This window comes from Salvelinus namaycush, chromosome 4 (assembly GCF_016432855.1).
Source record: "Salvelinus namaycush isolate Seneca chromosome 4, SaNama_1.0, whole genome shotgun sequence".
NCBI classification, from domain to species: domain Eukaryota; kingdom Metazoa; phylum Chordata; class Actinopteri; order Salmoniformes; family Salmonidae; genus Salvelinus; species Salvelinus namaycush.
Window position 1 is genome coordinate 56,475,903 of NC_052310.1, and position 144,179 is coordinate 56,620,081.

A 144,179-nucleotide genomic window follows, 5' to 3' on the forward strand; every position below is an offset into this window, starting at 1 on the left:
TGAGGTGGAGAGTTCCTTAGACTCTATGGATGGGGGGGCAGTGACATATCTAGGGGACTCTAGCACAAATCCATCCCTGTGAGCTGGGCTGTGTACTGAGGACTGGGCTCTGGATGAGGACACCTCCAGGGGAGCTGAGGCTAAGCTGGAGGCTGCAGAGCAGGCATTACAGGAGGTCCCATGGTGAATTGGCCAGCAGGGAAAGTAAGGACTCTGTAGAGTCAGAGCGGAGGACAGGACTGGCAGGCGGCCCTTCCGGAGGATAGCCGTTAGCAGGGAGAGTCGCATGGGAGGGGGCCTGCGAGGGGACAGGGGAACAAGGGGGGACTTTCACAACAAGATGGTGAGAGGCAAGTTGGTGGCATGTGGACTAAACTAGAGCCAGGTTCTAGGGAATGCCTCTTAACTTGCACCACAGAGGGTGTGAACATGCCAAATCTCACTGAGGAGCACGGGGACACCACACGGCTACAAAAGACAGGGGACGTCTCAGAGGACATTTGCAATGCAGACCAGCTCCTATCTTTGTCCCAGCTGTCAGAGAGGATGGAATCCTGGCTCTGACTCTTTGAAGAAGCAGAAGTGGCAAAGATGTCTGGGGAGATAGCAGGGCTTAGTCTCTCATCTGAGTCAGATGCTCTACTTAAAAAGAGACCCATACTGACCTCAGCACCCACAGTGGTGTTGTGACACAGCTGCTGAAAAATGCCCTGTTGTTTGTTAACAGCTGTTTCCATAGTAGCAGGCCCGAATACAAAATGGTGGACTGTATTTTCTGCCTGGACATTGATAGAGGGAGGGGTCTGGGGTGGGGTTGTGTGATCAGAAGATTTCAACTGAGAAGATAAACAGGGGAGAAAGAAAAAGCTTCTATAAATATTAACAAATTGTTGACTAATGATAACTGAAGATGACTATCAATAATTTAGATTTGTTTTTTCTATTTGAAATTATTTAAAATACTGAATTATTTAACCATTATAGATAAACATTTTGGCGTTAATTTGTAAAGAAATTTGAGCCACCTCAGGCAAAATCAATTTCGAAAAGGGTAAACAAAACTGGCCTTTTGCTGGCTGTAATCAATAATGCATTTCAAATCTGAGGCCCAACTTCAGGATCTGGCAAAACAAGTTAGTTCAAGTTCTCTATGTTCTGTCAAAACCAGAGGTTGGAACCGGTTCGGGGAACAGAACAGAAAACCATAGAATAACTCAAATTGTTTAATAACAAAATCAGAACCGGGAATTAAAGTGAGCTATACTGTTCCGGAACAGACCGGTATTTTAAAAGCATGGGAACCATTTAATAACGTTATTTTACGTTCCAGGCATTTTTTTCAGTCCCACAAAAATTGCAACAAAGCGCCTATGCAAAGTCCTCACTCTGTCACTCAGAAACGTATTCCTTTAACAGGACATCCTCCCACATACTCTATTTGTAAACAGTGGTGTGAAAAATGTCGGGAGCTGGAGTAGGTAGTGAACTTGTTTTACTGCAATTACTTTCAATGAATATTGGACAATGATCCAAAAGAATGGAAAAGGACCAAAGTAGTGCTGGAAAACAAAATGGATAGTTCTGCGAATGCATCTTATCTTGTAGGAGTGTGGTTTGTTGAGGAGGGACAGATCGAGTTGCCAAACCTGAGGAATCCATTTGAAATATCCAAGCTGGTGGAAAGAGAGACGGGTAAAGGAAATGCAGTGAGGATTACGAGAAGTGGACTTGTTTTGATTTTGTGTATTTCTGAGTATCAAAAAGAGCTTGTGTTGCACTCGATTTGAGAAGGTTGACGTGTCGTGCATAGCTTTTCGGAGCAGGGCACCCCTTGATGGTGATGTGGGTTGAGATATGATTGATGCACGTTGGATGAATCGAGTAGTTAATGGAAAGAAAGTGAAGGGTATCTGTTCTTTTGAGTCCCTCCCAGCCGAGGGGAAGTTGGGGTACCGTATAGGAATAAATTACCATGTAAGAGCATTTGTCCCAAGAGCACTGCAGTGTCATCGCTGTAGTGCCTTTGGACATGTGGAAAGTGTTTGTTGAAGAAAGAAGCCAAGGTGTGAAAGTTGTGTAGAAGATCATATTGAGTGGGGTTTGAGTTTTGATCGTGTGAAATGTTGCAATTGTGGTGGGAACCATGTTGCTTGATCTTTGGAATGCCCGACAAGGGTGAAGGAAAATGAGGTGGGTAAAGTCGGTGCCAACCAGAACATATCATATACAGCAGCTGTCAAGAGGGTTGAGGGAGCGAATAGTCCTGAAGGGCCCATGGTGGTGGATAGGCAATGTTGTACTCTTTATGGATATGGTGATCAACGACACTGCCAAAGAAAGTTCAGAAATATGGACATCTTTGTGGATGCGGTGGAGGACTTCTTGGCAAAGGAGTTACATGAAAGGCTGTCATGAACCTTACTACCCTCTCAGGCCCCAGAGCCAGAGTAGGGAGATATGGAACTTTGAAGGAGAGAATAAGTAATGCAAATTACACAAATGCAGCGTGTGATTTTCTTCGTATTTTTGCGCTATATTTTTGGGGGAACTAACCGTATATGACGCTCAGTTACTCTCCTCCATAGGTATAATTCTCTGGGCCAATTTCAGATAATGCATGTCATAACAAGGTTTCTAGCACTTCAAGCCTCCTCCTCCACCTTCCCCACCCACAAAATGTAAGTCGCATCTCACGCATGTAAACAACTACAGCTTGCCCGTTCCATAGCAAGCTTACTCTATCCACACTGATTGGTGAAGTAATTTAATGTCTAGCTAAATGTAACTGTTTTTTTGTTTGAACCGTTTCAGAACTTTCTTTTTTAGGTCAGAACACTGGAACAGAACGGAAAAAATAATGGGTCTGTTCAGAATGCAACGATTGGAAAATAATTTTGTTTCCAACCCCTGGTCAAAACAAGTCAAAGTAGCCAGTGGTTTTTGTCTGGTCAATACTGAAAATTCATTGTTCTGTCCATACAGGTTGATAATTATTTGCAGATAATTAAAAGGTCCAACCGAAGGTCACAGCCATTGAAACATAATGAATTTTAGAAAAATACTGGAGAATCTGGATTGGAACCAACGCTTTATATATTTGTTTGTCTTTTGCATTACTATGTTCAGATTGAATCTCAGAAGGTATGTTATCTAATTTAATAAGAACAAGCAAAGGTCAAAATAATAGGAACAGTATGAATTACGGCAAGTAGGGTTGGAACTAAAGCTTCTGATCTGCCATTTGCTAGTCAGTTGCATTACTATGTTTAGATTGGATCTCAGAAGCCATGTCATTTAAAATTGTCACAAATGGGAGTCAAGCTGTTAGCCCTGACAAAACAATGTATTATAAAACCTTCTTGCTCCACTTTTATATCCACCTTTAACTTCACTGAGTATACAAAACATTCAAATTAAGTTGAACCCCTTTTGCCCTTAGAACAGCTTCAATTTGTCGGGGCATGGACTCTACAATGTACTGAAAGCATTCCACAGAGATGCTGGCCCCATGTTGACTCCAATGCTTTCCACAGTTGTGTCAAGTTAGCGGGATGTCATTTGGGTGGTAGACCATTCTTGATGGTGGACCATTCACACTGGAAACTGTTGAGCATGAAAAACCAGAAGCGTTGCAGTTCTTGCCACACTCAGATCGGTGCACCTGGCACCTACTACCATACCCTGTTCAAAGGCACTTAAATATTTTGTCTTGCCCATTCACCCTCTGAATGGCACACATACACAATCCATGTCTCAAGGCTTAAAAATCCTTCTTTAACTTCTCTCCTCCCCTTCAGCTACACTGATTTGAAGTGGATTTAACAAGTGACATCAATAAGGGATCATAGCTTTCACCTGGATTCACCTGGTCAGTCTGTCATAGAAGTTCCTAATGTTTTGCACACTCGGTGTATATTTCTAGGCCTCAAGCAGAGAAGGTGCAAAATATAGAAAATTAATCCACAAGCTTTAAGATCCACTTTTGGATTAAGGCTGTTGTTGGTTGTGCTGCAAATGTTATCATATTGAGGAAGTAATAAAAGAACATAAGCCCACGCACTTACCCGAGTAAATGACTCCTGTTGGACCATGTCACCTGCTCTACCGCTTTTCAGAGTCGCTGATATAGATCACCTCCGCTTTGAAAAGCCCTCCGTCCGACATAGTGTCTTCAGTCTCCCTCTGTTTGGGAAATCCTAAATTCTGACAGAGGATCAGGAACAGTTGATGAGCCACTCAGATGAGTTACTGCAACCTGAGCAATCCTTAAGTGAACCTCAGCAAGTTCCTTTGTATAACTTCCAGCTCCTTAGCAAGCATGGGACGTAACAGTGTCTCTCTCCTGGGTGTGCTAAGTTCCTTTTACTGGAACACATGTCCAACATGTACTATACACATGCACTATCAAATTAACTTGAGAGGATCTGCAGAGAAGGATGGCAGAAATTTCAAAAATACAGGTGTGCCAAGTGTAGTGGCAATTCCATATGAACTGCCACAGGAGAGAGCTGTCCATAACGCGTCCACAAAAATCAGATTTCCAAATGTTACTCTTTTGTGAAGTTCCCATTTATTACATATATAAATAGCTCCTAAACACATATTCCTATACAAAAGGTGCAGAGATGCATTCTATAAGCTGTATCTGTGATACGGTAACAACTGTATGTGCTCTCCTCTCACCTGTGCTAAACCTTCCTGGCCACCTGTGCTACCTATATACACACGTGACCCATGACCCCAACATATAATGCCGTCTAGTGTACAAAACAAGTAAAAATAACCCTTGACAGACAGCATATACACAACTCATAAACAGGCCAAAATGGCTCCTACACCAAGCTTGTAGCGACAAACCCAAGAAGACTCGAGGCTACATTCGCCGCCAAAGGTGCTTCCGCAAAGTACTGAGTAAAGGGTCTGAATACTTATGTAAATGTCATATTTCAGTTTTATTTTTATACATTTTCAAACATTTCTAAAAACCTGTCATTGCTTCGTCATTATGGGGTATTGTGTGTAGATTGAGGGGGAAAAAACTATTTAAGCAATTTTAGAACAAGGCTGTAATGTAACAAAATGTGGAAAAAGTGAAGGGGTCTGAATACTTTCCAAATGCACTGTATATATACAGTACCAGTCATAAGTTTGGACAAACTTACTCATTCCAGGGTATTTCTTTATTTTGACTATTTTCTACATTGTAGAATAGTGAAGACATCAAAACTATGACATAACACATATGGAATCATGTAGTAACCAAAAAGGAGATTCTTCAAAGTAGCCACCCTTCGCCTTGATGACAGCTTTGCACACTCTTGGCATTCTCTCAACCAGCTTCATGAGGAATGCTTTTCCAACAGTCTTGAAGGAGTTCCCACATATGCTGAGCACTTGTTGGCTGCTTTTCCTTCCCTCTGCGGTCCAACTCATCCCAAACCATCTCAATTGGCTGGTTGCCTAGTTAAATAACGGTTAAATAAAAAAAATCAAATTGGGTTGAGGTCGGTTGATTGTGGAGGCCAGGTCATCTGATGCAGCACTCCATCACTCTCCTGCAACAGTGTCACCAGCAAAACACCATCACACCTCCTCCTCAATGCTTCACCGTGGGAACCACATATGCAGATCATCCGTTCACCTACTCTGTGTCTCATCAGACCAAAAGACAGATTTCCACCGGTCTAATGTCCATTGCTCATGTTTCTTGGCCCAAGAAAGTGTCTTCTTCTTATTGGTGTCCTTTAGTGGTTTCTTTGCAGCAATTCGACCATGAAGGCCTGATTCACGCAGTCTCTTCTGAACAGTTGATGTTGATGTCTGTTACTTGAACTCTGTGAAGCATTTATTTGGGCTGTAATCTGAGGTGCAGTTAACTCGAATGAACTTATCTGCAGCAGAAGTAACTTTGGGTCTTCCTTTCCTGTGGCGGTCCTCATGAGAGCCAGTTTCATCATAGCGCTTGATGGTTTTTGAGACTGCGCTTGAAGAAACTTTAAAAGTTCTTGAAATTTTCCAGATTGACCGACCTTCATGTCTTAAAGTAATGATGGACTGTCATTTCTCTTTGTTTATTTGAGCTGTTCTTGCCATTATGGACTTAGCCTTATTTGGTATATTGACCATCTTCTGTGTACCACCCCTACCTTGTCACAACACAACTGATTGGCTCAAATGCATTAAGGAAATACATTCCACAAATTAACTTTCAACAAGTCACACCTGTTAATTGAAATGCATTCCAAGTGACTACCTCATGAAGCTGGTTGAGAGAATGCCAAAAGGAATTTCAATTTGTTTAACACTGTTTTGGTTACTACATGATTTCATAGTTTTGATTTCTTCACTATTATTCTACAATGTAGAAAATACTTATCTGCAGCAGAAGTGTAGAAAATAGTAAAAATATGTAGATGTAGAAAATAGTGTAGAAAATAGTAAAAATAAAGAAAAACCCTTAAATGAGTAGGTGTGTCCAAACTTTTGACTGGTACTGTAAACTCCCAGTAATTTATTGGGTAAAATACTGATGTTTCGGCGTCACTGTGCACTCTTACACAGTGATGCCGAAACATCTGTGTTTTACCCCCATTTGTAATTATGTTAGCACAGCTGAAGATTGTTGTTCTGATTTAAAGAAGCAATAAAAATGGCCTACTTTCGACTAGTTGAGTATCTGGAGCATCAGCATTTGTGGGTTCCGATTACAGGCTCAAAATGGCCAGAACTTTCTTTGGAAACTCGTCAGTCTATTCCTGTTCTGAGAAATGAAGGCTATTCTATGTGAGATATTGCCAACAGACTAAAGATATCGTACAACGCTGTGTACTACTCCCTTCACAGAACAGTGCAAACTGTCTCTAACCAGAATAGAAAGAGGAGTGGGAGGCCCCGGTGTGTGTGTGTATATATACATATATAGTGTGCAACTCTTTTTATTTTTACAACATGTACTATACTCACGCACTATCAAATGCCTCACTGATTAAGTAAGAGCTTAACTGATATAATTATAGGAGTCACCTCTCAGGAAAATAGAGGTCGTTGGCCAAGCACACCATTGGTGGGTTTGGCGTCGAAATAAGAATGCATGAGCAGAAAATAACCCCATACCTACTGTAAAATCTGGTGGTGGATCTTTGATTTTATGGGACAATTTTGCTTCCACTGGTCCTGGGGCCCTTTACCAGGATATTTTAGCCAAAAACCTGTTTCTCTGCCAGGAGGTTGAAACTTGGCTGCAAGTGGATCTTCCAGCAAGACAATAACCCCAAGCACACATCAAAATCCACAAAGAAATGGTTTATTGGCTAGAAAATTACAATTCTCTGCACATGAAACCCATTGAAAACATGTGGTTTGAATTGAAGAAGGCAGTTCATAAGCTCAGACAAAGGATATCAAGGATCTGGAAGGATTGTGCATTGAGGAATGGTCTAAGATCCATCCCAGGGTGTTCTCCAACTCAAAACATTTTAGAAAAAGGCACAGTGCCATTATACTCGCAAAGTGAAAGGTATTGGAAACAGGGGAGCCAATCATTTTGACCCCTACCTTTTTTGAGAACAGAAATTATTACTTGTTAAACACAATATATTAGTCTGAGCGATTGTATTAGCTTAAAATAATAAAATTACCAAAAAATGTACCATACAATATAGCTCAGTATTTGAATTATTTATTTTATACAGTCATTTTTGCTAATCTTCATCAAGGGTGTCAATCCTTTTGGACCCCACTCTACACCTCTAAGGACATCCTAAGGGCTCTGAATAAATAACTTGTGTTCTGTTTGTTACCACGGTAAAGAAAAGAGACCTCGAGGGTTTGAACTCTTCACATTTGTATCTATGGTCACAGGCCCCTACCACGTTGAGCCATTTCCTCTGCATTTACCTGCCTAAGAAAAGGATATTGTTCACAATCACACCTCATGTAAAACAAGCCTGATGCAATTCTGTCCCTTTCATAGTGCAGTCAATTCCTACACTACAGAGCCAACAGACTTGCTTTATGATTGCCTGAACTAAATTATTTCACCAACCGAGTGCTTGATTAAGTAATTGAAGAACATTGAAAATTCCACATGTGTGAAGGATTCACTCAAAAAACTGATTCTCATATTAACAGTGACTAATTGACAACTGAGGTTGCAAATTAAACATGATCATTGCTTAATCAGGTGCATTGAAATTCAACAAAAGCTATAGGCAAAGTTTGAGACCACTATGGAAATGGGTGCAAACATGGCATAGGTCAAACACATTTTCTATTTCTTTCTGATCTGATGAACTTGTGACATTTCGCTTGACATTTTAAGTAGTTGTATTGACTTAAACACAATTCCCTTCTCTTCAGTTGGTGCATTGTTAATAATGTTTGACACTGCAATGGAGGCTGCTGAGGGGAAGACAGCTCATAATAATGTCTGGAACAGAGCAAATGGAATGGCATCAATCCATGTGTTTGATGTATTTCATACCATTCCACTGACTCCGCTCTAGCCGTTACCGCGAGCTCGTCCTCATCAATTAAGGTGCCACCAACCTCCTGTGTTTGACAGGGAACCACATCCTGAGGCTGCATTTATTGTAGCTGGGGATTTTATCAAGGCTAATCTGAAAACAAGGCTCCCTAAATTTTATCAGCATATCGAATGCACGACCTGGGCTGGCAAAACCCTGGATCATTGTTATTCTAACTTCCGCGATGCATACAAAGCCCTCCCCCGCCCTCATTTCGGAAAATCTGACCACGACTCCATTTTGTTGCTCCCAGCCTATAGACAGAAACTAAAACAGGAAACGCCCGTGCTCAGGTCTGTTCAACGCTGGTCCGACCAATCGGATTCCACTCTTCAAGATTGCTTCGATCACGTGGACTGGGATATGTTCCGCATAGCGTCGGACAATAACATTGATGAATACGCTGATTCGGTGAGCGAGTTTATTAGCAAGTGCATCGGTGTTGTACCCACAGTGACTATTAAAACCTTCCCCAACCAGAAACCGTGGATTGATGGCAGCATTCGCGCAAAACTGAAAGCGTGAGCCACTGCTTTTAATCAGGGCAAGGCGACCGGAAACATGACCGAATACAAACAGTGTAGCTATTCCCTCCGCAAGGAAATCAAACAAGCTAAGCGTCAGTATAGAGACAAAGTAGAGTCGCAATTCAACGGCTCAGACACGAGAGGTATGTGGCAGAATCTACAGTCAATCCCGGAATACAAAAAGAAAACCAACCCATCGCGGACCACAATGTCTTGCTCTCAGACAAACTAAACAACCTCTTTGCTCGCTTTGAGGACAATACAGTGCCACCGACACGGCCCGCTACCAAAACCTGCGGGCTCTCCTTCACTGCAGCCAACGTGAGTAAAACATTTAAATGTGTTAACCCTCGCAAGGCTACCGGCCCAGACGGCGTCCTCAGAGCATGCGCAGACCAGCTGGCTGGTGTGTTTACGGACATATTCAATCAATCCTTATCCCAGTCTGCTGTTCCCACATGCTTCAAGAGGGCCACCATTGTTCCTGTTCCAAAAAAGCTAAGGTAACTGAGCTAAATGACTATTGCCCTGTAGCACTTACTAACGTCATCATGAAGTGCTTTGAGAGACTAGTCAAGGTCCATATCACCTCCACCCTACCTGACACCCTAGACCCACTCCAATTTGCTTACCGCCCCAATAGGTCCACAGACAACGCAATCGCAATCACACTGCCCACCTCCCTAACCCATCTGGACAAGAGGAATACCTATGTAAAAATGCTGTTCATCGACTACAGCGCATCATTCAACACCATAGTACCCTCCAAACTCGTCATTAAGCTCGAGCCAGGTGGTAAGGGTAGGAAACAACATCTCCACCCCGCTGATCATCAACACTGGGGCCCCACAAGGGTGCGTTCTCAGCCCACTCCTGTACTCCTGTACTGTCTATCCGACAATTTTTCTTGGGTCACTATAACTATATCTATTTTGCCAATTGGATTGATCCCCTCTACCACACGGAACCCCACTAACCTACCGACGGAAACGCACGAGTTGGCTAAAAACAGACCTCCATCCAATGCTAGCTTGCTACCGATGGCCCGGCTAGCTGTCTGAATCGCCGTGACCCCAACCAACCTCTATTCACTGGACCCTTATGATCACTCGACTAAGCATGCCTCTCCTTAATGTCAATATGCCTTGTCCATTGCTGTTCTGGTTAGTGTTTATTGGCTTATTTCACTGTAGAGCCTCTAGCCCTGCTCACTATACCTTATCCAACCTTTCAGTTCCACCACCCACACATGCGATGACATCACCTGGTTTCAATGATGTTTCTAGAGACAATATCTCTCTCATCATCACTCAATACCTAGGTTTACCTCCACTGTATTCACATCCTACCATACCTTTGTCTGTACATTATTCCTTGAAGCTATTTTATCGCCCCCAAAAAATTCCTTTTACTCTCTGTTCTAGATGACCAATTCTCATAGCTTTTAGCCGTACCCTTATCCTACTCCTCCTCTGTTCCTCTGGTGATATAGAGGTGAATCCAGGCCCTGCAGTGCCTAGCTCCACTCCTATTCTCCAGGCGCGTTCTTTTGATGACTTCTGTAACCGTAATAGCCTTGGTTTCATGCATGTTAACATTAGAAGCCTCCTCCCTAAGTTTGTTTTATTCACTGCTTTAGCACACTCTGCCAACCCGGATGTTCTAGCCGTGTCTGAATCCTGGCTTAGGAAGACCACCAAAAATTCTGACATTTTCATCCCGAACTTTTTCAGACAAGATAGAACGGCCAAAGGGGGCGGTGTTGCAATCTACTGCAAAGATAGCCTGCAGAGTTCTGTCCTACTATCCAGGTCTGTACCCAAACAATTTGAACTTCTACTCTTAAAAATCCACCTCTCTAAAAACAAGTCTCTCACTGTTGCCGCCTGCTACAGACCACCCTCTGCCCCCAGCTGTGCTCTGGACACCATATGTGAACTGATTGCCCCCCATCTATCTTCAGAGTTCGTGCTGCTAGGCGACCTAAACTGGAACATGCTTAACACCCCAGCCATCCTACAATCTAAGCTTGATGCCCTCAATCTTACACAAATGATCAATGAACCTCCCAGGTACCACCCCAAAGCCGTAAACACGGGCACCCTCATAGATATCATCCTAACCAACTTGCCCTCTAAATACACCTCTGCTGTTTTCAACCAAGATCTCAGCGATCACTGCCTCATTGCCTGCATCCGTAATGGGTCCGCGGTCAAACGACCTCCACTCATCACTGTCAAACGCTCCCTGAAACACTTCAGCGAGCAGGCCTTTCTAATCGACAGGGTATCCTGGTAGGATAGTGATCTCATCCCGTCAGTAGAGGATGCCTGGTTATTTTTTTTAAATGCCTTCCTCACCATCTTAAATAAGCATGCCCCATTCAAGAAATTTAGAACCAGGAACAGATATAGCCCTTGGTTCTCTCCAGGCCTGACTGCCCTTAACCAACACAGAAACATCCTGCATTAGCATCGAACAGCCCCCGTGATATGCAACTTTTCAGGGAAGCTAGAAACCAATATACACAGGCAGTTAGAAAAGCCAAGGCTAGCTTTTTCTAGCAGAAATTTGCTTCCTGCAACACAAACTCAAAAAAGTTCTGGGACACTATAAAGTCCATGGCGAATAAGAACATCTCCTCCTAGCTGCCCACTGCACTGAAGATAGGAAACACTGTCACCGCCGATAAATCCACTATAATTGAGAATTTCAATAAGCATTTTTCTACGGCTGGCCATGCTTTCCACCTGGCTACCCCTACCCCGGTCAACAGCACTGCACCCCCCCACAGCTACTCGCCCAAGCCTTCCCCATTTCTCCTTCTCCCAAATCCAGTCAGCTGATGTTCTGAAAGAGCTGCAAAATCTGGACCCCTACAAATCAGCCGGGCTAGATAATCTGGACCCTTTCTTTCTAAAATGATCTGCTGAAATTGTTGCCACCCCTATTACTAGCCTGTTCAACCTCTCTTTCGTGTCGTCTGAGATTCCCAAAGATTGGAAAGCAGCTGCGGTCATCCCCCTCTTCAAAGGGGGGGACACTCTTGACCCAAACTGCTACAGACCTATATCTATCCTACCCTGCCTTTCTAAGGTCTTCGAAAGCCAAGTCAACAAACAGATTACTGACCATTTCGAATCCCACCATACCTTCTCCGCTATGCAATCTGGTTTCAGAGCTGGTCATGGGTGCACCTCAGCCACGCTCAAGGTCCTAAACGATATATTAACCGCCATCGATAAGAAACAATACTGTGCAGCTGTATTCATTGACCTGGCCAAGGCTTTCGACTCTGTCAATCACCACATCCTCATCGGCAGACTCGACAGCCTTGGTTTCTCAAATGATTGCCTCGCCTGGTTCACCAACCCACTTCTCTGATAGAGTTCAGTGTGTCAAATCGGAGGGTCTGTTGTCTGGGCCTCTGGCAGTCTCTATGGGGTTGCTGCTGGTGAGTCTCTGATCCACCTCTACGCAGACGACACCATTCTGTATACTTCTGGCCGTCTTTGGACACTGTGTTAACCTGTCTGGCCCAGGCGTTCCGCTAGCGGAACTCCTCCCACATTCCACTGAAAAGGCAGAGCGCGAAATTCAAAAAATATTTTTTTGAAATATTTAACTTTCACACATTAACAAGTCCAATACAGCAAATGAAAGATACACATCTTGTGAATCCAGTCAACATGTCCGATTTTTTAAATGTTTTACAGCGAAAACAGCACGTATATTTATGTTAGCTCACCACCAAATACAAAGAAGGACAGACATTTTTCACAGCACAGGTAGCATGCACAAAGCCAACCTAACTAACCAAGAACCAACCAAACTAACCAAGAAACAACTTCATCAGATGACAGTCTTATAACATGTTACACAATAAATCTGTTTTGTTCGAAAAATGTGCATATTTGAGGTATAAATCAGTTTTACATTGCAGCTACCATCACAGCTACCGTCAAAAATAGCACCGAAGCAGCCAGAGTAATTATAGAGACCAACGTGGAATACCTAAATACTCATCATAAAACATTTCTGAAAAATGCATCGTGTACAGCAAATGAAAGACAAGCATCTTGTGAATCCAGCCAATATTTCAGATTTTTTAAGTGTTTTACAGCGAAAACACAATATAGCATTATATTAGCTTACTACAATAGCCTACCACACTTCCGCATTCATTCATCAAGGCATGTTAGCGTTAGCGAATAAACCAGCAAAAGATATTAATTTTCACTAACCTTCATAAACCTTCCTCAGATGACAGTCCTATAACATCAGGTTATACATACACTTATGTTTTGTTCGAAAATGTGCATATTTAGAGCTGAAATCAGTGGTTATCCATTATGCTAACGTAGCATCTTTTTCCCAGAATGTGCGGATATTTCTATTAGACTCTCACCTATTCTGACCAAATAGCTATTCATAAACATTACAAAAAAATACATGTTGTATAGGAAATGATAGATACACTAGTTCTTAATGCAATCGCAGTGTTAGAATTCTAAAAATATCTTCATTACGACATAAGGCTTATGTTATAGCGAGAGAGTGGCCAAAACCTGGGCGCAAAACTACTAGTATACAGTTCGACAGATATATGAAATAGCATCACAAAATGGGTCCTACTTTTGGTGATCTTCCATCAGAATGTTGTACAATGGGATCATTTGTCCAGAACAGTCGTTGTTTGGATTTAGAACATCGTTTTTCCCTCTTGAATTAGCAAGCACACTGGCCAAGTGGCGCGAAGCTCTCCAACGTCAACAAACACAGACAACGCAACACGCCTAACGTCCCGAAAAAATTTCAATAATCTAATAAAACTATATTGAAAAAACATACTTTACGATGATATTGTGACATGTATCAAATAAAATCAAAGCCGGAGATAGTAGTCGCCTATAACGACGGCTTTTCAGAAGGCAATTCCAGGTCCATCTTCGCACTTTCCAGAAAACAGGAAATGGATGACTCGTCGTGCCAAGAGGATATATTCCACCTCAGACCAAGATAAACACTTCATTTCTTCTCTCACTTCCTCTTGACATCTAGGGGAAGGTGTATGACGTGCATGTATACTCATACGTATCATGCCCATTTATAGGCAGGCCCTTGAACAGAGCATCATTTTCAGACTTTCCACTTCCTGGTCAGAAAGTGTGCTACCAAATGAGTTCTGTTTTACTCACAGACAAAATTCAAACGGTTTTAGAAACTAGAGAGTTTTCTATCCAATAGTAATAATAATATGCATATTGTACGAGCAAGAATAGAGTACGAGGCCGTTTAAATTGGGCACGATTTTCCCCCAAAGTGTAAATAGCGCCCTCTATCCTCAACAGGTTAACAACCCTCCAGGCGAGCTTCAATGCCATACAACACTACTTCCGTGGCCTCCAATTGCTCTTAAATACAAATAAAACTAAATGCATGCTCTTCAACCGATCGCTGCCTGCACCTGTCCAACATCACTACTCTGGACGGCTCTGACTTAGAATATGTGGACAACCTCAAATACCTAGGTGTCTGGTTAGACTGTAAACTCTCCATCCAGACTCACATCAAACATCTCCAATCCAAAGTTAAATCTAGAATTGGCTTCCTATTCCGCAACAAAGCATCCTTCACTCATGCTGCCAAACATACCCTTGTAAAACTGACCATCCTACCAATCTTCGACTTCGGTGATATCATTTACAAAATAGCCTCCAATACCCTACTCAATAAATTGGATGCAGTCTATCACAGTGCCATCCGTTTTGTCACCAAAGCCCCATATACTACCCACCACTGCGACCTGTACGCTCTCGTTGGCTGGCCCTCGCTTCATACTCGTCGCCAAACCCACTGGCTCCAGGTCATCTACAAGACCCTGCTAGGTAAAGTCCCCCTTATCTCAGCTCGCTGGTGACCATAGCAGCACCCACCTGTAGCTCGTGCTCCAGCAGGTATATCTCTCTGGTCACCCCCAAAACCAATTCTTCCTTTGGCCGCCTCTCCTTCCAGTTCTCTGCTGCCAATGACTGGAATGAACTACAAAAATCCCTGAAACTGGAAACACTCGTCTCCCTCACTAGCTTTAAGCAATAAATAATGCAATAAAATGCAAATTAATTACTTAAAAATCATACAATGTGATTTTCTGGATTTTTGTTTTAGATTCCGTCTCTCACAGTTGAAGTGTACCTATGATAAAAAATTACAGACCTCTACATGCTTTGTAAGTAGGAAAACCTGCAAAATCGGCAGTGTATCAAATACTTGTTCTCCCCACTGTATGGAGTCCCAACATGTATTACCCTGTGATAAGTGCAGAGAAGTGCTGGCTTCCATTTACAGACACACAAAAGACACAAATAGCTTGCAGACAGCATCCAGCATGCAGCGCACCGATAACAATAATGATACCTACATCGCCAGTAACTGTGCTATGTGCCCTGGGGAACGCATGGCCACAATTGTATTTGCTCTTTTTCTCTCAATGTAAACAGAGTTTGTCCGAGGGGTCCATGGAGCAGCAGTCTCAGAAGGGTGCAATCATGACCAAGGACGAGTAAGTCTTTTTCCATTAAAATAGTAAGACATTTACAGAAAGAACCGCAACCTTTCCGTTGCCCCCTAATTACTGTGCTTTGTGTACACAGCGAAATCTTATGTGATCCACTCTGTATTGTATGTTGTAGGGTGCATTAGTTGCCATTCACTGTGTTATAGAGAGAACATGCAGAGGACCAAGTTAAATGGAATGGAAAGCTATTACATCAGATTTGTTTGATGGTGCTTCAGGTGAGCAACTGAGAAAGTGATCCCATCAAAGGCGAGGTAGGAAATAACCAATCAAAGAAGTTACATACAGTACCAGTCAAAGGTTTGGACACCTACTCAAAGGGTTTTTCTTTTTTTTAAACTATTTTCTACATAGTGGAATAATAGTGAAGACATCAAAACTATGAAATAACACATATGGAATCATGTAGTAACCCAAAACGTGTTAAACAAATAGACTATATATTTTAGATTCTTCAAAGTAGCCACCTTTGCTTTGATGACAGCTTTGCACAATCTTGGCATTCTCTCAACCAGCTTCACCTGGAAGGCTTGTCCAACAGTCTTGAAGGAGTTCCCATTTATGCTGAGCACTTGTTGGCTGCTTTTTCTTCACTCCAACTCATCCCAAACAATCTCAATTGGGTTAAGGTTGGGTGATTGCAGAGGCCAGGTCATCTGGTGATGCAGCACTCCATCACTGTCCTTCTTGGTCAAATAGCCCTTACACAGCCTTGAGGTGTATTGGGTCATTGTCCTGTTGAAAAACAAACGATAGTCCCATTAGGTAGCCATGCTGGTTAAGTGTGCTTTGAATTCTATATAAATCAGACAGTGTTACCAGCAAAGCACCCCCACACCACCTCCTCCATGCTTCACAGTGGGAACCACACATGCGATCATCCATTCACCTACTCTGCGTCTCACAAAGACATGGAGGTTGGAACCAAAAATCTCAAATTTGGACTCATCAGACTAAAGGACAGATTTTCCACCAGTCTAATATCCATTGCTCGTGTTTCTTGACCCAAGCAAGTCTCTTCTTATTATTGGTGTCCTTTATTGACCATGAAGGCCGGATTCACGCAGTCTCCTCTGAACAGTTGATGTTGGCTGCAATTTCTGAGAGTGGTAACTCTAATGAACTTATCTGCAGCTGAGGTAACGCTGGGTCTTCCTTTGCTGTGGCCGTCCTCATGTGAGCCAGTTTCATCATAGCGCTTGATGGTTTTTGCGACTGCCCTTGAAGAAACTTGACATTTTCCAGATTGACTGACCTTCATGTCTTAAAGTAATGATGGGCTGTCTTTTCTCTTTGCTTATTTTAGCTGTTCTTGCCATAATATGGACTTTGTCTTTTACTGAATAGGGTTATCTTCTGTATACCACCCCTACCTTGTCACAACACAACTGATTGTCTCAAACGCATTAATAAAGAAATAAATTCCACAAATTATATTTTAACAAGGCACACCTACTAATTGAAATGCATTCCAGGTGACTACCTCATGAAGCTGGTTGAGAGAATGCCAAGAGTGTGCAAAGCTGTCAAAGGCAAAGGTGGTTACTTTTGAAGAATTTAAAATCTCAAATATATTTTGATATGTTTATAACTTTTTGGGTTACTACATGATTCCATGTGTTATATCATAGTTTTGATGTCTTCACTATTATTCTACAATGCATAAAATAGTGAAAATGAAGAAATACCCTTGAATAAGTAGGTGTGTCCAAACTTTTGACTGGTGCTGTGCATACGTGTAAAATTTCAGAAAATTAACTGTAAAACTGCTCTCTCCACCGCCAAGAGGCGGCCACTAAAATGGCAACTAGTGGCAGATGGATCCTGTGTCTCCATGGATACCACCGGGGAGCAGACAATGCATACATAAAACATGCTAAAGTCTGCACAAAACTCAGCTGGTTGGCCCCTTTTATGCTGACTCTACTACTGCATACACATTTTCACAGATGTAATATGAGAAAAAAACTTGAAATAAAGTAAATAGACATGACAGACAAAAACAGAACTGACACCCATCACCATATGCAGTGCCAGGATGAGTGACCATGCATCTATGACTTTGAATGTGTGACTACATAAATACTACTTACAAGGATCCACTTTGCTTTACTAAGGTAGAGCTCTTATAACACCTAATATTGAGAATTACAGTACATGCAGAGTTCTGGTATAAGTACTGATGAAAGAGTGAATTAAACTTAAGTTAAAGCTGGATTAATGACGAGCATCTGGAAACTCACCTATTCTGTAGAAATGGTGCTTAATGGGGTGTTGAAATGTGGTTTGGATTTGGCTGTTTTGCAATAAGTTATATATTTGCTGTATTTATCATGGTTTCAGAATCACTTTTTTCCACAAGTACATTTACACACACCTGGAATTTGTGAATAGGTGCTGCCAGCAATAAACAATATACAAACAGAATGCAGACAGTCAAAAGTCAACATGGAGAATATACAATACAAAATACAGTAAACATATAGACTATAAAACAATTTACAGAGGGGATATATGTATATATGCAGAGGGACAAATATATACAGTTAATATACAGTGATGTGCAGAGGTGTACATAGTGCAAATGCAGTATAGTGCCGTTATTAGTATTACAGGTCATTGATGTCAAGGTGCAATGTTCGTCTCTTACTCCCGATTAGCCCGATGGTCGGTTGGAGAGAGCCACAGCACGGGGGAAGAAACTGTTCAGGTGGCGGGGGGTTTTGGTCATGAATGACCTCAACCGTTTGCCAGAAGGGAGTCTTTGAAAGATGGGGTGGGTGGTGTCAGTGATTATCTTTCCTGCACCTCTCCTTGTCCTGGAGTTGTGCAGGTCCTCGATGGAGGGCAGGGGATAGCCTATGACTCTCTCAGCAGATTGGACAATGAGCTGCAGTTTTCCATTTGAGCGGGCAGATGCAGACGGTGATGGAAGAGGTGAAGATGGACTCAAGGGTGGCCATGTAGAACCGAACCAGTATTGTTTGAGGTTGAGTTTCTTCGGCTGGTGCAGATAGTACATCCTCTAGTGAGACTTATTGGTCACCACTGAGATGTTGTCCTCCCACTTGAGGTTGTGGAAGATGATGGTCCCTAGAAATTTTTATGATTCAGCCGTGCTAATGGCTGAGCCATCAATCTCGAGGGGGAGAGATGGTGAGGAACATTTTCTGAAGTCAACCACCATCTTCACGGGTTTTGACTGGATTGAGTTCCAGGTTGTGCGACTGCACCAGGCCGTTAGTCGGTCAACCTGTCCTCGGAACTTAAGACTCAGGGGCACAACTTTCACTGGGGACATGACCCGCCCCACATTCTGAAATTGCATTTTTGTCCACCCAATTTTATCATTACACTGTGATACAAAAAGAGGTATCAGTATGCTTTACGACCATGCGGAAGCCTCAGAGCGGTTGGGTAGGCTGTTTGGAAGTTTCAGCCGGCTGGATTTAGGACACCACAGAGCGTGCGAACAGAGGCAGATGTCTGTCTGTGTTGTGCTTTTTCTCAGTTGTAAAAGCAAGCAGAGGAGAAACTGGCTACTCTTTATTTGAGTGATGTAGCTTGACTTAACAGAAAAAAAATGATTTATTTTATTCCCAGTGCTGAGCTAGTAGTGTAACTCACATATAACGTTAGCTAGAGCTGAACTGGCTGTGGTAGCTATCTGTCAGGTATCACTATCAAACAGCTGTTGAATGTATGGAAATGTTTTGTAGCCTTTGCTTTGTCCCATTTCAACAGAAGTAAATTAACTTGGCTCATTTTCACCAGCTGATGCACCATTAGAGCTAACCAAAAGTTGACTAACGTTAGCTATTATTTTTTCCTCAATTACACTAGACATGAATGAAACCAGCAGCCAAATGATTGAAGACTGACAGCGCAATGCGAGTTTTCAATAGAGTCAGTATAGCAATGTTGTAGTGGAAAAGAGAGTGAACAAATTAACGATGAAGAAGGCCAGTGATGAAGATATGTCTAGCGACTTGCTGGCGCCGAGGCCCAGCGTGATGACACAATCATGATTTATGGCATTGTTTGCATGACAGACCATCTGTGGGCTATCACAAGGGTCAAACACACCTTTCTCGATGAAGATACATTTCCACAGAAGTCCTAGGGTCACTGAAGCCAGGAGAGGTGAAGATTAATGAAACTTGAATCGACTAAATTAATGTCACTGTGAATTAAATTGTCATGTTTGGATTGTTTGAAAAGTTCATAAAGAGCTATGAGTTTTGATGTTTCATTGTACTGTAAGTGCTATGGATTTATTGTTACAGAGAAGCTGTTATTCTGTTCGTTGGACAGTGAATAGTTAGAGGAGCGATACAGGGCTGCGCCCGTATAATTTAGATAAGAGTTGTGATGATTAGATCCAAGAATATTTGTGTTGTTTTCATGGCTTTTAAAAAAAAAATTTGGGCCATGCAAAGTGATGTTAATTAGACTATGGGAGATACTGGGATTTGGTGCTCTTGGAAGTATAGAAGCTGGGTTTAAACGATCATAGATTATGCCGGAGTGGTGAATTTTCTATGCTGTTAAAAGACTTAGGATATGTTGTATTCTTTTCATCATGAAGATTTCTGGTATGTACCATTTGTTAATTCTATTCTTATTTGTGAAACTAATGAATCTGATTATTTTTAAATGGATACGAACCGTAATCCTCACATTTCTGTGTAATAATATTATTTAGTGAAATGTTTAATGGTAAATGTTATTCACAATATCCATAGCATATACAGTGCCTTGCAAAAATATTCATCCCCCTTGGCATTGTTCCTATTTTGTTGCATTGCAAACTGTAATTTAAATAGATTTTTATTTGGATTTCATGTAAAATGAAAAAAAATTGTTGTTAGAATAAAATTTAAAAAATGTAATAAAAGAACTGAAAAGTGGTGCATGCATATGTATTCACCCCTTTGCTATGAAGCCCCTAAATAAGATCTGGTGCAACCAATTACCTTCAGAAGTCACATAATTAGTTAGATTGCACACAGGTGGACTTTATTTAACTGTCACCTGTTCTGAAAAGCCCCAGAGTCTGCAACACCACTAAGCAAGGGGCACCATGAAGACCAAGGAGCTCTCCAAACAGGTTAGGGACAAAGTTATGGAGAAGTACAGATCCGGGTTGGGTTATAAAAAATATCAGAAACTTTAAACATCCCATGGAGCACCATTAAATCCATTATTAAAAAATGGAAAGTATATGGCACCATAACAAACCTTCCAAGAGAGGGCCGCCCACCAAAACGCACAGACCAGGCAACAAAGAGACCAAAGATAACCCTGAAGGAGCTGCAAAGCTCCACAGCGGAGATTGGAGTATCTGTCCATGGACCACTTTAAGCCGCACACTCCACAGAGCTGGGCTTCACGGAAGAGTGGCCAGAAAAAAAGCCATTGCTGAAAGAAAAAAATAAGCAAAAATGTTTGTTGTTCGCCAAAAGGAATGTGGGAGACTCCCCAAACATATGGAAGAAGGTACTCCGGTCAGATGAGACTAAAATGTAGCTTTTTGGCCATCAAGGAAAACGCTATGTCTGGCGCAAACTCGACACCTCTCATCAACCCGAGAACACCATCCCCACAGTGAAGCATGGTGGTGGCAGCATCATGCTGTGGGGATGTTTTTCATTGGCAGGGACTGGGAAACTTGTCAGAATTGAAGAAATGATAGATGGCGCTAAATACAGGGAAATTCTTGAGGGAAACCTGTTTCAGTCTTCCAGAGATTTGAGACTGGGACGGAGGTTCACCTTCCAGCAGGACAATGACCCTAAGCATACTGCTAAAGCAACACTCGAGTGGTTTAAGGGAAAACATTTAAATGTCTTAGAATGGCCTAGTCAAAGCCCGAACCTCAATTCAATTGAGAATATGTGGTACTCGATCATCCTACTTTTCCAACTTAATTGAGGAAAATAAGAACAATCCAAAATTTATTTTTGATACTGTTGCAAAGCTAACTAAAAAGCAGCATTCCCAAAGTGAGGATGACTTTCACTTCAGCAGTAATAAATTCATGAACTTCTTTGAGGAAAAGATCATGATCATTAGAAAGCGAATTACGGACTCCTCTTTAAATCTGCGTATTCCTCCAAAGCTTAGCTGTCCTGAGTCTGCACAACTCTGCCAGGATCTAGGATCAAGAGAGACACTTAAGTGTTTTAGTACTATATCTCTTGACACAATGATGAAAATAATCATGGCCTCTAAACCTTCAAGCTGCATACTGGATCCTATTCCAACTAAACTACTGAAAGAGCTGCTTCATGTGCTTGGCCCTCCTATGTTGAACATAATAAACGGCTCTCTATCCACCGGATGTGTACCAAACTCACTAAAAGTGGCAGTAATAAAGCCTCTCTTGAAAAAGCCAAACCTTGACCCAGAAAATATAAAAAACTATCGGCCTATATCGAATCTTCCATTCCTCTCAAAAATTTTAGAAAAAGCTGTTGCGCAGCAACTCACTGCCTTCCTGAAGACAAACAATGTATACGAAATGCTTCAGTCTGGTTTTAGACCCCATCATAGCACTGAGACTGCACTTGTGAAGGTGGTAAATGACCTTTTAATGGCGTCAGACCGAGGCTCTGCATTTGGCCTCGTGCTACTAGACCTTAGTGCTGCCTTTGATACCATCGATCACCACATTCTTTTGGAGAGACTGGAAACCCAAATTGGTCTACACTGACAAGTTCTGGCCTGGTTTAGATCTTATCTGTCGGAAAGATATCAGTTTGTCTCTGTGAATGGTTTGTCCTCTGACAAATCAACTGTACATTTCGGTGTTCCTCAAGGTTCCGTTTTAGGACCAATATTGTTTTCACTATATATTTCACCTCTTGGGGATGTCATTCGAAAACATAATGTTAACTTTCACTGCTATGCGGATGACACACAGCTGTACATTTCAATGAAACATGGTGAAGCCCCAAAATTGCCCTCGCTAGAAGCCTGTGTTTCAGACATAAGGAAGTGGATGGCTGAAAACTTTCTACTTTTAAACTCGGACAAAACAGAGATGCTTGTTCTAGGTCCCAAGAAAGAAAGAGATATTCTGTTAAATCTGACAATTAATCTTGATGGTTGTAAAGTCGTCTCAAATAAAACTGAAGGACCTCGGCGTTACTCTGGACCCTGATCTCTCTTTTGACGAACATATCAAGACTGTTTCAAGGACAGCTTTTTTCCATCTACGTAACATTGCAAAAATCAGAAATTTTACATCCAAAAATGATGCAGAAAAATTCATCCATGCTTTTGTTAGTTCTAGGTTAGACTACTGCAATGCTCTACTTTCCGGCTACCCGGATAAAGCACTAAATAAACTTCAGTTAGTGCTAAATACGGCTGCTAGAATCCTGACTAGAACCAAGAAATTTGATCATATTACTCCAGTGCTAGCTTCCCTACTGGCTTCCTGTTAAGGCAAGGGCTGATTTCAAGGATTTACTGTTAACCTATAAAGCGTTCTCCTACCTATCTTTCCGAGTTGGTCCTGCCGTACATACCTACACGTGCGCTACGGTCACAAGACGCAGGCCTCCTAATTGTCCCTAGAATTTCTAAGCAAACAGCTGGAGGCAGGGCTTTCTCCTATAGATCTCCATTTTTATGGAATAGTCTGCCTACCCATGTGAGAGACGCAGACTCGGTCTCAACCTTCAAGTCTTTACTGAAGACTTATCTCTTCAGTAGGTCATATGATTGAGTGTAGTCTGGCCCAGGAGTGTGAAGGTGAACGGAAAGGCTCTGGAGCAACGAACCGCCCTTGCTGTCTCTGCCTGGCCGGTTCCCCTCTCTCCACTGGGATTCTCTGCCTCTAACCCTATTACAGGGTCTGAGTCACTGGCTTACTGGTGCTCTTTCATGCCGTCCCTAGGAGGGGTGCGTCACTTGAGTGGGTTGAGTTACTGACGTGATCTTCCTGTCTGGGTTGGCGCCCCCCCTTGCTTTGTGCTGTGGTGGAGATCTTTGTGGGCTATACTCGGCCTTGTCTCAGGATGGTAAGTTGGTGGTTGAAAATATCCCTCTAGTGGTGTGGGGGCTGTGCTTTGGCAAAGTGGGTGGGGTTATATCCTTCCTGTTTGGCCCTGTCCGGGGGTATCATCGGATGGGGCCACAGTGTCTCCTGACCCCTCCTGTCTCAGCCTCCAGTATTTATGCTGCAGTAGTTTGTGTCGGGGGGCTAGGGTCAGTTGGTTATATCTGGAGTACTTCTCCTGTCTTATCCGGTGTCCTGTGTGAATTTAAGTATGCTCTCTCTAATTCTCTCCTTCTCTCTCTCTCTCTTGGAGGACCTGAGCCCTAGGACCATGCGTCAGGACTACCGGGCATGATGACTCCTTGCTGTCCCCAGTCCACCTGGCCTTGCTGCTGTTCCAGTTTCAACTGTTCTGCCTGCGGCTATGGAACCCTGACCTGTCCACCGGACGTGCTACCTGTCCCAGACCTGCTGTTTTCAACTCTCTAGAGACAGCACGAGCGGTAGAGATACTCTTAATGATCGGCTATGAAAAGCCAACTGACATTTACTCCTGAGGTGCTGACTTGCTACACCCTCGATAACTACTGTGATTATTATTATTTGACCATGCTGGTCATTTATGAACATTTGAACATCTTGGCCATGTTCTGTTATAATCTCCACCCGGCACAGCCAGAAGAGGACTGGCCACCCCTCATAGCCTGGTTCCTCTCTAGGTTTCTTCCTAGGTTTTGGCCTTTCTAGGGAGTTTTTCCTAGCCGCTGTGCTTCTACACCTGCATTGCTTGCTGTTTGGGGTTTTAGGCTGGGTTTCTGTACAGCACTTTGAGATATTAGCTGATGTACGAAGGGCTATATAAAATAAACTTGATTTGATTTTGATTTGGTATGACTTAAATATTGCTGTACACCAGCGGAACCCATCCAACTTGAAGGAGCTGGAGCAGTTTTGCCTTGAAGAATGGGCAAAAATCCCAGTGGCTAGATGTGCCAAGAGACTTGCAGCTGTAATTGCTGCAAAAGTTGGCTCTACAAAGTATTGACTTTGGGGGGGGGGGTAAATAGTTATGCACGCTCAAGTTCATTTCTTTTGTCTTATTTCTTGTTTGTTGAACAATAAAAAATATTTTGCATCTTCAAAGTGGTAGGCATATTGTGTAAATCAAATTATACAAACCCCCCAAAAATCTATTTTAATTCCAGGTTGTAAGGCAACAATATAGGAAAAATGCTAAGGGGGTGAATCATTTCGCAAGCCACTGTATACTTTGTCTCTAACTGTGCATATCTGAGCTAAGGTTAACTCAATAATTGCTAGGACATTGATTGTAAGATATTAGCTATTTGTTCCTTAGCCTCTTAATTGCTTAATGGTAAACCTAGACACATGCATCCTAAAATATTCCGAGTGGTGACGCAAGGCTCGCAACCTTGGCTATACCCATTGGATACGATTTTTGGCCTTTAGCCTTCGAATTATAATATAGTCAGATAGTACATCATATATTAGGGTCATAGACCCTCTACACTAGTTCTCTGTCATCCTCAGAGAAAGTGAATTGTCACTATTCTACAATGTAATATTGATCTGTCAGTTTCCCAAGTTAATTCCCTACTTTTCACACAGACGGTATAAACAGCTCTACAGGCTTCACTGTCATGGTGCACAGTCAATACACAACACTATGCTCATCATGTCTTAGCAGGAAAAGATGGTGACAGGTGTCGCAGTAGAGTGAGACAGCCAGGGAAGACCAGTCTACGGCGCTCAGGGGAATTCTGCAGTATATTAGGATCGGTGAATGGATACAAAGTTCCATCTTGAGTTGATGGGTAGGCTACAGTCTGGGATCTGGGAATAATAGTAATTTCAATTAAACGATTGATTCTATTCTTGGATAATATAATGTGTAAATGTACACCAAGATAATTATTTGTCATGCCACATCTGAATCAAATGGTGACAGGGGTCTCAGTCTGACAGGGCTGAGGTGAATTTTTGCTGATGCAACAATTATTCTCTCTGTACACTGGATGAGCCAGAAGCTTCAAAGATTGCCTTAAAATACAGTAGTTTGTCTGACAAACCTCTAAAGTTGATTTCCAAACTGTATCAAGGGTTGATAGAGGCACAAAAAATGTGAAGACCTGGGAGACACTACTGATGATGTTGAATGGATACAAGTATGTTTGAATGCCCAGTCATGTTCAGACATAAATTACTAGAGTTTAAGACCATCGATAGAATGTACTATATGCCAGTGAAACTGAATATCATGCACCTAGAAATGTAATTCCTCTGCTGGATGTGTAAAACACAAAAGGGGACATATCTGCATATGCTAATCTCTTGTGAAGGCTAGCTGAATTCTGGTGAAGAGTATGTTCTTTTATCTCAGCACGTCTATAGATTCTCTTTTCTCCCCGTTTTTATTTGCTTGGAAATGTTGATACTGGAAATATATCAGAAGAAAGTGTAACCAAGCAATTATAGCGGCTAACAAATGCATTGCCATAAATTGGAAGGTTGGTTATCCTCCCACAGTGTCACAATGGATGGCAGAAATGTCAAGTTATGTATCACTAGATTAAATTTTTTACAAGACTAAGAGTATACAGTGCATTCGGAAAGTATTCAGACCCCTTGACTATTTCCACATTTTGTTACAGCCTTATTCTAAAATGTGTTAAATCATTTTTTCCCCCTCAATATACACACACGCAATACCCCATAATGACAAAGCAGCAACAGGTTTAGACATTTTGGCAAATTTATACAAAAAAAAAAAAAAACTGAATCCTCTCAAGCTCTGTCAGTTTGGATCAGGAGCTCGCTGCAGAGCTATTTTTAGGTCTCGCCAGAGATGTTCGATCAGGTTTAAGTCCGGGCTCTGGCTGAGGCTCTCAAGGACATTGAGACTTGTCCCGAAACAACTCCTGCGTTGTCTTGGCTGTGTGCTTAGGTTCATTGTCCTGTTGGAAGGGGAACATTCACCCCAGTCTGGGGTCCTGAGTGCTCTGGAGCAGGTTTTCATCAAGGATCTCTCTGTACTTTGCGCCCTTCATCTTTCCCTCGATCCTGACCAGTCTTCCAGTCCCTGCCACTGAAAAACATCGCCACAACAGGATGCTGACACCACCATGCTTCACCATAGGGATGGTGCCAGGTTTCCTTCAGACGTGACGCTTGGCATTCAGGCCAACGAGTTTCATCAGACCAGAGAATCTTGTTTCTTATTGTCTGAGAGTCTTTAGGTGCCTTTTGGCAAACTCCAAGCAGGCTTTCATGTGCCTTTTACTGAGGAGTGGCTTCCGTCTGGCCACTCTACCATAAAGGCCTGATTGGTGGAATGCTGCACAGATTTGTTTTCCTTCTGGAAGGTTCTCCCACCTCTACAGCAGAACTCTAGAGCTCTGTCAGAGTGACCATCGGGTTCTTGGTCACCTCTCTGACCAAGGCCCTTCTCCCTCGATTGCTCAGTTTGGCCAGACGGCCAGCTCTAGGAAGAGTCTGGTACCCTTCCCCAGATCTGTGCCTCGACACAATCCTGTCACCGAGTTCTACATTTCCTTTGACCTCATGGCTTGATTTTTGCTCTGACATGCACTGTCAACTGTGGGACCTTATATAGACAGGCGTGTGCCTTTCTAAATCATGTCCAATCAATTGAATTTACAACAGGTGGACTCCACGTGTTTTCGCTTGGTCATTATGGGGTATTGTGTGTAGATTGATGAGGAATTTATTTGATTTTATCCATTTTACAAAAAGGCTGTAACCTAACAAAATGTGGAAGTCATGGAGTCTGAAAACTTCCCGAAAGCACTGTACTGTGCAACTTTCATACTGTACAATAAAAGGAGTCTGTATTGAAAACATGCCCAAGTCAGGGAAGATAACTATTAAATATCCCTAGCTGCTGGGCTGCTTAGTCCTGGCCCTAGGGGTCTGCCGTACTGTTTGTTGTCACTCTGGCCTTGACCTAACACACCTGAAACCAATAATGAATGTTTCACTAAGATCCTAAAGCTGAGTGGGGTGTGTTGGCTTGGGGCGCTGCAAGGCCGTGGACCCTTAGGGGCAGGACGGGGCAATCCAGCTATGTTGTGCACAAGTAAAAAGAGCTCTACAGTACTATTAATCAGCCGCTTCCAGCTACATTAGTTATTTACAACATTAAAATGTCTACACTTTCTGATCAATATGATATTTTTAGTGGACAAAAAAGTGCCTTCAAAAACAAGGACATTTCTAAGTGACCCCAAACTTTTGATAGGTAGTGTATATGGTTGGTGTATTTCACTGCACTGAGTTAATTTCTACTCCTACCTAAACTAATTTCTGTGTCTGGGACAAACCCTGCCTCTATTCAGTCAAAAAACATAATTATTTGTATGCTACAAGAAAAAAAGTATGTAATATATTGGGAGTACTCAACAAAAACCAGTGTAAACCAAAATAAACTGATGAATTGTAAACAAGCCATTTTGCTTTGAGGGACTTTTTTTTCTTCCAGGAATCCAGTTTTTGATTGGTTTTGTCTTTTGAGCCACATGTAGACAATTATTTTGCACAATAGAAAACAAGGGGCGCATGCAGGTTGCTGACGCCTGCCAGATCTTACAATGCCTGGATAGGTATTTTACGCATCAGCTAACCCCATCATGTTAAAGCAATCTGGTGCCCGACTGCACAGTCAATGACGTGGCACACAACCATTGGTTGATGCATGCAACGTCTGAGCAGGAGAACGTGACCAATGTGAGTTTAAAAGCCAAGTGAAAAGTGCATGTGCAGGAGAGGTAAACAAAACAAAAAAACTACCTGAGGGGCTTGTAAGGGCAAGTTTCAAATATTTATAGAACAAAACAAAAAATGATATCATGATTATTAAAACAGAGAAGCAAATAGTTGGGGATTTACAAAGAAAAACATGATGGATCAGGGATAAAAATAAATTAGATCGATTCCGGTCAAATGCTAAATCAACATTGACAGATCGGCAGACGATTATTGGGATGAGTCATTGTATGGAATATCCAGTAGATCATTTTTTCATTTTAAGGAGTTGAAGTTGTTTCAGTTATTGAGGTGGTCCGAGAGACTGTTCCATAAAAACTGACTTCTGTAAGTGATGTAAAATTTGCCCTAATCTGATACAGAAAAGGGGTGTTCAGATCAGTGGCAGTTCAAGGCGAAAATTATTAACCTGAATTTGAAAAGAGATTGAACCTTTTCCCTGTTTCTTTTCGGTGTGAATTGGAATATATATATATATTTCTTTCACATTTAGGGACAACTTATTTGCTTTGAACCAGTTATATACATTATTTCGTTCCAAATGAATTTAAGCGATACGTTTTTGACTTTCTTGATTCGAAAGAAAGTGATATGTTAGTGTCAGCAAATATCAACCCAACCCAGTAGTAATTGAAGTTTTCTTGGGTATGTTCTCTGCACCATGGCAAAGCTATGAATGCACAGCAACCTACTTCTGCCAGAAGGAATAACCTTGACCAACAGGCTATCCCTCACTCCATTGCATTTTGATGTATTGTGGTGTGTATTTCCTGAGAAATATGGATAACATTTTCTTCCACTTCAAATTGCTGAGTGCAGACCTTCATTCTTTCTATTGCTGCGTTTCCAAGAAATGTGAACAAAAACATCAGAGCTCTGTCTCAGCCCTTACTTCCCTTGTGGTGTCATCAGTCAGCGTCTGTCCACACATATCATCGTGCTGCTCAACATATCAGTCATTGTGCTGCTCGATAGGTCTTTCTTGCGTCTGTGAGAATGAAAAATTAATGACACAATGTATTAAACCAATAATGCTTGAACAATAACATGATCTATCATAAAATGTGTAAACGTTCTGGCAATAATTACTTTGCACTGCTATACCCATGTCTCAGGACTCATACCTTAACAATTTATTAAAACACCTGCTAGCTTCTCCACCCTACCCAAGACAGTTTCACTAAACCAGATTCAGTATATTTTCACTTCAACAGATGTAATTACATAATGTCTAAATCCAATAAACGCACACATAATCTGTAGTAATATGATACTCTGCCATCTGTTTATATACAGTAGAAATGACAATCTTACATTTAAGTCAGGGTGCACCACCCGTACAAGTTTATTTCATGTACAGCTTTGTAGAAATCGAGTCAAAACCCTCACCCATTTTTTAAAACATGTAAAGTGTGTGTGGAAGACAAGGTAAAAAGGCGAGCACGCCAGAGGTCGTGACCTTGCTCCTCAAACACTCCAGCTATTTGAGCAGAGTATTGAGCATCCTGCAGACTAGCTGGGAATACCAAGCTGTTGTGGCCAATGGGATACAAGAGGTGCACCGGCACAGCAGAAAATAATCATAGGTCAAATAAAAGGTCCCTTTCAAACAAGGAACATAAATGTGTAGCTGTGTCATTTGTACATGTACACCCTTTTGAGTTGCACTTACCTCTAACTTGGAAAAATACAGGTTTCACAGAGCTTTAAAAAAAGTTTGCAAAACAAAACTTTCAGAACTTTTTATTGAGAAATTAAGTATTTGGCAATATAAGAATGGTGAGAATGAACATCAAAATAAAATAATATCATACAAGGAAAGTGAGGTCTAAAGTGTTCCACATTCTAGTACAGTAGCAGGTTAAGTACAATTCTTTCTTTGATTTTACACAGATTGGAATCAGTAAACAAGGTATCTTTATTCAGAGGCAATGCATAACTAAAAACTCTGGCTAAGAGTCTTGCAGAAAATGTGGGCACAACATAAATCTTTCATTATTTCCACAATAAGCCTCTCCTCTGCTGGTATACCAATGCTACCTTTCAGCGACAGCAGAGACTTGATGGAATAATGTCAAGGAAGACTGAGGTTTATTGCTTTGCTGCCTAGAATAATTTCTGTCACAACTGACATATCATAACCTGATCTAAACTGAGGAACATTGGTGCTTTTCAGCATGGACTGAAGAGTAAGCAAGAATATTCTCTCAGATGAGAGTCTTCATAAACAATTTTCTAGAAATAACATTAGAAGTGGCCATCGTGTACACATGGAGGTGAGAATACCAAAGGCATTGGCGAGGCATCAAACCTGAGAAGTGTGAAATCAATTGATTTGCTATCTCTCCTTAACATCACACTCTCTTAATTCAAAGTACATTTTAAGACATCACCACAACTACTACATGAAAGACTCCTTTCCGAGTGACTCAGACAAGTATAGAAGTATTAAGATACTAGGTTATGACATCTAGACTCACTGGCGTTTCATACATTAGAAATATTTCCAGCAGGTGAAAAGACAGCATTGGGTTGCAGGTGTTAGGAGAAGGGGGCCAGGGTTCAAACTGTCTCCTGAGCCTCGGCAGGGACTGTCACACCCACTGTATAGTCACTCCAGGCATGTGACATTTTATCTAAGCTCCTATTGGGGAGAGTAAAAGGACATCTCTCTCTCATGGCTAGGGGGGCATACCATTTGCCAAAACATGTGGCTCATTGGTAGAGGTAGCTAGAAGAATAACACTTTGCCCAACTGAACACAAACTTCTAAATTGAAAGTGCACAACAGATTTTAAGTGTCGTACAGATATTTTTCCTCTGAATAACTATCCTTTGTTTTGTGAATATCGCTTTCAGAGACAGAGAAGCTGGAGTGTAACAATACTCTTTTTGTCTTGATTCATTGTGGTTGGTCTCCCATGTGGCTGACGCAATGCAAAACAAGTCTATTGTTGTGCCAAAACAAAGACTCCCATTGTTCAATGAGTTAATTCTTGCAATGGTCTTACCATTTACTGTAGCAGCCATCAACATTAATTCAACAAAACAGTGGTGTAAATCATCCCAAAATAGCAGTGCAAGGACAAAAGCTATTTTTACTAGTTTCTTAATCACGTATACAAATCTTTAGCTGGAATATCATTTTTTAAACAAGTCAATCTATACAAAAGACAGTTCCCACATCATTTCAACCCAAAATGTTGTATATGTTGACGTTTAATCAACGTGGAAAACTGATTGGAAAAAGTAATCAACGCAAGGGAATTTCGTATTTTTTTTCACCCAACTTTTAACCTAAATCCAATGACATGGTGACGTTTTTTGTTGATTTGACAACTCAACCAAATGTAAATCAAAACTACACGTTGAACTGACATCTGTGCCCAGTGGATTGTGTATAACAAGTCAGTTGTTTTCAACATTGCAAACTTTAGGCATGTGGTCAGGGGGGATAGAAAGCACTGTTAAAGCACTCAGACTGGATGTGGCTGTCAGGATCTTCAAAGTCCTCTAATGCCTCACTGTCAGGGTCCTGTGTCAAGGGCTCTACATCATCGTCTGAGGTAGAGGGGTGGGTGAGGATAATCCGAGGTATCTAGCAGGAAATTGCCCAGAAATTGAACATTAATGGGTGGGAAATAAAATGAGTTAGTTTGAAGGCATACTGACATTTCACAATTGTTGTGATGAGTCCACATCTGACTATCCGTTGTCTAAATTTACACCCCAATCCCAAATTTATGGAAAAGACACACTGAATAAAATTTGACGTTGTGGATCTTTTCAATTAATCTGGGGTTGAGGTACACTATTGTTGGATCTAAACTTGATATTACACCACTTATGAGCTTAGAACACATCTGACAAACATTTGAAGTGAAGAATCCCGTTAAGGGCGTTTGATAGTGCTAATACTGTAAATTATGAATTATTCAACAAGAGTGTACATCTAAGGGACACTGAGATGACTGACGAGTTGCAAAGATTGCATCAGCATAGCCGTGGTGGGAAGATGTTTTGAGGTGGGAGATGCTGGAGGGGGCGGGCATGCAGCTCAGCAGACATTTTTAGTTTTTTTTAAGAAGGGTCTGGATTTTTTTTGTGCATTTTATAAACGCATTTCATCCAATTCTACGTCATTTACATGATCGACGACATTAGCAGAATATTTTTTAATACCACACAAATGGCCAAATGCGGGCTACTACTGTGTGACTCACTATTCAGGTAGGATACAATTTTTTGTATTTATTATTATTGAAGGCCTACTTCATAATCTAAATCTAAAAAAGCAAAACGTGTTTTGTTTCATTCTGTTGGGACATTATCTTTGGCCAAATGAAGTTTCAACTAATGTTGTGTTTGCCGCAATATAATATCCTGCTCATATTTTCACTATTAACAATGGCTTGACTTACTTTTGATATTACCCTAATAAAGTTTAGAAACTTTTGTGAAGGTTTGGTATGATATGAAGGCAGTGCACACTTGCCCTCCAACTGACTCCGACAGTTGAACTTGAGGTGAGGAAGAATGTTTGAGGACTACCAGAGTTATTCCTATAATCTAACAATATAATATTTTGATTGAAAAATAACAAATTAGCCTCCTTCTTCATGCCTTTATCTGTATAGCAGATCCTGTAGCCTCTGACATGGATTAAGAAATGCATGCAGGTGTCGTTGCATATCTCTATCTCTCTGGGGTTAGGCATAAGCTTCTCTTCCTTTATGTATATACACTACCGTTCAAAAGTTTGGGGTCACTTAGAAATGTCCTCGTTTTTGAAAGAAAAGCACATTTTTTGTCCATTAAAATAACATCAAATTGATCAGAAATACAGTGTAGACATTGTTAATGTTGTAAATGACTATTGTAGCTGGAAACGGCTGATTTTTAATGGAATATCTACAGCAACCAGGCTAATTGATCATTAGAAAACCATTTTGCAATTATGTTAGCACAGCTGAAAACTGTTGTGCTGATTAAAGAAGCAATACAACTGGACTTCTGTAGACTAGTTGAGTATCTGGAGCACCAGCATTTGTGGGTTCGATATATATTTTTTTAGATTAATATCATACAGTGGCTTATTTGGCCAATATGACTTGTTTATTGATGGCGCTGGCGGCGTGGGTGTAACTGGTGGGTCAATTTAACTGGTCAAGAGTAACTGGTCAATTTCTCAAATGTCCAATACATTTTCTTCTTCCCAGTCACTTGTCTGGCACCAAATTCTCCTATTGGACACCCTGATATATACTGTATATAGTATGCTACAAATAAACTTTCACTTGTTCCAATATCTCAAGATAAGCTACTTTGAAAAACAGTGCTGTTCGCTCAAACGTTGTTGAGAATTGACAGATTCGTAGGCATTTGCTTTCCAAACAGTAGGTCTACGTTTTTCTCGCTATTGTATTTTGAAATGTGTGAAGGGCAAACTGACAGCCATACAAATATAATCCATAGATGGCAGTTCCCATTCAAGTCAGGACTGGCAGCTATTGCTAGTGTACACATCAGTTTAACTGTCAGTGCCAGGGTTAGAGGTTCCAAAATCATTGTATGGATTGTGTCTATGGCCACAATGCAACAAGCTGTTCTACATTTAGCGCTCGTACTGCCCAAATTGTGGCCTTCCCGACTAAGTGTTTGTGATAACTTAATCCACAGCAATTTTTTAGAAGCTATTGATCCTCTGTAGCTGAATTTTTTTCTGTGGCTGTTCAGACAGGAGTAAAAATATTTTTTTACACATTTTGGCAACATTATTTACATTTATTAGCACCCCTAGCACCCCTACTTCCCACAGCTATGTGCATCAGAAAGTCTTTCGAGGCTCTTAAAAAATATATATCATCTGTCCTGCCTTTGTCTCCTTCCCATTAACTGGACTGGTTGTTAAAGACTTGACCAGGTGAAAACCAGCCTAATGATGAGCTTCCACTAGCTGGCTTTCACCTTGTCAGTTTTTCAGACTAGTGCAGATAAAGGAGAGGGGGTGAGGAAAGGACCCCTGAGAAGATCCTTTTGCTTACCGTCATGGTATTTTTCACCACTTGAAGTGCATTGCTTTTAAACGAGACCTCCGGTTCTCGTTTCAAGAAGGACCAATTAAGATCGCTATGCAGATCAGACTGAAAAGAAACAAAGACATGAACAATAATGAAAACCATAACCTAGATGGAGAGAATGTTCAGAGAAAACAAGACAGTATAATAATGGAGTCGTTTTAAAAAGGACATCTTGAGGACTTTCTGAAACCTGTGAAATATCCAACCTAAAATGATTCTGTTCTGCCTCACCTTTCTTTTGTCAACACAATTATAGTTAGAGCCATTAGTGGTCAACTCCACTCACCCCTCCATTGCCGTTACAGATTCCAACCTCAATCCTCTTGGTCAGGTCACAATCCACAGATGGCTCTGAACCTGGCTGCTTGGCCTTGGGTCGCTGGCGTCCATCCTCCAGGTCAACAAGCTGCCAGCTCATGAGAATGTCCGTCTCCGCGGTGACGTCAACAGTGCTTTCCTGCTGGGCCCGGCAGGCGTTGAGGCGCGGGATAGCCCTCTCCCTCATGACTTTTATCTTGATGCAGCTCCCAGCATTCCTCAGGACAGTGACAGCCTCATGGTGGCTGACCTCCTGCATGTCCAGGCCATTGACCTGGATGGACAAGTGACAAATGATCCGGGTTGGATGCCAACAAACGTAGAAGCAGGGGTCAAGGGTGGGTAATAGAAGCTATCGCATCAAAATGTGCATTCACTGAAAATAAACAAGTATATTTATGGGCCCACAATAGCTCATTCATATCCACATTTGGTCTAAGAGTTTGACATTTAATTTGTAGTGCCAATGAAAGGTCAATTCTTTGACCAATATCAATATCACTCATATATAGATTTTTGTATACTTGCTTTTAGAGCAAAATATTTTTTGTTCTACAAACCAGCATAACTCCGTTGTAACAGTAGCCTATACATGCAGAAAGAGAAGCTGTCTAACACTGCAGCCAACAGTTTGTGCATTTGTGTCCATCTAATGGCACCCTCCGCTGGCCAGGAGGTGAATTGCAATGGCCTCTTTTACTAAGCCTGGTATGGAGGGGATGTAGGCTGGTGATTTAACATATGGTGGTCATAAGACCTACATGTAAATAATCAGATCGGCTAAAACTACAGGGACTATAAACATGGGAGGATGTTTGGGTCCAACCTCCAGTACTCTGTCTCCAATGTGGACCCCCGCCTTTTCTGATGGCCCTCCTTTCGACACTCTGGAAATAAAGATGCCCTGAAAAAGGAAAATATACACTAGTAGTAGTAGTACAACTGGCATTTAAATGGTGAACATGATAAAGGGAATTTTTTTAATCAACTGTGGTTTCACTGCGCCTCCAATAATCGGAATCTGGATTTGTCTGCATCTCTCATGCTTCTTAAATAAGTCAGCTGAGACCTACCACTGAAATGTAATATCAACTGCTTAAGTAAATATTCTGCTATATTACTGCTGGTTAACATTCCTGCCATTTATAAATGCCACTCCACAGATATTGTTATTAGCTATGGTTATAATGCAGGAGGTGGTGCTTCGATTGGAGTTGCAGCAGTGCTGCATCAAGTCTGACAGCTCTGCTGCTCCTGCGATAAGGCTGACCTCATCATGCTCCTTGTAAGGCAGAGAGCCCTTCCCTCCTGCAATGCTGATTCCCAGACTGCCCCTCTGGCCACAAACTTTGATCTGTAGCTAAGTGGGAAAAAACACAATTAGTACAAATGAGACTGTATCTCAACAGAGCGACCTACAGAAAGAACTTGGCCTGCATACAAATGAAAAATTATAGTACACCAATACCACAAAGCTTCTATACCATGGAACTTGCATTGTAACACTAGTAGGAACTGAAGTTTGAAAAACAAATGGAATACATTATATCATAGGGCGTGCAGATTTACTCTTAAGGGCACTTTGGAGATGGCCGATTCGTGTGACGAGGTCCTGTCGGCAGCCCCAGCTTGGACCTGTTTCCCGGAGCTAGCAAGGTTTTCAGTGCTATGTGGGGGGGACTGGGGACTGGGCCCTGCTTGCTGAGCTCTGCATCGCTGCAGTTTCCTGTCCTCCTGGTTGTCTCCTCTGTCATGCCTGAACCTCCTGGGCATCCACTCTCCCTCAGAGAAATGGACAGAACCATCCTGGGAGAAGGGAGGAAGAGAAGGAAGAGGGAGAGAAAGGAAAAAGTTGCAATCTGTAGCTTTCAGCAGCTTAAGTACAACCTTTTGATCTTGACCTCTGGAGACAGAAAAAAATATACCCAATGTGGGACGTCAACAAAGTGAGACCTCAAAATCTAAAGAAAATCTAATCAAAAGAGTACGCTCACGTCTTCAAGCTGTTCCTCCTCGATCTGCTCAGCATCCTTCTCTGGACTAGAGCAGCGTCCCCTCACGCTGTCATTGACGGGGAACAGGTTGAGGCCCCCATGCAGGAGCTCCTTGGAGGCTCCCACCCAGCGCAGGCCAGAGATGGGCCAGTTGTGGCTACTGCTGCCACTGGAGGATGTGTTAGCCTGAGCATTTCTACACCCCTGGAGAGTCAGAAAATATCATGCATAGCTAAACATGTTATGATTAGTCTACAATGATTGCAGATTAGTCTGATTGTGGATCAGAGCTCATTTTGCTGATTGAGATTACACTTCAAAGATAAATAAATCTACTTTAAAATTGTGTCATTTAGTTTTAAACTGAAATAGTGCACAGTGTACGCATAGTAACACAATACACATTTGTACATACCAGTCAGCTTACAACCTGCCTTTACTTTTCTTTTAAATTCATAAGCAGGAATGTACACTATATACACAAAAGCATGTGGACACCACTTCAAATTAGTGGATTCGGCTGTTTCAGCCAACAACCGTTGCTGACAGGTATAAAATCGAGCACAAAGCCATACAATCTCCATAGACAAACATTGGCATTAGAATGGCCTTACTGAAGAGCTCAGTGACTTTCAACGTGGCACTGTAATAGGATGCCACCTTTCCAACAAGTCAGTTCATCAAATGTCTGACCTGCTAGAGCTGCCCCAGTCAACTGTAAGTACTGTTATTGTGAAGTGGAAACGTCTAGGAGCAATAACAGCTCAGCCGTGAAGTGGTAGTCCACAGAATGGGACCTCTGAATGCTGAAGCATGTAGTGCATAAGAATTGTCTGTCCTCAGTTGCAACACACACTACAGAGTTCCAAACTGCCTCTGGAAGCAACGTCAGCACAATAACTGTTCGTGAGGTGTTTCATGAAATGAGTTTCCATGGCCAAGCAGCCGCACACAAACCCAAGATCGCCATGCGCAATGCCAAGCGTCGGCTGGAGTGGTGTAAAGCTCACCGCCATTGGACTCTGGAGCAGTGGAAATGCATTCTCTGGAGTGATGAATAATGCTTGAATCCGGGTTTGGCGGATGCCAGGAGAACGCTACCTGCCCCAATGCATAGTGCCAACTGTAAAGTTTGGTGGAGGAGGAATAATGGTCTGGGGCTGTTTTTCATGGTTCGGGCTAGGCGCCTTTGTTCCAGTGAAGGGAAATCTTAACGCTACAGCATACAATGACATTCTAGACAATTCTGTGCTCCCAATTTTGTTTGGGGAAGGCCCTTCCCTGTTTCAGCATGACAATGCCCCTGTACACAAAGTGAGGTCCATACAGAAATGGTTTGTTGAGATCGGTGTGGAAGAACTTGACTTGCCTGCACAGAGCCCTGACCTCAACCCCATGAATTGGAACGCTGAATGCGAGCCAGGCCTAATCGTCCAACATCCGTGCCCAACCTCACTAATGCTCATGGCTGAATGGAAGCAAGTCCCCGCAGCAATGTTCCAACATCTAGTGGAAAGCCTTCCCAGAAGAAGAGAGGCTGTTAAAGCAGCAAAGGGGGGACCAACTCCATATTAATGCCCATGATTTTGGAGTGAGATGTTCAATGAGCATGTTTGCACATACTTTTGGTCATGTAGTGTATGTGGACTGTGTCCAAGTGCTGTGAAATAGTAGCCAAGACCCCAAAAGCTATTTAATTTTGTACATTCCAATTATCTCCATCTTAAAGGCCTAGAGCAGTCAAAAATGAGATATTCCTGTGGTAAATAAATAATACTGAAATTGTATATATAATACTGAAATTGTGAAAATGATAACACCCTTTTAGTGTAAGAGATGTTTGAAAAGTCCAGCTGAAATTTCTGCCTGTTTTGGTGGGAGGGAGTTTTGGCCTTTCATGGTAACACATGCAGTAAATTAGTTAATAGACCAATAAGAAATAGTTCCACAACTCTCTGCCAATAACAGCTAATTTTCAGTTTTACCTTCCCCACTCAAACCACTCCTAGACAGTCCTAGCAAAATCCTTGTTCGAGAGGTTTTTCTTTGCTAAGAAGCTATTTCTTAATTTTTTTAGATTTTAATTTAAAAAACAAATCAGGTACTTAATTGTTACCCAGAAAATATTTGATAAAGTCAAAATAGCTGAATTGAACCTTTAAGGCATTGCTGTTCAAAATTAGATAAATCCAGAAGTTATTGCACAAAAAGAATACAAAGCCAGGAGAAAACCAGATGCACATTATACATAAATTATACTTTAACACAGAAAAATGTGTTAGATTATGTATTGTTAAGCAGCAATAAACTTTATTTGATTATGAACTAAATTTTTATTTACCTTTAGATCATTGGCACTAATAATGCTCAGATTAAATATTTGTATTTTTGAAGGATTAAAATGGAATCATGATACACTGTGCAGGGACTAGACAGGTTGCCAAAAAAAGCACCATGGCATAAGGAGGAATGCTATGTAATGTAGCAGTACTGTTTTCAGTACTGTTCTTACCGGGACGGTATATCTGTCTACATTTCAGATGAAAAGAAACTTTGTTTTCCAGTCTCAATTAGTTTACATTCTTCTTAATTAATTTACACACTTGAGAACTGCATGCTCATGCAATTCAGTGCCGGTCACGACCAGCTCTATGCATATTTATCAGTAGTTGATTGTACACTGCTCAAAAAAATAAAGGGAACACTAAAATAACACATCCTAGATCTGAATGAATGAAATATTCTTATTCAATTATTTTTTCTTTACATAGTTGAATGTGCTGACAACAAAATCACACAAAAATTATCAATGGAAATCAAATTTATCAACCCATGGAGGTCTGGATTTGGAGTCACACTCAAAATTAAAGTGGAAAACCACACTACAGGCTGATCCAACTTTGATGTAATGTCCTTAAAACAAGTCAAAATGAGGCTCAGTAGTGTGTGTGGCCTCCACGTGCCTGTATGACCTCCCTACAACGCCTGGGCATGCTCCTGATGAGGTGGCGGATGGTCTCCTGAGGGATCTCCTCCCAGACCTGGACTAAAGCATCCGCCAACTCCTGGACAGTCTGTGGTGCAACGTGGCGTTGGTGGATGGAGCGAGACATGATGTCCCAGATGTGCTCAATTGGATTCAGGTCTGGGGAACGGGCGGGCCAGTCCATAGCATCAATGCCTTCCTCTTGCAGGAACTGCTGACACACCCCAGCCACATGAGGTCTAGCATTGTCTTGCATTAGGAGGAACCCATGGCCAACCGCACCAGCATATGGTCTCACAAGGGGTCTGAGGATCTAATCTCGGTACCTAATGGCAGTCAGGCTACCTCTGGCGAGCACATGGAGGGCTGTGCGGCCCCCCAAAGAAATGCCACCCCACACCATGACTGACCCACCGCCAAACCGGTCATGCTGGAGGATGTTGCAGGCAGCAGAATGTTCTCCACGGCGTCTCCAGACTCTGTCATGTCTGTCACGTGCTCAGTGTGAACCTGCTTTCATCTGTGAAGAGCACAGGGCGCCAGTGGTGAATTTGCCAATCTTGGTGTTCTCTGGCAAATGCCAAACGTCCTGCACGGTGTTGGGCTGTAAGCACAACCCCCACCTGTGGACGTCGGGCCCTCATACCACCCTCATGGAGTCTGTTTCTGACCGTTTGAGCAGACACATGCACATTTGTGGCCTGCTGGAGGTCATTTTGCAGGGCTCTGGCAGTGCTCCTCCTTGCACAAAGGCGGAGGTAGCGGTCCTGCTGCTGGGTTGTTGCCCTCCTACGGCCTCCTCCACGTCTCCTGGTAGCGCCTCCATGCTCTGGACACTACGCTGACAGACACAGCTAACCTTCTTGCCACAGCTCGCATTGATGTGCCATCCTGGATGAGCTGCACTACCTGAGCCACTTGTGTGGGTTGTAGACTCCGTCTCATGCTACCACTAGAGTGAAAGCACCGCCAGCATTCAAAAGTGACCAAAACATCAGCCAGGAAGCATAGGAACTGAGAAGTGGTCTGTGGTCACCACCTGCAGAACCACTCCTTTATTGGGGGTGTCTTGCTAATTGCCTATAATTTCCACCTGTTGTCTATTCCATTTGCACAACAGCATGTGAAATTTATTGTCAATCAGTGTTGCTTCCTAAGTGGACAGTTTGATTTCATAGAAGTGTGATTGACTTGGAGTTACATTGTGTTGTTTAAGTGTTCCCTTTATTTTTTTGAGCAGTGTATTTCATTTCTGTTAGGTTTCAGAGGCAAAGCACCATGTACATCATTGCAGCTGTTAAGACCAAAGGATATTGTAGAAATCTAGAGGCTTTAATCAATTATAGAAGTCTACTGACATGGCAGGAAACAGTGAGCTCTGCCTTTCCAGGAATGATGAAATCAGAGAGACAGTCCCTTTGGGAGATGTATACACTTCCTTTACAAAATGGCAGATAAGGAAAAGTAAGCTATACAGTTCCATTGGTTATCTATTAAGGACCAGAACACTTCAGAAGCAGGGTGATATCGTGCCTTCAGAAAGTATTCACAAACCCTTGACTTACATTTTGTTGTGCTACAGCCTGAATTTAAAATGTATTAAAATGGGATTTATGATCACTGGCCTACACACAATACCCCATAATGTCAAAGTGGAATGAAGTTGTTTGAAATGTTTACAAAGTAATTAAAAATGAAAAGCTGAATTGTCTTGAGTCATTAAGTATTCAACCCATTTTTTATGGCAAGCCTAAATAAGTTCAAGAGTACACATTTGTTTAACAAGTCACAAACTGCATGGCCTCTGTTTAATAATAATAGCGTTTAACATGATTTTGGAATTACTACCCCATGTCTGTATCCCACACATACAATTATCTTTAAGGTCCCTCAGTCCCACAGTGAATTTCAAACAAAGATTAAACCACAAAGACAAGAAGGTTTTACAATGTCTCACAAAGAAGGGCACCTACAGTATTGGTAGATGGGTAAAAATATCCCTTTGAGCATGGTGTTTCAATACACCCAGTCACTACAAAGATACAGGCGCCCTTCCTAACCCACTTGCCAGAGAGCAAGAAAACCACCCAGGGATTTTAAAACAGAGTTTAATGACTGTGATATGAGAAAACTGAGGATGGATCAACAACATTCTTGTTACTCCACAATACTAACCTAATTGATAGAGTGAAAAGGAAGAATGTACAGAAAACTATTCCAAAACATGCATCCTGTTCTCAATACAGTGTTATGTTTGGGGCAAATCCAATACAACACTTTTTAAAATAAAAAAATGAAACCTTTATTTAACTAGACAAGTCAGTTAAGAACAAATTCTTATTTACAATGACGGCCTACAGTGGGTTAACTGACTTGTTCAGGGGCAGAACGACAGTATTTACCTTGTCAGCTCGGGATTTGATCCAGCAACCTTTCGGTCACTGGCCAACACTCTAACCACTAGGCTATCTGTATACTCCATATTTTTCAAGCATAGTGGCGGCTGCATCATGTTATGAGTATGCTTGTAATCATTACAGACTGGGGAGTTTTTCAGGATACAAAAATAAACTGAATGGAGCAAAGCACAGGCAAAATCCAAGAGTAAAATCTGGTTCAGTCTGCTTTCCACCAGATAGTGGGAGATGAATTCCCCTTTCAGCAGGACAATAACCTAAAACAAGGCCAAATCTATACTGGGGTTGCTTACCAAGAAGACAGTGAATGTTCCTGTATAGCCGAGTTACAGTTTTGACTTAAATCTATTTGAAACCCTAGGCAAATCTTGAAAATGGTTGTCTAGCAACGATCAACATCCAATTTGCCAGATCTTGAAGCGGTTTGAAAATAATAAAAATGGGCAAATAGTGTACAATCCAGGTGTGCAAAGCTCAGACTTGCCCAGAAAGACTCACAGCGTTAATTCTAACTTGTATTGACTCAGGCGGGTCAATACTTATGTAAATTAGGTATTTCATTTTCAATAAATTAGCAAAAATGTCTAAAAACATGTTTCACTTTGTCATTATCGGGTATTGTGTGTAGATAGGTGGGGAAAAAATATATTTAAACCATTTTGAATTCAGGCTGTATGAACAAAATGTGGAATAAGTCAAGAGGTATGAATACTTTCTGAAGGCACTGTAGACTTAAAAATCATACAAGCTGTTCAGGGGATGTATAATTTGCTTTTAAAAGCCTAAATAAAACCAGGGCACGGTTAGGGATAACGATACTCATTGCATTGTATTAATACAATATAAACATCTACTTGAGATAAACACATGGAATTTAAACTTTGTGAATGCAACATTGAATGCAGTCCATACTTACACTCTCATTTCAAGACAAGCAGACTTCACATACAGCACATGACAGTTAGGTGAGGTGTTGCATACTATATACACAAGTCATGCAATGCAAGTTGGATGGACAAAACAGGAGATGAATGGTTGAGGGAAAAAGTACTAACGTGTGTATGTGAATGACCACCCTGATGAGCTCTTTATCAATGGGCTTTGTTAAAACTGAGTGATTTCCTTTAAAAAAATTAAATTAAACGGTTAAAGTCTAATCCAATTTTAATGGCAAATACATACAGTATTTAAGAAGAATCAATGATAACGGGCATGTGCGGCTTGAATACAAAACATGTCAAATCATAAATGCCAAATTTTAACAGTTATGAGACGTTAGATGACATGTTAACAATTGTGAGATGGTGAAGCAAAAACGGAAGGTCTACATTTTTCATAAAGGACTAAAGGCTGAAACTCTAAAGACTAATGGACTAAAAACGAAGTTAAGGGGAATAACGAATCATGTTTGGTTTTAAACCCATTTTATTTTATCAGTGGTTAAAAGTAATCCAAATCTGTAGGCTCAGTGTCCATGCCAATTTCAAATTGTGTTTTTGTGCAGCTTGATCATTAAAGAAAATAATTTAAAAAGATGAACTCCACATTAAAACAAATTTATATGGTCCTCTCCTTATAATACACTTAAAACAAAAAAAGTTAAATCAATGTTGTAGTGTACCATTTGAAGAACAATCTGTTTTTATTAAGACGCAATAAACTTAAAGAAGTGCATTAGTGTATGCTTAAACTGCATTTTCAAAAGATTCCACCCTGGTCCTTATTACCTTGTTTGTAATGAAATTGGCCATTGAAAGTCTAAGCTCATATGCTAAAGGGAGAAAGTGGCAAATGTTAAAATGCAGCTGTTTCTGGTATCTGGTATTAAGAAAACATTTCAAAGCAGTGAATCGCAATGAAAAAAAGTAAGACAGCCTTGTCACTTCCACTCAATCTGTTGTGGGAGAGTGGTTATGGTACATGTTCCAAACTTAATTACAAAATTACCAAACATGTCTATATAAAAGTGAGTTTAGGATTTGATTAAGAAGTTAGACAATGGAGTAGAAAAGAAGATTCGAGGCTGTCTACTCACCCAAAGGGAATTATATTGTTTTGATAAGACATTAGCAACTGCATTTGTTAATTTCTTTACTTAAAAAGAAAACACTAAAAAGGAAATAAAATACGTACCAAATACCAAGATATAACATTTTTTTTTAAATTCTGCGATAGTTTAAGAAACTTGCTATACATTGTTTTAATTTACACCATCTGAGCTGCCAAAAAGTATAAAAGTATCAATATTCACAAATGACTATACAATAATTCTTAAATCAGTAGGTCCAAAACTAAGTATCCCCAAAATGTAAAAAGAAATATTCCCCCAGTGTTTAAAAAATAAAACAAATATATATAAAGATGTCAACAATATTTAATATACTTAAGACTTACAGTAGTGCAACTACCTATTGTCTGTAAAAAAAGGAAAAAATACATCTTTAAAAAGCACTAACTTTAAAAAATACCTTTAAAAATGAGCACACCTGTGCATATTATTGCTGTTTGAAAAGATAGCACAATAGTTTGAAAAGAAGGCACATAGGCCCTGGTAGTCTGAGCCAGATACCGTGCAGGGTATTGGAAATGAAGTAAGATACTGGACAAGAGGATCACAGCAGAGTCCCAGGGATGAGCTGCAGGAGGGGTAGGTAGATCGCAGAGGGGTTTGTGGGGAAATGTAGGTTCAAGGGGTTGTGCAGGAGAACATGGCGAGAGACACAGGAGGTAAGAATGTTTCTGAGGTAAGAGTCACACAGACGTGGTGACTGTAGCATTATTGACCTCGTTTTTGTTGGAATCCAGGCCTTTGGCGGCGTTCAGGTCGTTGCGGAGGTTCTCCGCTGCTTTCTTCATAGTCTTCAGCTCGCCTGGGTGAGGAGTGGCCCGTCGCATCAGCGTTCCCTGTGGGGAGGAAACAAAGAGGGACAGGGAGGAGAAACAGTGAGACGGATCTGTATGACTGAATGGACCCAGATTATACAACAGGTCTGTCATTCTGTCATGTATTATATTACCTTCATAGCAACGTATATAATATGTTATACACTCAATCACCAGTTTATGCATGGTTCGTTTCTACAGACAGTGAGTCACATGGCCATGACTTGCTATATACTGTAAAGCAGGAAGACAGGCATTGAGGCATTCAGTTACTGTTCGATTGAACATTAGAATGGGCAAAACGGGTGACCTAAGCAACTTTAATCGTGGTATGATCATCGGTGCCTGGCGCGCCGGTTCCAGTATCTCAGAAATGGCGGCCTTCTAGGCTTTTCATGCACGGTAGTGTCTAGGCTTTCCTGAAAATAGTGCAAAAAACAGCTTGTTGATTAGAGGTCGAAAGAGAATGGCAAGAATCGTGCAAGCGAACAGGTGGGCCACAAACCGGCAAATAATGGAGCAGAACAACAGTGGTGTGAAATTCGCATCTCAGTCCTTGTCACGGATGGGCTATTGCAGCAAATGACCACACCAGGTTCCACTCCTATCAGCTAAAAACAAGTGGCGGCTCCAGTGGGCACGCAATCACCAACACTGAACAATTGAGGAGTGGGAAAAAAACATTGCCTGGTCCGACGAATCCCGGTTCATGTTGTGTCATGCTGATGGCAGAGTCAGGATTTGGTGTAAGCAGCATGAGTCCAGGGCCTAGTACACCTTAGGTCCCTTGATACCATTTGAGCAACATTTCCATGTCCCCAAAGAATTCAAGCTGTTCTGGAAGCAAATGTGGTTATGATCCGGTACTATATGGGTCTACCTAATAAACTGGCAACTGAGTGTACATATGCACTTGGACATACAGTAAGGTCCCAAATTATTGGCAACCTTGATAAAAATGTTTTTCTTTAATACTGTATATATATTGTATGCTAAAGAAAATGGGGATACTATTTTATACTAATACAGTTGCACAGAGAAAGAGATTTTGTTTAACAAGTCATTTTTTTCTCAAAAAGCTAGGGGTCAAAATTATTGGCACCTCTGTTTTCAATACCTTACCTTCCGAAGATAACGACTATCCATACGTAAAAAATAAATAAAAATGCGCACATGACTAAGTCGCTTTAGATAAAAGCGTCTGCTAAATGGCATATTCTATTATTAATGGAACTGAGCCCTTTTCTAAAAATATTTTATGAGACTTGAATTGAAGAGGGCAAGTCCATAAGCGCAGACGAATAATTTTGACTCTTATCTTTGAGGAAAAATAATATTAAATTGTTAAACAAAATCTTTATCTGAGCAATTGTCTTTTTTTCCTTTTACATACAATATAGCTCAGTATTTGTATTATTTATTTTATACAGTCTTTTTTTGCTCATCTTTATCAAGGCTAACAATCATTTTGGACCCGACTGTAATTTAAAAGATCTGAAAGACTAAACCTAGTTTTCAACCAGTTAATGGACTCAACAATGCTTTATATTAGTTGAATATATATATTTTTAAATCTCTATTCCTTGTTTAGTGAGTATTGACAGTTGACGCTTCAAACGACCCCTGTGAATGGTGAAAGGTCTTTTCTACCTCATCGCCTCCTGTCATTCCCCTTCACACACTCCTCACCACAACCTTAGTCTCTTCACACACTTCTAGCGCTTCACCTCACCTTTTCATCATCCTCGTCATCGTCATCATCCAGGAAGTGGATGGCACTGATCCTGTTCATGGCCCTGTCATCCCAGGTGTCATCAACCACATCATTCACCAGGCTCTCCAGAGCACCGCAGCGAGCCAGGTTGTCTGAGCCTAAAACAGGATACATTTGATGTGTGTGTGAGGATAGTAATCATTCACATCTTTATTAATAATTGGCTTTTCAAAATGATGTTTACATGCACGCTTGAAATGTAAGACCTGTGTGAAAACTAACACAAAAGTGGCCTGAATTCTCCAACTGATTAAAATCAACGTGTTTGGTATGATTGCATCACTCAATCTGCACCCCCAAACCCCCCAGATGAGCACTTGGAACCATCCAGATCACAGTTTCAAATCCCAGTTTAGCCACAAGCTTACAGCTAGACAATCCCCCCCCCAACTCGAGCTCACTGACTTGACCTCCACAAGTTTTAGATCCTCATCTGCTGCTCCACAAGTGAATGAGGGTCATGGAATGGAACATAAGCACATAGTCCTCTCATTCCGAGGCACGTCAGGGACTAAGGGGGATGGGCGTAACAAGAAACATGCTCCGTAGTCATTCACTCAATGATTCAAATAAAATAAAAACATGACATATGGGACATATGGGTGCAGCAACCAGGTTGTGGAGATTGCGCAAAATAATCACTATCAACAGTTGGATCAGGCCTAGATTCCACCAGGCCTCAGCTGAGTTAGAGAGCGAGCCTCTCCTCGCCCAGCACAGAAAGATTTTAATGGCTGAAGTTCAGTCGGGAGGTAAGCCTCTTTATCTGGGGCAGCAGGCAGCCTACTGGTTAGAGCGTTGGGCTAGTAACCGAAAGATGGCTAGATCGAATCCCCGAGCTGACATGGTAAAAGTCTGTCGTTCTGGCAATGAACAAGGCAGTTAACCCAGTGTTCCTAGATCGTCATTATAAATAAGAATTTATTCTTAACTGACTTGCCTAGTTAAATAAAAATAAATATTTTTTTTTAAAGCTGTCCAATCCACTGAGGTCTTTTAATTTTCCAATACATAGCAGAGGAGCAGACCCTTGGGGGCAGCGTAGGATCAGATCAAGCATGGAATCCCACTTAATCCGGCCCGCAGGTGGTTGAATAAAAATGCTATAAAAATGTTATACAGTGCACTCGGAAAATATTCAGATGCCTTGATTTTTTTCTACATTCTGTTACAGCCTTATTGTAAAATTAATTAAATATATTTGTTTTCTTCTCATCAATCTACACACAATACACCATAATGACACATTTTATTTTGATATGTTGCACTTTTTATTTTTATAAACTGAAATATCACATTTACAAAAGTATTCAGAACTTTTACTCAGTACTTTGTTGAAGCACCTTTGGCAGTGATTACAGCCTCAAGTCTTCTTGGGTATGACGCTACAAGCTTGGCACACCTGTATTTGGGGAGTTTCTTCCATTCTTCTCTGCAGATCCTTTCAAGCTCTTTCAGGTTGGATGGGGAGCGTCGATGCACAGCTATTTCCAAGTCTCTCCAGAGATGTTTGATCGGGGTAAAGTCTGGGCTCTGGCTGGGCCACTCAAGGACATTCAGAGCCTTGTCCCGAAGCCACTCATGCATTGTCTTGGCTGTATGCTTAGAGTCGTTGTCCTGGTCGATGGTGAATGTTTCGAACTTCGTCTGAGGTCCTGAGTGCTCTGGAGCAGATTTTCATCAATGATCTCTCTGTACTTTACATCGTTCATCTTTCCCTCGATCCTGACTAATCTCCCAGTCCTTGCCACTGAAAAACATGCTGCCGCCACCATGCTTCACAATAGGGATGGTGACAGGTTTCCTCCAGACGTGACGTTTGGCATTCAGGCCAAAGAGTTCAATCTTGACCTCATCAGACCAGAGAATCTTGTTCCTCACGGTCTGAGAGTCTTTAGGTACCTTTTGGCAAACTCCAAGCGGGCTGTCATGTGCCTTTTACTGAGGAGTGGCTTCCGTCTGGCCACTCTACATAAAAGCCTGATTGGTGGACTGCTGTAGAGATTGCTGTGCTTCTGGAAGGTTCTCCTACCTCTACAGAGCAACTCTGGAGCTCTGTCAGAGTGACCATCGGGTTCTTGGTCACCTCCCTGACCAAGGCCCTTCTCCCCCTGCTCAGTTTGGCCGGGCGGCCAGCTCTAGGAAGAGTCTTGGTGGTTCCAAACTTCTCCCATTTAACATGCTGACTACAACGCTCGTGTCGCGTGCGCGAGCATTGCAAAATACATTTAGAAATCTTTATTATTCAATTATTGCACCCACACTGCTCGCGAGCATCTGCGTTGCCAAGGGCTAAAATATAAGTCAGTTCTATTTGTGACGCAGATCACACTGCCTCTCCCATCTCCTCATTGGTTTATAGAAGCAGGTACCCACATGCCATCTCCTCATTGGATATACCCACGTGGGTGACTGAAAGACGAACGAGTTCAGTGGCAGTACTGCACCTAATATATGAAAGTTGCCAATCGCAATATAAAGTCAAGAGAAGAAAAGGCCTAGAAGGAGAGATGACTAGAAACAATTTGGTTGATACTTTTATGTGTGGATTAATTGTCGGAGTAGAGGACTTTGTGCATTGCAGGTAAAATAACAACTCAATGTTTATATCCCAGGACAAATTAGCTAGCAACAGCAAGCTAGCTAAATAGGACAAATTAGCTAGCAAGTGCAAGCTAGCTAGCTAGCTAAATTGCCATAAATGTTTAATGCTTTTCGACCTGTCCCCAAATTAATGTAATTGGTTCAGAGTTTGTTTTGATATTTTAACCTGCGTGTCGTGATAGCGTTTGGTGTGGTGGGACAAAATAAATTTATGCCCGATGGCGCACGCACGCAGCCGGTTTGGGTTCCGTGTAAGAATGACGGTGTCCACTGTGTTCTTGGGGACCTTCAATGCTGCAGACATTTTTTTGTACCCTTCCCCAGTCCGTGCCTAAACATAATCCTGTATCGGGGCTCTACGGACAATTCCTTCGACCTCATGGCTTGGGTTTTGCTCTGACATACACTGTCAACTGTGGGACCTTATATAGACAGGTGTGTGCCTTTCCAAATCATGTCCAATCAACTGACATTTACCACAGGTGGACTCCAATCAAGTTGTAGAAAAATCTTAAGGATGATGAATGGAAACAGGATGCACCTGTGCTCAATTTCGAGTCTCACAACAAAGGGTCTGAATACTTAAGTAATTAAGGTATCGGTTTGTTATTTTCTATAAATTACCAAAAAATCTAAAAACCTATTTTTGCTTTGTCATTATGGGGTATTGTGTGTAGATTGATGATGATTTTTTATTTTATTTAATCCATTTTAGAATAAGGCTGTAACATAACAAAATGTGTACAAAGTCAAGATCTCGGAACACTTTCCGAATGTGTACACACACACGTCAAACGTTTTAGAACACCTACTCATTCAAGGGTTTTTCATTTATTTTTACTATTTTCTACATTGTAGAATAACAGTGAAGACATCAAAACTATGAAATAACACATATGGAATCATGTAGTATCAAAAAATGTCATATTTCAGATTCTTCAAATAGCCACCCTTTGCCTTGATGACAGCTTCGCACACTCTTGGCATTCTCTCAACTAGCTTCATGAGGTAGTCACCCGGAATGCATTTGAATTAACAGGTGTGCCTTGTTAAAAGTTCATTTGTGGAATTTCTTTCCTTCTTAATGCGTTTGAGCCAATCAGTTGTGTTGTGACAAGGTAGGAGGGTATACAGAAGATAGCCCTATTTGGTAAAAGACCAAGTCCATATTATGGCAAGAACTGCTTAAATAAGCAAAGAGAAATGACAGTCAATCATTACTTTAAGACATGAAGGTCAGTCAATACGGAACATTTCAAGAACTTTGAAAGTTTCTTCAAGTGCAGTCGCAAAAACCATCAAGCACCATCATGAAACTGGCTCTCATGAGGACCGTCACAGGAATGGAAGACCCAGAGTTACCTCTGCTGCAGAGGACAAGTTCATTCGAGTTACCAGCCTCAGAAATTGCAGCCAAATAAATGCTTCACATAGTTCAAGTAACAGACACATCTCAACATCAACTGCTCAGAGGAGACTGCGTGAATCAGGCCTTCATGGTCAAATTGCTGCAAAGAAAACACTACTAAAGGACACCAATAATAAGATGAGACTTGCTTGGGCCAAGAAACACAAGCAATGGACATTAGACCAGTGGAAATGTGTCCTTTGGTCTGGAGTCACAATCTGAGATTTTTGGTTCCAACCGCCGTGTCTTTGTGAGACGCAGTGTGGGTGAACGGATGATCTCTGCATTTGTATTTCCCACCTTAAAGCATGGAGGAGGAGTTGTTATGGTGTAGGGGTGCTTTGCTGGTGACACTGTTGGTGATTTATTTAGAATTCAAGGCACACTTAACCAGCATGGCTACCACAGCAATACACCATCCCATCTGGTTTGGGCTTAGTGGGACTGTCATTTGTTTTACAACAGGACAATGACCCAACACACCTCCAGGCTGTGTAAGGACCAAGAAGGAGAGTAGTGGAGTGCTGCATCAGACGACCTGGCCTCCACAATCCCCCGAGCTCAACCAAATTGAGATGTTTGGGATGGAAAAGCAGCCAACAAGTGTTCAGCATATGTGGGAACTCCTTCAAGACTGTTGGAAAACATTCCCGGTGAAGCTGGTTGAGAGAATGCCAAGAGTGTGCAAATCTGTCATCAAGGCAAAGGGTGGCTATTTGAAGAATCTCAAACATAAAATATATTTAGATTTGTTTAACATTTTTTGGTTACTACCTGATTCCATATGTGTTATTTCATAGTTTTGATGTCTTCACTATTATTATACAATGTAGAAAAACCCTTGAATGAGTAGGTGTTCTAAAACTTTTGACCGGTAGTATTACAAAAAATAATCAGGGAAAAACTATCTCCGTCGACATTGAAATGACTAAAACCAAATCTCAACTGTGTAGAAATTACAATAGACCTACATTTATAGTCTCTTCACTCTGTCCAGCAAGCTAACAGTCACACTAGAGTCAGGGGTGAGCAACTCCAGTCCCCGAGGACCTGATTGGTGTCACACTTCTTTCTCCATCCCTAGCAAACACAGCTGATTAATCAAATTGCATTCTAAACTGAAGATCAAGATTAGGTGATTATTGGAGTCAGGTGTGTTAGCTGGGGCAAAACTGTGACACCAATCAGGTCCACTAGACAATCAAGGAGCATAACGAATTCCAAAAGCGAAGGATAGGAAAAAAAATTTAGTACATTTTGACGGCGAGGAAAATGTACAGCCCTCCGGACCTCGGTGAAGACCGAATGCAGCCTGCAGGAAAAATGAGTTTGACAACCCTGGGTTAGAGGCTCTGTGATCCCCACTTCCCCCTCTTAATATGCATCACCAATACAGCGACGGATCAGGGATACAGGACACTGTGTGCTTCTCCAAGTAGATCATGTGATAAGTGCCCCACGGTTTTGATCATGTTAAGACCGAATCTATTGCTTGTAGGACTCTGGAGAATATGCAAAGGAGTGACGTAGAATGGGAATAGGATATAACCTGTAGGATTAAACAAATTTCACTATGGGGTAGAATTTGGAGTAAAGGCGCTTATAGCTGATCTATAAATGATTACATACAGTAGGTGTATAGAGAGGCCAGTGACCCCTGAGAAAGCTTTTAGGTGATGAAATTGCCAATGACCAAGATCACGTAATACAAATTGAAACCCATATAGAAAGAATCCCTGTGACATTACAGGTCTCTTTTTACTGTAGGCAGCTGCGGTATAGCTAGTGGTCATAGTGGTTTTGACAGTAGAACATACAAAGCTCAGTGACGGCTTAAAATATGATATCCTGGTATTTTTATCATTTTTGAAGGTAGGACGGTATGAGGTTTCTGAATAATAAAAGTTCTAAATATGCTTTATGGGTAGTGCATGGCCCTAGGATGGCAATAAATTAATTCCAAGTGGTTTGAATGGGCTTTTCTCCCTTCTGATTGCTTTTTACTGTTCAACAAAAATAATAGGAGGACAAAACTGACAGTGAACTAGTCCTATTTGTAGAACATTGCATAGGAATTAAAATCCCTTTTTGTAGCCTCAAATTCCAGAACTCAACCAATGGTTTTCCATTTGCATAGTTATTTGTTCAATTCCATAATTTATGAATTTCTTAAATTTCCTGCACTCATTTGTTATTAATTTACACATGGCGTTGCGTTTCTTTTGTTCTAGCATGCATCTATTTCACCCCCCACCCAAAATTCCTTTATCAGAATAATTATTCTCCTCTGACCGTATATTTTCGGTTTAACTGCAGTTCTTACTTTTGTTGGATGATTTCCAGGGGTCTCTATTTGGCAAGCTTGCCCTCCCAAAGTTGTTCACTTGTTGTGCTAGCAAGTTTGCTAGCAGTTCTTAGATGTTAGCAGTTTCTTACTGGTGATGAAAATGGATGTTTGTTAGATTTGAAAGAAATTATGGCAATGTAGATTGATGATAGTCTTTCTAAAAATGTCTTTATGCAAAAGTTAAACATATTTTACACACACACACACACACACTTATTTTCACAATTTGAAATACAATTATCAAAAATATACCAACTTCAAGAGAAACAGCCTGGTGGTGGCAGCAGTGCACTGTTTAATGACATGTACAGTACTAGTCAAAAGTTTGGACACCTACCCCTTCAAGGGTTTTTCTTTATTTTTTACATTGTAGAATAATAGTGAAGACATCAAAACTATGAAATAACACATATGGAATCATGTAGTAACCAAAAAAAGTGTTAAACAAATCAAAATATATTTTAGATTCTTCAAAGTAGCCAGCCTTTGCCTTGATGAGAGCTTTGCACACTCTTGGCATTCGCTCAACCAGCTTTACCTGGAATGCTTTTCCAACAGTCTTGAAGGAGTACCTAGATATGCTGAGCACTTGTTGGCTGCTTTTCCTTCACTCTATTGTGTTATTGACTGTACGTTTATTTAGGTGTAACTCCGTGCTGTTGTTTTTGTCGCACTGCTTTGCTTTATCTTGGCCAGGTCGTAGTTGTAAATGAGAACTTGTTCTCAACTGGCCTACCTGGTTAAATAACAGTGAAATAAAAAATATTCTTTTAAATTAAAAACAGTCCAACTCATCCCAAACCATCTCAATTGGGTTGAGGTCAGGTGATTGTGGAGGCCAGGTCATCTGATGCAGCACTCCATCACTCTCCTTCTTGGTCAAATAGACCTTACACAGCCTGGAGGTGTGTTGGGTCATTGCCCTGTTGAAAAACAAATGATAGTCCCACTAAGCCCAAACCAGATTGGATGGCGTATCGCTGCAGAATGCTGTGGTAGCCATGCTGGTTAAGTGTGCATTGAATTCTACATAAATCACAGACCGTGTCACCAGAAAAGCAGCCCCTCACCATCACACCTCCTCCTCCATGCTTCACGGTGGGAACCACACATGCGGAGATTATCCCTTGGGGTTGGTAGGTACTACAATGCCCATAGAGTTGTCATGTTATGTTGCTACTATGATAATAAACAGGGACAACCAGCTATCTAAGTGAATCGGGCCATACAAAACAAAATTGGCCCACTCACACGGATCTAGCGTGTTTGGGGATGGAATAAGCAAGCTAGCTACTACAACTCAATCAACAGAATACTGCACATTTTGCAGAAATGTATAGTCAAATACTAAATCTGATTGTCATTCTTTATTTCAAGGTACACTACGTGACCAAAAGTATGCGACACCTGCTTGTCGAACATCTCATTCCAAAATCATGGGCATTAATATGGAGTTGGTCCCCCATTTGCTGCTATAATAGCCTCCACTCTTCTGGGAAGGCTTTCCACTAGATGTTGGAACATTGCTGCAGGTATTAGTGAGGTCGGCACTGATGTTGGGCAATTAGGCCTGGCTCGCAGTTGGCGTTCCAATTCATCCCAAAGGTGTTCGATGGGGTTGAGGTCAGGTCTCTGTGCAGGCCACTCAAGTTCTTCCACACCGATCTCGACAAACCATTTCTGTATGGACCTCACTTTTTATTTTATTTCACCTTTATTTAACCAGGTAGGCCAGTTGAGAACAAGTTCTCATTTACAACTGTGACCTGGCCAAGATAAAGCAAAGCAGTGCGACAAAAACACAGAGTTTTACAATGCCCCCGTGCTTTGTGCACGGCGGCATTGTCATGCTGAAACAGGAAAGGGCCTTCCTCAAACTGTTGCCACAAAGTCGGAAGCATAGAATTGTCTAGAATGTCATTGTATACTGTAGCGTTAAGATTTCCCTTCCCTGGAACAAAGCCCAAACCATGAAAAAAAGCCCAAGGCCATTATTCCTAATCTACCAAACTTTACAGTTGGCACTATGCTTTGGCGCAGGTAGAGTTCTCCTGGTATCCGCCAAACTCAGATTCGTCCGTCGGACTGCCAGATGGTGAAGCATGATTCATCACTCCAGAGAACGCATTTCCACTGCACCAGAGTCCAATAGCGGCGAGCATTACACCACTCCAGCCGACGCTTGGCATTGCGCATGGCGATATTAGGCTTACGTGTAGCTACTTGGCCATGGAAACCCATTTCATAAAGCTCCAGACAAACAGTTATTGTGCTGACGTTGCTTCCAGAGGCAGTTTGGAACTTTGTAGTGAGGGTTGCAAACGAGGACAGAGGATTTTTATGTGCTACGGGCTTTTTTACCTTTATTTAGCTAGGCAAGATATAACTTGCAGGATATCATTGTAGCCAATGTGTGTTAGCCAGTATACCTGGATTTACTGTTACTGCTGCTAATAACATTAGCAATGTTAGCCCTCAGGCTAGCATGTGGCTAGCTATAGCTACCATCGGCCAACAACAGAGTTTTAGCCAGTTTGGTCAAATCAAATCAAATTTTATTTGTCACATACACATGGTTAGCAGATGTTAATGCGAGTGTAGCGAAATGCTTGTGCTTCTAGTTCCGACAATGCAGTAATAACCAACAAGTAATCTAACCTAACAATTCCACAACTACTACCTTATACACACAAGTGTAAAGGGATAAAGAATATGTACATAAAGATATATGAATGAGTGATGGTACAGAACGGCATAGGCAAGATGCAGTAGATGGTATAGAGTACAGTATATACATATGAGATGAGTAATGTAGGGTATGTAAACATAAAGTGGCATAGTTTAAAGTGGCTAGTGATACATGTATTACATAAAGATGGCAAGATGCAGTAGATGATATAGAGTACAGTATATACATATACATATGAGATGAGTAATGTAGGGTATGTAAACATTATATTAAGTGGCATTGTTTAAAGTGGCTAGTGGTACATTTTTACATAATTTCCATCAATTCCCATTATTAAAGTGGCTGGAGTTGAGTCAGTATGTTGGCAGCGGCCACTAAATGTTAGTGGTGGCTGTTTAACAGTCTGATGGCCTTGAGATAGAAGCTGTTTTTCAGTCTCTCGGTCCCTGCTTTGATGCACCTGTACTGACCTCGCCTTCTGGATGATAGCGGGGTGAACAGGCAGTGGCTTGGGTGGTTGTTGTCCTTGATGATCTTTATGGCCTTCCTGTGACATCGGGTGGTGTAGGTGTCCTGGAGGGCAGGTAGTTTGCCCGCGGTGATGCGTTGTGCAGACCTCACTACCCTCTGGAGAGCCTTACGGTTGTGGGCGGAGCAGTTGCCGTACCAGGCGGTGATACAGCCCGACAGGATGCTCTCGATTGTGCATCTGTAGAAGTTTGTGAGTGCTTTTGGTGACAAGCCGAATTTCTTCAGCCTCCTGAGGTTGAAGAGGCGCTGCTGCGCCTTCTTCACAACGCTGTCTGTGTGGGTGGACCAATTCAGTTTGTCCGTGATGTGTACACTGAGGAACTTAAAACTTTCCACCTTCTCCACTACTGTCCCGTCGATGTGGATAGGGGGGTGCTCCCTCTGCTGTTTCCTGAAGTCCACAATCATCTCCTTTGTTTTGTTGACGTTGAGTGTGAGGTTATTTTCCTGACACCACACTCCGAGGGCCCTCACCTCCTCCCTGTAGGCCGTCTCGTCGTTGTTGGTAATCAAGCCTACCACTGTAGTGTCGTCCGCAAACTTGATGATTGAGTTGGAGGCGTGCATGGCCACGCAGTCGTGGGTGAACAGGGAGTACAGGAGAGGGCTCAGCACGCACCCTTGTGGGGCCCCGGTGTTGAGGATCAGCGGGGTGGAGATGTTGTTACCTACCCTCACCACCTGGGGGCGTCCCGTCAGGAAGTCCAGGACCCAGTTGCACAGGGCGGGGTCGAGACCCAGGGTCTCGAGCTTGATGACGAGTTTGGAGGGTACTATGGTGTTAAATGCTGAGCTGTAGTCGATGAACAGCATTCTCACATAGGTATACCTCTTGTCCAGATGGGTTAGGGCAGTGTGCAGTGTGGTTGCGATTGCGTCGTCTGTGGACCTATTGGGTCGGTAAGCAAATTGGAGTGGGTCTAGGGTGTCAGGTAGGGTGGAGGTGATATGGTCCTTGACTAGTCTCTCAAAGCACTTCATGATGACGGAAGTGAGTGCTACGGGGCGGTAGTCGTTTAGCTCAGTTACCTTAGCTTTCTTGGGAACAGGAACAATGGTGGCCCTCTTGAAGCATGTGGGAACAGCAGACTGGGATAAGGATTGATTGAATATGTCCTTAAACACACCAGCCAGCTGGTCTGCGCATGCTCTGAGGACGCGGCTGGGAATGCCGTCTGGGCCTGCAGCCTTGCGAGGGTTAACACGTTTAAATGTTTTACTCACCTCGGCTGCAGTGAAGGAGAGCCCGCAGGTTTTGGTAGCGGGCCGTGTCAGTGGCACTGTATTGTCCTCAAAGCGAGCAAAGAAGTTATTTAGTCTGTCTGGGAGCAAGACATCCTGGTCTGCGACGGGGCTGGTTTTCTTTTTGTAATCCGTGATTGACTGTAGACCCTGCCACATACCTCTTGTGTCTGAGCTGTTGAATTGCGACTCTACTTTGTCTCTATACTGGGACTTAGCTTGTTTGATTGCCTTGCGGAGAGAATAGCTACACTGTTTGTATTCGGTCATGTTTCCGGTCACCTTGCCCTGGTTAAAAGCAGTGGTTCGCGCTTTCAGTTTCACGCGAATGCTGCCATCAATCCACGGTTTCTGGTTTGGGAATGTTTTAATTGTTGCTATGGGTACGACATTGTCAATGCACTTTCTAATGAACTCGCTCACCGAATCAGCGTATTCGTCAATATTGTTGTTGGACGCAATGCGGAACATATCCCAATCCACGTGATCGAAGCAGTCTTGAAGCGTGGAATCAGATTGGTCGGACCAGCGTTGAACAGACCTGAGCGAGGGAGCTTGTTGTTTTAGTTTCTGTTTGTAGGCTGGAAGCAACAAAATGGAGTCGTGGTCAGCTTTTCCGAAAAGAAGCCCTCAGGCTAGCATGTGGCTAGCTATAGCTACCATCGGCCAACAACAGAGTTTTAGCCAGTTTGGTTATCGACGTTCAATGTCTACTATATAAAGAAATGCTGATATGCTGAACTGCTAATAAGTGATGTGTTTCAAGGCTGCTAGTGGTTAGCTAGTAGGGGTAGGCCAGCAGCAGTGTAAAAGGGGCTATGCTAAAAGCCTGCACGCTGTATAAGTGCAACTTTTTTTTAGCTGACAAAGAATTTTTTTAAATCACAGGATATGGTCAAATGATAAATTGGCTTTATGCAGAATGCCAATTTATTTTTGCAAAAACAATGAGGACTCGATATAAGGGTCTTTACCGTCTAATGTGGACAGTGGCTTCATTCTTGCTCGTCTAGTGCTCCTCTTTACATTATGTCAAATATACATTTCTCCCGAAATACAAATGTAAAGCGATATGTCGTATTAGAAGGATAAAAGAAATCTTCCCTTTAATGCAGAGTGCCAAGCAGAGACGAATCAGGTCACATTTTTACAGTCTTCAGGCTCCCGAGTGGCGCAGCGGTCTGAATCTCAGTGCTAGGGGCGTCACTACAAACCCTGGTTTGATCCCAGGCTGTATCCCAACCGGCCGTGATTGGGAGTCCCATAGGGAGGCGCACAACTGTCCCAGCGTCGTCCGGGTTAGGGGAGGGTTTGGCCGGGGTAGGCCGTCATTGCAAAATAAGAACTTGTTCTTAACTGACTTGCCTACTTAAATAAAGGTTAAATAAAAATGACTCGTGCCCCAATCTTCCAATCTCAGGGCGGATACTCTATCCACAAGACCACAGAGTTGGTAGTACATGAGAAGACCTTACCTTTACTGTCAGGTTCTAAAGGCTGCTGGGGCAGGAGAACACAGGTGAGCACTTTTTCCCCCGACTCTGGATCCATGTCATTCTGGAAGGTGAGTAGAGGCTGGGACTGGTTCTCTGACAGCCACAGGGCCTTGAGTCGCAGCATGGTCAGAGATATGGGTAGGTGGAGTAGTCTGCAGAGAGATGATAATGTGTTATTTAAAGACTGCAGAGAATATTTTGTGACCCTTATTGATTTGTGGACAGCTCAGAGTCTACGTTGGTGTCAAATATTATGACTTACTTTGCTACATCTAAAAGCATTACTGGGTCTGGTGTATAATAAGATAAATAATATACACTACAGGTTAAAAGTTTTAGAACTCATTCAGGGGTTTTTCTTTATTTTTACTATTTTCTACATTGTAGAATAATAATGAAGACATCAAAACTATGAAATAACACATATGGAATCATGTAGTAACCAAAAAAAGTGGCTATTCTCCAAATAGCAACCCTAGGACTTGTGTGTGCAAAGCTGTCAACTTGGATATTCTCTCAACCAGCTTCATGAGGTAGTCACCTGGAATGCATTTCAATTAACAGGTATGCCTTGTTAAAAGGCACTGATAGGCCGTCATAGTAAATAAGAATTTGTTCTTAACTGACTTGCCTAGTTAAATAAAGGTTAAATAAAAGTTAATTTGAGCCAATCAGTTGAGTTGTGACAAGGTGGGGGGGGTATACAGAAGATGGCCCTATTTGGTAAAAGACAAAGTCCATATTATGGCAAGAGCAGCTCAAATAACGAAAGAGAAACGACAGTCCATCATTACTTTAAGACATGAAGGTCAGTCAATACGGAACATTTCAAGAACTTTGAAAGTTTCTTCAAGTGCAGTCACAAAAACCACCAAGTGCTATCATGAAACTGGCTCTCATGAGGACCGCCACAGGATTGGAAGACCCAGAGATACCTCTGCTGCAGAGGAAAAGATCAATAGAGTTACCAACCATAGAAATTGCAGCCCAAATAAATGCTTCAAATCAAATTTTATTGTCACAGTTACAAATAACGTGAAGGAGTCCGTAAAATGGCTGCCATCTCTTCCGGCACCATTCTAACACAGAGTTCAAGTAACAGACATCTCAACATCAACTGTTCAGAGAAGAATGTGTGAATCAGGCCTTCATAGTCAAATTGCTGCAAAGAAAGCACTACTAAAGGACACCAATAAGAAGACGAGACTTGCTTGGGCCAAGAAACACGAACAATGGACAGTAGACCAATGGAAATTTGTCCTTTGGTCTGGAGTCCAAATTGGAGATTTTTGGTTCCAACCGCCGTGTCTTTGTGAGACGTGGTGTGGGTGAACGGATGATCTCCGCATGTGTATTTGCCACCATGAAGCATGGAGGAGGGGGTGCTTTGCTGGTGACACTGCTTGTGATTTATTTAGAATTCAAGGCACACTTAACCAGCATGGCTACCACAGCATTCTGCAGTGATACGCCATCCCATCTGGTTTGGGCTTAGTGGGACTATCATTTGTTTTTCAACAGGACAATGACCCAACACCTCCAGGCTGTGTAAGGGCTATTTTACCAAGAAGGAGAGTGAATGAGTGCTGCATCAGATAACCTGGCCTCCATAAATCACCCGACCTCAACCCAATTGAGATGGTTTGGGATGAGTTGGACTGCAGAGTGAAGGAAAAGCAGCCCACAAGTGCTCAGCATATGTGGGAACTCTTTTCCAACAAAAATGGTTGGAAAAGCATTCCAGGTGAAGCTGGTTGAGAGAATGCCAATAGTAAGCAAAGCTGTCAAGGCACAGGGTGGCTATTTGAAGAATCTAAAATAAAAAAAATATTTTTTGATTTCTTTAACACTTTTTTGGTTACTACATGATTCCATGTGTTATATCATAAGTTTGATGTCTTCACTATTATTCTACAATGTAGAAAATAGTAAAAAATTGAGAAAAACCCTTGAATGAGTAGGTGTTCTAAAACTTTGACCAGTTGTGTATATGATATGTGAATATGATCACAGGCTAATAAAGATGCATTAAATTTAATTTCTATGTAGCCTACCTATTTCCAGACACATCAAACACATGCAGTTCTGTGGCCTGAGAGATCTCAGAGGGAATTCTTGTCAGCCTGTTCCCTCGAACACAGAAGACATTCAGGCTACTGCAGCCTCCAATCTGGATTAGGGAAGAAAGGCATACAAATAAGACAATTTAAAACTCTAAAGACACTGTTTTAATTTATCATCACACACCCACAAAATTCCATATACGAACAGAGAAGGTGTTCTTTGAGGCACACAAACATCTTGAGCAGTGAGGAGTAGGCTTTGGTAAGAACAGTTCACGTAAAAAAATATCAAAATTAAGTATTTACCTTTATACCGTAGCATTTTCTAAATCACAGAAAATGAATTTATGTTTATAAAAATTACCTTAATTGTTCCAAAATCTATTTAGCATAATGGGCATAGATAGGTAAACCATTAAGAGCATTTGGGAGCTTTGCCACAGAATTGGGCTATGGAGTTTGGCAAAGTAGGAGCTAAAATTAGCTGCAATTAGTAGTGTGTTGAAGTAGAGACCGGATGGGCCAGCTAAAGTGCTGTAGTCAGACTGTAATCTACTATCAGCCAGCGGCCAGACAGACCTGAACAGGGAACAAATACAGTAATGGAGTCTCATCGTTTTAAAAGGATCTGGCTAAGCTGATGCCCTCACTGGAGTACTTAAGATTGATTTAAAGAGGTGCCTTGAAGAGAAGTCAAATATCAGCAGGAGTTACAGTTAGTAGACTACACACAGGTTCTACTCAAAGCCTAGCCATTAGGGGGGGTCAATACTAAATAATATGCAACTGTTCAATTAAAATGGAAACAAGCCAAGGTTCAGCAGATATCTTACCTTGAATCTGTGGATTTAAAATCACAACAAGATCAGGTTTTGAAACTTTGAGCCAATTATCAGTCATGACTATTAATTAAAAACATAGCTACATCCCGACACCTGTGGTAAACAAGTAGTTGTCTAGTACTATGTTAATGGTTAGAGATAATAAAACAATGACATTATCTGTGCAAAGTGCTGTGGACTCACAGACACAGGGGCATTGTATAACTACGAAAGGGCTCTTTCAGATTAAACTTTAACCAGAGGGAGCTTGCCTTCGCTTTAAAAGACAAGAGGGTAGAATCAACAACAGTATCTCTCTCTCTCTCTCACACACACGCACACACACGAAGCAGGCATTCTGGGACAATAAACCAGTGCTGAATACACCAGAGAACTGCAGTCAGTGTGTGTGTGCACTTGTTTTGTCTGTGCTTGAATCCCCTGGAAACAAAAGATAGCATGCCAACAGCCGGAGAGCTGAAGCCGGAGAGCTGAAATCATGCTAAAGTACAGACAGACAGTCAGTCAAGTCACACACACACACACACACAATGAAGAGTCACACAGCCATGTCTAGGGTGAAGACAGTCACAGTGGGAGATGGCTTTTGTGCCTGTGAGAGTGCTCCAGGTCAGGTCGATATGACAAATCGACCTTTGCCTGCATAGTACCACTGTGGCAGACGCTTCCACTGAATGGGATTCAGCTCACAGAAACCAGATTTGCAGGTAGCCTTTTTTAGCAGGTAGCCTTTTTACAATACCCATTAAAATCAGATGGGGTCAGGTTTAGTCCAGCAAAGCTCTGCATGCAAATCATACAGTGATCACTGGGGGATGCACTAACCAGATTCCACTGACTCATGACTGAGGCTTCTATGATTTTACATCAATTTTTCCGAGCAGTAGGGTAAATCATGAAGGCAAAATGAGATGCAATCAAGGTTTACGCTAGCTTTTTCTGAGCATGTTCAGACCTAGCATGCACAAGCATTTTGCTTACAGTATTGGGGTAAAATGGTTAACATAGCATTACATACAAATAGGCAACTTCACTCACACATTGACTCTAGAGCACCCACAGAAGAAGTGGCTCACTGCAGCAAGGGAAGAAATTGCTTTTGGATCTAGTCCGCACTCATTCAGATAACACAAGAACGGGGTGGTAAATCACAATGTACAGTGGAACTACTTCACAAAATGTGATCGATAAGGTAAGATCACAACGGGAGATGGAATAAAACTTTGAGCAATAAAACAAAAAAACAAGGAAAAGTGCTTGTATCCCAGAAAGAAACTCAGAAGGAAGCAGCCTCATGTCCTGACAACATAAAAAATATAGCTAAGATAATAAAAGCTTGGCACAAATACACTTGCCCAGTGGTTCCCAAACGTTTTATAGTCCCATACCCCTTCAAACATTCAACCTCCAGCTGCGTACCCCCTCTAGCACCAGGGTCAGTGCACTCTCAAATGTTGTTTTTTGCCATCATTGTAAGCCTGCCACACACACACACCCACACTATACAATACATTTATTAAACATAACAATGAGTGTGCGTTTTTGTCACAGCCCGGCTCGTGGGAAGTGACAAAGAGCTCTTGTAGGACCAGGACACAAATAATAATCAATAATTTTGCTCTTTATTTAACCATCTTACATATAAAACCTTATTTGTTAATCAACAAATGTGAATAACTCACCATAGGTTAATGAGAAGGGTGTGCTTGAAAGGATGCTCATAACTCTGCAATGTTGGGTTGTATTGGAGAGAGTCTCAGTCTTAAATCATTTTCCACACACAGTCTGTGCCTGTATTTAGTTTTCATGTTAGTGAGGGACGAGAATCCACTCTCACATAGGTATGTAGTTGCAAAGGGCATCAGTGTCTGAATAGCGCGATTTGCCAAGGAAAGATACTCTGAGCGCAGCCCAATCCAGAAATCTGGCAGTGGCTTCTGATTAACTTACATTTTCACAGAACCACTTGTTGCAATTTTGATGCGGTTCACTTGTTCAGATATCGGTAAGTGGACAGGAGGCAGGGCATGAAAGGGATAACGAATCCAGTTGTCTGTGTCATCCGTTTCGGGAAAGTACCTGTGGAATTGCGCACCCAACTCACTCAGGTGCTTCGCTATATCACATTTGACATTGTCCGTAAGCTTGAGTTAATTTACACACAAAAAAATCATACAAGGATGGAAAGACCTGTGTGTTGTCCTTGTTAATGCAGACAGAGAAGAGCTCCAACTTCTTAATCATAGCCTCAATTTTGTCCTGCACATTGAATATAGTTGTGGAGAGTCCCTGTAATCCTAGATTCAGATTGTTCAGGTGAGAAAAAACATCACACAGATAGGCCAGTCGTGTGAGAAACTCGTCATCATGCAAGCAGTCAGACAAGTGAAAATGATGGTCAGTAAAGAACTTTAAACTAGTCTCTCAATAAAAATAAAAACGTGTCAATACTTTGCCCCTTGATAACCAACGCACTTCTTCTGTATGTTGTGAAAGCGTTACATGGTCGCTGCCCATATTGCATAATGCAGAAAATACACAAGAGTTCAGGGGCCTTGATTTAACAAAGTTATCCATTTTCACTGTAGTGTTCAACATGTATTTCAAGCTGTCAGGCATTCACTTGGCAGCAAGAGCCTCTCGGTGGATGCTGCAGTGTACTCAAGTGGCGTCGGGAGCAACTGCTTGCACGCTCGTTTCCACTCCACCATGTCTCCCTGGCATGGCTTTTGCACCATCAGTACAGATACTAACACATCTTGACCTCCAAAGTCCATTTGATGTCACAAAGCTGTCCAGTACTTCAAAAATATCCTATCCTGTTGTCCTGGTTTCCAGAAGAGGATGTCTTCCTTAATTGACAAACCATAAACGTAACAGACATATACCAGGAGCTATGCCAGGCCCGCCACGTCTGTTGACTCATCCAGCTGTAACGCATAGAATTCACTGGCTTGTATGCGAAGCAATAATTGTTTCAAAACATCTCCTGTCAAGTCACTGATGTATCGTGAAACAGTGTTGTTTGATGAAAGCATTGTCTGTATAGTTATTTTTTTGCCTTTTCCCAGCCATATCCGGGGCAGCAGGAAGAATGAAGTCCTACACAATAGTATGGGCTTGCCTGTCCTAGCCACTCGGCAGCTCACCATGTAAGACACTTCTAGCCCCTTCTTATTAATGGTATCTATTGCTTTTATATACGTCTTACTACTTGAAAGTCATCTTAATTCTCGCACAAAAAACTTATGTGGCTTATTTTTCTAATTGGCATGTTTTGTTTCTAAATGAGTGAAGGTTTCATCGAGTTGTGAGATAGTACTTTTGCACATAACACACTGTGGCTGAGGAAAGGCACTAGTCCCAATATAAGTGAACCCCAAATCAATGTAATTCTCATCATATTTGCGCCTCTTTGATGGTCCAACGTCCCTGTCTGTTGTTCGATGCTTTCCCGGGTAAGGGGACAGTAGCTCTTCGGCTGCATCAGATTCACAATAGTCAGAGTCCATGCTAGCTGGGCTCACAACAAATGTAGAATTACTGATGCTAGCATCGGATGTGCTTGTGGAGGCAGAACAACTTGTGTCGTCAACAGGTGCAGGTGTAGTACTGCTGGTATGGACAAGGCCGTACTTTTTTTTTTACCATTTATCAGTTTTCAAGCAAACGGAATGAGCAGCAGCTACATTTGGTTAGTGGAATTCCCGCGAGAGAGTAACGGTTAATGTGATTGGATGTTAATTATTTGACTAGGCTCCCTGTATTTGACATTATGTTGTTATTTCGCTGAACACAGATGGTTTAATTTACATTTTTGGCAGTGAAACGAGGCTACTCAGGCGAGAAAAAAACCTCACCAAAATGTATACCCCCATTGGAAAATATATATGGACTGTTTGAAAATGTGAAGATTATTTTATTTTTTTAATTAAAAAAATAAGTTATTTTGTATGTGAATCACATTTTGTATTGGCGTACCTCCGATGGCATTGCGCATACCCGTACCCCAGGTTGGGAATACCTGCACTAGACTATGGACTGTGGTGCCCTGTGAAGCATGAAGGACCTACCATTCATCAACAAGTCTCACATTTGCAAACTATTACATGTAGAAAGACTATAGCATACCTCTTTAGGCAATGACGCTAGTCGGTTCCTATCACAGTTGAAGTTGGAAAGTCTCTTTAGTTTTCCAATACTTCTTGGCAAACTCTAAAGAGAGAAACAACAATTAAGAAATAATACATTAAACATCTACAGTTCGCACATGCAGTAATAGGTGTAGCAGTGACAGTAGACCGGCTAGTGGCCTGAGCATGGGGATTACCTGCACAGTCCCACTGTGAGGATGACATAAACATATCTGATTGGCTAGTGGTAAAGAGGATAGGTTCCTGGTGCACACTTAGATGTTTTTAGCCTATTAGGAAGTGAAGACTAAGGGCATAATGGAGGTCAAAGGTTACACAATAATAACAGAATACATCCCTTCAGAAGTAAAAATACAATTTGTTACAAGGTCACAAGGTCTTTCAAAGGACCGAAGAGGGCAGCCATCAGAGTTGAGTTTATCAAATTAAAGTGTTTGTTGTGGGCTGAAAAAGTTAGCCATGTGTCTTGTGATCTCAATTACATAAAAGAAAAGTAATTGGGTCTTACTTATCAAAGCTGCCCTCATAATAATATGTATATACTGTATGAGCAAGTATAGCGCAACCACAAACCCACCTGTAGCCGATTCTCAGTTAGCACCAGTTCAGTGAGACTCTCACAGTTCCCAATGCTCTCTGGTAGCTGGGCAAGCCGATTCTGGTCTGCTTTCAATATTGACAGTCGCCTTAGTTTTCCTGCAGAGCAAAAAATAAAAATAAAAATGTTACATACTTTGATATAGACATATGAGAGTAGTCGGGATAGCATGGCAATCAATATAATTCGTAAAACAAGTTAGTTGATTTGCAACCAACACTAGAGCCTATGGCTAATGAAACGACAGATCAATAAAACATCAAATCATTTTATATGGATTTAATGACTGTCACATTTCATTTTCCATTCATCCAAAGTTATATTGTGCCCTAAGGGGCACATCACCTGTGTTATTAAATCAGTTCAGTTACCAAATGTGGACTATCTTATTATGTGATTCAGATTAACTTCCGGTTTATGCTCAGTTTACATTGATGTTGATCCCATCTTTGACCTAATCAGTTTCAGCATGGTCCAATGCATGACATGGTAAAACAAGTGACCAATAACAAACATGTACACATGCATACAAACGCATGAGTGCACACAAATGCACACACACATCACTCACACGTTTATTTTACTATCCTTGTGGGGACCAAAACAATTGATTCCCATTCATAATTATATTTTCCCCAACCTTAACCTAACCCGAACTTTAACCCCAACCCCTTAACCTAACCTTAACCCTAACTGTAACCCCAAGCCTTTTTCCTTGTGGGGACGAACGAAATCTCCCCACTTGTCCGAATTTCTGACTTCTGATCCCCACAAGGATAGTAAAATCAAAAACACACACACTATTGTAGTATACAGTGCAGCAGCGTGCTGACCTATGCCCTCTGGCAGAGCATTGATGAGGTTCTGGGACACCAGCAGGTCAGTAAGGGAGACCAGGCCACCCATCTCCTCTGGAAGGTGCTCCAGCTTGTTCTCTGATACATCTAGACACAGGAGGCTTTTCATGCTGCCCATCTCCTACGGGTTGAACACACTTCAATTGTAAATACATTTCACAGTCTGTGTTAGTGACTAACGATAATGGTGCAGCTCTTGTGATCGCATTATATCAACAGAAGTCGCAATATTAATTTAGCCTAAAAAATAGGTGTTAGCCTTTCACTTTTTGGGGAATCAAACCATATCATACAAGTTCAACTGTAATTTTTCATTTATTTTACCTTTATTTAACTAGGCAAGTCAACAAATTCTTGTTTACAATAATGGCATACCCCGGCCACACCCGGATGACGCTGGGCCAATTGTGCTGCACCCTATGGGACTCCCAATCACAGCCGGATGTGATACAGCCTGGATTCAAACCAAGGACTGTAGTGACGCCTCGCACTGAGATGCAGTGCCTTAGACCACTGCGCCACTCGGGAGACCCATTATATCAAGGCACTTAAATGACAATTATTAGTCTAAGTATCTCGTAAAAATCTTACTGCAGGTATTTCAGCCAACTGGTTTCCATCCAGCCACAAGTCCTTTAAGCTGACAAGACATCCTATTGTTTCTGGCTGTGAGGGAGGAAGGATTGGAGGCAAAAGAGAGAGACAGAGACACAGAGAGAGAGAAAGACACCGAGAAAAAGGAGCGAGAGAGAGACAGACCGAGAAAAAAAGAGAGCGAGAGAAAGAGAGACAATTATACACGACTGAGGCAAATGTAAACAAGACTGTGGAATCATTTCAACCATGTGTAAACTGTCATTCCCTAGCCTTGTCTGGTTTCAGTCAATCTCTCAGGGAGGGAGTCTGTCTCTGTCTCGGAGTTACCTTTTTATAAACATCAAACCTGACATTATGTTGTAACAGACTATAACTTAAACTCAACGGCCCTGTCACACTACCCCTTCAGGATGATAAGAGGGAGGCATTTCTATCAGTATACTCAATTAAGTTTCACATAACAAGAAAAGGGTTGAGTGAGATTTGAGGGCTGCCCATTCTACACATGCGTAGCTATGCATATTGTTTTCTTCTGTGTGAATGTTATTCCAAGAAATCAACATCTTTACTGAGATTCGCAAAGTCAGAAACTCACCAAATTGTAAAGTTCATTGTTCCCTAGGTCAAGCTCCTCAAGTCTGTGAAGTAGTGATAGTGACCTGTGGAATGCACAAGAGGGGTTATAAAGTAAAAAAAACATGACATATAGGGTTTGAAAAAAATTTAATAAACATAATCATCATACAGTGACGAATTTATATTGTATCTACTTCTCAGTCTGTTTCACTGCTGTTTAATTTGAACCATGTGCGAGTGAAAATGTATTGGCCACATACCAAGCAGTGAGATGGTTAGATGTTCAGAGAGAGACTGTTGTTGTGCCAACATAATAGTCGCGCATTGGCTGAATATCGACCAACAACTCTTTAGAGGGTACACTGAATTCTATATCACCTCTAAAGTCTACACACACATACACATGTCATGTGAAACACATAAGGCTTCATCTGTGGTCTACCGAATGTTACATGCTTATAATGTAGCCACACAGACGTTACTTCTTACACTTTGTGGAACACAGAGCGTTTGTGGAACAGTGATGTCTGGGGGGTTGGGAGCAGAGCGAAATAAGAATTTCAATCTCGCATGGACTAATAAAGTAGGCCTACTTGTCTTCTGCCTCCAATTAATTTTTTGCCCTGAAACATACAGTATCTATCCAGGGTAAGTACTTACTCTGGTAAATATGTCAGCAGATTCTCTCTGAGTTCCAGTGATACCAAGTTGGAGAGGCTGTGGAGAGAGGCAAAAGAGGGAGGGCCATTTGGTGTTTGTTATTGTCCCCAAATGATCACAACCAACAGAAAATACAGTAATCCTTTTCATGAGGATTACTGATTGAAGCCATCTAGGACAGAGTCAATGAATTCCAAGAATTTAGGCTTTTAGGAGCACAACATGGCTTGGAGGTAATATCTTTGTTCCCAAAAGAAAGGAAAATAGTTGTATTTAGTAATCGCAGCAGCGGAGCTATGAAGCTCTGGTGAGAATAAATTATTATGCACAATCTGTAACTAGACGTTTCTTGCCAAGGTATATATATTTTGATTTTATTTAACCTTTATTTAACTAGGCAAATATTTGCTTCCAGTCTCAGAAGATATGGCTTGGACATCAGTGTTGAAATATAGGCCTAACTTCATTAGTTAAATGAGCAGAGAAATCTAAAAATCTTGTGGACTGGAAAATTAAAGCCTAAAATCAAATCGTGGGTTATTGTGAATCAAATGGCACAAAAAGTAAACATGTATACAGTACCAGTCAAAAGTTTGGACACACCTACTCATTCAAGGTTTTTAATTAATGTTTTTACTATTTTCTAAATTGTAGAATAATAGTGAAGATATCAAAACTATGAAATAACACATATGGAATCATGTAGTAACCAAAAAAGTGTTGAACAAATCAAAATCTATTTTATATATTTGAGATTCTTCAAAGTAGCCACCCTTTGCCTTAATGACAGCTTTGGTATTCTCTCAACCAGCTTCACCTGGAAGGCTTTTCCAACAGTCTTGAAGGAGTTCCCACATATGCTGGACACTTGTTAGCTGCTTTTCCTTGACTCTGCAGTCCAACTCATCCCAAACCATCTTAATTGGGTTGAGGTCGGGTGATTGTGGAAGCCAGGTCATCTGATGCAGCACTCCATCACTCCCCTTCTTGGTCAAATAGCCCTTACACAGCCTGGAGGTGCTGGGTCATTGTCCTGTTGAAAAACAAATGATAGGGCTCACTAAGCCCAAACCAGATGGGATGGCGTATCGCTGCAGAATGCTGTGGTAGCCATGCTGGTTAAGTGTGCCTTGAATTCTAAATAAATCACTGACAGTGTCACTAGCAAAGCACCACCACACCTCCTCCTCCATGCTCCACGGTGGGAAACACAAACGCGGAGATCATCCATTCACCTACTCTGCGTCTCACAAAGACATGGCGGTTGGAACCAAAAATCTCAAATTTGGCCTCATCAGACCAAATGACAGATTTCCACCGGTCTAATGTCCATTGCTTGTGTTTCTTGGCCCAAGCAAATCTCTTTCTTATTGATGTCCTTTAGTAGTGGTTTATTTGCAGCAATTAAACCATGAAGGCCTGATTCACGCAGTCTCCTCTGTTACTTCAACTCTGTGAAGCATTTATTTGGGCTGCAATCTGAGGTGCAGTTAACTCAAATTAACTTATCCTCTGCAGCAGATGTAACTCTGGTTCTTCCTTTCATGTGGCAGTCCTCATGAGAACCAGTTTCATCATAGTGCTTGATGGTTTTTGCGACTGCACTTGAAGAAACTTTCAAAGTTCTTGAAATTTTCTGGATTGACTGACCTTCATGTCTTAAAGTAATGATGGACTGTCATTTCTCTTTGCTTATTTGAGCTGTTCTTGGCATGATATGGACTTGGTCTTTTACCAAATAGGTCTATCGTCTGTATACCTTGACTACCTTGTCACAACACAACTGATTGGCTCCAACGCATTAAGGAAAGAAATTCCACAAATTCACTTTTAACAAGGCACACCTGTTAATTGAAATGTATTCCAGGTGACTACCTCATGAAGCTGGTTGAGAGAATGCCAAGAGTGTACAAAGCTTTCATCAAGGCAAAGAGTGGCTACTTTGAAGAATCTCAAATATATAAAATATATTTTGATTTGTCTAACACGTTTTTGGTTACTACATGATTCAAAATGTGTTATTTCATAGTCTATGTCTTCACTATTATTCTACAATGTAGAAAATAGTAAAAAAAATAAAGAAAAACCCTTGAATGAGTAGGTGTCTCCAACCTTTTGACTGGTACTGTTTGTAAATGTAATTTCAGGTTTTTCTTCTTTTTTTTGCTCAAATTTCAAGAAAGCTGTTTTTGCTTTGTAATTATGGGGTATTGTCCATAGATTGATGAGGAGAAAAAACAGTTTAATCAATTTTAGAATAAGGCTGTAACGTAGAAAAAGGTGGAAAAAGTCAAGGGGTAGCTCCACCCTCCTCTCTCTGAAGTTACAGGCAAGTATATGGGTCAAATGTCCCATCCCCTTCGAAATTTTGAAAGATGCAAAACTGTGATTTGTTCAAATGATCAGTGATGAAAAATCTACACATCGGAACAAAGTTCCTCCTTAGTCGCATCCCACAGTCTGTTGACAGACACTACGATACAATTTATGTTACGTGCGTCTGTCCACGAGAGATTAACAGAGGTGTAGAAAATAGTTTTTTCCCCCTACAAAATCCATTAAGCCTACACCATTTGGGTGACAGCATTTCAGCCCTCCACAGCTAGACGAGCGAGTGAGTGAATGGATGAACAATCAATATCTGGCCTAACACTGTGCATTTATGCACGAGTAGGTCGGTCTTCTCACATCTTCACCAACTGTCACAGAGCTCTTACTAGGTCACCATGGTAAATCAGATCAACACAGCTTTAATATGACTTAATCGAGCACAATAAGTAACATTACTCAGTCTACAATCTAGACCTACTTATCACTGAGAGAGAGAAACACAGCTGAATCATTCTGCAAAACACCATATTTACATTAACCATGTAAGGTTATGCTACATACAGTAATCCCTAATTTACAGCAATATGTCAAGTCAAAACAGAGGCCTATTTAGTTTTACACTAGTTCAATTTTTTCAAGTGTTCCTTAATTCAAAATCTGTTGCTGCGTTGTGCATAACACAAAAGGGCCCTGTCAACGAGTATAGAACGATATACGGCCGGTGAGTGTTGGAGGTGTCGTATAATATTAGTGCCTCATCTGATGATGAAAAATCCTAGTAGGAGCCTAAAGAGAGATTATGACTGTAGCTGCTGTATGATAACTGCATGATATATTATTCAGTTATTTGAAGGGAGAAAGGGCTGGCATTCTTTTGCAAGTGAAACGTAAACGAACTTGGCAGGCTGGAGGAAATTACACAGGAAATTTCAGGGTCTCTGGGGATAGAGGGGGACAGGAAAGAAGCAGAACTTACTGATACAACTACCCTTGTAAGTTATTATGCCATAAATCAAATAACACCATGAAATTATACAATGGATCGTCATGAAACTACCAAAAGATATTACACAGTAACATAGCAGTATTTATTAAAATAGATGGTCATGGAAACACACACAGCTCCAAACCACGTCCATTGAAGGAGGGTGTGAGTGCCAGCAACTTCCAAAAATGTCAGTTACAGACAATTTGTAGTCACAGTATGTCATTACATTGTTCAGAACTTAAAAACAGGAAGCAGTTTCATAACCACCTGTGACTAAGAAATATGACCGACAGTAGCATACAATTTCTTACTCATTCTTTTTTATGTTCAAAGTCACAGCCCATATGAACATCAAAAGCACATAAGTGAGAACTACATTCCAACCCATTAAACACGTTTCTGTATGACAGGACTATGAAACATTTTTTTTTTTTATGCCAGAAAGAAGCACTTACTTTCCAATGTTTTCGGGAAGAGCCTGCAATGAAATGTCATTGATGGAAAGGCATGTTAAATTCTGAAGCTCTGGAAAACTCTCAGGCAATCTGCAAAAACAAGAGAGGAATTCAAATCAAAATCAGATCTTTGCAGCTGAAATAAATGGTGGCAGATTCCTGAAAAATCAATGGATCCGATTGCATATATAGGCAATAAGAATACTATAAAATATACTATAAAGCTAATACAGGTTTACTACTTTCCTCTCTGACAGGAAAGTTTAATCTATCAACAGGAACTGTAACTTTTTCTTTCCATTTGATGACAGTGCATTTGTAAAGTATTCACACCCCTTCACTTTTTGTTACGTTACAGCCTTATTCTAAAATGGATTTAAAAAAAAATAATTAATCCTCAATCTACACACAATACCCCATAATGACAAAGCGAAAACAGGTTTTTAGAAATTATAAATACCTCATTTACATACATTTTCAGACACTTTGCTATGAAATTTGAAATTGAGCTCAGGTCCATCCTGTTTCCATTGATCCTCCTTGAGATGTTTCTACTTCTACTTATGGTAAATTCAATTAGATGGACATGATTTGGAAAGGCACACGCCTGTCTATATAAGGTCCCACAGTTGACAGAGCATGTCAGAGCAAGAACCAAGCCATGAGGTCGAAGGAATTGTCCGTAGAGCGATCTGGGGAAGGGTCACCAAGAACATAGTGGCCTCCATCATTCTTAAATGGAAGAAGTTTGGAACCACCAAGACTCTTCTTCCTAGAGCTGGCCGCCTGGACAAACTGAGCAATCAGGGGAGAAGGGCCTTGGTCAGGGAGGTGACCAAGAACCTGATGGTGACTCTAACAGAGCTCCTCCATGGAGATAGGAGAACCTTCCAGAAGAACAACCATCTCTGCAGCACTCCACCAATCAGGCAGAGTGGTAGAGTGGCCAGACGGAAGCCACTCCTCAATAAAAGGCACATGACAGGTCGCTTGTAGTTTGCCAAAAGGCACCTAAAGGACTCTCAGACGATGAGAAACAAGATTCTCTGGTCTGACGAAACCAAGATTGAACTCTTTGGCCTGAATGCCAAGTGTCACATCTGGAGGAAACCTGGCACCATCCCTACGGTGAAGCATGGTGGTGGCAGCATCATGCTGTGGGGATGTTTTTCAGCGGCAAGGACTGGGAGACTAGTCAGGATCGAGGGAAAGATGAACAGAGCAAAGTACAGAGATCCTTGATGAAAACCTGCTCCAGAGCGCTCAGGACCTCAGACTGGGGCGAGGGTTCACCTTCCAACAGGACAACGACTCTAAGCACACAGCGAAGACAATGCAGGAGTGGCTTCAGGACAAGTGTCCTTGAGTGGCCCAGTCAGAGCCCGGACTTGAATCTGATCGAACATCTCTGGAGAAACCTGAAAATAGCTGTGCAGCAACCATCCCCATCCAACCTGACAGAGCTTGAGAGGATCTGCAAAGATAGGGAGAAACTCCCCGAATACAGGTGTGCCAAGCTTGTAGCGCCATACCCAAGAAGAGCCAAGGCTGTAATCGCTGCCAAAGGTGCTTCAACAGAGTACTGAGTAAAGGGTCTGAATAACTATGTAAATCTGATTTAATTGTTATATATATATATATTTCAAATGCACTGTATAGTTTTAAGCCTTCATGACAGGATTCCCTTCTATCGAACATGGTCACTCAGAGACAATCTCAGACACACAATGCTTCTGTCAGTGTGAGAGTGTAGGAGTGTGAAAGGTTTGTTTGTGGGTTGTAATGCCATACCACATTACAATCCAAAGCACAACGCTTAACCGTATTATATCATCTGCAGGTCAGAGCACTACATATTCCCTTCCCCGACTGAGTAGCTGTAAAGCTGTCTAACAAGAACATCTAAGCCAGGGGTACTCAACTCTTACCCTACGAGGTCCAGAGCCGACTGGTTTTTCTGTTCTACCTGATAATTCATTGCGCACACTTGGTGTCCCAGGTCTAAATGAGTCCCTGATTACAGCGTAACTATGTAAAAATGCAGTGGAACTGGCTTTGAGGTCCAGAGTTGAGTTTGAGAGATCTAGGCTATGTTTACTAGGTAGGCAAATTGCACATCCCAGGGCATGGCCAGTCCCAAACTGAACCATATGGCATTGTGACTGCCACCACTAGGGTGCAAACTATACAGACCTCACCATGAGACAGCTACAGCTGACAGGCAAACTGGGGCAAAAAATGTCCCATACAATATTCATTAGCATAAATGACCTGTTAAATACAGCAGATCTAATTCTGTAGTTCTTCAATGTCATCAACGAAATTGTCACTAAAACAGGTCCATCAGATAGCAGTTCGAGCAAAAAAGAAATCCTGTCTGAAAATACCTTTATAAAAGTTACTCCGTTTTCCTCTCAATATAGCTTGTGTTTGAACAACTCCTTCTCTAAGTCATGCAAAGTTCCTAGATATAACTTACTACAGTGCTGCTACACTACTGTGTTGCTACGGTATGTTTGTTTTGTTCACTCCCATTTGCTAAAAATTTATGGCGACATGAATTCAAAGTTCAGTTACCTTGTTAATGGGTTTCCACTAAAGTCTGCTACTTGGAGAGCTTTACAGTTAGAAATGCTCTCTGGAATTTCCATGATGTCTATATGAGGGATGAAAAGAAATACATGTTAGATACATCTTGATCAACACACACTGTCTATTTATATTTTCCAACGGGGCTATGCATTTGGGTGAGGCTTTTCTCTCGCCCGAGTAGCCTCGTTTCACTGCCAAAAATAAAATTAAACCATCAAGCGTTCAGCGAAATAACATCAATGTCAAATACAGGTAGCATAGTCAAATAATTATCATCCAATCACAACCGTTACTCTCTTGCAGGAATTCAACTGACGGTCCGTATGTAGCCAAACGTAGCTGCTGCTCATGTTGGTATCTGTACTGGCGCAAAAGCCATGACAGGGAGAAATAGTGGAGTGGTAACAAGCGTGCAAGTAGTTGCTCCCAACGCCACTTGGGTACACTGCAGCATCCACCGAGAAGCTCTTGCTGCCAAGGGAATGCCTGACAGACGACCATGTAATGCTTTTACAACATACAAAAGTGCGTTGGTTATCAAGGTGCAAAGTATTGATACGTTTTTTTAAATAGAGACGAGTTTAAAGTTCTCTGTACTGACCATAACTTTCACTTGTCTGACCATTTGCATGATGACGAGTTTCTCACACGACTGGCATCTAGTGATGTTTTCTCTCGCCTGAATGATCTGAATCTAGGATTACAGGGACTCTCCGCAACTATATTCAATGTGCGGGACAAAATTTAGGCTATGATTGAGAAGTTGGAGCTCTTCTCTGTCTGCATTAACAAAGACAACACACAGGTCTTTCCATCACTGTATGATTTTTTTGTGTGTAAATCAACTCAAGCTTACGGACAATGTCAAATGTGATATAGCGAAGCACCTGATTGAGTTGGGTGCAAAATTACGCAGGTACTTTCCCGAAACGGATGACACAAACAACTGGAATCGTTATCCCTTTCATGCCCTGCCTCCAGTCCACTTACCGATATCTGAACAAGAGAGCCTCATCAAAATTGCAACAAGCGGTTCTGTGAAAATTGAATATAAATCAGAAGCCACTACCAGATTTATGGATTGGGCTGCGCTCAGAGTATCCTGCCTTGGCAAATTGCGCTATTCAGACACTGATGCCCTTTGCAACCACGTACCTATGTGAGAGTGGATTCTTGGCCCTCACTAACATGAAAACTAAATACAGGCACAGACTGTGTGTGGAAAATGATTTAAGACTGAGACTCTCTCCAATACAACCCAACATTGCAGAGTTATGAGCATCCTTTCTAGCACACCCTTCTCATTAACCTGTGGTGAGTTATTCGCAATCATCTTCGATGAACAAATAAGGTTTTATATGCAAGATGGTTAAATAAAGAGCAGAATTATTGATTAGTATTATATTATTTGTGTCCTGGTCCTATAAGAGCTCTTTGTTACTTCCCACGAGCCGGGTTGTGACAAAAACTCACTCATTCCTATGTTTAATAAATGTATCGTATACTGTGTGTGTGGCAGGCTTACAATGATGGCAAAAAAACATTTCAGAGTGCGCTGACGCTGGTGCTAGAGGGGGTTGAATGTTCGAAGGGGTACGGGACTATAAAACGTTTGGGAACCACTGGTATAGAGAAACAATATAAATAAACATTGGACATAAAATTAAGACAAATTTTGTTAGCCAGGCCTAAGCTTTCTTGACCAAACTATAAAACCATTAACTATGACATCCCTCAATCAAGATGACAAAATAGTTCAGAAAGTCCATCCAACTAGACATTACACTTAAAACTACTGATCCAGACAATGTAAACAGATAGACATAAAACATACATAAAGGAGAACTGTCTATTTAAAATCATTTGTAATCGCCACTAAATTATCATGCTTGTTGCGCCAAACATGGAGAGTTGCATGTGATTTGGTTCTGCTAGGAAGCATTCTGGATTTGGTCCTGCTTGGAAGCTCTGTGATGGCAGCTTTCTTTGAGGAATGTTAACCCTTTTAGTCCAGACGTTATGAGAGAAACCACACCATTATGGCTCTGAGAATATGTTTGATGTGTACAGTGAAAGCGAGAGGATGGATAGTGCTGAGCATGACTGGTGGTTTGAGCTACTTCTATTGCTTGTCTAGCACTTACTCGCTGCATTTTCTAACATATAGGCCTATCATAGTAATAACATCTTATAACCAAGGTCTAGGTTTCTTCCTAGGTTCCTGCATTTCTAGGGAGTTTTTCCTAGCCATCGTGCTTCTACATCTGCATTGCTTGCTGTTTGTGGTTTTAGGCTGGGTTTCTATATAGCACTTTGTGACATCTGCTGATGTAAAAAGGGCTTTATAAATACATTTAATTGATTGATTGTTATCAAAATATCAGCAGTTTTAAAATGTTTGTTCATTCATAGCACCAGTGGTTGAATCAATGTGAGTTTATTTGGTGGGGTTGAAGATCCTTCCAACAGTGTTTAAGACCTCTCTTCTCACCATTACGAGAGACATCAAGTTCTACTAGCTGCATGAAGTTTGCTATTTCTGGAGGAAGTCTTTGGATCTCGTTGTCACTCAGGCCCAGCTTTCGTAGCTTTAGCAGCTGAAAAAATGGCTGAAAAAGACAAACACACATATTAGACTAGCTGTATAGTTGACATGGACGTAGTAAAGCATTCAGTGTGAACAAATGAGATAAAATATGGTTTTCAATGGCCTACTATTTGTCCCATCCTGAAAATGTTTCCAGAAACCTATGAACCCAATTAAAAAGGGGCAATCTGCAGTGGCTACTGTACATCCATTTTGGGGCTTATAAAATTAATGATGTACCACTTGATTCTTGAAAAATATAACTGTCGTCTTTTTATTGGTTTATTTGTATTGCCATTAGCTTTTGCCGAAGCAACAGCTATTATTCCTAGGGTGCACACAAAACCTAAAACACAACAGTAGACAAGAACAGTCAATCAGAATTCAAAATATAAGCTTGTTTAACTCAAATGTATTTAAACAAACACTATATAACCTCAAAATATGGTTAAAACTATAATTTAATATCATGGATGTTCAGTCCTTGCGTCAATACCTCTGTCTTTTAATTTGAGAATGGTCACATTTCTCCAGCCCCATCCCTCAACTTTTTACCAAAAGGGGGCAGGGAAATGCTTTGTTATTGTTTCAACTGCGGATTGCCACTTTAAAATGTTGAGTGACTAACCAGGTTTCCATCCAACCATTTCATGTGGATGAATTACCTGACGCATGAAAAAAAGTCACAACCGGGTTGATGGAAACAGGAAATGTCAGTACAATTTTTTAAATGTTGATAGACAATTTGTTTGTTGTTATCCCACTACAACTTGGGAAAGCATGCAGTTTATAAGGCTACAAAAATGCAATAAGTTAAGATGAAATTCACAGGGTGGTGAAAGCGCACGCTGATGAGCTTGATGCTCCTTTCCAATAAATATCGAGGGTTTAGTTCTGGTGACATGATGATCAATGCTTGGCTGCCGTTTAACCAACAAAAATAATCTCGCTCTTATCCATAACAACCTCCTCATGTAGGCTATCTGTAAGCAATTTTTTTCAGCGCACGTGCCAAGACCAGAGTGGGCACATTTGCTATAAAAACAGGGTAGAGTTGAAAATGTGATGGAAACCCATTGAACTTAACTTTTTTTATTTATTCGGTATATGGGAATTTTACTGCAAAATATATTTATATGTGCACTACGTCCTCATACATAGACTTATCTACAACAAGTCAGTTTGATGGAAAAATGTTTGGTGGGAAAATGCACATAGTTTTTACATTATTTGCATTAAAATCTGTTGCCAACTGGATGGACACCTAGCTACTGTTAAACATATGAAATAACAGGCTAACTGAAAGACCATACTTGACCACAATCAACTCACTAAATAAGTTTTAACCAGCAAAAAGTTCAGCAATTAGGCCTAAGAGTGGTAGTCAGTGGTCTGGCAAATCTTGTTTAGTTCCTACCCAGTTCTCTGATGTAAATCAACTAGCCTATTCTTTTATCTGGATGATGACCTACTTGGATGCTGCCTTATCCTGACACTTCCAGACACCATCTCTGTTTCATAAATATTAACATTAACCCCAAAAGACTTGTTTCAAAAACATACAGCATTTTCAAGAACACTATGGTTGTGTTTACACAGCCACTTTAAAAACTCAAATCAGATTTTATTTTTATATCTAGGCCTAATCTTTTTTTTCAGACTGTCCACACTCAGTTTTACATTAACCATATCAGAGTTGCATATTCACACTGGTGTAGCCTCTGATTATTGATTGATTTGATTGTATAAAATACCAATTAGTGAAAAAATTATCAGAATTTGGCTGCTTGTGTAAAGGTGGTATAAATTGGATGGATATCAGATATGCAAATAATTGGCAAAAGATCTGAATTAGGCTGCGTTTACAGAGGCAGCCCAATTGTGTGATTTTGCACAAGTATGGGCAAAAGAGCTATGTGATTGGCCAAAAGACCAATTAGTGGAAAAAGATCAGAATTGGGCTGCCTGTGTAAATGCACATTGACCCTAGGAGTAGAGACCTATAGTGAGACTAACAGAAGTCGTGAGGGAATAGTTCTCCACTTTAATTGAATATGAATAATAAGCTACAGCATAACAGGTATAAAAAAATCTCTATTGAAGTAGGCCTATTTTAAGGACAAGTAGCTTACTTTGATTGCAAACAATGCAATCAGTGATGGTGAACTGGACTCCAATTTGCATTTTGAAGAGCACACTCAATCTAGGCTTCCATATTTTACATTCATTTAAATGAAAATGTAGCCTAGACCTTCTACCGGTAAGTAAACTTCCAGAAATGTTCAAGGTTTCACAACTTCAGGACAGAAATCGAGTTGGCCTAAATAGCGTAACACACAGGCTAAATAGCCTAGTGGTTCTTAGGTGCTATGAACTCAAAAGGTAATAAGGAGTCATTCAAATACATCAATGTTTTGATCATCCTTTACCATTGATATAACTTTCATAACTATTGCAGGTTGTCTTTATGACAAAGGCCTGCCCATCTTCGCGTGAAGGAAAGTAGATCAATACTGGGACTTTCGAGGCCTACAGCTTCAACACCAACTGTATATTATGTTTGAATGGTAGCCAGGCTGTGATTTGGCCTACTTTTAATAATAATCAAATAGAGGTGACAATGACATGCTAAAATGTAAACTAGAGAATGAAATAGGCAAGCTAATAGGCCTACATGTGCATTTCTTGTTGACTGTGTTTGTGCGGTTACCTGATAAAAATATTACATTGTGGTTGAGTTCTTTGGAAATTTACATTTTCCTGTTCACAATAACACATTCTGCTATGTCAACAACAAACCTAGCCTAATGATAACTGAACTGTAAACTGGTATTCTTGGGATGGAGGCACAGACACACACACCCAGACAATACAACCTTGGCCTAGCCTATCTGATGTGTGGATTAAACCTACACTGGTTTCATAGATGTTTTTTCCTGGCCTGAAACTCATGGTTTCAATGATCCTTAGGCCAGACAGAGGAGCACACAAGCCTCTATTGTGTTCATTATAGACTAGGCCTATTCCAATGTCCCGACAAGACAGGTCAATCAGCTGCTCCAGAATACAATGTCAGCTAGCCTAACCTGCTCTTCCTGTTACCGTTATTCACCCCCAGAGCACACCCAACACAAGAAACCCATCAAGAGGTCTGCGCAGGACAGATTTCTTCATCCCGCTACCGCCCACAACCGCAGCTTTTCATACCGTACCCGCCCGCTCCTGCTGGCTTTCTGTCCGACCGCTTCCCCCCAGTCCCGCAAAGTTATTTTAGGCGAATGTGACAGCTCACTTGCCAGCCATGGTGCCAGCTATTTTGCACCCTATAGGCAACATCAAAATGCACACAAATAACTGAAGAAATATTAAATTACCTGCAATTCTCACGTGGCCCATTATATTAAGTTATCGGTATAGTCTATATCAGCCAATAGGCTAGACATTTTGAAGAGAGCAGAGTTGGACAGGCAGCAGACACTTGCACTTTCTTTCCTTTAACTAGGCAAGTCAGTTAAGAACAAATTCTTATTTTCAAGTTTTTATTTGCCTAGGAACAGTGGGTTAACTGCCTTGTTCAGGAGCAGAATGACAGATTTTAACCTTGTCAGTTCGGGGATTCGATCTTGCAACCGTTAGGTTGGAAAAGGCACAACTATCGTTCACTCAACATGGTAGCCTATGCGCACGTTGCGCCTTTTCACAATTTTTTGATTGCACCTCGACTAGGGTTGGGCCAGATTTTCATATCCTCATTCCGTCCTTCTCTCACACCGGGATTACCGGCTTAGTACACAATGGTGCGCCAAAACCCCCCACAAAAAAAGACCATTGAGCATTTATTACCAGATTGCTAAATAAATTAGCACAAGTAATAACGAATTTCCATGGAGTCTGCTAGCAAAAAAATGCTAACGTACACGCAAACGAAAATAAACAAATTGCAAAGACAGGGAATCCAGCTCAAAGTTATACATACAGTGCATTGGGAAAGTATTCAGACCCCTTGACTCCTTATAAAATGGTTTAAAGTGTTTTTTCCCCCCTCATCAAGCTAAACACAATACCTAAAAATGACATGGCAAAAACTAGGTTTTTGAAATGTTTGCAAATGTATAAAAACAAAAAACTGAAATATTTAATTAATGTAAGTATTCAGACCCTTTACTCAGTATTTTGTTAAAGCACCTTCGGCAGCGATTACAGCCTCGAGTCTTCTTGGGATTGACGCTACAAGCTTGGCACACCTGTATTTGGGGAGTTTCTACCATTCTTCTCTGCAGATCCTCTCAACCTCTGTCAGGCTGGATGGGGAGCGTTGCTGCACAACGATTTTCAGGTCTCTCCAGAGATGTTTGATCGTCTTCAAGTCCGGGCTGTGGCTAGGCCACTCAAGGACATTCAGCGGCTTGCCCCGAAGCCACTCCTGCATTGTCTTTGCTGTATGCTTAGGGTCGTTGTCCTGTTGGAAGGTGAACCTTTGCCCCAGTCTGAGGTCCTGAGTGCTCTGGAGCAGGTTTTCATCAAGGATCTCTGTACTTTGCTCTGTGCCTTGATCTTGACAAGTCGTCCAGTCCACGCCAGATCAAATCACATTTTATTGGACAGATGTTATTGCGGGTGTAGCAAAACGCTTGCGCTTCTAGTTCCGACAGTGCAGCAATATCTAACAAATAAAATCTAACAAATTTCACAACAAATACCAAGTCAAAGGATTTAAGTATATATTTATATATATGGACGAGCAATGTCAGAGCGACATAGATTAAGAGTAGATAGTATAGAATAAAATATATACATATGAGATGAGTAACGCAAGATATGTAAACATTATTAAAGTGACTACTGTTCCATTTATTAAAGTGGCCAATGATTTCAAGTCTGTATGTAAGCAGCAGCCTCTCTGTGCAAGTGATGTCTATTTAACAGTCTGATGGCCTTGAGATAGCTGTTGTTCAGTCTCTCGGTCTCAGCTTTGATGCACCTGTACTGACCTAACCTGCTGGATGATAGCGGGGCGAACAGGCAGTGGCTCGGGTGGTTGTTGTCCTTGATGATCTTTTTGGCCTTCCTGTGACATTGGGTGCTGTAGGTGTCCTGGAGGGCAGGTAGTTTGACCCCGGTAATGCGTTGTGCAGACCGCACCACCCTCTGGAGAGCCCGGCGGTTGTGGGCGGTGCAGTTGCCGTACCAGGCGGAGATACAGCCCGACAGAATGCTCTCAATTGTGCATCTGTAAATGTTTACGAGAGTTTTAGGTGACAAGACAAATTTCTTCAGCCTCTTCACCACACTGTCTGTGTGGGTGGACCATTTCAGTTTGTCCATTATGTGTAAGCCGAGGAACTTTAAACATTCCACCTTCTCCACTGCTGTCCCATCGATGTGGATAGGGTGGTGCTCTCACTGCTGTTTCCTGAAGTCCACGATCATCTCCTTTGTTTTGTTGACGTTGCGTCAGGTTGTTTTCCTGACACCACACTCCCAGTGCCCTCACCACCTCCCTGTAGGCGGTCTCGTCGTTGTTGGTAATCAAGCCTACTTACTGTTGCGTTGTCTGCAAACTTGATGATTGAGTTGGAGGTGTGCATGGCCACGCAGTCATGGGTGAACAGGGAGTACAGGAGGGGGCAAAGCACGCACCCTTGTGTTGCCCCAGTGTTGAGGATTAGCTAAGTGGAGATGTTGTTTCCTACCTTCACCACCTGGGGCAGCCCATCAGGAAGTCCAGGACCAAATTGTACAGGGCGGGGTTCAGACACAGGGCCTCGAGCTTAATGATGAGCTTGGAGGGTACTATGGTGTTAAATGCTGAGCTATAGTCAATGAACAACATTCTTACATAGGTATTCCTTTTGTCCAGATGGGATAGGGCAGTGTGCAGTGTGATTGCATCATCTGTGGACCTATTGGGGTGGTAAGCAAATTGAAGTGGGTCTAGGGTGCGGTGATATGACCCTTGACTAGTCTCTCAAAGCACTTCATGATGACAGAAGTGAGTGCTACGGGGCGGAAGTCATTTAGTTCAGTTACCTTTACCTTCTTGGGTATAGGAACAATGGTGGTCATCTTGAAGCATGTGGGGACAGCAGATAGGGAGAAATAGGGGACAGGGAGAGATCGAACATGTCCGTAAACAAACCTGCCAGCTGGTCTGCGCATGCTCTGAGGACGCTGCTAGGGATGCCGTCTGGGACGGCAGCCTTTCGAGGGTTAACACGTGTAATGTCTTACTCACATCGGCCACGGAGAAGGAGAGCCCACAGTCCTTGGTAGCTGGCCGCGTTGGTGGAACTGTGTTATCCTCAAAGCGGGCAAAGAACGTGTTTAGCTTGTCCAGAAGCAAGACGTCGGTGTCCGCGACGTGGCTGGTTTTCCTTTTGTAGTCCTTGATTGTCTTTAGACCCTGCCACATACGTATAGTGTCTGAGCCGTTGAATTGCAACTCCACAGTCTCTATACTGACCTTTTGCCTGTTTGATTTCCTTGCGGAGGGAATGACTACTCTGTTTTGTATTCTGCCATATTCCCAGTGCACCTCGCCATGGTTATATGTGGTGGTTCGCGCTTTCAGGTTTGCGCGAATGCTGCCATCGACAGTTGAAGTCGGAAGTTTACATACACTTAGGTTGGAGTAATTAAAACTAGTTTTTCAACCACTCCACAAATTTCTTGCCAAAACTATAGTTTTTTAACAAGTCGGTTAGGACATCTACTTTTTGCATGACACAAGTAATTTTTCCAACAATTGTTTACAGACAAATTATTTCACAATTCCAGTGGGTCAGAAGTTTACATACACTAAGTTGACTGTGCCTTTAAACAGCTTGGAAAATTCCAGAAAATTATGTCATGGCTTTAGAAGCTTCTGGTAGGCTAATTGATATCATTTGAGACCAATTGGAGGTGTACCTGTGGATGTATTTCAAGGCCTACCTTCAAACTCAGTGCCTCTTTGCTTGACATCATGAGAAAATCTAAAGAAAATCAGCCATGACCTAAGAAAGAAAGTTGTAGACCACAAGTCTGGTTCATCCTTGGGAGCAATTTCCAAACGCCTGAAGGTACCACGTTCATCTGTACAAACAATAGTATGCAAGTATAAACACCATGGGGCCATGCAGCAGTCAGAAAGCTCAGGAAGGAGCTGTCTCCAAATTGACGAACTTACTGTGGTGCGAAAAGTGCATATCAATCCCAGAACAACAGCAAAGGACCATGTGAACATGCTGGAGGAAACAGGTACAAAAGTATCTATATTCACAGTAAAACGAGTTCTATATCGACATAACCTGAAAGGCCGCTCAGCAAGGAAGAGGCCACTGCTCCAAACCGCCATAAAAAAGTCTGACTATGGTTTGCAACTGCACATGGGGACAAAGATCGTACTTTTTGGAGAAATGTCCTATGGTCTGATGAAACAAAAATAGAACTGTTCTGCCATAACGACCATCGTTATGTTAGGAGGAAAAAGGGGGAAGCTTGCAAGCCGAAGAACACCATCCCAACTTTGAAGCACGGGGGTAGCAGCATCATGTTGTGGGGGTGCTTTGCTGCAGGAGGGACTGGTGCACTTCAAAATAGATGGCACCATGAGGTGGAAAATTATGTGGATACATTGAAGCAACATCTCAAGATCAGTTAAGAAGTTAAAGCTTGGTCGCATATTGGTCTTCCAAATGGGCAATGACCCAAAGCTTACTTCCAAAGTTGTGACAAAATGGCTCAAGGACAACAAAGTCAAGGTATTGGAGTGGCCATCACAAAGCCCTGACCTCAATCCTATAGAAAATTTGTGGGCAGAACTGAAAAAGCATGTGCGAGCAAGGAGGCCTACAAACCTGAATCAGTTACACCAGCTCTGTCAGGAGGAATGGGCCTAAATTCACCCAACTTAGTGGGAAGCTTGTGGAAGGCTACCTGAAACTTCTGACCCAAGTTAAACAATTTAAAGGCAATGCTACCAAATACTAATTGAGTGTATGTACATTTCTGACCCACCAGGAATATGATGAAAGAAATAAAAGCTGAAATAAATCATTTTCTCTACTATTAATCTGACATTTCACTTTCTTCAAATAAAGTGGTGATCCTAACTGACCTAAGACAGGGAATTTTTACTAGGATTAAATGTCAGGAATTGTGAAAAACTGAGTAAAATGTCTTTGGCTAAGGTGTATGTAAACTTCCAACTTCAACTGTATCCACGGTTTCTGGTTAGGGTAGGTTGCAATAGTCACAGTGGGTACAACATCTCCTATACACTTCTTGATAAACTCAGTAACTGTCTCGGTATATACACATCAATATTATTCTCTGAAGCTACCAGGAACATATCCCAGCCCGCGTGATCAAAACAATCTTGAAGTGTGGATTCTGATTGGTCAGACCAGCGTTTAATAGTACTTTGCACGGGTACATCCTGTGTGAGTTTCTGCCTATAGGAAGGGAGGAGCAAAATGGAGTCATGGTCAGATTTGCAAAAAGGAGGGCGGGGGAGGGCCTTGTATGCATCCCGGAAGTCGGAATAACAATGGTCAACAGTGTTTTTCCAGGCGAGTACTACAGTCAATAAGTTGATAGAATTTAGGTCGCCTTTTCCTCAAATGTGCTTTGTTAAAGTCCCCAGCTACAATAAATGCAGCCACAGGATATATGGTTTCCAGTTTGCATGAAATCCAGTGAAATTCCTTGAGGGCAGTAGTGAAATCAGCTTGGAGGGCCACCACCATGCTTCCCCGTAGGGATTGCGCCAGGTTTCCTCCAGACGTGATGCTTGGCATTCATGCCAAAGAGTTCAAACTCTTTCATCAGACCAGATAATTTTGTTTCTCATGGTCTGAGAGTCCTTTAGGTGCCAAACTCCAAGCTGATTGCCATGTGCCTTTTACTGAGGAGTGGCTTCTGTCTGGACACTACCGTGAAGGCCTGATTGGTGGAGTGCTGCTGAGATGGTTGTCCTTCTGGAAGGTTCTCCCATCTCCACAGAGGAACTCTGGAGCTCTGTCAGAGTGACCATCGGGTTCCTTCTCCTCCGATTGCTCAGTTTGGCTGGGTGGCCAGCTCTAGGAAGAGTCTTGGTGGTTCCAAACTTCTTCAAATTAAGAATGATAGAGGCCACTGTTCTTGGGGACCTTCAATGCTGCAGACATTTTTTGGCACCGTTCCCCAGATCTGGGACTCAACACAACCCTGTCTCGGAGCTCTACGGAGAATTCCTTCGACCTCATGGCTTGGTTTTTGCTCTGACATGCACCATCAACTGTGGGACCATATATAGACAGATGTGTGCCTTTCCAAATCATGTCCAATCAATTGAATTTACCACAGGTGGTCTCCAATCAAGTTGTAGAAACATCAAGGATGATCAATGGAAACAGGATGCACCTGAGCGCAATTGAGTCTCATAGCAAAGGGTCTGAATACTTACGTAAATAAGGTATATAAACTCAGCCAAGAAAGAAACGTCCTCTCGCTGTCAACTGCGTTTATTTTCAGCAAACTTAACATGTGTAAATATTTGTATGAACATAAGTTTCAACAACAGACATAAACTCAACAAGTTCCACAGACATGTGACTAACAGAAATGGAATGTGTCCCTGAACAAAGGGGTGTCAAAATTAAAAGTAGCCGTATCTGGTGTGGCCACAAGCTGCATTAAGTACCGCAGTGCATCTCCTCCTCATGGACTGCACCAGAATTGCCAGTTCTTGCTGTGAGATGTCACCCCACTCTTCCACCAACTGAAGAGTTTGACTGTGTGATATTAGGTTGCTTCTTGTGTAAATATTTTCCGTCTGGATTTTAATGATCTGTGACGCACAGCGTTGAGATTTCCTGCAATGACAAACTCAGTCCGATGATGCTGTGACACACCGCCCCAGACCATGACGGATCCTCCACCTACAAATCTATCCCGCTCCAGAGTACAGGCCTCGGTGTAACGCTCATTCCTTCGACGATGAACGCGAATCCAACCATCACCCCTAGTGAGACAAAACCGCGACTCATCAGTGAAGAGCACTTTTTGCCAGTCCTGTCTGGTCCAGCGACGGTGGTTTTGTGCCCACAGGCAACGTTGTTGCCGGTGATGTCTGGTGAGTACCTACAAGCCCTCAGTCCAGCCTCTCTCAGCTTATTGCGGACAGTCTGAGCACTGATGGCGGGATTGTGCATTCCTGGTGTAACTCGGGCAGTTGTTGTTGCCATCCTGTACCTGTCCCGCAGCTGTGATGTTCGGATGTACCGATCCTGTGCAGGTGTTGTTACACGTGGTCTGCCACTGCGAGGACAATTAGCTGTCCGTCCTGTCTCCCTGTAGCACTGTCTTAGGCATCTCACAGTACAGACATTGCAAGTTATTGCCCTGGCCACATCTGCAGTCCTCATGCCTCCTTGCAGCATGCCTAAGGCACGTTCACACAGATGAGCAGGGACCTTGGGCATCTTTCTTTTGGTGTTTTTCAGAGTCAGTGGAAAGGCCTCTTTAGTGTCCTAAGTTTTTATAACTGTGACCTTAATTGCCTACCGTCTTAAGCTGTTAGTGTCTTAACGACCGTTCCACAGGTGCATGTTCATTAATTGTTTATGGTTCATTGAACAAGCACGGGAAGCAGTGTTTAAACCCTTTACAATGAAGATCTGTGAAGTTATTTGGATTTTTACGAATTATCTTTCAAAAAAGACAGGGTCCTGAAAAAGCGACGTTTCTTTTTCTACTGTTTTTTTTTTTTTTTTTTTTTAAATGGCGTAGCTACTTTTCTCCATACTTTTCTCAGTGTAGCCAGCCTAGTAACATGCAAGATTGACTTTAAGCAAAACATTAAGAAAAGTAGCTGGTTACCTTATTTTTATGATAAACATTAGAAATATGATGGCCATGCATCGTTCTTTGCAACAACAAAAAATACCTTGCTTTTTCAGTGTAAGATTATTTACTGTTGAAAATGAAGCTATTTTCTGCCGACTGTGTTGCACTTATGTATTTCCTGTGAAGGAAAACTATAGTTGCACATCCCCGATCACTGCATAAAAACACTGTTGACTTTCAATATAAAACACAACCTGTCAATACACAGCTGGACTCACCTGCTCCCGCTTTCTCCCGTTGTACTATTTACAAACAAACATGTAACTGGCTCAACTGTTCTGGGGAACTACGGTAAGCTTCATAATGTAAAATAATATTACATGTGAAAATGAAGAACGCGATCTGATTTATCTAAAGTATTGCACAAGTAGTTGCAAATATAAAAATGCATTGGAAATTTAAACGGTATTGAAAAACCATCCCGTGGCTATTTCCAAATACCCTGGTATACGGTATACCGCCCAAGCCTAACATGCTGACCAGACCGGATACGTCGCGTGCGTGAGCTTTGCAAAATACATTTTGAAATCCATGTTATTCAATTATTGCACCCACTGCGCACGCGCGCCAACAAGCGTCTGCGTTGCCACGGGCTAAAATACAAGTCATTCCTATTTCTGACGCAGATCGCGCTGAAAGTCCTGCCTCTCCCATCTCCTCATTGGTTTATAGAAGCAGGTACCCACGTGCCATCTCCTCATTGGTTATACCCATGTGGGTGATTGAAAGACGAACTTTGTTGCCGGTTGTCGTGGTAATACTATGAAAGTTTAGATGCGATCACCATATAAATTCAACGATGAAAAAGCCTGGAAGGTGGAGAGATGACTAGAAACAATTCGGTTGGCCGTTTTATGTGTGGATTAATTTGTCAGAGTAGAGGACCTTGTGCAGTTCAGGTAAAATAACAACTCAATGTTTATATCCCAGGACAAATTAGCTAGCAACAGCAAGCTAGCTAAATAGGACAAATTAGCTAGCAAGTGCAAGCTAACTAGCTAAATTGCTATACATGTTTAAAGCTTTTCGACCTGTCCCCAAATTAATGTCATTGGTTCAGAGTTTGTTTTGATATTTTAACCTGCGTGTCGTGATCGCGTTTGGTGTAGGGGGACAAAATACATTTATGCACGATAGCGCACGCGCGCAGCCGGTTTGGGTTCCGTGTAACCTCGACATCAGGGATGTGACAAATTAATTGTTTTTCTTTATGTTTAAACTGCCACATTTACAATGCAGATGGTTTACATCGCGCATCCAGAGGGAGAAAATTGTATCATTTATCCTGCTGCTGCTCTTGAGTTTCACGAGAGTGGCGCATGTAGCTTGTTGTTATCGTCAAACCAGCACTAGGCTTCAGTCATAGAGCCTCCGTGTGGTTATTAGGAGATATCTAGGCTAATTAAAGGAAGATGGAATTAAAATGACAGAACTAAAAGTTAAATGAGAAGGACAAGCTACAACACCAAAAGCCAACAGGTAGGCTGCTACTTAATAATTTGAATGGAGTGGTTGTTATTTCTGTAGAATTCGGGAAGGGGAGAAAGCACACAGTTAAAAGTTATGTAGTCTCAATTAGTCTACCTAACGCTAGCTTCTCTCAATTTGATGCAGTCAAGACAGGTACTACATAATCAGATAAATAACTAGCAACATTTTGTGTACCAGTGCAAGTCAAGTTCGCTGCCATCTCTCCCCCTCCCTGCTCACCTCTTCATTCACATTTAAGCTGCTGCGCTGCTTCAAGCCGGTTAATAAAGTAACTAAAATGTCATTTTTTCCTCCTCTTACTATTATTACAGCATTGTTGTGTTATATGATGTTTGGGACCTGTTAGTGGTAGTTTTGTGACAATTGCAGTGATTAAAATTGTATATAAAAAACAAATTTAAAGGGGGTTCGTTAGGGGTTTTTTTTTTTTTACTTTAAGGATCCCAATTACATTTAAACATTCTAACCTTTACTGTAGGCACACTTGGTCTTGCACGTCCAACTAGGAGAAGAGAGGAACGCTACTTCACTTGAAGCAGAGTGTGTGAACAAAGCAACAAACATTTTAATACAGTAGGTAGGCTAACACATACAAAGCAGAAACAATAATTTCCAAATAATCTGCGGGACAAAAAAATTAAAATATCGTCCCACAGTTGTCTGTGTGACCACCAGCTCCCGCCCGCAGCATGAAAAATATCAACCGTGCCGCAATGATCTCGGTCTGGACCCGCAGCCCTCTAAACCACCCTCCACACCATGCAGACAGAAACTCACAAGTAGGTTATACTTAAACCGTTCTCCACTCCTAAGTCAATATTTGGAATCTAATTGGGTTAAGTCAGACTGAGGGATAGCCTAATGACTCCGACAAACTAAACTTCTAAATTTGTCTCTGTATCAGTTTCTTTACAAAAAGAGCTGCTGTTTAAAAAGAGAAAATGGCAACAAAATAGAACAAATCTAAGACACATGCACAGCATGGTTAGCGTGATATGCTAGTTTGGTCTGTGAGCTAGGCTATTTGATCATCACTAATAGTCCATTTCATGATTTAGGATATAACAGTGAAGTTTAGTGTCTACCTTCTACCTTGCACATAACATTACCCAAAGGTATTAGCTTGAAAACTGAACAAAGACAACCAAAACCAGCCTACATTTAGCTTAACCTAGGCATTTTCCTGTGGCCTAACAAAGGTTTTCTAAACAACTGTACAAGCATAATTAAGACCAGTCGAAGTCACAGATCCTCAAGGACGACTTGTTCAAACAGCTGCCAAATTAATTAACCACAAACTACTGGTACTGACTCGGTCTCTAAAATGAGAGACCCCAAGAGGTCACACTACCCAACATGGCTAGGGGTAAAGGGGAATGTCAAAAATTCCAAGCCATTTAACATCGTTACCTTGTACAACATCTCTGCTGGCTCAGTTTTTAAAAGGGGGAAATTATTACATAGATGAAGGCGTTTAGGTGTGGTCTAGCACCCTAGCCTATATCTTTAAAACTTGCATATTGGAGAAAGGGGTCCGGTTTTGACTCGTACTGTCTTTTGTATATTAGGCTAAGATAGCATCTTAACATAAGACAATGACAATAAACTTCAGGTGTGATGCTAGGACTAGAGTACAACAGAACAAAGAAACAATCATGTTGACGCATAGCAATATTATCCCTTTCATACTAAGACATTTTTCCGCAAACTTTATTACACAACCAACTTTTTTCTGCATTTTCTTTATATCTGAAAGGTATTGACAGTATCAAAGCAAAAGTTTGTATTTCCGCCAAACAACCTAGTAATCATTTCGGTAAAGTTCTGCCTACGGCTTAGTATGAAACATAGCCGTAATACCGAGGTGGCATTGGCATGCACAAAGCTCTCAAACTCTTGATGGTTGCTAGGCAGAGCCCGTTAACCATCCTCCTACAGGTTCTAAACTTTGCAAGGCATGTCACTTCACCCATCTCTTCGCATAGCCTACCACTAGGGCTGTGGCGGTCACGAAATTGTCAGCCGGTGGTTGTCAAGCAAATAACTGGACGGTCACACAGTAATTTACTGTTAATTAACAAAAACATTTAGCATCTCCTGGCTTCCACACATAGCTTACAAGCCATTTTTAAAAGTCTAATAAATCCATCATACACCTTCACAATAAAGCCATTATTTATTTTAGACAGGTCTAAAGAAGCATGATAAAGAAAATGTAGACTATTTAAGAAGAAAATAATAGCATACGCTGAGTTGCCCCTATGTTAGGTCCTGATGTGGCTATGCCAAACGGCTGTGGGCTACACTAGTTAATTTATCAGACAAGATTTGCTTATAATTCAGTGACATTATTTTATATTATTAAGAATACAATTGAACAAAGCTGAATAACATATAAATATCTTCTCCAAACAATTTGAGAGAGTGTGCACATGCGGCTATTCTGTCTCGAGTGGTTAACAAAGAAATAGGTACTTCTACAGTTGAAGTTTGAAGTTTACATACACTTAGGTTGGAGTCATTAAAACTAATTTTTAAACTACTCAACACATTTCTTGTTAACAAACTATAGTTTTGGCAAGTCGGTTAGGACATCTACTTTGTGCATGACACAAGTAATTTTTCCAACTGTTGTTTACAGACAGATTATTTCACTTATAATTCACTATATCACAATTCCAGTGGGTCAGAAGTTTACATGCACAGTCAACTTAGTGTCTTTAACTTCTTTATGATAGGGGGCAGCATTTTCACTTTTGGATGAATTGCGTGCCCATAGTGAACTGCCTCCTACTGTCCCAGATGGTAATATATGCATATTATTATTACTATTGGATATAAAACACTCTGAAGTTTCTAAAACTGTTTGAATGATGATGTTTTTGAGCGCCGTCTCAGATTATTGCATGGTGTGCTTTTTACATAAGGTTTTTTTGAAATTTGACACACTTGTTCTTAATGCAACCTCTGTATCTTTAATTATATGTAAAACATGTATCTTTCATCAAAGTTTATGATGAGTATTTCTGTTATTTGACGTGGCTCTCTGCAATTTCTCCGGATATTTTGGAGGCATTTCTGAACATGGCGCCAATGTAAACCGAGATTTGTGGATATAAATATGCACATTATCGAACAAAACAAATGTATTGTGTAACATGATGTCCTATGAGTGTCATCTGATCAAGATCAAAGGTTAGTGATTACTTTTATCTCTATTTCTGCTTTTTGTGACTACTATCTTTTGCTGGGAAAATGGCTATGTTTTTCTGTGGCTATGTACTGAGCTAACAATCCTTTGGTGTGCTTTCGCCGTAAATCCTTTTTGCAATCAGACATGTTGGCTGGATTCACAACATGTGTAGCTTTAATTTGGTGTCTTTCATGTGTGATTTCATGAAAGATTGATTTTTATAGTAATATGTTTGAATTTGGTGCGCTACATTTTGTCTGGCTTTTGGCCAAGTGGGACGCTACCGTCGAACATATCCCAGAGAAGTTAAACAGCTTGGAAAATTCCAGAAAATTATGTCATGGCTTTAGAAGCTTCTGATAGGCTAATTGACATCATTTGAGGCTAATTGAGATCATTTGAGACAATTGGAGGTGTACCTGTGGATGTATTTCAAGGTTTACCTTCAAACTCAGTGCCTCTTTGCTTGACATCATGGGAAAATCCAAAGAAATCAGCCAAGACCTCAGAAAAGAAATTGTAGACCTCTACAAGTCTGGTTCATCCTTGGGAGCAATTTCCAAACGCCTGAAGGTACCACATTCATCTGTACGAACAATAGTACGCAAGTATAAACACCATGGAACCACGCAGCTATCATACCGCTCAGGAAGGAGACGCGTACCGTCTCTCAGAGATGAACGTACTGTGGTGCGCAAAGTGCAAATCAATCCCAGAACAGCAGCAAAAGACCTTGTGAAGTTGCTGGAGGAAACAGGTACAACAGTATCTATATCCACAGTAAAACGAGTCCTATATCGACATAACCTAAAGCACGGGGGTGGCAGCATCATGTTGTGGGGGTGCTTTGCTGCAGAAGGGACTGGTGTACTTCAAAATAGATGGCATCATGAGGCAGGAAAATTATGTGGATATATTGAAGCAACATCTCCAGACATCAGTCGGGAAGTTAAAGCTTGGTCGCAAATGGGTCTTCCAAATGGACAATGACCCCAAGCATACTTCCAAAGTTGTGGCAAAATGGCTCAACTTCATTAGAATACTGGTTTTTGTCCGGGATTTCAGATGACTGACGTGCCCAAAGTAAACTGCCTGTTACTCAAGCCCAGAAGCTAGGATATGCATATACTTGGTAGCATTGGATAGAAAACAGTCTGGAGTTTCTACAACTGTTAAAATAATGTCTGTGAGTATAACAGAACTGATATGGCAGGTAAAAATCCGAGGAAAATCCACCCGGAATTATTAATTTTTTTAGGTCACAGGCATTTTCAGTGCTTGCCTATGGGAAATACAAATAGATAGGACCCAGATTGCAGTTCCTATGGCTTCCACTAGATGTCAGTCTTTAGAAAGGGTTTCAGGCTTGTTTTTTGAAAAATTAACAAGTAGTTGGAAGAACTATAAGGTATCTCATTAGAAAAGTGGTCTTGTTGGGGTGTGAATGAGGTGCGCGCTCTTTGTTATTTATCTTCCCTATTGAACATACTATTCTCCGTCTTAAATATGATCATTTATTTAGATATTAGAGTACCTGAGGATTAATTAGAAACATTGTTTGACTTGTTTGTACGAACTTTACTGGTAACTGTTTGGATTCGTTTGTATGCATGTTGAAAGAGTGGATTACTGAGATCATTGGCACCAACTAAACAGACTTTTTGGGATATAAAGGACTTTATCGAACAAAACAACCATTCATTGTGTAGCTGGGACCCTTGGGATTGCAAACAGAGGAAGCTCTTCAAATGTAAGTGATTTATTTAAATCGCTGTTTGTGATTTTGTGACGCCTGTGCTGGTTGAAAAAATATTTTGGTGTGGGGCGCTTTCCTCAGATAATCGCATGGTATGCTTTCGCCGTAAAGCCTTTTTTAAATCTGACAACGCGGTTGGATTAACTTCTTGTCAATATGGGGGCGCTGTTTTCACTTTGTAAAAAATCGTGCCCAAATTAAACTGCCTCGTACTCTATTCTAGATCGTACAATATGCATATTATTATTACTATTGGATAGAAAACACTCAAGTTTCTAAAACCGTTTGAATTATATCTGTGAGTAAAACAGAACTCATTTTGCAGCAAACTTCCATACAGGAAGTGAAAAATCTGAAATCGAGGCTCTGTTCCAGGGCCTTCCTATTCAATTGCTTGAAACCTATGGATATACATGCACTTCATACGCCTTCCACTAGATGTCAACAGGCAGTGGGAGGTGGAATGGGGTGTCTAGCTTGATCTGAGGTCGAACAAGAGCTCTTGGAATGACGTGACCACAATTTCCTTTGTCTACCAAGGCGCGGGAAGGACATCAGCATTGGCTTCTGAAAAGCGTTCGGTATAGACGGATAATATCTCCGGCTTTGATTTTATTTGATACATGTGATAATATCATCGTAAAGTATGTTTTTTCAATATAGTTTTATCAGATTATTCAACGTTTATCTGGAGTTTCCGAATTTTCCGTTCTCTGCGTTAGATGAAGATGCACAACTTCGCGCCACTTGGCTAGCTAAGGTTGCTAATTCGACAGGAGAAGAGGACATTCTAAAACCAAACAACGATTTATTCTGGACAAAGGACTCCTTGTACAAGATTCTGATGGAAGCTCAGCAAAAGAACCATTTATGATGTTATTTCGTATTTCTGTGAAAAATGTTTAGTCCTATTTTCCTTCCTTTTTGCGGGCGCTGTCTCGCTATAACGTAAGCTGTTTGTTATGGTAAAGTTATTTTTAAAAATATAACACGGCGATTGCATTAAGAACTAGGGTATCTTTAATTTGCTGTCCAACATGTATTTTTTAGTAAAGTTTATGATGAGTTATTTGGTCAGATTAGGTGACTGTCCAAAATATCTCCGGATAATTTGGTGAATCGATGCTACATATTCACAACGTATAACCACGGTTTGCAGCTCAAAATATGCACATTTTCAAACAAAACATAAGTGTATTGTGTAACATGATGTTATAAGACTGTCATCTGATGAAGTTGGTCAAGGTTAGTGATTCATTTTATATCTTTTGCTGGTTTTTGCGAATGCTATCTATGCGGTGAATAAATGCGGTTGTGTGTTTGACTATTGTGGTAAGCTAATATAATGCTATATTGTGTTTTCGCTGTAAAACACTTAAAAAATCTGAAATAATGGCTGGATTCACAAGATGTTTATCTTTCATTTGCTGTACACCATGTATTTTTCATAAATGTTTTATGATGAGTATTTAGGTATTTCACGTTGCTCTCTGTAATTATTCTAGCTGCTTCGGTGCTATTTGTGATTGTAGCTGCAATGTAAAACTATGATTTATACCTCAAATATGCACATTTTCGAACAAAACATAGATTTATTGTATAAGATGTTATAAGACTGTCATCTGATGAAGTTGTTTCTTGGTTAGTGAATAATTATATCTCTATTTGGTCGGTTTTGTGATAGCTACCTATGCGGTAAAAAAATGGTGAAAATATGCGGTTGAGTCTTTTGCTATTGTGGTTAGCTAATAGAAATACATAGTGTTTTCGCTGTAAAACATTTTAAAAATCGGAAATGATGGCTGGATTCACAAGATGTGTATCGTTCATTTGCTGTATTGGACTTGTGATTTCATGATATTTATATGCTAGTATTTACTTGTGGCGCTATGCTAGGCTATGCTAGTCTGCTTTTTACTGATGAGGATGCTCCCGGGATCAGGGATGGTGATGAAGTAGAGGTTAACAAGAAGTTAAGCTTTTAACCTCTCTTGGGTAGGGGGCAGTATTTTCGCGTCCGGATGAAAAGCGTGCCCAGAGTAAACTGCCTGCTACTCAGGCCCAGATCCTAGGATATGCATATTATTAGTAGATTTGGCTAGAAAACACTCTGAAGTTTCTAAAACTGAATGATGTCTGCGATTATAACAGAACTCATATGGCAGGCAAAACTTGAGAAAAAATACAACCAGGAAGTGGGAAATCTGAGGTTTGTAGGTTTTCAACTCTTTGCTTATCCAAGATAGTGGAAATGGGGTCATGTTGCACTCCCGAAGGCTTCCACTAGATGTCAACAGTCTTTAGAACCTTGCTTGACGCTTCTACTGTGAAGTAGGGGTGAATGAGAGGGGATTGAGTAAGGTCTCTCCCAGAGTGCCACGAGCGCCCTGCAGTTTCACTGGCTGTTGACGAGGTGAGACGCTACCGTCCCACATACCCTAGAGAGGTTAAATGATGTATGACACTTGTATTTTCATGAATGTTTAATATTACGATTTTTGTATTTTGAATTTCGTGCTCTGCAATTTCACCGGATGTTGTCATAGGTGTACCGCTAGCGGTTCATGCTCTAAAAGAGGTTAAGGACAACAAAGTCAAGGTATTGGAGTGGCCATCACAGAGCCCTGACCTCCATCCTATAGAACATTTGTGGGCAGAAATGAACAAGCCTGTGCGAGCAAGGAGGTCTACAAACCTGACGCAGTTACACCAGGTCTGTCAGGAGGAATGGGCCAAAATTCACCCAACTTATTGTGGGAAACTTGTGGAAGGCTACCCGAAACATTTGACCCAAGTTAATCAATTTAAAAGAAATGCTACCAAATACTAATTGTGTATGTAAACTTCTGACCCTCTGGGAATGTGATCCTAACTGACCTAAGACAGGGAATTTTTACTAGGATTAAATGTCAGGAATTCCGACTTCAACTAAACTTACATTAACTCTAAATTAAGCATATACAGTTGTTCTACAAAAGTTGGGCTATATGTTTTGATTTTTAATACATTGTAAGGCTGCATGATACAACTAATGACGATTTGAAAAAAGACGCTTGAAAAGGGATAAGCTCTGATTTGTTTTTTGCACAGGCTGTACACACTCCAATAGTCTCATTCACAATTTGACAAGGACTTGATCATGCCTCAAATGTCACCGCGACATCCCCTTTGTGGTCGTAATGCGCCCTAAAAGAATCCATACCTTTTGCGGCCCGGAGTGCTGCGTTGTGCACTTCTCCCTATGTGTGCTGTGCAATCCGAAGCGTCTCTCACGCACATTTCTCTTTTTTATTTGTACCTTTATTTAACTAGGCAAGTCAGTTAACTTCTTGCCGCACGGATCCCTTTATCGGGATCATTTTCGTAAACAACCGCTGAATTGCAGAGCGCCAAATTCAAAAATAATACTAAAAATATTTATAATCATGAAATATACCAAAACACAGCTTAGTTTGTTGTTAATCCACCTATCGTGTCAGATTTTGAAAATATGCTTTACAGCAAAAGCAATCCAAGCGTTTGTGAGTTTATCAATCACTAGACAAAACAGTAAGAACAGCTAGCCCCAAATTAGCTTGGTCACGAAAGTCAGAAAAGCAATAAAATGAATCGCTTACCTTTGATAATCTTCGGATGTTTGCACTCACGAGACTCCCAGTTACACAATAAATGTTATTTTTGTTCGATAAAGATTAGTTTTATAACCAAAAACCACCATTTGGTTTACGTGTTATATTCAGAAAACCACAGGCTCGTTCCGGTCCTGAAAGGCAGACGAAAATTCCAAAAAGTATCTGTAGTGTTTGTAGAAACATGTCAAACATTTTTTTATAAATCAATCCTCAGGTTGTTTTTAACATACATAATCGATAATATTTCAACCGGACGGTAACCTATTCAATACTACAGAGAAAGAAAATGTCGAGCTACATCTCTCGCGCGCAGGAACTAATCAAAGGACACCTGACGCGTTTTGAAAAATCTCGCTCATTTTTCAAAATAAAAGCTTGAAACTATGTCTAAAGCCTGGTCACAGCCTGAGGAAGCCATTAGAAAAGGAATCTGGTTGATACCCCTTTAAATGGAGGAGGGGCAGGCAACGGAACAGGGATTTTTCCAAATAAAAAGGCACTTCCGGGTTGGATTTCCTCAGGTTTTCACCTGCAGAATCAGTTCTGTTATACTCACAGACAATATTTTGACAGTTTTGGAAACTTGTCAATTATATGCATATTCTAGCATCTGGACCTGAGAAATAGTCCGTTTACCTTGGGAACGTTATTTTTCCAAACATAAAAATTCTGCCCCCTAGCTGAAAGAAGTTAACTGACTTGCCTAGTTAAATAAAGATTACACACACATACCCCAAAAAATATTTTGTTTCCATTTACATATGTCCCCATTACCAGTAAAACAATCAAAAACTATTTATTTCAATAACTTTCTGTGCTCTTTCCTATCTCAACCAGTATTTCTATGAAATGCCGTTTGGGTCTTTGCATGTCAAAAAATATGTGTAAAATAACACTATTTGACATGTCAAATAAGCTTGTTGACCAATCAGGATCTGAATATGACTGCACGTCACATTATAATTTAACGCGTTCATTAATCTTTTATGTAGTTATTACACATTGATCACACTAGCACTCGTATTTCTTATGTCACAACGATTCATTGACACATATGCTATGATTCTGGTAAAGTTCTCTCGCACACCTATCTTGCTGGTCATTAAAAAAAAAGCTAGCTAGCTCATGGATGCAAACAATGTTCTTCCCCAAAAACATAGCAAAACAACAATCTGTTTCAGTAGCTATAGTTAACTAGATAGCTAGGTGTCATCTAACAGAATCCTAATTTATAAGTCAGTTCTTATTTGATTAATGGTGGTCGGACCCATCTATGTGAAGCTAGCCACAATAAGGAGTAGCCACAATAGTGGAATTTGCGGTTAGCCTTCAAAACAAAAGTGTGGCATAATTCTACTATTTGTATTCATTTGCATCACCGTCAATGACATACTTTTATTTTGAAGGCAGACCGCAAATTCCACTATTGTGCCTAATCCTTATTGTGGCTAGCTTCACAACACATAACCCGGTCCAGTCGAGCCTCACTAGCCAGATGAAGCTAGCTGGCTGCTTATAACGTTATCTTTGGGCAACAGGGTTAAGTAGCTGGCTAGCTATTTATTTTCATGAACTGAAGTTCAATTTCAATAGGCGAACAACATGTGGCTACCTTGCTAATACTTACTCACAAGGATTCCTAAATCATTGCTAAGAATAATGAAAATGACTGCAGTTTCTACTGGTCATTGTTTTCAGGCTGGTTGTATTGGTGCTAGCTAGGTATCAAGATAAAGCTAGCTACCCCAGAAGTTGCGGTCGAACTAATTATGTTTTTTACCAAAGCGATATTGTAAACACATCGTTCGTGGCCAGTATTTGCTTGTTTGCAGACTTTTTGGTACAACTTTGACAGTGCTACTGTATATTTTTTGACATGCAAAGACGCAAACGGCATTCCATAGTATGTATGTCGTGAAGCTAATAGCAGTGACGCTATTACTGTGTAACTCCGGTAGGGCAACATCTGAAAAATAGCGCACTTGGTAGTGTGTACCGGTGCTCGACCAGTCGCGAAAGCCAACACCCACGACAGAGAACAGTTGATTGTCAAGGGCAATGAATTCCATTATCTTGGCTTTAATGGATTTCGCCTGAGTTGTTTCACTGAAATGTTTACTCTTTCAAATGCCTGCTCGATTCACACAGCAGACATTGTGGGCTAGGTTAGGGATGTTGTGTTGCACGTGTAGTGCAAAATTTGACGTGGGGTCATTACGTCTTGTACCTATGTTATATAGGTATGCATGACAGCTTGACATTGGTTTTTAACATCAGCGTTAAACTAGACATCGGGCCGATACCAATGTTGGCATTTTTAGCTAATATTGTCCGATTCCGATATGTTCACCGATATATCGTGCATCCCTAACTTAAAGTTTTTATAAACTATTCAGCTATTTCTTCACATTACAAGCACAGCAATGTGCACATGGTAGTAGGCTATAAGTGCAAATGTTCCATTAGCAGGAAAACACCATTATCAAAAGTGACCACAAATGCAATTATGCATGTAATGCTTTTATTAGAAAAGGGTTCATTTTTATGGTGGAAATTATCTTTCCCAAACTTTAAACTCACTCGCTGTTTATGTATGCCAGTTAGGCTCTACACCCCTTGTAAAGCAGATGAATGTGCTTAATTAAGAAGTTATTTGGCCACTTTAGTTGTGATACAAACCTTATTAAAACATATGAGCTAGACGACTATGATTCAAACAAGTTGCACAAAAAAAAGCCATTGTTTCTTATGCTGGGCATCATTCACAAGTGATAATATATAATTCACAAGTGATAGGCTAATATTGTCACCCATCAGGCTATTCTTGATTTAATCTTGTCTTTACATATACTAAATAACATATGCACCTGTATCGAAACAGGGGCAGTGGGAAAAATAACATGTCATCTATGCACTTAAATAGCGAATGGTGGATGCTTTTCCCCGTGGTTTATTTTCATGCCAGCCAGGTTGCTTATATTTACAACAGGAGTATAACTTATGTGCTTAATATTAGGAAAGTTAATAAATACAATTCGTAGGCCTAGCCTATAGAAAGATGGGATGCTCTTTTTAAGAGGCCATCAAAACTCTGTATTCTCCCGCAATTGCATAACCTATAGAAATGTTGCGCAACATGAGATCAAGGGCTCTCATGAAGTGCTTGATTAGATTTTGAACACCTTTGCATTGATGTCAGAGTGATTAGAGGGACAATAGAGTACTAGGTACCAGGATGTTAGCAAGTTCGGGAGGCTACTAATGACCAGCAGTAGCAGAGCTTGGGGAAGCCTAATTACTGTGACTAGACGGTCATGTGGAATTTGACTGCCTTCATGACTCATGACCGCCGGTGTGTCGGTAATACGGTCACCACAACAGCCCTACCCATCACTAAGCATGCACTGTTTTCTTAACCACAACTAGATGGATGCATAAAATAATTTATATGGAAATAAATATCCCTGAATGACTGAAATATTGGAATAAAGTAGGCAAATGCAATTCAAGGCATGTATCAAAATGTTGCTTACTGAAACTCACAAAGTCATCCACTCCTTGTAATAAATTTGAAGCAATAGCCTACCCGCATGTGATCAACTAGATTATAAATTCAGCACCGTTTTGATTGGGACAGCACCATCATGCTGAGAGACAAGCGTGGGGACTCGTCTTGATAAATCAATAAATGTCAGATTTTTGTTTTCCCTGAATCCCCATTTGGATATTGGTTATGCTACAATTAGGCTGGGAAAATGTTACCTAAATTGAGGTGAGTGCTGCCCATGATCATCTTGTCTAGTATGCTCATTTATTAGAACATTTTGCCATGTTATGTAGATTAACTAATGGATTATTTTGCTCTACACTCGCAGTCGCCTAGGCCTACTCCCGACCAAAAGCCTGTAACTTCACCGACTTGTTTGATAATCAATTAATGTGATTTTGTTTCACTGAATCTCTGTATGTATAGACAATTTGGTTAATTGGTTTCTGGTTAAGCAAATAAGTGAAGGTGGTATACAGTGCACTCGGAAAGTATTCAGACCCCTTGACTTTTTCTACATTTTGTTACGTTACGCATTTTAAAATGGATTACATTGTATTTTTTTCAATCTACACACAATACCCCATAATGAAAGTGAAAGTAAATTTTTTGCAAATGTATTAAAAACAAAAATACCTTATTTATATAAGTATTCAGACCCTTTGCTATGAGACTTGAAATTGAGCGCAGGTGCATCCTGTTTCCATTGATCATCCTTGAGATGTTTCGACAACTTGATTGGAGTCCACCTTTGGTAAATTCAACTGATCTGGGAAAGGGTAGCAAAAAATGTCTGCTGCAATGAAGGTTCCCAAGAACACTGCAGCCTCCATCATTCTTAAATGGAATAAGTTTGGAACCACCAAGACTCTTCCTAGAGCTGGCAGCCCAGCCAAACTGAGCAATCGGGGGAGAAGGACCAAGAGGTGACATCCCTGACCAAGAGGTCAGAGAGGTGACCAAGGACCTGATGGTCACTCTGACAGAGCTCTAGAGTTCCTCTGTGGAGATGGGAGAACCTTCCAGAAGGACAACCATCTCTGCAGCAATCCACCAATCAGGCATTTATGGCAGAGTGGCCAGACGGAAGCCACTCCTCAGTAAAAGGCACATGACAGCCCACTTGGAGTTTGCCAGAAGGCACTTAAAGGACTCTCAGACCATGAGAAACAAGATTCTCCGGTCTGATGAAACAAAGATTGAACTCATTAGCCTGAATGCCAAGCGTCACTGCTGGAGGAAATCTGGCACCATACCTACGGTGAAGCATGGTGGTGGCAGCATCATGCTGTGGGGATGTTTTTCAGCAGTAGGGACTGGAAGACTAGTCAGGGTTGAGGCAAAGATTAACGGAGCAAAGTACAGAGAGATCCTTGATGAAAACCTGCTCCAGAGCGCTCAGGACCTCAGACTGGGGCGAAGGTTCACCTTCCAACAGGACAACAAGCCTAAGCACACAGCCAAGACAAGGCAGGAGTGGCTTCGGGACAAGTCTCTGAATGTCCTTGAGTGGCCCAGCCAGAGCCCAGATTTGAACATCTCTGGAGAGACCTGAACATAGCTGTGCAGCAACACTCCTCATCCAACCTAACAAAACTTGAGAGGATCTGCAGAGAAAAATGGGAGAAACTCCCAAATAAAAGTTGCGCCATACAGGTGTGCCAAGCTTAAAGCGTCATACAAGACTCGAGGCTGTAATCACTGCCAAAGGTGCTTCAAAGTACTGAGTAAAGGGTCTGAATACTTATGTAAATGTTATTGTATTGGTTTTTTTATACATAAATTAGCAAAAAAAAAATCTAAAACCTTGTTTTTGCTGGTAGATTACTATAAAAAAATAAAATAAAAATCTACCTGCCACAGTGGCTGGTGGACCAAAAAGTTATTTGCCCTATTCTGACTGTTTTGTGAATACTATGATTTTCCCCATTGTGGGCAATTCAATTGCGGTCACTGTTACCGTTTTGGTAACAGTGTGAAGTGCTTTAATAACTTAATAATTCATAAACAAAATAGTTATCAGTAAAAACACTAAAAAAAAAAGTTGGGGGGGAGATCAGCTTTAATAGTGTTAACTATAACTACATTTGTAGATCTACCTTTACTTGGTACTTCTGTGAACTCTCATAATCCTTCCTGAAAATATCTTAAAGATAAGTCAGTTTTTGGTAACAAAATGACAAGACATTAGGCAATATAAAATACTTTCTGAAAAACGAAATATAAAATGTTGATATTAATTGTTATGGGCCGTTACTTCAACAATATTGTGTTGGTGTATTTCTAATATCTTAAGACTTTTTCTAGTATACTTTTTTAAAGACCCCATTCCCCATCTGAGTGACCAGAAAGCAAAGCCTTTGCTTTTTACACATTTCTGGGATGAAACATGGTAGAAAAATGTATCTATGCCTTAATTTCCCCAAAATATAGACTCCTAGCTTTCATTTGACACCAAATTTGACACCATGGGTCCTATTACATGGAAATGACCAACTGTAAATACTATAGGCCTGTCTTGTGTTAAGGCAAGTGTTACATCACCAGCTTGATAGCAAATGTGATGGGACCACACAATGAGAAGAGCACATTACAGTACAACAGTGATCTGGGGATTTATTCTGTTTGACTCGTCTTGCGCTCACTCAGCTAGCCTAGATAGTATTAGTTACATGCCAAGGAGCACCATCAACTATGGTTGTGGTCTTTCTTACAGCATGGCATGCAAAGCAAGGGAGCTCCCCTCTTCTCCTACTCTCACACAAAGATATTAAATGAAAGCTTAGAGAATGATGAATGGGATGAATGCATGTTTTCTCAATGTTCCCTAATGTTTTACCTTGGGTCATTTCCATGTAAAAAGGACCCATGAGCACCAACATGTGAAGTTCATAGTCACATATCAAATTGGGTGTCAAATGAAAGCTAAGGGTCTACATTTTTGGTAAATTAAGGCAGATATACAGTACCAATAAAAAGTTGACACAAACCCTTGAATGAGTAGGTTTCTTTATTTTACTATTTTCTACATTGTAGAATAATAATGAAGAAAACTATGAAATAACATATGGAATCATGTAGTAACCAAAGAAAGTGTTGAACAAATCAAAATAGAAATGAGATTCTTCAAAGTAGCCACCCTTGCCTTGATGACAGCTTTGCACACTCTTGGCATTCTCTCAACCAGCTTCACCTGGAAGGCTTTTCCAACAGTCTTGAAGGAGTTCCCACATATGCTGAGCACTTGTTGGCTGATTTTCCTTCACTCTGCAGTCCAACTCATCCCAAACCATCTCAATTGGGTTGAGGTCAGGTGATTGTGGAAGCCAGGTCATCTGATACAGCACTCCATCACTCTCCTTCTTGGTCAAATATCCCTTACACAGCCTGGAGGTGTGTTTTGGGTCATTGTGCTGTTGAAAAACAAATGGGGATACCTAGTCAGTTGCACAACTGAACGCATTCAACTGAAATGTGTTTTCAGCATTTAACCCAACCCCTCTGAAGCAGAGAGGTGCGGGGGGCTGCCATAATCGACATCCACATCTTCGGCACCCGGGGAACAGGGGCCAATGCTCTAACCACTAGCGCAAACCAGATGGGATGGCGTATCGCTGCAGAATGCTGTGGTAGCCATGCTGGTTAAGTGTGCCTTGAATTCTAAATAAGTGTCACCAGCAAAGCACCCCCACACCTCCTCCTCCATGCTTCATGTTGGGAACCACACGTGGCGATCATCCATTCACCTACTCTGCATTTCACAAAGACAAGTCGATTGGAACCAAAAGTCTCCAATTTGGACTCATCAGATCAAAGGACACATTTCCACCAGTCTAATGTCTATTGCTTGTGTTTCTTGGGCCAAGCAAGTCTCTTCTTCTTATGTGAGTCCTTTAGTAGTGGTTTCTTTGCAGCAATTCGACAGCAATTCGACCATGAAGGCCTGATTCAAGCAGGCTCCTCTGAACAGCTGATGAGATGTGTCTGTTACTTGAACTCTGTGAAGCATTTATTTGGGCTGCAATCTGAGGTGCAGTTAACTCTAATGAACGTATCCTCTGCAGCAGAGGTAACTCTGGGTCTTCCTTTCCTGTGACAGTCCTCATGAAAGCCAGTTTCATCATAGCGCTTGATGGTTTTGTGACTTGACTGACCTTCATGTCTTAAAGTAATGATGGACTGTCATTTCTCTTTGCTTATTTGAGCTGTTCTTGCCATAATATGGATTTGGTCTTTTACCAAATAGGGCTATCTTCTGTATATCACCCCTACCTTGTCACAACACAACTGATTGGCTCCAACGCATTAAGGAAATAAATTACACAAATTCACTTTTAACAAGGCACACCTGTTAATTGAAATGTATTCCAGGTGACTACCTCATGAAGCTGGTTGAGAGAATGCCAAGAGTGCAAAGCTGACATCAAGGCAAAGGGTGGCTACTTTGAAGAATCTCAAATCTAAATTATATTTTGATTTGTTTAACACTTTTTTGTTACTACATGATTCCATATGTGTTATTTCATTTTTATTTAACTAGGCAAGTCAGTTAAGAACAAATTCTTATTTACAATGACGGCCTACAAGAAGGCAAAAGGCCTGCTGTGGGGACGGGGGCTGGGAATTTTTTATTTTATTTTATAGGACAGAGCACACATCACAACAAGAGACACCATAACACTACATAACGAGAGAGACCTAAGACAATATAGCATGACAGCAACACATGAAAAACACATCATGGTAGCAACACAACATGACAACAACATGGTAGCAACACAACACATGGTACAAACACTATTGGGCACAGACAACAGCAAAGGACAAGAAGGTAGAGACAACAATACATCACGCGAAGCAGCCACAACTGTCAGTAAGTGTGTCCATGATTGAGTATTTGAATGAAGAGATAAAACTGTCCAGTTTGAGTGTTTGTTGCAGCTCGTTGCAGCGAACTGAAAAGAGGAGCGACCCAGAGATGTGTGTGCTTTGGGGACCTTTAACAGAATGTGACTGGCAGAACAGGTGTTGTATGTGGAAGATGAGGGCTGCAGTAGGTATCTCAGATAGGAGGGAGGGAGGCCTAAGAGGGTTTTATAAATAAGCATCAACCAGTGGGTCTTGCGACGTGTATACAGAGATGACCAGTTTACAGAGGAGTATAGAGTGCAGTGATGTGTCCTATAAGGAGCATTGGTGGCAAATCTGATGGCCGAATGGTAAAGAACATCTAGCCACTTGAGAGCAACCTTACCTGCCGATCTATAAATTACTGCTCCGTAATCTAGCATGGGTAGGATGGTCATCTGAATCAGGGTTAGTTTGGCAGCTGTGGTGAAAGAGGAGCAATTACGATCCACTGTATCACATCCGGCCGTGATTGGGAGTCCCATAGGGCAGCGCACAATTGGCCCAGCGTCGTCCAGGTTTGGCCGGGATAGGCCGTCATTGTAAAAAATATATTTGTTCTTAACTGACTTGCTTACTTAAATAAAGGTTAAATGTAAAAAATTACAAAATATATAAAATAAAAAATACGAGAGGAAACCAAGTCTAGATTTAACCTTAGCCTGCAGCTTTGATATGTGCTGAGAGAAGGACAGTGTACCGTCTTAGCTGTACTGGTGTCCTTTGATAGCTCTTTGGTCTTGGCCATAGTGGAGTTTGGAGTGTGACTGTTTGAGGTTGTGGAGAGGTGTCTTTTATACTGATAACAAGTTCAAACAGGTGCCATTAATACAGGTAACGAGTGGAGGACAGAGGAGCCTCTTAAAGAAGAAGTTACAGGTCTGTGAGAGCCAGAAATCTTGCTTGTTTGTAGGTGACCAAATACTTATTTTCCACCATAATTTGCAAATAAATTCATAAAAAATCCTACAATGTGATTTTCTGGATTTTTTTTTCTCATTTTGTCTGTCATAGTTGAAGTGTACCTATGATGAAAATTACAGGCCTCTCATCTTTTTAAGTGGGAGAACTTGCACAATTGGTGGCTGACTAAATACTTTTTTGCCCCACTGTGTATATATTTTAAGATATTTTATTTCTCTCCCTCATGAGGATAATGAAAGTTCACAGAACTAAAAAATAAAGGTAGATTTACCAATTGGTTAGTGTTTTTACTTATATACTTTTTTGTTTACAAATTAAGTGATTAAAACTCGTAATTCTGCCTTTCTCCATCTCTTCTCTCTCCAGTTAATGTGACCTCTCCCGGCCCTTACTGAAACATACCCATGAGCCCGCTCTTTCAATTTACTGTAACCAGTGTCCGCACCCACTGAGCACTGACTGACACCGGACGTCCATGGACAATGAAAAGTAGTTGATACTTGGTCAGTTTGCCCTGGCCTTGATTTCAACATCCACAGATGTAGTTTCTTGGTTCAGGACAGACCGGCCTTGATTTGGCCCAAACAGACCGGTGACCGGACCAAATCTGAACCAATTATAGATGTCTATGTTTCACAAGTTTGGACAGCACAGTACAGTGAAGCACAGTAGAGTACAGTAAAGAAAAGTATTGTATAGTTCAGTACAGTATAATGTACTGTACTATATTGAACTCTACTCCAGGGTTTCCCAAACTCGGTCCAGTGTGTAGAAAACTACCCATATATGCGAAGGATGATATTGTATATTTCTACCTTTGTGAACCTATTCAGGATGCACTATGAAGAGAATGACAATCATGTCTACAATTATGCTTTTCTGTGTAGTACAGATCAGGGACCCATGATGTAATTCCACTACCATAAAACTCTGTTAGCGGGTGTAAATCCACTTCACTTACTGTAGTTCAATAAGCTGTCATGTCATAACTGACACCCCATTTTTCTGAAGACATCTTTGAATCTTAATTCAGAACAGATATTTAGCAGTTTTTGGAAATCGTGGTCTATAAAAAAAACTGAGATTTTACCGTAATTCTGTTACTAAACTTTGCATCTGCACAGTTCTTCCAGTAACTGCCTTGTCAATTCCATATTGGCCTAAGCTTAGCCCTTGATCATGACTCTCAGTTCCATTACATTAGACATTGGACTAAGGATTCTTCTGTACAGGGAAGTTCTGTTAAGAGCCCCGATGCTCAGTCTGAACATTAACACTCATCGCTTGTGGTATGATTTTGGAAGCAAAAGGACCTTATCTTTCATATCAGTGAGAAATAATTTTCAAAAAGCAAAAGGTTAAATTGATATGCACCTTTATAGAGTTAGGGTTCCCGCACAGCCGTATTTCCATGTTACAGTGCTTGTTTATGGAAAACAGTCGAAAGACAGAGTGGACTCAGGGGTCACGTTAATGCAGAATTAACTCGTTAAATTTTGCTGCGTTTTCTAAACGCTGATCTAAAATACTTAAATAAAACGCAAGATTTACTTTCAGAAAAACATTAGGAAATGTAGCTGGCTACATTCTATGATAAACATTAGAAATATGATAGCCATGCATCGTTTTTGCAAAAAAAGAAAAAAAATTGCACTTCTCGTCATCTGATGAAAATTAAGCTATTTTCTGCCGAATGTGTTGCACCAATGTATTTTCTGTGAAGGAAAACTATTTGCATGCCCCTGATCACTCAATTTAAGCACTCAATTGAAATGGTTAAAACGCAGATAGTTTGCACTTGTGAAATTATTTTGATGTGACAGGAAAGTAGAGGGATTTATGTTTCTAGAACCGTACCGCAATTGAGAATCAATTTACCTTTAGATGCAGTGGCGTGTACTCATGAATGCCAAGGGAAGCCAGGCTTCCCCAAATATTTGACCAATAAATAAATTATTTTATAATTTTAATGTATCTTTCATCTCTCTCTGTGTTTTCAGAACTTTCCATCAATTCGCAAGTGGCCAAATCTCACTGGAGAAATCATCCGAGCGAGGGAAACAGTGTCCCTCTGTCTCAGTATGTGTAGTAGAGGTCGACCGATTAAATCGGAATGGCCGACTAATTAGGGCCGATTTCAAGTTTTCATAACAATCGGAAATCGGTAATTTTGGATGCCGATTTTGCCGTTTTTTTACACCTTTATTTAACTTGGCAAGTCAGTTAAGAACACATTCTTATTTTCAATGACGGCCTAGGAACGGTGGGTTAACTGCCTTGTTCAGGGGCAGAACGACAGATTTTTACCTTGTCAGCTCAGGGATTCAATCTTGCAACCTTACGGTTAACTAGTCCAACGCTCTAACCACCTGCCTCACGAGGAGCCCGCCTGTTACGTGAATGCAGTAAGAAGCCAAGGTAAGTTGCTAGCTAGCATTAAACTTATCTTATAAAAAACAATCAATCAATCATAATCACTAGTTATAACTACACATGGTTGATGATATTACTAGTTTATCTAGCGTGTCCTGCGTTGCATATAATCGATGCAGTGCGCATTCGCTAAAAATGACTGTCGTTGCTCCAACGTGTACCTAACCATAAACATCAATGCCTTTCTTAAAATCAATACACAGAAGTATATATTTTTAAACCTGCATATTTAGCTAAAAGAAATCCATGTTAGCAGGCAATATTAACCAGGTGAAATTGTGTCACTTCTCTTGCGTTCCTTGCATGCAGAGTCAGGGTATATGCAACAGTTTGGGACACCTGGCTCATTGCGAACTAATTTGCCAGAATTTTACGTAATTATGACATAACATTGAAGGTTGTGCAATGTAACAGGAATCTTTAGACTGATGGATGCCACCCGTTAGATAAAATACGGAACGGTTCCGTATTTCACTGAAAGAATAAATGTTTTGTTTTCGAGATGATAGTTTCCGGATTCGACCATATTAATGACCTAAGGCTCGTATTTCTGTGTGTTATTATGTTTTAATTAAGTCTATGATTTGATAGAGCAGTCTGACTGAGCGATGGTGTGCACCAGCAGGCTCGTAAGCATTCATTCAAACAGCACTTTTGTGCGTTTTGCCAGCAGCTCTGCTGTTTATGAATTCAAGCCTATTAACTCCCGAGATTAGGCTGGTGTAACCGATGTGAAATGGCTAGCTAGTTAGTGGGGTGCGCGCTAATAGCGTTTCAAACGTCACTTGCTCTGAGACTTGGAGTAGTTGTTCCCCTTGCTCTGCATGGGTAACGCTGCTTCGAGGGTGGCTGTTGTCGATGTGTTCCTGGTTCGAGCCCAGGTAGCGGCGAGGAGAGGGATGGAAGCTATACTGTTACACTGGCAATACTAAAGTGCCTATAAGAACATCCAATAGTCAAAGGTATATGAAATACAAATCGTATAGAGAAATAGTCCTAGAATTCCTATAATAACTACAACCTAAAACTTCTTACCTGGGAATATTGAAGACTCATGTTAAAAGGAACCACCAGCTTTCATATGTTCTTGTGTTCTGAGCAAGGAACTTAAACGTTAGCTTTCTTACATGGAACATATTGCACTTTTACTTTCTTCTCCAACACTTTGTTTTTGCATTATTTAAACCAAATTGAACATGTTTCATTATTTATTTGAGGCTAAATTGATTTTATTGATGTATTATATTAAGTTAAAATAATTGTTCATTCAGTATTGTTGAAATTATTACAAAACTAAAAAAATTAAAATCGACCGATTAATCGGTATCGGCTTTTTTGGTCCTCCAATAATCGGTATCGGCGTTGAAAAATCATAAATCAGTCGACCTCTAATGTGTAGCCCATGTATTTGATGCCGTCTGGACCAAAAGAGTATAACATGTTGCTGCCATAGCATTTGATTGATTGATGCCAGCAATCATTTGTCTCCCTTGATTAAAAAAAATCATAATTAGCCAATCAGCATTGAGCTGAGCTCAACTGTGGGTAGTCCAGGTGCAGCAAAACACCCCCCAAGGGAGGCCAGCTGGGATTTGGCTTCAGACCAATCAAATCACTTGTCTGTTTCTAGTCTGCTTATGTTGATGTCCTGCTAGCTTGCTAAATTGGCTTTTTCCTAAGCCATGGATGGAGATGGGGATTTGGACTTGTGGTTTTGACTTAATTCTCTGTACAGGCCAATGATTATGACAGTGTTTCTGATCTAACCATAAGTGAATATGTTGTGCCACTGGCCTGAGACGATTGAAGTTCAATATGTAGCCTAGTAGGCTCACATTACCTAGCCAGCTAGCTAACTTAGCTGGTTCATTGTTGCCCGTGGGAGGAAGTCAGGCTATCAAGCATTTTAGCTAGGTAGCCTGTGACAACAAAAACTAAAAGTGTACTGTATCTGTATGAAAGATCCATAGACCGTTGACAACATGAAAGAGAGGAAGATGGCATTGGCGTTCAACTAGTCTAGAAGAAGGGTGAATCTAAAATGTTTGTTTTACTTGCGCGCACACACACACACACACCCCCCAGTACCATGGACAGCCACATTATATTTTGCAACATTGATAAGACTAATTGTTTTTGGTATCTTTAAAATGTGTTTTCAGTGTATTAAACTAAGCACATATAGCCTTGTTGTTTTGATGATATTTAAGTTGAAATGTTGCTGGAATAGCTGAGGATGTGCTCCTGTTCTCTTTGTGCTGACTCTGTTTTTCTAAATCAGTAGTTGTTTAGTAAACTGTCGAAAACATTAACGTGCTTGACCATGCCGCAGGTGATATAACTGTTTGTATGCAATATTTGCTTTGTGGACTTCACCAGACAGATCTTGTTCTCCGGTTTTGTGATGAAACAAAAGTAGGTGTAGTTGAATTCATTCCGCCCCTGTGACTGTTGTCTTTTTGTTGCCACGGTATTATTGTATATCACGGTGGTGTATGGACAAATGTGTTAGAGTAAACAATGCCATTATCACAACATAGGTTGTAATATGGCTTTTTAACTGACCCGTCTTCCTCAGTGATGCTACTGCTACTGTTTATATGGAGTATTTGGCTGTTTTGTCTTCCAGAGACAATTTACCTTTAAGCAGAACATGTCAAGGTCCTTGGACTATAAGGACTAAAGTTAAGCTCCTTTAGTCCATTATTGGGCTAAGCCTAGGCCTAACTGTTGTAGTCACTTCAAAACCACAGGGCCAGAGATACTCATCATTGTGACAGGCCTATTTCACCTTTCATCTTTCAAATACTGACAACTACCATATAGTATACACATAGCCAGATATGTGTGACAATCAAGCTGATCCTAATGTTTTTTTTATGTAGATTGGTTATTGAATAAAGAAGTTTGCAGCTGATTAGTCTTCCCTCGTCATAATAAAGATCAAATAGCATGACAGTAGAAAGTGTCATTTATGTAGTAGGCGATGTTTTGCAGTTTACATAATGTCAAATAATAGGGCGTGCGCATCAGTCCACGTAAAAAATCTGTCCAAGGAAAATGTCTACGACATACGCGTTCCCTCTCTGTCCTGACGAATGACGATATTGCGTAATGATGACCCCCTGAGATGCAATCATGTACCTAACGATCTGTTTAAACTGCAGGTTATGGTATTTTCCATCACATGAACAACAACACGTGGTCATTGGTTACATTTAATTTACTTACAACTTATGTTGTTTCCTGACATGCCACCATGTAAACCTTATCATTGAACTTCGCATTCTACAGGTTTAGCTTAGCAGCTAACTTAGCCAGTTGGAAAACATTCTGCTTACCTTGGGCAAGTCACTGAGTTGGTTAGCATCCAGCAAAAGCTCCTCCAAACTCCGACTGTAGCGGTAGATCTCATCCGGAACGTATAACAGAGAACAGTGCCGCTTATCGATCAATTCAACATGACGATTGCACCGCCACAGGGGTATACACTGAAACATCACTGGGTGATGGCAAAATCCGTTCTTAAAAAATATCCCGAAAAGACGTCAAATAAAAGAAACGGAAGGCGCAACGGAATACGGCCAGCTACTACTCGAACTGAACTAGCTAGATAGCTTGCCAAGCACCTTCTTGCTCTTCGAACGAATTTTCAAAGAAAACAAACATCGAAACCACCTCCACAGGCGTAAATAAATTGCACTGGACACCATGGAATACATACGCTGTCTATCTCACTTTGAATACTTATAGGCACCTGATTTTCGCTTGGTTCTTTATCCTTTAATCACGTCGCCACTCTGATGTTAGTAGTTTTTCTAATCGTGTCCAGAAAACGATCACATCTCTGTTTTATTTCGTGTAACCTACTGTTTTCCTTGTCCCAGAGTTAATTTCCTCAGTCCCGTGTCTGACCCGGAACATTCACTCCCTCATTCCAATCTGACGTCACCAATCCTAACCGCTCCTCCCTTTGTATATCTCCCTCCCCCTCTAGAAAAGTAGAAGCCAGAGAGGATTATAGATAGGCTTCTGATTCATTCTTCAGTTGGCCTACTGTACCTCAGCTCAGTGTTATTTTAGCCTGAAATAGCCTACAGTTATACATATCTTTTATACAGTTTATTCTGGAGTTATACTTTAGAGTAGGTAGGTAGAGTACAAATAACATTTTTAAAAATGCATTTCAGCATGGGCGATTTTTTCAAATAAAGCATTTCTCTCAAATGTAAACCTGTCTTTATGGGCTCCCTGTCTGAATTGAACATGTAAACCTGGGGTGCATTCAGTTTGGTTAAACGTTTGATACGTTTGACGGTTTGTAGTGTACTGAATTACCAAAAGGGTGTGCATCATTCTTCAACCGCCTTTGAGGTAGGGCTATGTTTGCTCCCGTTTGGTGGGTGTGGCGAAGTCTGGCCTAATCAATATGGATGTGACCATCAGAAATCGCAAAACTCATGCAGCCCACATGCACAACCGCCCTCTGGGCCACAATCACACTGTTCTTCACTGGTCGTTGAGTATAGTAGTTTTGTTTGACTTGTTAAACACCGTTCTGTCATGTTGAATGCACCCAAATGTATGTCCATTTATCAAAAGTAATGAATACAAATATAGAACCCATTTTCTAAATAGTGAGGGTGTAGTGTCTGAACTCAAGTCATTGCTTGCCTTTGTAAATCAAGATGAATAATTAGTCTCCACTTGGTGAACATCTAGGTCAGTGGGTCTCAACCCTGGGGTACTAGTACCCCTGGGGCTATATGGTATACCCACAGGTGATACTTGGAAAGACTCAAGAGCATAGCCATAATGATCAGTTGCATATGATGGGATACCTTGGGTAGAGCAGAATGTGATTAGGGTATACAGTAACCAAACATTTTGAGAACCACTGCCCCTTGACAAAATGAGAGCCTTGATAATATGATGGGCACGACTGACTTGCCTCTAATTTTCTTCTCTTATCCAAGAGGTGCTAGTGCCTACTTAATGACAACACTAGCACCCTGAAATGAACGCTCACATTATGTCCACAAGTGGATGTAAGGCCAAAAACAATCATACATGGTTTCTGAAATTTAAAGGGGAATTTCACCCTGGCTTTGCCACGGCATATAGTCATTACTATATTAACAACATTATGTTTTTATCATAAACATCACAATTATCCAAACCACAAGCTAGAACTAGCACATTTTAATTTCACTGGTAGAATCGGGAAGTTTCGACTCCCTGTGTATTGGTCTGCTCATAGTGAACCACAAAGTCCGGCATTCATAGCTAATGCTGATACCGCCCGCTAGGTAGAGGGGGCATGCAAACAAACTTGAATAATGGCGTTGTTTACCTCGAACGACCAAAACACAGAATCTCAGAACTTCTCCAGGCACGATTTCTGTCATCATGCTCGTATAGTGTTCTGTGCCTGGCTGTGCTAATTACAAACACGCGCGAAAATGAGTTATATTCTACCTACCACAGATTCACCCCGATTCTGCCAGTGGCTTGGGCTATCAAGACCCTTACAAAAAAAGATTGCAGTTTTGAAACTGCAGTAAAAGTGCAGTCCACCGTGGTATTTTGGACTCAGTAATTGCAGAATAACTGTAGTGTACTGCAGTTGAACTGCAGTTATTTTGCACTCTAACTGCAGTCACACTACAAAATTACTGCAGTAAAAAAAGCTATGTTATTTAGAACACAGTATTTACTGCATTTAAATTGCACTCTAGCTGCAGTTATACTGCACTCTGACTGCAATTTTTTTCCTAAATGGAATGATGGCTGCGGAGACCAAAGATTATCAGAAGGATTTTCAGGCTGAACTGATGCGGAATCCATTTTGATGGCAGCTCAGAAGTGATGGAACACCAGCAAATTGTTTACTTCACAACAACACTGAAGATTCTCAATTAGAGGTAACCTAATGTTAGCTAGCTTAGCTGGGTAAGTTAGCTAGCTAGATAACGCTACAGTCCTGTATTGAACTCTGAAAGCCATAAGCTAAATCGTATAGCAATCTTTTGGTAAACAAACTGTCAGTCAATTTCGCCTATGACATGGTAGTCTGCTAGACTGGTAGCTAACTTCAGCAGAGTAAACACGTTTGTTTGTTCGTTCTATCTTTGACTGACGTTAGCTAACGTAAGCTGGCTAATGTTACCAAATAAAGAGTATATCAATTTGGTAGCCATATATTCCACCATTTTCTCAAAAACACTCTGTTACTAAAAATAATATGTTCAATATAGCTAACTCACTCTGTGTGTTGGTAGCAATGATGAATGTGTATAAATTGTCTATGGTAGGTTAGTTGGTTCTCAGCCAGTCTCAACTGGGTAGCAATCTAGTCTCAGCTGGCTGCCAATTTAGTGGCTCTAGTTAGCTAACAGCAAGCTGGCAATATTGAAATGTCCATGTTAGGTATGCTTAGCTAGCCAGTCTAGCAGACTGGGGGTGGATAAATTAGTTATTGTTGTGTATTTTGTTGTAGGTGGTACAGAATCTAAATCTACCAACATATGCTTCCAACCCCTAGCTCTCCACGAGGTGAAGGTAAATTGTCCAAAATATTTGCAATCTGACGGCTAAGTAAGCTCAATTTACAGTAAGCATGGTATAAACATGAATTGGGTAGTGTTTGTAGGGTTTTTGTTATGGGGTTACAGGTGGTTAGAGGTAGCCTGAGGACCACAGAGTACCTTCCAGACTATGTAATCAATTTAGTCTAGCCCTCTCTTTTGACCTTTTCTTTTTGTAAACTCAGGTTATCTGGAGTCATTCCACAGTGCCCTATTGAACAATACCCCAAAGCGGGAACATTTTGGGTACACAAGCATGAGGGAGCGGACACACCTTGTTGTAGTTATCCTTTTAAGGATCGGACCCTTTTTTTCAATTTTCGCCTAAGATGACATACCCAAATCTAACTGCCTGTAGCTCAGGCCCTGAAACAAGGATATGCATATTCTTGGTACCATTTGAAAGGAAACACGTTTAAGTTTGTGGAAATGTGAAAGGAATGTAGGAGAATATAACACATTAGATCTGGTAAAAGATAATACAAAGAAAAAAACAATCGTTTTTTTGTATTTTTTTGTGTTCCATCATCTTTGAAATGCAAGAGAATTTTATTATTCCAGGTGCAACTTAGATTTTGGCCAACATACTCATCATTCATTCACATCGATTATTTTACAAGCAGCATGTGCAAACAGCTTGTTGTACAAAGACAAAGATGGTCCAATAGCTACAGTGAGCTCCAAAAGGGGGTATTTTTGGGAGGTATTTTCATCCAATCGGGTGAACCGTTTAGAAATTAAAGCAGTTTTTGTACATGGTCCCACCAATGTAGGGAACCAAAAGTATTTTGTCATACCCTAATCTGTTTCACCTGTCTTGTACCTGTCCCCTGTGTATTTATACCTGCGTTTTCTGTTTATCTTTTGCCAGTTCATCTTGTTTTGTCAGGTCTTACCAGCACGTTTCCCGTTTCTCCTGTTTTCAAGTTTTTGTTTTCTAGTCTTCCCAGTTCTGACCTTTCTGCCTATCCTGATCCGGAGCCTGCCTGTCGTCCTGTACCTGCCGGACTCTGACCTGGTTTACGAACCTCTGCCTGCCCTTGCCCTGCCTTTTACCTGCCTCTTTGTGATAATAAATATTCAGAGAATCGAACTATCCGCCTCCTGTGTCTGCATCTGGGTCATATCCTGAGTCGTGATAGTACGAACTGGCCATGACTGACCCAGCAGACTCGGACCAGTTTCGCAACTCTGTCTCTTCCCAAGGAGCCACCATTGGAAGACACGAGGAGCTACTTCAAAACCTTATGAAAAGACTCCAGACCTTGGCGGAACGCCATGATCACGCTTTCAATGCATTGCTGGAGCAATTTGGCATATTATCTACTAGGCAGCAAGCCACTACGATAACCCCCCAGACTCTCAGTAACCCCACTACCAGCGGAGCCTCTTCCCAGCCTACCCCGGCTTCCAGAGAACCGCGCTTACCCCCTCCAAAGCGCTACGCTGGAGATCCAGGAACCTGCCGGGCGTTTCTCTCCCAGTGCTCCCTTATCTTCGAGCTGCAGCCCTCTTCGTTTCCCTCAGGTCGCTCGAAGATAGCGTACCTGACAACGCTGATGTCCGGCAGGGAACTCGCCTGGGCTACGGCAGTGTGGGAGCAACAATCCACCATTTGCTTCAGTATGGAGGAGTTTGAGGCGGAGGTTGGAAAGGTGTTCAATTCTACGTCGTCCGGGAGGGAGGCTGCACAGAAGATACTTCAACTGCGTCAAGACCCCCGTAGTGTGGCAGACTATGCAGAGTGCCTGCAACCCGGAGTCTCTGTTTGACACATTTCTTCATAGATTATTGGAGGTGGTTAAAGACGAGCTCGCAGCCCAGGAGCTTCCCATGGACCTTGACTCTCTCATAGCCTTGACCATAAGGATCGATGGGCGGCTGCGAGAACGTAGGAGGGAGGAAGTCCATTCCCGGTCACACTCGCTCATCCATGGCTCCCACCTCGCCTCCAAGGAATCCCGGAAGTCCTTGGCGTCTACAACACCGGGAAAATCCGATGTCACCCAAGTTCCCTCGGGAATCACAGAGGGCTGTCGACTTGCCTTCTCTGGAGCCCATGCAACTGGGCAGGGCTAGATTGTCTCCTGCTGAACGCTTATGCAGACTGAGCACCAAGAGCTGTCTGTATTGTGGAACAACAGGACATTATATCTACCTGTCCATTAGAAGACCAGGCTCATCAGTAGGTACGAGTACGCTGGTGAGCCGTACAGGGAGTGTACAATCCTCCAATACTCGTACCCCTATCCATGTCATCCTGTTGTGGGGTGACTAGTCCAAATTTCTCTGGGTGCTCATTGACTCGGGCCGACGAGACCATTATCGACGTTATCCTGGTGTCAGAGCTGGGAATCTCCACACAACCCCTCTCCATTCCCATGGACGTCAGAGCGCTGGATGGGTGCTCTATTGGCAGTCACCCACAATATGGTTCCTATTAACCTGTGAGTGTCAGGTAATCGCAGTGAATCAAGCAGTTCCTGCTCATTGAATCTCCACATGTGCCTGTGGTTTTGGGGTTTTCATGGCTTCAGAAGCACAATCCCCTGATCAACTGTGTTACTGGTTCTATCATGGGTTGAAGCCTGTTCTGCCACACATTGTCTGAAGTCGGCGCAACCTGCCACGGGACGTCTTCTTGTGGGCTTGGGAGAAGCCTCGGATATCTCCGTCATTCCCGCGAAGTACCAGGATCTCCGAGAGGCTTTCAACAAGGCCCTCACTACATCTCTCCCTCCGCATCGAACCTACGACTGCACTATCGATCTTCTCCAAGAAATTACACTGACTCAGCGGCGACTTTATTCACTGTTGGGTCCAGAGACTAAGACTATGGAAAGGTACATTGAGGACTCTCTTGCTGCAGGTAGTATTCGCCCATCTGCCTCCCCCGCCGGCACTGGGTTCTTCTTTGTGGAGAAGGACAAAAACCTGCGCCCGTGTATCGACTATCAGGGCCTTAATGACATCATGGTTAAAAACCGTTACCCTCTACCACTCATCTCCTTGGCTTTCGAGCGTCTCCAGGGGGCGACAATTTTCTCTAAGTTGGACCTTCGGAACGCCTACCATCTGGTTTGAATACGGGAAGGAGACTTAATGGAAGACAGCCTTTAACACGGCTAGCGGGCACTACGAGTAACTTGTTATGTCATTCGGACTGACCAACGCTCCCGCAGTGTTCCAGGCCAATCAGATGGATTCTGACAAGGTGAGAGCGGTAGTGGATTGGCCTCAACCCACATCCATAGCACAGCTGCAACGTTTCCTGGGGTTTGCTCATTTCTACCGCCGTTTCATCCGTGGTTACAGCACCCTGGCTTCCCCCCTCTCAGCACTCACCTTTCCCAATGTTCCGTTCACGTGGTCTCCAGCAGCTGACCGGGCATTCTCGGATCTCAAGCATCGATTCACTACAGCTCCCATCTTGATCCATCCGGAACAGTCCCGTCAGTTCATGGTGGAAGGCGACGCCTTCGACGTCGGAGTGGGGGCCGTCCTGTCCCAGTGTTCTGACCAAGACCAAAAGCTGCATCTCTGCGCTTTCCTTTCCCATCATCTTAACCCTGCTGAGGAAATATGACATGGGAAATGGAGGACTGGAGGCACTGGTTAGAGGGGGCGCAACATCCATTCTTAGTGTGGACTGACCATATGAACCTAGAATATCTCCGCACCACTATGTGCCTCAACTCAAGGCAGGCTCGATGGGCCCTGTTATTCACTCGGTTCAATTAAACTATCTCCTACCGCCCTCAGTCCAAGAATGTGAAGCCTGACACGCTCTCACGCCTGTATAGCCCCGTTGCTACACCAACGGGGCTATACAGGGGTCTGCATGTTCCCTGGTCCTGGTATAGGCACATTCCTCTAGACTGACCTGCCATGCTGGCTCCTGTCGGACCCTGGCTTTCATCCGACAACATTTTTGGTGGCCCACCGTGGTTCCTGATGTCTCTGCATTCATCGCCGTGTGCACAGAATAGAACTCCACGACAAGCTCCAGCTGGCCTCCTTCAACCACTCCCTGTTCCTCACCGCACCTGGTCTCATATATCCCTGGACATCGTCACTGGTCTCCCTCTGTCAGATGGCAACACCACTATCCTTGCGGTGGTGGATAGGTTTTCCAAAGCTCCCCAATTCATTCCCCTTCCCAAGTTACCCTCTGCCAAGGAGATGGCCCAGCTCGTCTTCTGGATCCATGGACTTGCAGTCAAAAAGGTCTCCGATCGTGGTCCTCAGTTCTCATCCCGGTTCTGGAAGGCGTCCTGCACCCTCATTGGGTTGTCAGCCAGCCTGTCCTCCGGTTTTCATCCCCAGTCTAACGGCCAGTCGGCTCTTTGTTGCCTAGTCTCCGCCAACCCCACCGCCTGGAGCCAGCAACTTGTGTGAGTGGAATACGCCGACAACACCCTTCCCTGCTCGGCCACTGGTCTCTCGCCCTCCGAGTGTTCCTTGGGATATCAGCCCCAGCTCTTCCCAGAGCAAGAGAAAGAAATCAGCATACGCTCTGCCCAGATGTTTGTCCGCCGCTGTCAACAAACCTAGAAGAGAACCCGGTCCGCTCTTCTCAAGACCACCTCTAGGTATCGGCGACAGGCGGACCGCCACCGGACCCCTGCTCCCTGCTATCACAGAGTGTATGACTTTCCACTCGGGATCTGCCCCTCCGGGTGGAATCCCGCAAACTTTCCTGACAAGGTGAGAAACCTGCGTTTTCTGTTCATCTTGTTTTGTCAGGTCTTACAAGCATGTTTCTTCCTGGATCTGACCTGCCTGCCGTCCTGTACCTGCCGAAATCTGACCTGGCATCTGCGTCATATCCTGAGTCGTGATAGTGCGTATCCTGAGTTGTGATACTTATGTGTATTAAAGTAGTCAAACATTTAGCATTTGGTCCCATATTCCTAGCACGCAATGACTACAAAAAGCTTGTGACTCAAACTTGTTGGTTGCATTTGCAGTTTGTTTTGGTTGTGTTTCAGATTATTTTGTGCCCAATAGAAATTAATGGTAAATAATGTTGTCATTTTGGGGTCACTTATTGTGAATAAGAAGAGAATATGTTTCTGAACAGTTGTACATTAATGTGGATGCTACCATGAGTACTGATAATCCTGAATGAATGATGAGGCACAAAGATCATAACCCCAAGACATGATAACATCTCACCATTACCAATAACAGGGAAGGGGGGGTGTATTCATGAGTCACAAGCTTGATGTAGTCATTGCATACTAGGAATATGGGACCAAATACTAAAGTTTTGACTACTTTAAGTGAATTGTCCAAATACTTTTGGTTCCCTAAAATGGGAGGACTATGTACAAAACGTGCTGTAAATACTGATATGAAAATGTGTGTGTATTTGCACAGACCAAAAAATCCCATAGCAATATTTCTCCATTGTCCATAATAGCTAGCTTTGAGTAAATAGCATTCCTTTAATGTGCAACTCAACCACCTGGTAGAGCATATTTTTCAAGAGTTCCTAAAATTATGAAGCAACATTTTAATAATTTCATCATTCAAATGTTTTAGACGTCAACAACATTTTACAGTCTTGTAATTTCCCATTTTATACACAATTAGTACTGAAAATGTGTAATTAATGAGGTTCGGTTTTGCTAAAATTCACTTCCTGGTTTTCAAAATACAGGAGTCTGATAATGAAAACCAAATTATAATTTTATTAAATGGCATTGGTTGAGAAATAAAATATGCCAAACAAAACTCATATGTTTAATTTTGACAACCAATTTTAAATGAAATTATCTCAACCGCCTGGCTCATTTTCTTTGAAGAACATGTAAAATAACACATTTTCATTGAGTGCACACTATGCACCCTCCTACACATTTATATTACATATGTGGTGTGCGGGTCCACTGGACCCAAGGGTAATAAAAGTGTGGAAAAGTGTGTGTGTGTGCCTTCACTCTGTCTTCCTCCTCCCTGGGCCTGCTGTTTCAACATAGCACCAAGAACCTGCATGTCTCCCGCTTTTCTCGCACTCTTTACCCTTTGTAGTGTGTGAAACTACACAATGTCTTGCGGGAACTTGCACAATGTTATTACAATAAATTATTTCAATACATTATTTCGATACGTTGTAAAAAAAAAAAAATGCAGTACTTTCCCACACTCTACCCCAGCCAGGTGCAAATTGGAGGAGGGACACAACTAATACGACGGCAGAGAGACAAGCTAGCTGCAATCAGGTCAGTGTGTGACAAGTGGGTGGACCGCCTTCCCCTGTTTTGCAACCCTGGGCCCAACGTTACTGTTGATGAGCAGCTTATGCCATTTAGGGGCCGCTGCCCCTTCAGGCAGTATATACCATCTAAACCGGCAAAATACGGAATCAAGATCTGGCCTGCCTGTGACGCTGCTTCATCGTATGCGTGAAACTTGCAAGTGTATACGAGGAAGCCAGATGGAGGAGCCCCTGAGAAGAACCAAGGGATGCGGGTTGTCCTAGACGTGACAAAGGGACTCCGTGGCCACAACATCACGTGATAACTTTTTTAATTCGCACAAGCTGGGACCGGAGCTCCTCAAGAGAAATCTGACGATGGTAGCAACAGTATGAAAAAACAAGCCAGAGCTCCCACCTTAACTGTTGAATACACGGAACAAGCCTATCAATTCCTCTAAGTTTGTGTTCACGGCCGACAAGTCCATAGTGTCCTACGTGCAAAAGAAAGGCACAAATGTGGTACTCATGAGTATGCTGCATAGGGATGGGAGAATCTGTGGCTAGGAACATCAAAAACCAGAAATCATAATGGATTACAATGCCACAAAAGGATGGGTGGACAATTTAGACAAGCTAGTGCCTGACTACATCTGCAAAAGAAGGACCCTACGCTGGCCACTTGTGATATTCTTCAACATCTTGGACATCTAGGGGTACAACGCGTTTGTAATTCGTCTGTGTGTAGCTGTTGTAGATGAGTCAGGCGCAGGACAGCAGATAAGAGTAATGTACGCAATTTACTCAACAATAATACAATACATGTCAATTAAATCCAAGGCCACACATAACGGACCGCAATACAAGAAACAATCACACAAACAAACATTTAACAGAAGGTTAAATAATGAACAAGTAATTGGGGGATTGAAACCAGGTGTGTAAGACAAAGACAAAACAAATGGAAAACGAAAAGTGGATCAGCGATGGCTAGAAGGCCGGTGACGTCGACCGCCGAACGCCGCCCGAACAAGGAGAGGGACCGACTTCGGTGGAAGTCGTGACAGCGTTTGTCATCTGGATGGCGTTGAACCCAGATTGGAACAGAGGGAAGCTCCAGATGGCTCTTTCTCGAGGGGCTGGGCAAGGCATTGTTAAGACATCAAATCCAGAGGAGGCAACATATCCCAAGGACCCGGTTTCACGACATGGCCCTTTTGGGGTGTATATCGTGGCTCCTCCCCTCTCTCACTCTCTCTCCCACATCAGGTTTTACAACGGTCATAAATACCTGGTAGAAACTGCCATGCTGTATTGAGGGAGAGTCTATGGAGAACAAAGTTCTTCTCCTGCCAAAACTCCTAATCCCCAAAATGGGAGAATTAAACAATATTTATATTTTTGAGAGTGTGGGAATGGTCCGTGGACACTTAAGGGACAGTCATGTCGAGTGCGTTTCATTTGGTGATCTCATGAAGGACAGGAAACACTGTATCTCCTAAAGTGTACATTTCCCAGCTGTCAGGTTTACATCTGAATGTTGTATAAGATGAATGAATAAGTATAAGAATACTTTTGAAAATATAACAATGTGATGTAGTCTTCTAAATGAGAGTTGGTTGTTTTATGGTAACTTATGCACAGTCAGTAGCCACGCCCAGGTGGGCACAAACACGATGAGAAGGCCCCTTTTCTACCCAAGTATAAAATCCCCCGTGACGCAATTCACACCAGACCACGTAAACCACGGTGTAATCTAAGGTTGCAAATGGTTTAATTTCTAAGACCATACAGCATGTAGCGTTGGCTACACAGCTAGAAATGGTTGAACTTTAAAACATTGCCACAGAAGGAACAAATCTTAGATGAGGCCTTTTCTGTCTGCAGCTGGAAATGTACGTAGCCAAGGACGAAGAATCCCAAAAGCCACGGAACATCTATTCTATGCGACAACATGATGTATCCACTAGGAACGCAACCAGAGACTTTTCTGTCGACTCTCTCCAGCAGATGGACCCGGCGACCACAGAGAGAAACAACAAGACATACACCCGTAAATATGTAAATTGCAATATATTTTTGAATGAGCGGTCATTCATGTAAAGTATTAGCAATTTTCAAGGGTTTGCGACGTTCAGTAATGACACCGATGAGGTAATAAAATTCATTGATAAGCGACTGTTTTGATAAGATATGAAAAGATCTAAAGAGTTATATTCAGGAAATTGACACTCTATAAACATAATTTTTCCGTGGTGCCGACTTCCTAGTTAATTAAAGTTACATGATTAGTTTAATCACGTAATTCAATTACACAGAGAATTGATTTGATAAAATACAGTCTTAACATTTAATGATAGTCAACAACACGACACCGGCTTCTGCAGCCATCGTGAGGACGATTCAGGAGGAGGATGCTGGTGCCCCATCCGCCCGACCCACAGAACCAACAACTCCAATACCGGAGGTTCTAACTAAAGAGTTTGGTGCAGTATTTCTCAAGTAAATAAATGTGCAATGTGTTGTCTTATGTACACAAAGTAGGAGCTGCTGGGCAGGTCTGTCTCACTGTCTATGCTATTGGATAGAGAGCAATCACCGCAGCTGTTCACCGCATGTTAGTGGGCAAATGGACATTGTCAAATCAAAACCAAACCTTAATTTACCCGTTGTGACACACGGATGTCACAAACTCCGTTTTAGACAAGACTGACTTTGTGACCCAAATTATCCTATTTACACTAAAGTAAATGTTTACACTAGAATAACTGTTTCTGACTTATATCGATGCCACAATAGGTGTTTTTGAAAGGGATTTGTTGCTTTTTAAAGGCATTTGCTCTTTAAAGGGTTCATATCAATACATTGTTGGTGATAAACTGCAAACCACACACACAGACCAAGTAAAGGATTAACATTGAACATGTTTGGTGTCCTGTTTTTGAATAGCATCAGTTCGAAAGCACCATCAGCAATTTCTGTTAACAAACCATTTCTGTTGTATTGACACTGCCAAATGATGTCAAATTAGTCCAATCTAGTGTACAATGTCTGTTATGATGATTTGTTGATGTTCCACTGGGCCTGAAATAACGGCATGCTACAGATGTCAGAGTAAAGGCAGGGCAGAGACTATGTACACCACCAGTGGACATCAGACCGAGGACAAGCGTGCCGTCTCTAACCAGAATGAAACCTCAAAGGTATTTCAGCCAGCACCATCACATCAATCTCTAACAGCCATGTTATGACCCTGCTTAGCTACTGTTGCTGATCATTTTCATTTGGGGGAGTAGTGTGTAGACCACGGGAATAAAACAAACGTTGTCCATGGTCAGATGTTTTTGGGCCACCAATGAAAAACTAATAAGTTCAATGACATGAGAAAACACAACCTTATGCTACATGGTATTGGTAAGAATACATGATGTCAAAATAAAAATGGTGATGTGTATAATAGATAATCCATTTCAATTTCATTGAATTAAATTCTACTTCCTTTCATTCAAACTCAATTAAAACATTCTGTTTCCTGTGAGGTGTGAATTGATATTGGAATTAAATAGCAATTCGCAACTCAATTCAGAATTGACCTCAACCCTGTTAGGATCCCCTCATATTTTAATAAACAAACTCTAGCCTGACAATGCCAATGAGGACTCTGACAAATTGAAAGGGTCTCATTTAGCCCTGTAGCTAGTTTCACTCCAGATCTATTCATAGCCTCAGATGGTCGGGGGACAGATGGCCATGTCTTTGTTAACCCAGTGCCTGGCCATTATTTTTGAGTAGTCTTGCTCATGTCACTGAAAACAACTGGTCCAACTGTTGCCAAGTCACTTCATCTTGATGTTTTGGTGCAGTTCGGGGAAAATATTGATTGGGGAATTATTTGTTCGAGGAATGTACCCGTCTTTCTGGGTGATTTGTGATGTGTTATTTGTGCTTCCCGTGTCTGTGTTTTTGTATTTTCATGCCAATACAATACCAGTCGAAAGTTTGGACATACCTACTCATTCAAGGGTTTTTCTTTATTTGACTATTTCCTACATTGTATAATAATAGTGAAGACATCAAAACTATAAAATAACACATCTGGAATCATGTAGTAACCATTTTTTTTTTTAAATAAATCAAAATATATTTGAGATTCTTCGAAGTAACCACCTTTTACCTTGATGACAGCTTTGCACACTCTTGGCATTCTCTCAACCAGTTTCATGAGGTAGTCACCTGGAATGCATTTCAATTAACAGGTGTGCCTTGTTAAAAGTTAATATGTGGAATTTCTTTCCTTAATGCGTTTGAGCCAATCAGTTGTGTTGTGACAAGGTAGGGTGGGTATACAGAAGATAGCTCTACTTGGTAAAAGACCAAGTCCATATTATGGCATGAGCAGCTCAAATAAGTAAAGAGAAATGACAGTCAATCATTACTTTAACCTCTCTAGGGTAAAGTAATCAACAGCCAGTGATACTGCAGGGCGCCATATTCAAAACAACAGAAATCCCATAATTTAAATTCCTCAAACATACAAGTATTTTACACCATTTTAAAGCTACACTTGTAAATCCAGCCAAAGTGTCCGATTTCAAAAAGGTTTTACGACGAAAGCATACCAAACGATTATGTAAGGTATGAGCCAGAAAAAGACAGCCATGTTTCCAGCTAAAGAGAGCATTAACAAAAAGCAGAAATAGAGATAAAATTAATCACTAACCTTTGATAATCTTCATCAGATGACACTCATAGGACTTCATGTTACACAATGCATGTATTTTATGTTCGGTAAAGTTCATATTTATATCCTAAAATCTGAGTTTAGGCAAGACACTACTGTATCACTTGGCAAAAAGCCTGAGAAAATGCAGAGCGCCAAATTAATATTAATTACTATGAAAATTACTATAAAATCAAACTTTCCTTAAATCACACATGAAAGATATCAAATTAAAGCTACACTGGTTGTGAATACAGCCAACATGTCAGAATTCAAATAGGCTTTTCAGCGAAAGCATACAATGCTATTATCTGAGCATAGCACCATTGTAAACAAAAGAGAGAAAACATTTCAACCCTGCAGGAGCGACACAAAACGCAGAATAAAAATATAATTCATGCCTTTGACGAGCTTCTGTTGTTGGCACTCCAATATGTCCCATAAACATCACAAATGGTCCTTTTGTTCGATTAATTCCGTCGATATATGTCCAAAATGTCCATTTATTTGGCGCGTTTGATCCAGAAAAACACCGGTTCCAACTTGCTCAAACATGACGACAAAATATATCAAAGGTTACCTTTAAACTTTGCCAAAAAATGTCAAACTACTTATGTAATACAACTTTAGGTATATTTTAACGTTAATAATCGATACAATTGAAGACGGGATGATATGTGTTCAATACAGGATTAAAACGATATGTAGCATGCCTTCTGTTTGATTGAAACGCATGTCTAGGACACCAGGAGTGCCTCGACTTCAAGATGGCTGTATTTCTTCATTACACAAAGGAATAACCTCAACCTATTTCTCACGACTGTTGACATCCAGTGGAAGCCGTAGGAACTGCAAGCAAGTTGCTTAGAAATTTGATGTCCCAATGAGAACTCATTGAAAAGACAGTGACCTAAAAAAAAGAAATCTGAATGGTTTGTCCTCGGGGTTTCGCCTGCTAAATAAGTTCTGTTATTCTCACAGACATGATTCAAACAGTTTTAGAAACTTCAGAGTGTTTTCTATCCAAATCTACTAATAATATGCATATCTTATCTCCTGGCGATGAGTAACTGGCAGTTGAATTTGGGTATGTTTTTCTTCCAAATGTGAAAATGCTGCCCCCTACCCTAGAGAAGTTAAGACATGAAGGTCAGTCAATGCAGAAAATGTCAAGCACTTTGAAAGTTTCTTCAAGTGCAGTCACAAAAACAATCAAGTGCTATGATGAAACTAGCTCTCATGAGGACCGCCACAGGAAAGGAATAGCCAGAGTTACCTCTGCTGCAGAGGATAAGTTCATTAGAATAACTGCGCCTCAGATTGCACCCCAAATAAATGCTTCACGGAGTTCAACAGCCAAATCTCAATATCAACTGTTCAGTGGAGACTATGTGAATCAGGCCTTCATGATCGAATTGCTGCACAAAAAAAACCTACTAAAGGACACCAATAAGAAGAAGAGACTTGTGCCAAGAAACACGAGCAATGTACATTAGACCGGTGGAAATGTGAGATTTTTGGTTTTGGTTCCAAACAGATGATCTCTGCGTGTGTGGTTCCCACCGTGAAGCATGGAGGAGGAGGTGTGATTGTGTGGGGGTGTTTTGCTAGTGACACTTGAAAAAGAAAAAAAACATTTGAATTACGAGGTGTGTCCAAATTTTTGACTGGTACTGTCTATACAGTATATATTGTGTATAATGTGTATATTTATGTTGTATTATACACGGTGCATTTGAAAAAGAGACCTACGTCTCAATATGTCTTCCCTCTTAAAATAAAGGTTAAATAAATACAAATAAGTAACTTCAAACTGTGACCAGAGTTTGTAAAGAAGAGGAAAATCTCAGTTGAAAAATAGAGTAACAAATGAACATCAACTGAGCATGAGCAACTTACCAATCACATGGCTGATTGGTAAGATAGCTAGGGCTACTTTTTGACCTGTCCAAGAGCTTGAACGATAAGGATTTCCTGTGAATTATATTAATCAATAAAAAAGCAATACAATTATACATAAACAGCAACTTGACACACATCTTTGAGTTTTCCTGAATGGGCAGAGACTATAGTTTTTGTCAGTCTTTGGAGCTTCCACTCTCTTTCCTCATATAGCCTCATGTGCATCTCTCTCCAGGACTCGTACTCTTCCAGCTGGGTATTCCTAAAGTCTCGCTGACAGTGATTTTCCCATAAGTGATCAATCAATCCAACGTACACCTGTCAGAGAGCATTGGCTGATCAGTTACAATGACAAATCTGCTCACAGTAGATACTGACAACATATTTCTTACAAAACCTTACAAATCTAAGCCATCAGTATTCACAGCAATGAGGTGTAAGAACTTGGTGTAAGAAACATGAAAAACCCATCACCAAGCCTATCACATGCCAAGGTGAAGCCATTACCTATGCAATCCTATCAGATATACAGGAAGTACTTGTGAGTAGGCACGCAGGGGTCAATATAATAATAAATATATGCCATTTAGCAGACATTTTTATCCAAAGCGACTTACAGTAATGCATGCATACATTTTACCCATGTATGGGTCAAGTTAGGTTATAGGTCAAGTATGGATCAAGTTAGATTATGGGTTAAGTTAGGTTATCAGAGGTCTTTCCAGCATTAACCCTTGCAGGCACAACACTTAAATCTGGACTCTTCAAAATCAGTTTAAGACTGGGATTCTTACCGGGTTGCACTCTTCAATATGAAGCAGCTGATCAGGTGTACAGTGCTCTAGTACTGGCTCAAGGATTTCAAATGGGGCCCCTCTGATCTCATAGAGCACTAGGAAAAGATCACAGAGCCTCAACATTCCCTCCATCCAAAGGACTACCTGTGTGCGAGTGTTGAGGTTCCCTGCCTGAGCCATACTCACAGTCAATGTTGTTCTTCAGTGCCCGGATACATTGCTGGTACAAGGACATCATGGTTGGCAGAAAGGCGGACTTGGCACCAGAATACACCTGCCTCTTCCGGTTCATAATGACAAAGCAAAACAGGTTTTTAGACATTTTTGCACATTGATTAAACATAAAAAACAGAAATAACTTATTTACATAAGTATTCAGACCCTTTGCTATGAGACTCGAAATTGATCTCAGGTGCGTCCTGTTTTCATTGATCATCCTTGAGATGTTTCTACAACATGATTGGAGTCCACCTGTGGATAATTCAAGTGATTGGACATGATTTGGAAAGGCACACACCTGTCTATATAAGGTACCACAGTTGACAATGCATGTCAGAGCAAAAACCAAGCCATGACGTCGAAGGAATTGTCTGTAGAGCTCCGAGACAGGCTTGTGTCGAGGCACAGATCTGGGAAAGGGTACCAAAAAAGGTTTTCAGCATTGAAGGTCCCCAAGAACACAGTGGCCTCCATCTTTCTTAAATGGAAGTTTAGAACCACCAAGACTCTTCCTAGAGCTGGCCGCCTGGCCAAACTGAGCAATCTGGGGTGAAGGGCCTTGGTCGGGGAGGTGACCAAGAACCTGATGGTCACCCTGAAAGACCTCCAGAGTTCCTCTGTGGAGATGGGAGAACCTTCCAGAAGGACAACCATCTCTGCAGCACTCCACCAATCAGGCCTTTATGGTAGAGTGGTCAGACGGAAGCCACTCCTCAGTAAAAGGCACATGACAGCCCACTTGGAGTTTGCCAAAAGGCACCTAAAGGACTCTCAGACCATGAGAAACAAGATTCACTGGTCTGATGAAACCAAGATTGAACACTTTGGCCTGAATACCAAGCATCACATCTGGAAGAAACCTGGTGCCAACCCTACCGTGAAGCATGGTGGTGGCAGCATCATGGTGTGGGGATGTTTTTCAACAACAGGGACTGGGAGACTAGTCAGGATCGAGAGAAAGATGAACGGAGCAAAGTACAGAGAGATCCTTGATGAAAACCTGCTCCAGGGTGCTCAAGAGCTCAGACTTGGGGCGAAGGTTCACCTTCCAACAGGACAACGGCCCTAAGCACACAGCAAAGACAACGCAGGAGTGGCTTCGGGACAAGTCTATGAATGTCCTTGAGTGGCCCAGCCAGAGCCCGGACTTGAACCCGATTGAACATCTCTGGAGAGACCTGAAAATAGCTGTGCAGCTATGCTCCCCAGCCAACCTGACAGAGCTTGAGAGGATCTGCAGAGAAGAATGGGAGAAACTCCCCAAATACAGGTGTGCCAAGCTTGTAGCGTCATACCCAAGAAACTGTTTTGAGCACTCCTCCTTTGAGCTGTTTTGAACCTCCACTTCAGTTTTCAAAAACTTGTTCTGCAAAGCATCATCCTTGTCTGTATGGCTGTATTAGGGAGAAATTAAAACATGCTGATAATGGACACAATCATCATTCAAATTATTCCAAATGAGTCAAAGCAAGTACGTTAAGTACACTGTACCTTGAGGTCTCTTTTGGAACCAATTTCTTATAGTGTCTGACTAATAAGCCTGGCTGCTTCTCCTGCAAACAGTTTACAGCTTTACTGATTCCGGTCTCCTAATCAGAATCAAGACAAACATACATTCAATTGAATAAAAATCGGTGCATGCAAGCCACAACTCTTTATGCTAAATTATATATAATATATTAATACAAAAAAATTAAGTATAGGAGTGTCTTACTGCAAGAATGTCTAGGGTTACAGCCAACTACTGTAGTTTCTTTATGATTTTCAGGACCTGTAAAATAAAGAGATGTCTATGCATAAACCATAATGTTTAGCATAAACCTTCAGTTTACATTAGGATCAGTGGAGGCTGTTGAGGAGAGGGTGGCTCATAATTATGTCTTGAGTGGAGCAAATGGAATTGCATCAAATACATGAAAACCATGTGTGCCCATCCTCCCCAATAAAGGTGCCACCAATCACCTGTGATTAGGATACATTATAATACTGTCCTTGCACGATTATAATGGCCAACATTGTTTATCATGAACTACCATGGACATCATGCAGAATGTGTGAAAAAGTAAAAAAGAAAATGTGTATGAAAGCTGAAACAAATTGACATACATCCCAAAATGGTAATCCTTGTTTCGGTTCACTAGAAAGTCAGAATTGCTGAATGTGCATTCCGAGAAGGAGCTATGTATGGGAACACCCCCCGCCCAGCTAGGCTACTCCTTTTACTATGAACTATAAATGGGCAATGCCTGCATCCACCTCGGTTGTAAAATGTGGCTGCCTACGTAGCCTACTGCATGCATGTATGCAGCAGAGGCCCCACATGCAGCCCAGATACACAAGGCACACACTTAAAACAAGGTCTTCACACATGACAGATGGTGAGCGCTACATCTGTATTCATAATTATCTCAAACAAAACCATTCCAGTAAGTGTTTCTGCAACTCAGTGCTGAATTGACAGACAGTAGCCACAAGTTGGGCAACTGGCTGGGTTGTTAATTATAGCACCAGAGCATCTCCCCTTCCCTCCAACACTCTCCTCCACCCCAACCTGGTCTCATAGGCTAGATGTAACAGTCAACTTAAATCTGGGAAACACTGAAATTAGTGTGATATGTTACGTTTGGTATGGTTACACAAGTCCAAAGGTTACTTATGACAAAAATGAAAGTAGGGTGCTTGGTCGGGGTGGGCGTATAAAGCGACTGTCTAGCAACACAAAGGTTGCATGTTCAAAACTCATCACGGACAACTTTTGCATTTTAGCAACTTTGCACCCTCTTACTACTTTTTAGCTACTTTGCAACTACTTAGCATGTTAGATAACCCTAACCTTAACCCTAACCCTAACCACTAGCCTAATTAATGTTAGCCCCCTAGCTAACGTCAGCGTTAGCCATCTAGCCACTGTTAGCCACAGCAATTTGGAATTCTTATTATATCATATGTTTTGCAAATTCGTAACATATTGTACGAATTGCAATTCGGAACATATCATACAAAATGGATGATGGACATCCACAAAGTAATGCATACCATATGAAACATAACATATCATACTAATTGGCGTGTCCCAGATTTACGTTTACTATGTTATGTCTACCCCTGCTTCTCCACACTCCCAATCCAATCTAAAGTGGTGCCTTCCCAATGCCTTCTCAGAGACAGCAGCATACAATCAGTCACAAGAAACTCCCATGTAAACTTTAACTATAGGTGTTTGTAAACTCTTTCAAACATTCATTAGTGTCAAACAAAACAAGCATTTCATGAATTGATTTAGGAAGCAGCCCTACAGACAATATGCATGTTTAAAATATAATCGGCCATGTAATTTCTTTAGTAAATCAGTAGCCTAATGTACAATAATTGGGATTCAGTCGACAAAGCAAACGAGGGCTACCAAATTTGAATCATTGGTGTCAATCTATTACTATCCAGGATGTGAGTAATTGTACAATAAAGAATCAGATTAAAACAGGCTATTACACTTGTTGTTAGTGCGTCTAAAAAACCTTCCTTGCTTCTTTGATTCTTTGAGCTTAAGTTTTAACTGCAACTGTGACTGGAGTCTCTGACAATTTTATGGGATTTCCTCTGACACCGCCTATTATATAGGTCCTTGATGGCAGGAAGCTTGGCCCCAGTGATGTAATGGGCCATTCAAACTACCCTCTGTAGCGCATTACGGTCAGATGCCGAGCAGTTGCCATACAAGGCGGTAATGCAACCAGTCAGGATTCTCTCGATGGTGCAGCTGTAGAACCTTTCGAGGATCTGGGGACCCTCTCCTGAGGGGAAAAGGTTTTGTCGTGCCCTCTTCACGACTGTCTTGGTATATTTGCACCATGATAGTTCGTTGGTGATGTGGACATCGAGGAACTTGAAACTCTCAACCCGCTCCACTACAGCCCTGTCGATGTTAATGGGGGCCTGTTCGGCCTGCCTTTTCCTGTAGTCCACGATCAGCTCCTATGTCTTGCTCACATTGAGGGAGAGGTTGCTGTCCTTGCACCACACTGCCAGTTCTCTGACCTACTCCATATGGACCGTCTCATCGTTGTCAGTGATCAGGCCTACCACTGTTGTGTCATCAGAAAACTTAATGATGGTGTTGGAGTCGTGTTTGGCCACGCAGTCGTGGGTGAACAGGGAATACAGGAGGGGACTAAGTACACACCCCTGAGGGGCCCCAGTGTTAAGGATCAGCGTGGCAGACGTGTTGTTGCCTACTCTTACCACCTGGGGGCGGCCCGTCAGGAAGTCCAGGATCCAGTTGCAGAGGGAGGTGTTTAGTCTCAGAGTCAAATCAAATCAAATTTTATTGGTCACATACACATGGTTAGCAGATGATAATGCGAGTGTAGCGAAATGCTTGGGCTTCTAGTTCCGACCATGCAGTAATATCTAACAAGTAATCTAACAATTTCACAACAACTACCTTATACACACAGTGTAAATGAATGAATAAGAATATGTACATATAAATATATGGGTGAGCGATGGCCGAACGGCATAGGCAAGATGCGGTAGATGGTATAGAGTACAGTATATACATATGAGATGAGTAATGTAGGGTATGTAAACATTATATAAAGTGGAATTGTTTAAAGTGACTGGTGATACATTTATTACATCCCATTTTTAATTGTTAAAGTGGCTAAAGATTTGAGTCAGTATGTTGACAGCAGCCACTCAATGTTAGTGATGGCTTTTTAACAGTCTGATGGCCTTGAGATAGCTGTTTTTCAGTCTCAGCTTTCAGTGTTGCTTGCCTCGAAACGAGCATAAAAGGCATTTGGCTCGTCTGGTAGGCTCGCGTCACTGGGCAGCTCACGTCTTGGTTTCCCTTTCTAGTCCGTAATAGTTTTCAAGCCCTGCCACATCCAACGAGCGTCAGAGCTGGTGTAGTAGGATTCAATCTTAATCCTGTATTGACGCTTTGCTTGTTTGATGGTTCGTCTGAGGGCATAGCGGGGTTTCTTATAAGCGTCCGGATTTGTCTCCCGCTCCTTGAAAGCAGCAGCTCTAGCCTTTAGCTCGATGTGGATGTTGCCTATAATCCATGGCTTCTGGTTGGGATATGTACATACAGTCACTGTGGGGACGACGTCATCGATGCACTTATTGATGAAGCCGATGACTGAGGTGGTGTATTCCTAGATGCCACTGGATGAATCCCGGAACATATTCTAGTCTGTGCTAGCAAAACAGTCCTGTAGTGTAGCATCCGCGTCATCTGACCACTTCCGTATTGAGCGAGTTACTGGTACTTCCTGCTTTCGTTTTTGCTTGTAAGCAGGAATCAGAAGGATAGAATTATGGTCAGATTTGCCAAATGGAGGGCGGGGGAGAGCTTTGTATGCATCTCTGTGTGTGGAGTAAAGGTGGTCAGATGCCGAGCAGTTGCTGCAACTGGTCAGGATGCTCTCGATGCTCTTGAGGTATTAAATTTGGTTGACAACTAGGCCTGTGATATCAAGCCAGAAAGATGGATTTTAATGTAGTTTATACTATATGAAAAGTTATTCAGGGTGAACCCAGCTATCATATTACCTATCAATACACTATTGTTAGGGTGTCGGGTTGCCTGATTAGGAGTATGGTTTCAGCTTTCAGAGCTCCAAACTCAAGAGTCTTCCTCACACATATTGTGCAATACTTCTATTCGCATATGCTCAGAGGAGGAGCTTGCCCAGCTCTTCTGGCACTATTGAGTATACCGAGTCTCTCTCTCTCCTGCACACTATCTGGAGGTGCAAGTCTTTTCTTCACCGGCTTCTCATATCTTTGGTAAGTAAGTCCCCGTTTAGGCCATATTATTCCCATGTCACTGAATTTTCTCTGTCAATGAATAAAGTTGCCTACATGTGTGTCAACAGGTTTGGTTTGATATTGGCACAGTGACACAATACAGTAGCCTAATGTGTAAGTTTGTAAGTATAGTTGTATTGTCAGTGTATTTCCATCAGATTTCCAAATAACTAGGCAAGTTTTTACTATAGGCTCAATATTTTATTGTAGGCTGCTATTATTATTGGCTGTAGATCTGATGACTTTTTCAATAATGTTTATTTATTATTTATTTTACATTTATAATTTCTAGAAACGTGGATTATTTCATTGATTAGTTGATCATTGGGACTTCTTGTAAAAAAAAATCGTAATAATAACATAACTTTTTAGAAGGACCTTAGGCCAGGTCCTCACGCCACAAAGTCTATAAAAGGAACGTCATGGTTGAACTATCAAGCGTTGCTATTCCTGGACATGGTACTGATAAATCATGACAGATGCAGAGAGAGGAATGTTGTCTTGCTGACTTGGCCTATAGCATTATTCCGCTATAGTCCTACTATACCTACTGTTGTTTTCATTTATTTGATGGGTGGGGGGAGTTGGCAGTTTATAGTAATATTGTTGACGTCGATTATGTCTAACAAAATTGCTTTAAATTTGTATTAAATATAAATGCCAAAAATGCAACTAAGATAGAATAGGCCTTCACATGGTTTGGGAATGTAATGCCCTTGTCACAATCCTCTCCAAATGTCAGAAGAAAAAAAAATGGTTATATTTTCATTAACATGTTGAACTTTGGTTAAAATATCCAAATTGCAGTATAAATGCACACATTTTTTATTTATTATTCAGACAGCCTTATGTAGCCACTTCATTCCTTTATTCACACTTCAGTTTATTTGAGTATATACTTTCTTAACACTTATTTTTCTAAAAATTGCATTGTTGGTTAAGGGCTTATAAGTAAGCATTTCACTGTAAGGTCACCTGTTGTATTTGGTGCAAATTTGATTTGATTTATTCAACCACTTTGTCAATTATTCCACAACAGACATTTTCAAATGGCAGCAGCAACATATCAGAAACATATATAACATGCATAAATGCAGTAGCAGTACTGCATAAATGCAGCATAAATGCAGTATTTCTTTACTTACCTATTGTTCACCTAATACCTTTTTTTGCACCATTGGTTAGAGCCTGTAAGTAAGCATTTCACTGTAAGGTCTACACCTATTGTTTTCGGCACACGTGACAAATACACTTTGATTTGACTGATATTTTCTTAAAGCAGACCTACTTATAACCACAAATACAGGTAATGATTATTACCTACTATATTACACATCTGAGTTTGACAATAATTTGTATGACAATATTTAGTAAACTGTACATCTGTCAGATTTGCCTTCAATGTATTATTTACCATTTAGTGTTGTGATTGTGATTGTTAATATCAAAAGGTTGCTCTCTCTCTGTCATGTTATTATTTTCTTTACAGTAGATCTGGGCTGTGTCCCTCTGCTGCAGACATGGCTCCCAAAAAGAACAAGACTGCCAAAAAAAACAAAGGGGATATCAATGAAATAACCATAATGGTCGAGGATAGCCCGATCAATAATATCAATGGGCTGAATACCTTGTTAGAGGGAGGAAACGGCTTCAGCTGCATCTCAAGTGAAGTCACTGACCCTGTTTATGCTCCTAATCTCTTGGAGGGTCTTAGTACCATGAGACAGGACAGTTTCCTCTGTGACCTGACCGTCTCCACCAAGTCAAAGTCCTTCGATGTCCACAAAGTTGTCATGGCCTCCTGCAGTGAGTACATTCAGAATATCTTAAAGAGGGATTCCGCCCTCACAAAGATCGACCTGAACGACCTTTCACCCACAGGCCTGTCCACAGCCATCACATACGCCTACTCAGGGAAACTAACCCTGTCATTGTACAGCATTGGCAGCACCATCGCAGCAGCCATGTTGTTGCAGATCAACACCCTGGTGAAGATGTGCAGCGACTTCCTCATGCAGGAGCTCAGTGCAGAGAACTGCATGTACGTGGCCAACATCGCCGACACCTACAACCTCAAAGAAACAAAGCAGGCCACCCAGAAGTTCATGAGGGAGAACTTTATAGAGTTCTCTGAGATGGAGCAGTTCCTGAAGCTCACTTACGAGCAGATCAACGACTTCCTCAGTGATGATTCTCTGCAGTTGCCCTCTGAGATTACAGCCTTTCAGATAGCCATGAAGTGGTTGGACTTCAACGAGAAGAGGCTGAAATACGCCCCAGATCTTCTGACCAACATCCGCTTCGGGACCATCTCAGCCATGGACCTGGTCAACCATGTCCAGAGTGTGCCCAGAATGATGCAGGACCCCGAGTGCCATCGTCTCCTAGTGGACGCCATGAATTACCACCTGTTGCCCTACCAGCAGAACATTCTGCAGTCCCGCAGAACAAAGGTACGTGGTGGCATCCGGGTCATGCTGACAGTGGGTGGACGACCGGCCTTGACGGAGAAGTCTCTCAGCAAAGAGGTCCTCTACAGGGATGATGACGATGTATGGAATAGGCTCACAGAGATGCCAGCCAAGAGCTTCAATCAGTGTGTGGCAGTCCTGGATGGCTTCCTTTATGTTGCTGGTGGTGAAGACCAGAATGATGCCAGGAACCAGGCTAAACATGCTGTCAGCAACTTCTGCAGGTGAGGATTTGATTCTATATAAGCTTATTCTATTGTAAATGTATTTTCTCTGCTCTTAAAGTATGGTCGATATTACATAGACCATGATAGACTATTGTACTGTACATTCAATTGTGTATTGAATAATAATATGTATCTAATAAAAAAATTTGGCAATTAGGTATGATCCTCGATTCAACAGCTGGATTCATTTGACCAACATGATCCAGAAGCGCACCCACTTCAGTCTCAACACCTTCAATGGCCTCTTGTTCGCTATTGGTGGTCGTAACTCTGATGGATGCCAGGCTTCAATGGAGTGCTACGTGCCCTCCTCCAACCAATGGCAGATGAAAGCCCCCATGGAAATCCCCCGGTGCTGCCACGCCAGCTCCGTCATTGATGGCAAGATCCTTGTTAGCGGTGGTTACATCAACAATGCGTACTCCAGGGCTGTGTGCAGCTATGATCCTTCCACTGATGTGTGGCAGGATAAGAACAGTTTGAGCTCCCCTAGAGGCTGGCATTCCGCTGCTACAGTCGGAGAACGGGCTTACGTGATTGGTGGCAGCCAGCTGGGTGGCCGTGGAGAGAGGGTGGATGTCTTAGCTGTTGAGTGTTTCAACCCTCACAATGGGCAGTGGAGCTACTCTGCCCCCCTGAACACAGGAGTGAGTACTGCTGGTATCGTCAGCATGAATAATAAGATCTATCTTCTTGGAGGCTGGAACGAGATTGAGAAGAAGTACAAGAAATGCATCCAGGTGTATAACCCTGACCTCAATGAATGGACTGAGGACGATGAGTTGCCAGAGGCTACAGTTGGCATCTCATGCTGTGTCGTTACCATACCCACACGCAAAACACGAGAGTCCAGGGCCAGCTCAGTTTTATCTGCGCCAGTCAGCATATAGAGTCTGGTAGGGCGTTTGAAAAGTAGTTTACTTGCTAATTAAAGCAAGACCAAAAATCCTCTAGCCAGTTCATTTCAGAAAATCCTTTATGGCTTTCAATGCAGAAAGTGATCATCCCTACTTAAGGTCAGAAAAAAAAGTGATAACATACAAATGTCACGCATACAACTAATCTGGAATTGAATCAGATATATTCAAATTGTTTTCATGAGTTTTATTAAGGCTTTAATGTGTGACAATTCAGGAAGTTGTTTTGTGTTGTGAGACAAATTAAAATCTTCTATTATGATGGGAACATTTATTTTATTTTGGGACCTATTCAGCCATAATAGTTGAATCAGCCAATACTCCACAGACCATAGCTGTTATTCCCAATATAATACTTATTTGACTGTATATGTGTGAATAGTAACAGCATTATTTGTACAATACACATAAACATGCCCATATATTGAACCCTTGTTATAATGTCACTATCATTATTTTCCAGTGACATATAGTATAAACAAAGACTAGACATACGATGATGGAAGACTGTATACTTAAAACATCATATACAGGTATACAACTGTGAAATAACATTTCAAACTTGAAAAGAAAATGTCTCTGAAATTAGATGTCAATGCAGAAGGTAAAGGAATTACTCTGTTGCTGGATTAATAAATCATGAAGAAATGTTATATTGTACCTACCAGGAGTAGGTGCTGTTGGTTAGTATTTGTTGCTTCTTTTACTTGAGCATTTAACACACTACACAGTACAGTTATGTGAATTGGAATGAATTTGATCACTCTTTTGAGATCTTCCTGCATAGCAGGAAATGCAGATGAGCTTAGTGAAACCCATACATTCACTGAAAACACATACTAACACATGGTTATATTAACAGCACTTTTCATGTAGACTACTTTTGGCCAGCTAATAGCCTAACCACCGATCAAGCAACATTGTGGACTAAACATTCAAATCCTGTAGCTGCAGGATTATTTTGCTGTGACAATATAGGTCAAATTATGATCCTATGTACTGTCTGGGAGAATGTAGTTATGATGAAGGTTGAATGGGGTCAAAAATGAATTTGACAGTGGTCATATATGTTTTGTAAAAAATGGTGAATACTGGAACATTAAGCTATTAGCCTGAGCTGTTAAGGGTGTGGGCACTCTGCAACAGTGCCTCTTAATTTCCCTGAAAGCTCATGATTTGTCTTGTTCTTATGTTTACATTTTTAAAAGGTGCCCTCACTTGTAGGTGAAGCTGGATTGTCTCATCATACTGTACTACTATGGCTGACTCTGTAAAACAACACATTTCACTGCGCCTATAGCCTTTTTCTTCAAGGCTATACACCACTATAAAAAAAACGACATAAAATTTGTCTGAACTTGACTATTTCTCTGTTATTTATACAAAGCTATAATTTACTGTCATATATGCAAACACATATTTCATGTTATCTTTGATATGAGTTTGCATACTTTCATGAGGCCACAGAAGCCAAGTAATTTCATTTGCAGGCATACATCTACAAAAAGTTATTCATCATCAATCAATCAGTATAATAACTGTACATGAGAAGTTTATTTAGTTTGACCTGTTCAATGGAACCAAGGGAATAGTCTAATTAAATGAGTGAGCTAAATCAAGCACACCTCAAATGCTTTCTATATTTGAAAGTATATTACATGTATTTGACCCAGGTCTGCTGAACAGGTCTGAGCTTACTTGGCCTATTTGCAGTAAATCCCATGGCTGTGAGACATATTTGCCTATGAACTTGAATAATCATACATGAGCAACCTTATTTCATGGTCTAACTCCACCATTGTTGAATCGTTGTGACTATCAGGTTCAAACCTCACAGAGAAGAAGTACAAGTAGTAGACTACAGAGGGCGACATTTTCAGTCCTCTTCACAGTGCCGAAGTGTGCAAAAACAATTTTAGCCCTGTAACTTGCAGCATAGATAATACAGATAATCTCAAAACCAACATCTGTGAGTTACCAGTAATAAATTACAGATCTAAGGTTAACAGTGTGTATATGTGATACAATAACGTCAACAATGTAGGTCATTAAATGGCAATATGACTTACTCATTATTCCATCAAGTTTGCTTGCCCCGTTTTGCTATTTTCAAAAGAGCGATTCTGTCTTGATATCTGAAAAACCTATATTGTTGTTTTTTACTGTATAATAGTTTGGTTAAGAAAATAAACCTTTTTAAGTTATAAAGATGTTTAATGATCAACTTGAACAATAATATTACTTGGGAAGGAGACAAATGGAGAAATAAATAGAGGTAGAGAAGAAGGCCCATTGGCTCCAGACCAGAACCCTGTACCTCCAGAAAGAGGCGAGGCAAGGTGGGGGACCCCCCCACCAAGCGGGCAATTTTTTTAGTGGCCCTCATAGAGATCCTATTAAATTACTAGACAGGCTGTGTCATAAACCTTCAAATTTACAGAATGGGGTGAAAATTACAGCCAGTGAGAAATCCATACCAGTCTAATTGGAATGAAAGGTAGTAGAGGCATAATCCAGATTTTACTTATGCAGAAAATAAAAGTAAGGCATGTGATATATCAGAAATTGTGTAATAGATTTATTGTCAACCTAAAATATTGTCATATAATTATAAATACAGTTTATACGGGTTTATACAAATTGTATGTATAAATAGTGTCTAAAATATATGCAAACAGTTTATATACTTTATATGCATTTTTGGTTTTCTTGGAAAGCTGTGTGAGTGCTAAAATATGATACAATATCCGTACTTGTTGCATTTACAACTGTCCTATCATCAACTGATTTCAGCCAGTGTAAACCTGTGGATTGACTGCATTGTTTGATTGGAATGTTGGCATACTGGCAGCTAATAAGAAACATTTATGGAATCATTCCTCTAAAACTGTCTGGCTAGCTAGCTAGTGAAGGTTGTTGACAGCGAGAGCATGTCTGCATGATGCTGATGAGACCCCTTGCTTGTCTTCTCTGTGCTGCATGTTCACCTGCATACTGGACATCTCTCAAACAACTGCAGCATGCAATCGTATGAGGTGGTGATGACTGGGAGGTCCTGCGA

General features: G+C 41.4%; 2 protein-coding genes across 3 annotated transcripts; one reads left to right on the forward strand and one right to left on the reverse strand.

Annotated features, from left to right (window-relative positions):
• Positions 1 to 43,381: 43,381 nt before the first annotated feature.
• Positions 43,382 to 115,188, reverse strand: LOC120046640 (leucine-rich repeat-containing protein 1-like). Of its 2 annotated transcripts, XM_038992028.1 has the most exons (14): positions 114,604 to 115,188; positions 78,414 to 78,531; positions 75,908 to 75,986; positions 73,331 to 73,420; positions 69,557 to 69,613; positions 68,916 to 68,979; positions 68,315 to 68,389; positions 67,700 to 67,844; positions 66,846 to 66,964; positions 66,246 to 66,329; positions 61,264 to 61,379; positions 59,189 to 59,361; positions 46,851 to 46,990; positions 43,382 to 45,139 (listed from the first exon to the last, which is right to left on the reverse strand). In XM_038992028.1, exons 1-14 carry the CDS (start codon positions 114,760 to 114,762, stop codon positions 44,987 to 44,989), a joined length of 1,572 nt encoding a protein of 523 aa, XP_038847956.1. In that variant the 5' UTR covers positions 114,763 to 115,188; the 3' UTR covers positions 43,382 to 44,986. The 2 variants fall into 2 exon arrangements, with proteins under 2 accessions (XP_038847956.1, XP_038847958.1); XM_038992030.1 differs by lacking the exon at positions 78,414 to 78,531 and having other exon boundaries at positions 114,604 to 114,711.
• Positions 115,189 to 139,023: 23,835 nt separating this feature from the next.
• Positions 139,024 to 141,092, forward strand: LOC120045663 (kelch-like protein 31). Its single transcript, XM_038990594.1, has 2 exons — positions 139,024 to 140,198; positions 140,359 to 141,092. The coding sequence occupies exons 1-2, from the start codon at positions 139,024 to 139,026 to the stop codon at positions 141,089 to 141,091; spliced, it is 1,908 nt and encodes a 635-aa protein (XP_038846522.1). The 3' UTR covers position 141,092.
• The last annotated feature ends 3,087 nt before the right edge of the window (positions 141,093 to 144,179 follow it).

What these genes read in the sequence shown, in the direction of transcription:
- LOC120046640 (XM_038992028.1), bottom strand. Translation starts at nt 114,762, where the DNA reads ATGTTTCAGTGTATACCCCTGTGGCGGTGCAATCGTCATGTTGAATTG. An exon ending in TGCTCTGCCAGAGGGCATAG is followed by an intron (nt 66,965 to 67,699) that starts GTCAGCACGCTG and finishes TTTGCTCTGCAG; the next exon opens with GAAAACTAAGGCGACTGTCA. An exon ending in ATGACGAGGATGATGAAAAG is followed by an intron (nt 45,140 to 46,850) that starts GTGAGGTGAAGC and finishes TCCTCCCCACAG; the next exon opens with GGAACGCTGATGCGACGGGC.
- LOC120045663 (XM_038990594.1), top strand. Translation starts at nt 139,024, where the DNA reads ATGGCTCCCAAAAAGAACAAGACTGCCAAAAAAAACAAAGGGGATATC. An exon ending in GCTGTCAGCAACTTCTGCAG is followed by an intron (nt 140,199 to 140,358) that starts GTGAGGATTTGA and finishes TTTGGCAATTAG; the next exon opens with GTATGATCCTCGATTCAACA.